The sequence below is a fragment of the Rana temporaria genome, chromosome 6 (genome assembly GCF_905171775.1).
Source record: "Rana temporaria chromosome 6, aRanTem1.1, whole genome shotgun sequence".
Lineage (NCBI taxonomy): Eukaryota > Metazoa > Chordata > Amphibia > Anura > Ranidae > Rana > Rana temporaria.
Genome location: NC_053494.1, coordinates 123,531,616 through 123,675,794, shown reverse-complemented (window position 1 = coordinate 123,675,794; position 144,179 = coordinate 123,531,616). Strand labels below are relative to the sequence as shown.

Below are 144,179 nucleotides of genomic sequence, written 5' to 3'. Positions count from 1 at the left end.
GACCCAGGCAGGGGTGGTAGGAAGGGGGTTAGACACAGCCAGGGGTGGTAGGGAGGGGGTTTAGACACAGTCAGGGGTGGTAGGGAGGGGGTTAGACACAGCCAGGGGTGGTAGGGAGGGGGTATGGGAGTTGGACACAGGCAGGGGTGGTAGGAAGGGGGGTTAGACACAGGCAGGGGTGGTAGGGAGGGGGTTAGACACAGCCAGGGGTGGTAGGGAGGGGGTTAGACACAGCCAGGGGTGGTAGGAAGGGGGTTAGACACAGCCAGGGGTGGTAGGGAGGGGGTATGGGAGTTGGACACAGGCAGGGATGGTAGGGAGGGGGTATGGGAGTTAGACACAGGCAGGGGTCGTAGGAAGGGGGTTAGACACAGGCAGGGGTGGTAGGGAGGGGGTTAGACACAGCCAGGGGTGGTAGGAAGGGGGTTAGACACAGGCAGGGGTGGTAGGAAGGGGGGTTAGACACAGGCAGGGGTGGTAGGAAGGAGGGGTTAGACACAGGCAGGGGTGGTAGGGAGGGGGTTAGACACAGCCAGGGGTGGTAGGAAGGGGGTTAGACACAGGCAGGGGTGGTAGGAAGGGGGGTTAGACACAGCCAGGGGTGGTAGGGAGGGGGTATGGGAGTTGGACACAGGCAGGGATGGTAGGGAGGGGTATGGGAGTTAGACACAGGCAGGGGTGGTAGGAAGGGGGGTTAGACACAGGCAGGGGTGGTAGGGAGGGGGTTAGACACAGCCAGGGGTGGTAGGGAGGGGGTTAGACACAGCCAGGGGTGGTAGGGAGGGGGTATGGGAGTTGGACACAGGCAGGGGTGGTAGGAAGGGGGTTAGACACAGCCAGGGGTGGTAGGGAGGGGGTTAGACACAGCCAGGGGTGGTAGGGAGGGGGTATGGGAGTTGGACACAGGCAGGGGTGGTAGGAAGGGGGGTTAGACACAGGCAGGGGTGGTAGGGAGGGGGTTAGACACAGCCAGGGGTGGTAGGGAGGGGGGTTAGACACAGGCAGGGGTGGTAGGGAGGGGGTTAGACACAGCCAGGGGTGGTAGGGAGGGGGTTAGACACAGCCAGGGGTGGTAGGGAGGGGGTATGGAAGTTGGACACAGGCAGGGGTGGTAGGAAGGGGGTTAGACACAGCCAGGGGTGGTAGGGAGGGGGTTAGACACAGCCAGGGGTGGTAGGGAGGGGGTATGGGAGTTGGACACAGGCAGGGGTGGTAGGAAGGGGGGTTAGACACAGGCAGGGGTGGTAGGGAGGGGGTTAGACACAGGCAGGGGTGGTAGGGAGGGGGTTAGACACAGGCAGGGGTGGTAGGGAGGGGGTTAGACACAGCCAGGGGTGAAAGGGAGGGGGTTAGACACAGCCAGGGGTGGTAGGGAGGGGGTATGGGAGTTGGACACAGGCAGGGGTGGTAGGAAGGGGGTTAGACACAGCCAGGGGTGGTAGGGAGGGGGTTAGACACAGCCAGGGGTGGTAGGGAGGGGGTATGAGAGTTGGACACAGGCAGGGGTGGTAGGAAGGGGGGTTAGACACAGGCAGGGGTGGTAGGGAGGGGGTTAGACACAGCCAGGGGTGGTAGGGAGGGGGTTAGACACGGGCAGGGGTGGTAGGGAGGGGGTTAGACACAGCCAGTGGTGGTAGGGAGGGGGTTAGACACAGCCAGGGGTGGTAGGGAGGGGGTTAGACACAGGCAGGGATGGTAGGGAGGGGGTATGGGAGTTAGACATAGGCAGGGGTGGTAGGAAGGGGGGTTAGACACAGGCAGGGGTGGTAGGGAGGGGGTTAGACACAGCCATGGGTGGTAGGAAGGGGGGTTAGACACAGGCAGGGGTGGTAGGAAGGGGGGTTAGACACAGGCAGGGGTGGTAGGAAGGGGGTTAAACACGGCCAGGGGTGATAGGGAGGGGGTTAGACACAGCCAGGGGTGGTAGGGAGGGGGTTAGACACAGCCAGGGGGGGGTAGGGAGGGGGTATGGGAGTTGGACACAGGCAGGGGTGGTAGGAAGGGGGGTTAGACACAGGCAGGGGTGGTAGGGAGGGGGTTAGACACAGCCAGGGGTGGTAGGGAGGGGATTAGACACAGGTAGGCGTGGTAGGGAGGGGGTTAGACACAGCCAGGGGTGGTAGGGAGGGGGTATGGGAGTTGGACACAGGCAGGGATGGTAGGGAGGGGGTATGGGAGTTAGACACAGGCAGGGGTGGTAGGAAGGGGGGTTAGACACAGGCAGGGGTGGTAGGGAGGGGGTTAGACACAGCCAGGAGTGGTAGGGAGGGGGTTAGACACAGCCAGGGGTGGTAGGGAGGGGGTATGGGAGTTGGACACAGGCAGGGGTGGTAGGAAGGGGGTTAGACACAGCCAGGGGTGGTAGGGAGGGGGTTAGACACAGGCAGGGGTGGTAGGGAGGGGGTTAGACACAGGCAGGGGTGGTAGGGAGGGGGTATGGGAGTTGGACACAGGCAGGGGTGGTAGGAAGGGGGGTTAGACACAGGCAGGGGGTGGTAGGGAGGGGGTTAGACACAGCCAGGGGTGGTAGGGAGGGGGTTAGACACAGGCAGGGGTGGTAGGGAGGGGGGTTAGACACAGCCAGGGGTGGTAGGGAGGGGGTTAGACACAGCCAGGGGTGGTAGGAAGGGGGGTTAGACACAGGCAGGGGTGGTAGGGAGGGGGGTTAGACACAGGCAGGGGTGGTAGGGAGGGGGTTAGACACAGGCAGGGGTGGTAGGAAGGGGGGTTAGACACAGGCAGGGGTGGTAGGGAGGGGGGTTAGACACAGGCAGGGGTGGTAGGGAGGGGGTTAGACACAGCCAGGGGTGGTAGGGAGGAGGTTAGACACAGCCAGGGGTGGTAGGGAGGGGGTTAGACACAGCCAGGGGTGGTAGGGAGGGGGTATGGGAGTTGGACACAGGCAGGGATGGTAGGGAGGGGGTATGGGAGTTAGACACAGGCAGGGGTCGTAGGAAGGGGGGTTAGACACAGGCAGGGGTGGTAGGGAGGGGGTTAGACACAGCCAGGGGTGGTAGGAAGGGGGGTTAGACACAGGCAGGGGTGGTAGGAAGGGGGGTTAGACACAGGCAGGGGTGGTAGGAAGGAGGGTTAGACACAGGCAGGGGTGGTAGGGGGGGTTTGACACAGCCAGGGGTGGTAGGAAGGGGGGTTAGACACAGGCAGGGGTGGTAGGAAGGGGGGTTAGACACAGCCAGGGATGGTAGGGAGGGGGTATGGGAGTTGGACACAGGCAGGGATGGTAGGGAGGGGGTATGGGAGTTAGACACAGGCAGGGGTGGTAGGAAGGGGGGTTAGACACAGGCAGGGGTGGTAGGGAGGGGGTTAGACACAGCCAGGGGTGGTAGGGAGGGGGTTAGACACAGCCAGGGGTGGTAGGGAGGGGGTATGGGAGTTGGACACAGGCAGGGGTGGTAGGAAGGGGGTTAGACACAGCCAGGGGTGGTAGGGAGGGGGTTAGACACAGCCAGGGGTGGTAGGGAGGGGGTATGGGAGTTGGACACAGGCAGGTGTGGTAGGAAGGGGGGTTAGACACAGACAGGGGTGGTAGGAAGTGGGTTAGACACAGCCAGGGGTGGTAGGGAGGGGGGTTAGACACAGGCAGGGGTGGTAGGGAGGGGGTTAGACACAGCCAGGGGTGGTAGGGAGGGGGGTTAGACACAGCCAGGGGTGGTAGGGAGGGGGTATGGAAGTTGTACACAGGCAGGGGTGGTAGGAAGGGGGTTAGACACAGCCAGGGGTGGTAGGGAGGGGGTTAGACACAGCCAGGGGTGGTAGGGAGGGGATATGGGAGTTGGACACAGGCAGGGGTGGTAGGAAGGGGGGTTAGACACAGGCAGGGGTGGTAGGGAGGGGGTTAGACACAGCCAGGGGTGGTAGGGAGGGGGTTAGACACAGGCAGGGGTGGTAGGGAGGGGGTTAGACACAGCCAGGGGTGGTAGGGAGGGGGTTAGACACAGCCAGGGGTGGTAGGGAGAGGGTATGGGAGTTGGACACAGGCAGGGGTGGTAGGAAGGGGGTTAGACACAGCCAGGGGTGGTAGGGAGGGGGTTAGACACAGTCAGGGGTGGTAGGGAGGGGGTTAGACACAGCCAGGGGTGGTAGGGAGGGGGTATGGGAGTTGGACACAGGCAGGGGTGGTAGGAAGGGGGGTTAGACACAGGCAGGGGTGGTAGGGAGGGGGTTAGACACAGCCAGGGGTGGTAGGGAGGGGGTTAGACACAGGCAGGGGTGGTAGGGAGGGGGTTAGACACAGCCAGTGGTGGTAGGGAGGGGGTTAGACACAGCCAGGGGTGGTAGGGAGGGGGTATGGGAGTTGGACACAGGCAGGGATGGTAGGAAGGGGGGTTAGACACAGGCAGGGGTGGTAGGGAGGGGGTTAGACACAGCCATGGGTGGTAGGAAGGGGGGTTAGACACAGGCAGGGGTGGTAGGAAGGGGGGTTAGACACAGGCAGGGGTGGTAGGAAGGGGGTTTAACACAGCCAGGGGTGGTAGGGAGGGGGTATGGGAGTTAGACATAGGCAGGGGTGGTAGGAAGGGGGGTTAGACACAGGCAGGGGTGGTAGGGAGGGGGTTAGACACAGCCATGGGTGGTAGGAAGGGGGGTTAGACACAGGCAGGGGTGGTAGGAAGGGGGGTTAGACACAGGCAGGGGTGGTAGGAAGGGGGTTTAACACAGCCAGGGGTGGTAGGGAGGGGGTTAGACACAGCCAGGGGTGGTAGGGAGGGGGTTAGACACAGCCAGGGGTGGTAGGGAGGGGGTATGGGAGTTGGACACAGGCAGGGGTGGTAGGAAGGGGGGTTAGACACATGCAGGGGTGGTAGGGAGGGGGTTAGACACAGGCAGGGGTGGTAGGGAGGGGGTTAGACACAGCCAGGGGTGGTAGGGAGGGGGTATGGGAGTTGGACACAGGCAGGGATGGAAGGGAGGGGGTATGGGAGTTAGACATAGGCAGGGGTGGTAGGAAGGGGGGTTAGACACAGGCAGGGGTGGTAGGGAGGGGGTTAGACACAGCCATGGGTGGTAGGAAGGGGGGTTAGACACAGGCAGGGGTGGTAGGAAGGGGGGTTAGACACAGGCAGGGGTGGTAGGAAGGGGGTTAAACACAGCCAGGGGTGGTAGGGAGGGGGTTAGACACAGCCAGGGGTGGTAGGGAGGGGGTTAGACACAGCCAGGGGTGGTAGGGAGGGGGTATGGGAGTTGGACACAGGCAGGGGTGGTAGGAAGGGGGGTTAGACACAGGCAGGGGTGGTAGGGAGGGGGTTAGACACAGCCAGGGGTGGTAGGGAGGGGATTAGACACAGCCAGGGGTGGTAGGGAGGGGGTTAGACACAGCCAGGGGTGGTAGGGAGGGGGTATGGGAGTTGGACACAGGCAGGGATGGTAGGGAGGGGGTATGGGAGTTAGACACAGGCAGGGGTGGTAGGAAGGGGGGTTAGACACAGGCAGGGGTGGTAGGGAGGGGGTTAGACACAGCCAGGGGTGGTAGGGAGGGGGTTAGACACAGCCAGGGGTGGTAGGGAGGGGGTTAGACACAGCCAGGGGTGGTAGGGAGGGGGTATGGGAGTTGGACACAGGCAGGGATGGTAGGGAGGGGGTATGGGAGTTAGACACAGGCAGGGGTGGTAGGAAGGGGGGTTAGACACAGGCAGGGGTGGTAGGGAGGGGGTTAGACACAGCCAGGGGTGGTAGGAAGGGGGGTTAGACACAGGCAGGGGTGGTAGGAAGGGGGTATGGAAGTTGGACACAGGCAGGGGTGGTAGGAAGGGGGTTAGACACAGCCAGGGGTGGTAGGGAGGGGGTTAGACACAGCCAGGGGTGGTAGGGAGGGGGTATGGGAGTTGGACACAGGCAGGGGTGGTAGGAAGGGGGGTTAGACACAGGCAGGGGTGGTAGGGAGGGGGTTAGACACAGCCAGGGGTGGTAGGGAGGGGGTTAGACACAGGCAGGGGTGGTAGGGAGGGGGTTAGACACAGCCAGGGGTGAAAGGGAGGGGTTAGACACAGCCAGGGGTGGTAGGGAGGGGGTATGGGAGTTGGACACAGGCAGGGGTGGTAGGAAGGGGGTTAGACACAGCCAGGGGTGGTAGGGAGGGGGTTAGACACAGCCAGGGGTGGTAGGGAGGGGGTATGGGAGTTGGACACAGGCAGGGGTGGTAGGAAGGGGGGTTAGACACAGGCAGGGGTGGTAGGGAGGGGGTTAGACACAGCCAGGGGTGGTAGGGAGGGGGTTAGACACAGGCAGGGGTGGTAGGGAGGGGGTTAGACACAGCCAGTGGTGGTAGGGAGGGGATTAGACACAGCCAGGGGTGGTAGGGAGGGGGTATGGGAGTTGGACACAGGCAGGGATGGTAGGGAGGGGGTATGGGAGTTAGACATAGGCAGGGGTGGTAGGAAGGGGGGTTAGACACAGGCAGGGGTGGTAGGGAGGGGGTTAGACACAGCCATGGGTGGTAGGAAGGGGGGTTAGACACAGGCAGGGGTGGTAGGAAGGGGGGTTAGACACAGGCAGGGGTGGTAGGAAGGGGGTTAAACACGGCCAGGGGTGGTAGGGAGGGGGTTAGACACAGCCAGGGGTGGTAGGGAGGGGGTTAGACACAGCCAGGGGGGGTAGGGAGGGGGTATGGGAGTTGGACACAGGCAGGGGTGGTAGGAAGGGGGGTTAGACACAGGCAGGGGTGGTAGGGAGGGGGTTAGACACAGCCAGGGGTGGTAGGGAGGGGGTTAGACACAGCCAGGGGTGGTAGGGAGGGGGTTAGACACAGCCAGGGGTGGTAGGGAGGGGGTATGGGAGTTGGACACAGGCAGGGGTGGTAGGAAGGGGGGTTAGACACAGGCAGGGGTGGTAGGGAGAGGGTTAGACACAGCCAGGGGTGGTAGGGAGGGGATTAGACACAGGTAAGCGTGGTAGGGAGGGGGTTAGACACAGCCAGGGGTGGTAGGGAGGGGGTTAGACACAGCCAGGGGTGGTAGGGAGGGGGTATGGGAGTTGGACACAGGCAGGGATGGTAGGAAGGGGGGTTAGACACAGCCAGGGGTGGTAGGGAGGGGGTATGGGAGTTGGACACAGGCAGGGATGGTAGGGAGGGGGTATGGGAGTTGGAGACAGGCAGGGGTGGTAGGGAGGGGGGTTAGACACAGCCAGGGGTGGTAGGGAGGGGGTATGGGAGTTGGACACAGGCAGGGGTGGTAGGAAGGGGGGTTAGACACAGGCAGGGGTGGTAGGGAGGGGGTTAGACACAGCCAGGGGTGGTAGGGAGGGGGTTAGACACAGCCAGGGGTGGTAGGGAGGGGGTTAGACACAGCCAGGGGTGGTAGGGAGGGGGTATGGGAGTTGGACACAGGCAGGGGTGGTAGGAAGGGGGGTTAGACACAGGCAGGGGTGGTAGGGAGAGGGTTAGACACAGCCAGGGGTGGTAGGGAGGGGATTAGACACAGGTAGGCGTGGTAGGGAGGGGGTTAGACACAGCCAGGGGTGGTAGGGAGGGGGTATGGGAGTTGGACACAGGCAGGGATGGTAGGGAGGGGGTATGGGAGTTAGACACAGGCAGGGGTGGTAGGAAGGGGGGTTAGACACAGGCATGGGTGGTAGGGAGGGGGTTAGACACAGCCAGGGGTGGTAGGGAGGGGGTTAGACACAGCCAGGGGTGGTAGGGAGGGGGTATGGGAGTTGGACACAGGCAGGGGTGGTAGGAAGGGGGTTAGACACAGCCAGGGGTGGTAGGGAGGGGGTTAGACACAGGCAGGGGTGGTAGGGAGGGGGTTAGACACAACCAGGGGTGGTAGGGAGGGGGTATGGGAGTTGGACACAGGCAGGGGTGGTAGGAAGGGGGGTTAGACACAGGCAGGGGTGGTAGGGAGGGGGTTAGACACAGCCAGGGGTGGTAGGGAGGGGGTTAGACACAGCCAGGGGTGGTAGGGAGGGGGTTAGACACAGCCAGGGGTGGTAGGGAGGGGGTTAGACACAGCCAGGGGTGGTAGGGAGGGGGTTAGACACAGCCAGGGGTGGTAGGGAGGGGGTATGGGAGTTGGACACAGGCAGGGGTGGTAGGAAGGGGGGTTAGACACAGGCAGGGGTGGTAGGGAGGGGGTTAGACACAGCCAGGGGTGGTAGGGAGGGGGTATGGGAGTTGGACACAGGCAGGGATGGTAGGGAGGGGGTATGGGAGTTAGACACAGGCAGGGGTCGTAGGAAGGGGGGTTAGACACAGGCAGGGGTGGTAGGGAGGGGGTTAGACACAGCCAGGGGTGGTAGGAAGGGGGGTTAGACACAGGCAGGGGTGGTAGGAAGGGGGGTTAGACACAGGCAGGGGTGGTAGGAAGGAGGGTTAGACACAGGCAGGGGTGGTAGGGGGGGTTAGACACAGCCAGGGGTGGTAGGAAGGGGGGTTAGACACAGGCAGGGGTGGTAGGAAGGGGGGTTAGACACAGCCAGGGGTGGTAGGGAGGGGGTATGGGAGTTGGACACAGGCAGGGATGGTAGGGAGGGGGTATGGGAGTTAGACACAGGCAGGGGTGGTAGGAAGGGGGGTTAGACACAGGCAGGGGTGGTAGGGAGGGGGTTAGACACAGCCAGGGGTGGTAGGGAGGGGGTTAGACACAGCCAGGGGTGGTAGGGAGGGGGTATGGGAGTTGGACACAGGCAGGGGTGGTAGGAAGGGGGGTTAGACACAGCCAGGGGTGGTAGGGAGGGGGTTAGACACAGCCAGGGGTGGTAGGGAGGGGGTATGGGAGTTGGACACAGGCAGGTGTGGTAGGAAGGGGGGTTAGACACAGGCAGGGGTGGTAGGAAGGGGGTTAGACACAGCCAGGGGTGGTAGGGAGGGGGGTTAGACACAGGCAGGGGTGGTAGGGAGGGGGTTAGACACAGCCAGGGGTGGTAGGGAGGGGGTTAGACACAGCCAGGGGTGGTAGGGAGGGGGTATGGAAGTTGTACACAGGCAGGGGTGGTAGGAAGGGGGTTAGACACAGCCAGGGGTGGTAGGGAGGGGGTTAGACACAGCCAGGGGTGGTAGGGAGGGGATATGGGAGTTGGACACAGGCAGGGGTGGTAGGAAGGGGGGTTAGACACAGGCAGGGGTGGTAGGGAGGGGGTTAGACACAGCCAGGGGTGGTAGGGAGGGGGTTAGACACAGGCAGGGGTGGTAGGGAGGGGGTTAGACACAGCCAGGGGTGGTAGGAAGGGGGTTAGACACAGCCAGGGGTGGTAGGGAGGGGGTATGGGAGTTGGACACAGGCAGGGGTGGTAGGAAGGGGGTTAGACACAGCCAGGGGTGGTAGGGAGGGGGTTAGACACAGTCAGGGGTGGTAGGGAGGGGGTTAGACACAGCCAGGGGTGGTAGGGAGGGGGTATGGGAGTTGGACACAGGCAGGGGTGGTAGGAAGGGGGGTTAGACACAGGCAGGGGTGGTAGGGAGGGGGTTAGACACAGCCAGGGGTGGTAGGGAGGGGGTTAGACACAGGCAGGGGTGGTAGGGAGGGGGTTAGACACAGCCAGTGGTGGTAGGGAGGGGGTTAGACACAGCCAGGGGTGGTAGGGAGGGGGTATGGGAGTTGGACACAGGCAGGGATGGTAGGGAGGGGGTATGGGAGTTAGACATAGGCAGGGGTGGTAGGAAGGGGGGTTAGACACAGGCAGGGGTGGTAGGGAGGGGGTTAGACACAGCCATGGGTGGTAGGAAGGGGGGTTAGACACAGGCAGGGGTGGTAGGAAGGGGGGTTAGACACAGGCAGGGGTGGTAGGAAGGGGGTTTAACACAGCCAGGGGTGGTAGGGAGGGGGTTAGACACAGCCAGGGGTGGTAGGGAGGGGGTTAGACACAGCCAGGGGTGGTAGGGAGGGGGTATGGGAGTTGGACACAGGCAGGGGTGGTAGGAAGGGGGGTTAGACACATGCAGGGGTGGTAGGGAGGGGGTTAGACACAGGCAGGGGTGGTAGGGAGGGGGTTAGACACAGCCAGGGGTGGTAGGGAGAGGGTATGGGAGTTGGACACAGGCAGGGATGGAAGGGAGGGGGTATGGGAGTTAGACATAGGCAGGGGTGGTAGGAAGGGGGGTTAGACACAGGCAGGGGTGGTAGGGAGGGGGTTAGACACAGCCATGGGTGGTAGGAAGGGGGGTTAGACACAGGCAGGGGTGGTAGGAAGGGGGGTTAGACACAGGCAGGGGAGGTAGGAAGGGGGTTAAACACAGCCAGGGGTGGTAGGGAGGGGGTTAGACACAGCCAGGGGTGGTAGGGAGGGGGTTAGACACAGCCAGGGGTGGTAGGGAGGGGGTATGGGAGTTGGACACAGGCAGGGGTGGTAGGAAGGGGGGTTAGACACAGGCAGGGGTGGTAGGGAGGGGGTTAGACACAGCCAGGGGTGGTAGGGAGGGGATTAGACACAGCCAGGGGTGGTAGGGAGGGGGTTAGACACAGCCAGGGGTGGTAGGGAGGGGGTATGGGAGTTGGACACAGGCAGGGATGGTAGGGAGGGGGTATGGGAGTTAGACACAGGCAGGGGTGGTAGGAAGGGGGGTTAGACACAGGCAGGGGTGGTAGGGAGGGGGTTAGACACAGCCAGGGGTGGTAGGGAGGGGGTTAGACACAGCCAGGGGTGGTAGGGAGGGGGTTAGACACAGCCAGGGGTGGTAGGGAGGGGGTATGGGAGTTGGACACAGGCAGGGATGGTAGGGAGGGGGTATGGGAGTTAGACACAGGCAGGGGTGGTAGGAAGGGGGGTTAGACACAGGCAGGGGTGGTAGGGAGGGGGTTAGACACAGCCAGGGGTGGTAGGGAGGGGGTATGGGAGTTAGACACAGGCAGGGGTGGTAGGAAGGGGGGTTAGACACAGCCAGGGGTGGTAGGAAGGGGGGTTAGACACAGGCAGGGGTGGTAGGAAGGGGGGTTAGACACAGGCAGGGGTGGTAGGAAGGGGGGTTAGACACAGGCAGGGGTGGTAGGGAGGGGGTTAGACACAGCCAGGGGTGGTAGGAAGGGGAGTTAGACACAGGCAGGGGTGGTAGGAAGGGGGTTAGACACAGCCAGGGGTGGTAGGAAGGGGGGTTAGACACAGGCAGGGGTGTTAGGGAGGGGGTTAGACACAGCCAGGGGTGGTAGGAAGGGGGGTTGGACACAGGCAGGGGTGGTAGGAAGGGGGGTTAGACACAGGCAGGGGTGGTAGGAAGGGGGGTTAGACACAGACAGGGGTGGTAGGGAGGGGGTTAGACACAGCCAGGGGTGGTAGGAAGGGGGTTAGACACAGGCAGGGGTGGTAGGGAGGGGGTTAGACACAGCCAGGGATGGTAGGGAGGGGGTATGGGAGTTAGACACAGGCAGGGGTGGTAGGAAGGGGGGTTAGACACAGGCAGGGGTGGTAGGGAGGGGGTTAGACACAGCCAGGGGTGGTAGGAAGGGGGTTAGACACAGGCAGGGGTGGTAGGAAGGGGGGTTAGACACAGGCAGGGGTGGTAGGAAGGGGGGTTAGACACAGGCAGGGGTGGTAGGGAGGGGGTTAGACAGCCAGGGGTGGTAGGGAGGGGGTTAGACACAGCCAGGGGTGGTAGAGAGGGGGTTAGACACAGCCAGGGGTGGTAGGGAGGGGGTATGGGAGTTGGACACAGGCAGGGATGGTAGGGAGGGGGTATGGGAGTTAGACACAGGCAGGGGTCGTAGGAAGGGGAGTTAGACACAGGCAGGGGTGGTAGGGAGGGTGTTAGACACAGCCAGGGGTGGTAGGAAGGGGGTTAGACACAGGCAGGGGTGGTAGTAAGGGGGTTAGACACAGGCAGGGGTGGTAGGAAGGGGGGTTAGACACAGGCAGGGGTGGTAGGGAGGGGGTTAGACACAGCCAGGGGTGGTAGGAAGGGGGGTTAGACACAGGCAGGGGTGGTAGGAAGGGGGTTAGACACAGCCAGGGGTGGTAGGAAGGGGGGTTAGACACAGGCAGGGGTGGTAGGAAGGGGGGTTAGACACAGGCAGGGGTGGTAGGAAGGGGGGTTAGACACAGGCAGGGGTGGTAGGAAGGGGGGTTAGACTGTTATATCCTCTGTGTTGTGAGGGACACAAGACTCTGGGCTGGAACAATGGATGTTTATTCAGTACAGCCTGTACACTGCAACATGCATCTCAGGACATTACATATCTCTCTTCTTCCATGTGGTCTCTCTAAGATGGCTACTATACCCCTTGACCCTTGTCATCACTGCTGGGTGGAGCCAGCCTTAAAGTGCCAGTACATGTGAAACCCTTCAGGTATAACACCTTCCATCCATCCCTAAAAAAAAACAAAAACAAAAACAAAAAAAAACACAACAAAACAATAACAGGCACAAAACATTTACTGATAGCTGTCCAATAACAGTCCTCCAAACACAGGAGAATTATGGGACTTCAAGCTTCCAGGAACCGTTGCAGGGTTAATATGTCATCGGATCACTTCCGTCGGCCCCGTCGAAAGTCTCGTAACCGCTCTTGCAACTGAAACCGATCAGGAGGGCGACAGTGTCGTTGAGGCCGGGCATCCAGCGATTCTGGACCGGAGGAAACAGGGCTGGCCGGAATGGGTACCGGCGGGGCCAAGAAGGGATCCCCCAGCTCAGAGGGTAAACAGACCTCCGGACCAGAGCTGGAGGGCTCTGTTGGAGATGAGTTCAAAAGTTCAGAGTCCCCACAATCATCAGTCTCTGTGCATCCTGATTCGCTGGGAGCAGATCTTTGAGACACTGATGGTTCAGCCGGCATCAGGGATTCGGGCAGTTGAGAACGAGGACGCAGTTGGTCCGCATGACGTCTGCAAATGGAACCATCTTCCAGGCGTACCTTGTACATCTTGGGTCCCAAGGTCTCTGCAATGACAGCAGGAAGCCAACGGGTGTTGGAAGCCCCATAAGATCGGGCCCATACCTTTTGTTGGGCTGTGAATCGGGGGAGCTCATTGTGTTGGACCATCTTGTCTTGGGACTGTAGTACATGTTCCTGGACTGTTTGAGGGCGGAGCATATCCAAAACAGTCCATGGCTGCCGCCCCAGAAGGAGTTCTGCTGGAGTTTTCCCAGTGGTTGCATGTGGTGTGTTTCTGTAAGCAGAAAGGAAGGAGTCCAGCTGCTGGGGTGACAGGGACTGTTGTTTACTTGCAGCCACTGTAGCTTTGAAATAGCGTTTAAAAGTCTGCACAAACCGCTCTGCTTGACCATTTGTAGCCGGGTGGTAAGGTGCGGTCAACTTGTGCTTGATGTTGTGGGCAGCTAGGAAACGCTGAAACTCCTGACTGGTGAATTGTGCACCGTTGTCTGTGACGATTTCTCTGGGGTATCCAAACGTAGCAGCGAGATGTAACAGTATGGAAACCGTTGCCTTAGTCGTTGGCTGAGTAACAGGAATGACCTCAGGCCACTTTGAATGGGCGTCCACTATGATCAAGAAGGTGTGTCCTCTGATCGGGCCTGCAAAGTCCAAGTGTAGGCGAAACCAAGGAACCGTGGGCCAAGTCCAGGGCTGGAGGCACCCTCGAGGAGGGTCTCTTGCCGTTTGTGCACATCCAGCACAAGCATTCACATATGTTGTGATATCTGAGTCTAGGTTTGGCCACCACACATAGCCTCTGGCCTTTTGTTTCATACGTGTGCTCCCGGGATGACCAGTATGTAGCAAGTCCAGAATGTGTCTCCGGAGGGTCTGTGGAATGATCACTCGGTCTCCCCATAAAACACAGTTGCCAGCCACAGTTAACTCCATACGCCTACGGAAATAAGGTTCATACTCCTGTGTATATGTAGAAAAATAGTGCAGCGCAAATAATACAATAAATACAATAATAAATCAATAAATCAATTTGGTAAAGTCCATAAAGTGCAAAGTGATAAAAGTGCTCCAAAAAATCAATAGTGATCAAAGGTGCAAAAAAATCTTCAACGGATCCGTGACCCACAGGAAAGGGTTAACCTCCACCAAGAGAAAAGGGTGGCCTCTCACCTCAATAATTCGACCTGTGGCTAGGTCAAAAGGCAAGAAGCAAAATCTCCAAAGATTGGTAATCAGCTCTACACAGGTTCAATTTCCAAAGAATCCACCAGATGGCACCAGCGGGCAATAAGCAAGGCAACACTCTCCCATACAGCAATAACATGGACCGAAAAGGAGTAAGAAGGACAATTCTAAGTGCTAACTGCTTAAAACGTTTAATGTAATTTTAAAAGCATAAGATAAAACACTCACATGGACCTGCACTCATAGACCGAGTGCAGGTATAACAGCAGTTACCGGAACGAACGTCCGGATCAGTGTAAACAGCTTGTTGGGTCTCTGTGAGGCAAACGCGGGTGACGTCAACGTAGCTCCTCCCCCTCGTACGCGTTACGTCCCAAAGTGGGCGGGACGCCCCACGCTGATGAAGTCCCGCCCACTTTGGGACGTAACGCGTACGAGGGGGAGGAGCTACGTTGACGTCACCCGCGTTATCTCCTAATGGAATTGTAACGGTGTTACAGGGACTTATGGCGATGTCTGGCATACCAAAGTGAGCAATCCAGTCTCTCCCAAAGAGAGGGGGTCCCCCATTTTCTAGGATATATAATGGCAGTCTCTTTGTCTGTCCCTTGTACAATACCTTTACTTTTGCGTAACCCAGTGGGTGGAGTATCTGCTTTGAGTATGTCTGCAGTTTGATTGGTGTTGGGCGGACAGTTTTTCAGGTCTGAAGTTGTCTCCATTGTTTCTGGGTGATAACTGAAACTGCTGCTCCTGTGTCTACATCCATCCTGAGTTTTTTTCCCTCAATGGTTACATCTACAGTCATTGCGGAGGGTGCTGAATGCATATGATGTATGTCTAACCTGTGGAGCACTTGCTCATCCTCTGACTCAGATGATGATTGCTACGGCAAACTCGTTTCAGATGGCCGGTCCTACCGCAATTATGACAGGTCTGATCCTTAAACCGGCAGACTTTGTGGTCATGGTCTGTATTGCCACAACGGTAGCAAGCTGACTCCCGGCTTGGTGGGGGTCTGTATTTCCAGTTTGCAGCAGTTGGCTTGACTGCTGTCCTGAAAACTTCCTGCTTCACCTCTTCCCTTCTGCTCTGGGGGTTCAATTCCTCTGTATCTTTCACAGCCATTTCCATCACTGAAGCTATCTCAATTGCCTTTATAAGGGTAAGGTCTTTCTCTGTTAACAGTCTCTTTTGGGTGGACTCACAATTCAGTCCCATGACAAACTTATCTCTCAGTGCAGTAGGTAGGTAGTCCCCAAAAGAACAGGTAGAGGCTAGTTTGCGAAGGGCGAGCACATAAACTTTAATCTCTTCACCTGTCTGTTGCTGCCTCTGATAGAAGCGAAATCTTTCTGCAATCTCTAATGGTTTAGGCTGGAAGTGATCCTCTAGCAGTGTCAGCAGCTCTGCCAATGTCTTAGCTGCTGGTTTTACAGGGGAAAGCAGATCCCTCAGAGTGTCATATGTCTTGGCCCCAACCACTGTCAGAAACACTGCTACTTGCCTGTTGTCTGGGATGTCATTTGCACTGAAATACTGTTCCAGTCTCTCAACCCAGGAAATCCAGGATGTCTGTTCTCCATCAAACTCACTTAATGTCCCGATTAATGACATTTTCCTGCTGGGATCTGTGATTGCTTTTATCCAGGTGACAATCCACAATGTCTTTGTCTCTCTCTCAGACTGATAGACACTTTGTAAATCCCATTCTCGTCGCCACTGTTATATCCTCTGTGTTGTGAGGGACACAAGACTCTGGGCTGGAACAATGGATGTTTATTCAGTACAGCCTGTACACTGCAACATGCATCTCAGGACATTACATAGACACAGGCAGGGGTGGTAGGAAGGGGGGTTAGACACAGGCAGTTGTGGTAGGGAGGGGGTTAGACACAGCCAGGGGTGGTAAGAAGGGGGGTTAGACACAGGCAGGGGTGGTAGGAAGGGGGGTTAGACACAGGCAGGGGTGGTAGGAAGGTGGTTAAACACAGCCAGGGGTGGTAGGGAGGGGGTTAGACACAGCCAGGGGTGGTAGGGAGGGGGTTAGACACAGCCAGGGGTGGTAGGGAGGGGGTATGGGAGTTGGACACAGGCAGGGGTGGTAGGAAGGGGGGTTAGACACAGGCAGGGGTGGTAGGGAGGGGGTTAGACACAGCCAGGGGTGGTAGGGAGGGGGTTAGACACAGCCAGGGGTGGTAGGGAGGGGGTTAGACACAGCCAGGGGTGGTAGGGAGGGGGTATAGGAGTTGAAAACAAGCAGGGATGGTAGGGAGGGGGTATGGGAGTTAGACACAGGCAGGGGTGGTAGGAAGGGGGGTTAGACACAGGCAGGGGTGGTAGGGAGGGGGTTAGACACAGCCAGGGGTGGTAGGGAGGGGGTTAGACACAGCCAGGGGTGGTAGGGAGGGGGTTAGACACAGCCAGGGGTGGTAGGGAGGGGGTATGGGAGTTGGACACAGGCAGGGATGGTAGGGAGGGGGTATGGGAGTTAGACACAGGCAGGGGTGGTAGGAAGGGGGGTTAGACACAGGCAGGGGTGGTAGGGAGGGGGTTAGACACAGCCAGGGGTGGTAGGAAGGGGGGTTAGACACAGGCAGGGGTGGTAGGAAGGGGGGTTAGACACAGGCAGGGGTGGTAGGAAGGGGGGTTAGACACAGGCAGGGGTGGTAGGAAGGGGGGTTAGACACAGGCAGGGGGTGGTAGGAAGGGGGGTTAGACACAGGCAGGGGTGGTAGGGAGGGGGTTAGACACAGCCAGGGGTGGTAGGGAGGGGGTTAGACACAGCCAGGGGTGGTAGGGAGGGGGTATGGGAGTTGGACACAGGCAGGGATGGTAGGGAGGGGGTATGGGAGTTAGACACAGGCAGGGGTGGTAGGAAGGGGGGTTAGACACAGGCAGGGGTGGTAGGAAGGGGGTTAGACACAGCCAGGGGTGGTAGGAAGGGGGGTTAGACACAGGCAGGGGTGGTAGGAAGGGGGGTTAGACACAGGCAGGGGTGGTAGGAAGGGGGGTTAGACACAGGCAGGGGTGGTAGGGAGGGGGTTAGACACAGCCAGGGGTGGTAGGAAGGGGGGTTAGACACAGGCAGGGGTGGTAGGAAGGGGGGTTAGACACAGGCAGGGGTGGTAGGAAGGGGGGTTAGACACAGGCAGGGGTGGTAGGAAGGGGGGTTAGACACAGGCAGGGGTGGTAGGAAGGGGGGTTAGACACAGGCAGGGGTGGTAGGAAGGGGGGTTAGACACAGCCAGGGGTGGTAGGAAGGGGGGTTAGACACAGGTAGGGGTGGTAGGAAGGGGGGTTAGACACAGGTAGGGATGGTATGGGAGTTAGACACAGGCAGGTGGAGATGGGATTAGGGCGCTGGCACTTACTTTCTCTCAGTGTCAGCAGTGATCCCTCTTTCATCATGGGGTCTCCACTCAGCAGAAAGCTCCTCCCCCTTCACGCTGTTGGCCGTCAGCCTGAAAACTGACTTTCACTTGTCAGCAGCAAAGGGGAGAGCCGCGGAGAGGATGGGAGGGGGCGGCCAGCTGTGATCTGCTGTAATAGCAGCGGCGCCAGGGCATCCGCACAGTGAGGGGAGGTGAGGAGAGGGGAGGTGAGGAGAGGCGGGCGGGGCGGGCGTGTGGAGCGGAGCGATCGTGCAGGACCAGTGTTTTCTAGGCATCAATGTGCCGCCCCTCAGAACCTGCCGCCTGGGACCAATGGTCCCATTGGGTCCCGTCCCATGGACAGACTGCAGCACTTATAGCAAGCGGCTGCTGGGGGCCTCTGGCCAGCTCGGAGCCCCAGGCAGTTGCTTGCTTTGCCTGTCCTGTTCCGACGGGCCTGGGTACATTCCCTTGCCAATTGCATTTTTCCTTGCCTTTTTGCCTTTACTAAATCATCCTTATTGTCTTCTGATTGTCCTAAAATTCACTAATCATTCAGTCAATAGGTTTTATTTTTTTGCAGACAGTGAGGCCCCGTACACACCATCGGATCTGTCCGCTGAAAACGGTCCGCCGGACCGTTTTCAGCGGACAGATCTGCTGCGTCCGGCTGCCGGATTTCTGTCTGATGGTTGTACACACCATCAGACAGAAATCCACGCGTAAACAATGCGCGGGGCGTGGCCGCGCCGTCGCCGCGACGATGACGCGGCGACGTGGGCGGTCTTGAAATTTTAAAGCTTCCACGCATGCGTCGAATCAGTACGACGCATGCGAGGGATGGCGGTCAGTCGGACGTGTCCGGTGAGTCTGTACAGACGACCGAACACGTCCGACGGACAGGTTTCCAGCGGACAGATTTGTTAGCATGCTAAGAAATTTTTGTCCGCTGGAAACTGTCCGATCCGCCGGACAATTGTCCGCTCGGGCCTACACACGACCGGATCTGTCCCCTGAAACTGGTCCGTCGGACCAGTTTCAGCGGAAAGATCCAGTCGTGTGTACGGGGCCTGAGAGTAATTAGTGAATCAAGTAAAACTTGAATCCTAAATGATAAATATTGGACACTGAACAGTGTTTATCTCAACTAAATAAACAAACCAGTTTACAAAAATCTGTGTGATGTAACAAGGTTGCCTTATATGTTCTTACATTCTGATGATATCGAAGCCCAGATACCTATTTATAACCTTGCAATTGCAACCAGGCTTGTAGGTGTCCCTTGATAGTTGTGAAGAGGTGTTCTCCAGTCTCAATGAATGGTGTTGAGTGTCCTAATACTTAAAGCGGAGATCCACACAAAAAGTGAACCTCCCCTTTTTGGAACCCTCCCTAATCCGATGTCACATTTGGCCCCTTTCAGGGGCGAGGGGGGTGCAGATACCTGTACAATAAGGGTATTTGCACCCACTTATGGGCATAGACTCCTGCGGGAGTCACACCCCTTCCCCCCCCACCCCCCCGCTGTCTTCTGGGAAACACACTGGTCCCAGGAGACAGTGGGAACCAGTGAAGAAGCACAGCGCATCTCGCGCATGCGCAATAGGGAACTGGGAAGTGATGCCGCAAACGCTTTACTTCCTGATTCCCTCACCGAGGATGGCCGCGGGGGCACCTGACAGCCGAGCGATTGCTTGGCTTCGGCTGCCGACATCGCGAGCACCCTGGACAGGTAAGTGTCCATTTATTAAAAGTCAGCAGCTGCAGTATTTGTAGCTGCTGGCTTTAATATTTTTTTTAGGTGGACCTCCGCTTTAACAGCATTATATGCCTTGCATCCTTGTGTGTTTCCTTGGAAGGCCCAAGCTAGACCTATAGCTGCTGCCTCTGATGCTACAGTTTATTCCTGGTGTGCTTTATTTTATGTAAACTTAAAAAGTGTAAAGACAATTCTAGGCTAATAAAATAGTACCTCATCCATTTTCAAACATTACCAAAGAACAAGAACCTTATGCCGCATACATACGGACAGATTTTCCATCGGAAAAACCTTGGATGATTTTTCCAACGGAATTCCGCTCAAGCTTGTACGTACGGTCACACAAAAGTTCTCTGAACTTTCGTCCGTCAAGAACGCGGTGACGTACAACACTACAACGAGCCGAAAAAATTAAGTTTAATGCTGCCAAGCATGCGTCGAATTGTTTCCGAGCATGCGTCAGAATTTTGCTACAGATGATCAGATTTTCCAAAAGGAATTTTTTCCATTAGGTGGGAATCCACCACAATGAGCCCCATAATGCCCTCCCCTCAAAAAATTTAAGCATTGTGGTTGATTCCCACCTAATGGTGGGTGGGGGGGTTCCGATATCCCAGGTGCCCTGTTGTCCCACTATGATACCATGCATTGTATACAGTTTTTGCATTGTTCATTACTTTAATTTTTTCATTATACTCACTTGCTGTTATATATTTCTCTTTTTTAGAGCAATATACGCTACCTTGGTTACGGTCTATTCCCCTGAGGAAGCCAATGTTTCTGCGACACATGTAGGGAAGACTGGATCCGTCACCAGAACAGGCCTTTATGATCTGGGCCATTTATACATTATATATGCTCCTATATTTTTGATTCCCTTTGATTGTCTATCATATGTATTGTTTTCCTTAATGTAATAAAAAATGTTAATTTTAACCTTTATCTCTGATTGAGTTTTGGCACTGTAATAATCCCGTCTGTATTCCTTTATTCTTATGATACAAGAGATGGTCAGACTGCAGACATACTACAAGAGATGGTCAGAGACTGCAGACATGATAAAGGAGATGGTCAGAGATGGTCAGAGACTGCAGACACGATACAAGAAATGGACATAAACTGCAGAAATTATAAAAGACATAGTCAGAGACTGCAGACAGGATACAAGAGATGGTCAGAGACTGTGGAAATGATACAAGAGATGCAGCCTTCTAGTGCCCATAAATTGCAGCCTACCATTTCCCACCTAATGCAGCCTTATCAGTACCCATCAAATGCAGTCTACCAGTGTTCGCCAAATGCAGCCTTATCAGTGCCCACCAACTGCAGGCTGCCAGTGCCCACCAACTGCAGCTTATCAGTGCCCACCAAATGCAGCCTACCAGTGCCTACCAAATGCAGCCTACCAGTGCCCACCAATTGCAGCCTGACAGTGCCCACCAACTGCAGCCTGCCAGTGCCCACCAACTGCAGCCTGCCAGTGCCCACTTAATGCAGTCTGCGAGTGCCCACTAAATGCAGCCTGCCAGTGCCCACTAAATGCAGCCTGCCAGCACCCACTAAATGCAGCATGCTAGTGCCCACCAATTTCAGCCTACCAGTGCCCACCACTTTCAGCCTACCAGTGCCCCTGGATTACACAAAAGGGCGACAATCTCCTGCTGCCACAGGGCTTGAATTTGAATCTGCCGGGCGGCCAATGTAACAAAGTCCCACCTCCTAGACCGGCTTGCGGCTCCTATGATACATGTCACACTGATTCAATCTCACTGCATTGGATCAGTGTTCCATCTATTACAGGAGCCGTTCTAGGAGTCGGGACTTTGTTAAAGCCCTTCCCAGGGGCGGACTGACAACTCATGGAGCCCCCGGGCAATAGGAAATCATGGGCCCCCAAGGTTTAAAGATGGCTGCCACCATGCCCTCCACACTCCTCTCCTGTACATACTGCCCACTGCCATACCCTCCATACTCCTCCTGTACATACTGCCCACTGTTATACCCCCCACACTCCTCTCCTGCACATACTGCCACTGTCATAACCTTCAAACTCCTCTCCTGTACATACTGCCACTGCCATAACCTCCACACTCCTATCCTGTACATACTGCCCTCTGTCATACACGCCTCTCCTGTACATCCTGCCCACTTTTATACCCTCCACACACCTCTCATGTATATACTGCCACTGTCATACCCTCCACACTCCTCTCCTGTACATACTGGGCACTTGCATACCCTCCACACTCTTCAGTACAAAAATGTTTGCATTTATATATGAATACAGCCAGTAACATCCAGCAGCCTTCTCCACACTTGAGTAATATTGCTATAGTAAAAATAGGGGTGGGCTGAGGCTGTTTTGGTATCTCCAGGATGTGCATAGAGAAAATATATAAGATATGATATAATATAATAACATATGATATGATATATTATATTTTCCAATATTACTTGTTTCTTTCCATGTGTGTACTCTACACAGTCTAAAATCCAACACGTTTTAATGCCGGTCACCATTAAAGATTTCATGCATTTCTGGTGGAACAATTAATGTATACATCATTTGTATGTACAAGTTTCAGCATGCTTCTAGTCAGTGAGACAAGAAGCATGAGACAAGGAGATTCTCGGAACTGGCAATAAAGGTATCATTATTATTGGAAACATCTGAACACATATAATCGTCAGTACCTGCAGAGCTCACCAAGCAGTGAAGGAAGGATAAAACAGTGATGTAGCCAGTGCCATAAAAATAAGTTGACCATGGCTGCTGTTTCTATATAGTTGGTCATAAAAGCAAAAATCTTCAATTGAGGAAGACTAAGAAATCTGCATGAAAAAAAATCATTCCCCTGCCCCATTGCAACCTTTGCCCAAACACAGATAATGACACACATGGCAGTATGTTCTTTCTATTTTTTACTAGAATTGGTCATGCAGAACTTTTTTTTAAAGTGGAGTTCCACCCATTAATATAACATTACATCAGTAGTTTTAAAAAAATGTCATTAGTCCTTTAAGAATTTTTTTTTTTTTAGATGCCTTCAAAGTGTTGTTGCTAGGCAGAATAGTTAATCTTCCCTCTTCCTGCACCTAGGTGCTTAACCTACACCGCACAGACTCCTGGGAATGTAGTGGGTGTAACTTTCCAGGAGTCTGTGCACTCCCCAGTCTCGAAGAATCATGTGACTTGGACAGTACAGGTGCTGAAACCTGATCTGAAACCTAGTACACTGCTTGTGCAGCACTGAGCATGTGCGAGATCTGCAAGGCTGAAATCCAGGAAGTTATACAGTCTGGCTTCATGATGCCCACACTTAAGATGGCCCCAGTCAATTTCTATTTTATAAAGTGTCTAAATGCTGTAACAACCTAACAAAACGGACCTTAGTTTACAGACTAACTTTACTAGAATACATTAAGCTTGTGTATTACAGGGGTATTTATATTTAAAAAGTGAAATTGTGGCCGGAACTCCGCTTTAAGTCAATGTGAAAATTTCTGCATGCAATAATAAGGGTTTAGAAAAGCTAGTTATTGATCTCTAGTTAAAATTACACTGTCAGTCATTCAAAAAAATCTTGATTGAAGTTTCCGGCAGTAGAATAGGTATTATATTCATCTCTTCAGTGGCCAGTGTTTCCGACTTTCACTCAATTTAATTCCTGCAATCTATGTCAGACTTTTCAGCAAATGAAACTCCCAGGAATGTTGGGTGCCTGTGTCCCTTTCTGCAGGTTTTAGATCTGATATTCTTCCCCTACACCATTGCAGACACCAGGGGCATAAATAAAAGGGGTGATGGTGGGGTCCAAACCCCCCTCCCAGAGAATCAGCAGGGTAGCAGCTAGTGCTGACAGTTACCTGAGCACCGGAATCATTTGCAGCTGCCACTCCTGTTGCTTGTCAGATCTCAGAGAGAGACAGCGGCAGCCCAGAGTGGGGAAGGCCCTACCTAGCTCCTCACCTGCTATGGTCACATTACCCAGCTGAGAGAGGACTTGGTGGGGGGGGGGGGCTACTGGGAGGAAATCTGTAGTAGAGGGGATCTGTACTGGGAGGGGAAGCTTTAATGGAGGGAAATGTTGACTAATTGAACCAGCTGATGTTAGAAGCTGATTGGTTACATACTATGCACAGCTGCACCAAATTTTGTGTGCACTAGTTTTAATAAATCTCCCCCTGTGAGTTACGTACTTCTAAACCCTGCACTATATACACTATGCTATGTACAATATTTCATTATCCTGATCACTGCACTTTTCATATTGTATAACAGTTGCTGGTTTCTAAGTAGTGTTTGACAATGTTAATGAAGTTTTTCAATGTATGCTGTGTGAAGGAAAATATACCCAATGGAAAGCAAAAGAACACACCTTGTGCCAACCAAAAAACCCAATCAAAATTCCTCCCTATTCTGCTGAGTTAAATTTATCATCCTGGATAATCCTATAATGGCTTACAAAAATACCCAGTGCTAATTTAACTTAGGAATACAAGCACTCTGTTATGTAAATGGAAAAACACATGTCAATTAACTTTTTGTGATATTATAAAAATCAATAATGTTAATGTAAAGTCCAGACACCTTTTAATGAAAAACATTCTCCTGAACTTGAAATTTCACAATAAAAGATCACACAAAAATATTCCAATGTGTGCTCAAATCTTCTCCTAAGTGCAATACACCTCCATGCAAGTGCCTAAAACACCTCTTCAGGCACTTGCTTGGACATGTATTGCACATTAAAGAAGAACTAAGCACACACTGGAGTACTTTTGCATTATCATTCAAGGTGGAGTTTCCAGTTCATGAGGACCTTTTCACTAAAAGCTTTAGGTACTTTATATTATCATTATTGAGTGTTAGAATATCACACATTGATTGTTATTTGGCACCTGTTTTCACATTTATATAAGTACATGTTTATATTTCTGTCTAAGATGAATTAGCCTTGCGTATTTTTGTAAGCCATATATAATAGAGAAGTTTCATGTTGCCACACTTGCAATTCGCTGCAGCATGCGATGTGCCACTTTATTTTTCTCCTCTAGAAGCCCAAGGCTTAATCCCCCAACCATGAAAAAAAAAAAATATCTATCTGTCTGTCTGCCAGACACAATAGATGCCATGTAATAAAGTAGAACTCCCAATCTATTATTCATAATATTTACTAAGGGATTGCCTCACGAAAAGTACCTGAAATTTACGTTTTTATCAATTTCCAGACAGTTAGCCCCCAAAACGCTTAAATCATTATTCTCTAATATGAAAGCATTTCAATTTTCAGGTGCACATGTCACTTTGAGCAGCTACACAGAGGCCATTTTACAAAGTTAGAGGTACTGACTAGCAAGGTTCCTCCTACCAAGGACAACATATTCATGCTCTGTACTGTATATGTTGTTCCTGTGTTTGCATGGGTTTTCTTTTGCATACTCCAGTTTTAACCTACAATCCAAAATGCTGGGGGAGTGGCTTGACAGCGGATGTAGGCAGACGTGCACTGTGTGAGCTCCGCCGTGTATCCGTGCTTGTATCCTGCTAAACACCTCTGTTTGCTCGCTAACAATTTCTCCTTGTGCTCCGGTGTTCCCTGTCATCGTTGCCCACCTGCCGCCGTGAGTGTTAGCCGCTGGGAGGATGTCTTAACAGGGATCTGCGGCCCAATCTGCCTCGCAAAACGCGATCCAAGATGGCGGCCGCGGGTGGAGGGGGTACGGAGGATCACTCTGGCTCTCAGTCGGATGCGGACGATACAGCGCCTCTGGAAAATCCGTCGCCACCTGTGCTGCCGTGGGACGCAGTGAGTAATACCCCTGGGCCTGACAGTATGCGGGCGGCCATGTCATCAGACCTGCCTGATCCTGAACCCACATTGCGGGACATTTTTTCTGCAGTCACGTCATGTAATCATATTCCAATCGCACACCCTCCTGGGGAAACGGCTCATAAGTACAAAAATGGGTGCTGAAGCAATCACCAGCTGGGCACTGGAACAATCAACCACATGAACATATTCGCCAGCACACCACGGATCGTATATAACGTCCAAAAAGTTTTAATGCACAGAAAACATCACAAGAGGTGCAACGTTTCGAGGCCGCACAGGACCTCTTCGTCAGGCAAGTGATAAAAAAGCAGTGCAACACCATTACATATACAGGAAAAGCCACCAAGGAGAACATTTAAAACAAAATACATCATCCCTCCCCCTCCTCCCACCCTCATACCTCCCCCTCCTCCCCTCTCTCCTCGTGACGTCATATAGCGTCAGCACACAGTCCAGATGCTGGATATGTAACTCACAAAACATAGGGAAACACTCACCTAGGGGAAATCCACATGTTTTCTGAATGGAATTGGGGGTCCATCTGTGCTGAAGGGGGGGGTTGTGCTGAATGGGGGGGTCCATCAGTGATTAAGGGGGGTCTGTGATCAATGGGGGGTATGTGCTGAAGGGGGATCCATCCTTGCTGAAGGGGGGTCTGTGCTCAATGGGGGGGTCTGTGCTGAAGTAAGGGTCCATCTGTGCTGAAGGGGGGATCTGTACATTCTCTAGGACACATTTATATGGGCATGGAGTGAAGCTGAATTATCTCAAGAGCTATTTCACAATACCAGCTGGCCGCATTATCGGTAAAGCGCCGCTAAAAAGCTGGGCATTTTACCATCGTCTTAGCTGCGCTATTCGGCCGCTAGCGGTTGAAGAAAGGGTTAAATGCGACTGTGTATCACCGCTGCCGAAGTGCCCCCCCCCCCTGAAAAAATGTCTGCGGACGCCCATGGCCAGGGTTATGGCCACTAGATTAGCCAAAGTTATACATAAACTGGTTCATAAAGATCAGTCAGGGTTCATCCCCACTAGGTCCACATCCCTCAATATTCAACTCTTATTTTTAAACCTCCAGATCCAGTGGATAATCCAGGACGACGAGCAATTCTCTCCTTAGACGCGGCTAAGGCCTTTGACAGCGTTGAATGGCCTTACCTGTGGGAGGTGCTAAAACGATTCGGAATCGGTGAGAACTTTATTAATTGGGTTAAGTTATTATATGCGGCCCCCACGGCTAGGGTTCGCGTGAATGAGGACCTTTCCGATCCTTTTCCTCTCTTACGGGGTACTAGGCAGGGGTGCCAATTGTCAACCCAGCTATTTGCGCTTGTGCTCGAACCACTTGTTGCCACTATACGTTTATCCCCATCTATTGTGGGGTTCGTGAGAGAGCGGGGCGTTGAGAAGGTTTCCCTTTATGCGGACGACACTCTATTGTATTTGGGGGATGTGGACGCATCCCTGGTCAGTGCTATGGAGTTGATTAGACATTTTGGCTCCTTGTCGGGATTCTCCATCAATTGGAATAAATCTGTTCTTTTACCTTTGGATGCACCGACGATTTAATTGCCGGTTGCTGCGGAATCCCTCAAGGTAGTCTCCTCTTTTAAATGCTTGGGAGTGTATGTATCCAACTATTGTATATTATGCACAATTCCCCACAGTGGATCCCACGTAGATGGTTCACCCATATTGATACCCTGTTCAGATTTCTAATATGGAGGAAACGGGTCGCCAGAATTAGTCTTTCCACTTTGCAATATGGTAAAGATCGGGGAGGAGCTGCAGTCCCCAACCCCAAACTTTATTTGTATGCATCTCAACTTCAGCATCTCAGTAGCTGCGGGTTGGTGGATGACTCTGATCCGGTTGGGAACCTATTGCGGACTGCAACGCATGATACCACAGTATTGACCGAGATGGAGGCAGGGTAACCCCGGTTGCCGCAAAAGGCCCCTACTGTTGTCCTTCTTAAACAACTTTGAACTGCTTTCAGGTCTTGTCCGAGGATCTCTGGGTTTCTGGAAGAAACCCCATTGTGGGGTAATCCTAATTTTAAGGAAGTTTATCAGTTGGAGGGTTTCCAGGAGTGGAGGGCGGCGTGTATTAACAAGGTTGCCCAATTATATCATGAGAATGTATTAAAGTCCTTTATAGACCTCCAATTAAGACATGCTCTGCAGGCTCAAGGCCAAATTTCTACCCTTATGCTTGTCAGTAATTCCTTACTTAAGGATATTTTTATGGTCAGGAGAGAAAGGGCTTGATTTCTCTTATTTACTCAACTCTATTATTAACCACGCAAGACGTAGCGAATCTACCAAGCAGAGGGGGTTGGACACAGGATTTGGGAGAAGTTTCTGAGGAAAATTGGGATTTATGCTTACAAACCGGTCCCCTTACTTCGGTGTCACTGTCTCATAGGTTGTCCCATCTTTTTTTGTTGCATAGGGCTTATCGTACACCTATTCAATTGCATTGCTGGGGGAGAAGGGACTCCTTTATATGTCCTAAATGTTGCAGGGATGAGGGTTCTCTAATTCATCTCATGTGGCGCTGCCCCAAGCTACATCGTTACTGGGGTGATGTCACTGGAGTCATCTCCTCAGTATTTCAGGTTAGGATCCCTTTGGATCCCTTGATCTGTGTCTTGGGAGCAAGTGATGAGGACATTTTTCCTTACCCTGTTAATATAGCGATGATTAGATTATTATACATAGCTCGGAAGCTGGTTGCAAGGTTTTGGCTGGCTGCACATGTACCGACTAAACTTCAGTGGGTGGACCAAGTAAACTATGTTCTCATTCGAGAGCACCTAACATATCAGCATAGAAATGCACCTCAAAAAATCTATTCTATATGGCAGGCGTGGCTGGATACACCTGGGTTGACGGCGTACTAAGACGTACGTGTCAGGTCACCTGTGGCCAGGTGACAAGTGCACCCCGTAGGGGTCAGGGATGCACCACAGGGTGGTGAATCCTATGGCCGACTGCTGCTAGCAGAGACGAAGCGTGAACCTAAGATCACCCAGGGCGCGGAGTCTAAGACCCAGTTTTGTATTCACCAGGGCCCTTGATGGTAGGGATGGTCTTGGCCGCAACTGGGTCCAGGTCGCATCCCCGAGATTCCTCAAGTCACACTCCGCAGGGAGAAGGGGGAAGCAGTCAGCAGGACAAACAGTGGTGATGGACAGGCCGAGGTCAGGGCAACAGGCAGACAAGGATAACCGTGGAACATGCAAATAGTCAGGGGCACAGGCAGACAAGGAAGTCGGGGACAAGCCAAAACGGTACACGGAAGATGATCGTAGCACTCTGCAAACAGGAACTAGCGATTACACTGCAGACAGGAACTAAGCATAGGAACACTGTTGAACAGCACTGCAGACCTGTAGAGCAACGGTTAATATAGGCTTCCTGGGATGGACTAGGGTGGAGCCATACAGGAAGAGGAAGTGATAAAAAGGGAAACCAGAACAGGGTCAGCCTCTAATGGACACATGGAGATCAGGTAACCAGACAGACTTGATGCATATTCATGACAGTACGCCTGTCAGATCGAGCCCAGATGCAGTCGTATCTTGTTTTGTAGATACGACGCGGGAACTTTGAAATTACGCGGCGTATCAATAGATACGCCGGCGTAATTCTTCTGTGGATCTGGCCCTGGGTCTTTGTTTCCCAGTCTGCCTGCACTCTCCTCCCCCTTTTTTGTTTTTCTCCTTTTTGTACAAAATGTTTTATGTGAATTGCTTTTGTACCACTATTCTGTATAACCTTTTTGTTCCCACTTTGTTTTTGTACTGTCTTCAGATGTTTCGCATTATTTGATTGTACAATGTATGTCTTGTTTTTGATGGCACAATAAAAAAAAATTATGATTTAAAAAAAACAATCCAAAATGCTGAATTCTTATTGGCTTCTTCCCAAACTGCCATTAAACCAAATCGTTGTGTGTCTTTATGACTGAGAAATGGTTGTTGGATTGTAAATTCCTCTGGGGCACGAACTGGGGTAGATTGACGCATGCATAATGTAAAGTACTTTGGTGTCATATATTAAAAGAAAGGGGGTGTCTTTGGACTTTAGATGATGCAAACAACTAGAAAATCAGTATGGAAATGATTTAATATAGATACAGAAATAAAAAAAATGATTAACCATTTCCAAGTGTAACTGGCAGAGTTTTGTACATAGCTGGTTTAACTTACTGTATGTCGATAGGATATTCTAAGCATTAAGTTAATTAAGTATTAAATTCACTAATCTACATGGACTACTACAGGAAACCAATCATAACAACCTAACGACATTTCTAGAAAAAAATTACTGGGAAGAAAAAAACAATGGCCCGGATTCACAAAGCACTTGCGCCGACGTATCTCAAGATACGCCGACGTAAGTACAAATGTGCGCCGTCGTATCTGTGCGCCGGACCCACAAACGCCTAAGATACGCCTAAAAAACAGGCTTCATCCCGCAGACGTAACTTGCCTACGCTGGCGTAGAGTGGGCGCACATTTACGCCGGACGCATGGTGGCGCTGCCATTGATTAGTCATTCAAATATGCGAATGAGGAAAATACGGCGATTCACGAACCTGCGCGCGCCCGACGCAGGCTACGAGAGGTGCGCGTAAGTTGTACGTCCAGCGTAAAGTTAAGCCCCATAAAGAAGGTGTAACTCAGCAGCAGACATGTAAAGGTCTGCATCAGGGAACACAACCCGGCCAAGCCGGCGTATTTTATGTTGGACGTGTGTCTGGGTGGGCGTAGATTACGTTCATGGCGTAGGCAGTGATCCGGCGTATCTTAGGCAGTAGTTCCGACGTGGTTGTGAGCATGCGCACGGGGATGTGTCCACGGCATGACGCATGCGCAGTTCGTTAAACGTACTTGTCTGGCTCTCAAACCATAATTTGCATGGGGTCACGCCTCATTTGCATGGCTTTGCATGGGGCAAGCTCACTTCCACCTACGCCGTCCTGCGCCTTCGAAACCAACGCCACGCCGACGCAGCTTTGGGAGCACTGGCTTCCTGAATTCCATGCTTGCCTCTTCGGCGTAGCATACATTGATATGCGCTATGGCGGCGTAATGTGCGCCCGCTCTCTGTTAATCCGGGCCATTATATTTAAAGTTTAAGCCTGTCCATGTGTAATGCTTTAGGTAGATAAAGTGAATTTCATTATCATCTGGCATCTTATATAGTTTGTCTTGTAATGACTTTAGAATGGTTACAACAGGGCATCTTCGGAACTCCAGAACAGAAGGAGATACAGTATACAATTAATATTTAATAGTTTAATCTACATTCACTACAAATTGGAATACCACATCTAAGTGAACTTATTTTACTGTGGACGCATACATAATTAATATTTTTGGTTGCTAGCTACAGGGGCTTCTAGTTTCAGACTTGCCACAAAAGCCATTGATGATTGTAATCATTTTATTTACCACATTTCAAAATCTTGACTAAAAACTTTAGACAGACCATGGCACAATTTTAAAACACAGAAAACTGTGCTGAATTAAGAAAGCTTATGGGGCCAGATTCACATAGAAGAGCGGCGGCGTAACGTATCGTAGATACGTTACACCGCCGCAATTTTTCATCGCAAGTGCCTGATTCACCAAGCACTTGCAATGAAAACCTACGCCGGCGGCCTCCGGCGCAAGGCGGGCCAATTCAAATGGGCGTGTGCCATTTAAATTAGGCGCGCTCCCGCGCCGGACCTAACGCGCATGCTCCGTTTTGGAACTCCCGCCGTGCTTTGCGCGAAGTGACGTCATTTTTTCGAACGGCGACGCGCGTAGCGTAATTCCGTATTTCCGGACGGCTTACGCAAACGACATTATTTTTTAAATTTCGACGCGGGAACGACGGCCATACTTTATACAGCAATACGATTGCTGTGTAAAGTTAAGGCACCAAAAATACCGACTAACTTTGCGACGGGAAACTAGACTAGCGGCGACGTAGCGAACGCGAAAAACCGTCGGGAATCGCCATAACTCCTAATTTGCATACCCGACGCTGGTTTGCGACGCGAACTCCCCCCAGCGGCGGCCGCGGTATTGCATCTTAAGATCCGACAGTGTAAAACAATTACACCTGTCGGATCTTATGGCTATCTATGCGTAACTGATTCTATGAATCAGTCGCATAGATAGAACAACAGATACAACGGCGTATCAGGAGATACACCGTCGTATCTGCTCTGTGAATCTGGCCCATGGTCTTTAGGAGTGTACTTCATGAATCCTGTGCTTTATAACTTATTTTATTCCACTATCACCAGTCACATTAAAACAATTGCAGGTTTGAAGACTTTTGGAAGTCTCAGCCTTCCTTTTTTTCTGTGATTTTATGAATGGAGAGTCAGCAACGAGTCTGCAGTAGATTATTTTAAAGATAGCTCTCCTGCATCACAAACAGGGGTTTTCAGAAAATCTGGGGTACTGAGCAGGTAGATATGTTCCTTAATGCCTCGTACACACGGTCGGACTTTTGACCATGCAAAAGTCCGTCGTGAGTCCATCGGAAGTCCGATGGAAAGATAGAGCACAGGTTCTCTATCTAAGGTCCGTCGGACTTCTGACCAAAAAAGTCAGACGGAGGCTACACACGGCCGGACTTTCCGAGAAAAAAAGCCTGTCTGACTTTTTCATTTTTCAGGCAGAAACATGTTACTTTAACTAGTTGACGACTGCGTGTCTAAAACACTTTTTTTCTGTTGCAGAATTACTTTTACATTTTTTTTCTTTTCTGAAAAAGATTTCTTCACCTAATTTAAAAAAAAAAACTGACTATAGTTCCACCTGCCCAGAGTTCTGCCTATATTCTAAAAATTCTAATGAAAGCCAATACAATTCTTACCTGTCATTCCTTAAGGGCTCTCTTTGATTCCAAGTAGCATGCATGTAGCTGCTATTTTTAGGTTTCAGATGTATCCAAGGCTAGAATGTGTGAAGCAGAGGCACTAATTCCCAGCTCAGACAAAGGCAGTGTCTTTGCCTAACGCAAAACTTTACCTGGGCCATGGCAGAAAATCATAAATAGCAGGGTCAGCCCCTATTTAGATGCACTAACTTTTGTAAGCAACTGACTATTACAACTATAGTATTTGAGCTTCTTGAACATGTTATTTAAAAGCCATGGGCATTATTATGGATTTAGGATCATTTTGTAGCTACAACTTTGGGAAACCTTTACATGAGATGTGGCAAGTTGTACCTGTTCAACAAAAGGAACAATTTTCAGATCAAGTACTGATGTTGGATGAGAAGAACTAGCTTTTAATCAGTGTTCAAATTTATACCAAAAGTGTTCAGTGGGGTAGAAGTCAAGGTTCTATGCAATCTACTTGAGTTTCTCCACACCAAATCGTTTAAAGCATGTCTTTATAGACCTGGCTTTGTACACAGGGATAGTCATGACGGAGAAAAAAAGGACTCCCTCAAACTGTTGCCACAAGCCTGGAAGTTCAAAATATCTATGTATGCTTTAGCACTAGCAGCGCCCTTTACTGGAGACACCTGAATTTAATAATTTAGAAGTGTGTGCATACTATAGGGAAGTGTGATGGTCAACTGTCCACAAAATGATGGTCATACAGTGTAGTTAAATGTGATTGTTGATATAGGAAGCTGAAAGAGAAAACGTTACAAAGCACAAGAAAGTACAATCACAATGACAGTTTAACAGTTTTTCTCTAAATTGCTGTGAACTAGAAAGAAATCAGATAAAGTAGAACTAAATACACAACTTTGTTTTCATTTTGGATAGTGTGAGTAAAGGGTATAACCCCCTGTCAGTTTGTTTCACCATCTGTGTCCCATTGAGCAGATTTCCCTTAATTTCCTGTCTCATAGTGAAAACAGGAAGTGAGGGGAAATCCTCCCAAAATTAGGGAATACCTGGTTGTCACCTTAATCATTAAAACTAGTGTTACCACTAGAAGATTTTCCCCTCTAATAGGCCCCTTTCACACATGCGGACCATTTGTCCGTTTTTTCATCCATCCGTTTACGGATAAAAAAGGGACATACATGTATCCCTATGAGATAGCGGGTGTCAGCGGACGAACATCTGCTGACACCCGATCTCATTGGTGTCCGCTATGCTCCGGTTCTGCAGACGGAGGAAAATCCAATTTTTCCATTCGCCTGTACAGCGGATCGGGTGTTCATCCGATCCCCCATAGGGGAGAGTGGAGATCTGACAGGGTAGGTCCCTGCACATTGTGCAGGGACGGCGCTGTCATCTGCTGGCTCAGCAGGGATCAACGGAGCGATCCCCGCTGAGCAAGTGGATAAGAAATGTACGGATCCTCACGAGATCCATATGTCTGAAAGGGGCCTTACTGTTCTGGGGCCAACCCCAAATTTGTGTTTTTCTTTTACTTTCATTTTTAATAATAACAGTAAACATAACAAATAGATGAAGGGTGAATCTTCCTAACAGGGACACAAAGAGCAAAAAACTTACCAGGGGTTCTAATCCCTTTCCACTCTATTCAAAACTAAAATAAAAGTTTTGCCTTTAGTTATACTTTACTATGAACTTTCTAATTTCATGAAAGTTGGCAATGATGACTAGATAATGTCACGTTTACATTGATAACATTTATTGATACCCTAAACATTTTTTTTCTTTGGAAAGAATGGGTAAGGAGTAGACCCTGTGTCCTCTCTCTGGAGATTTGTACGTGTAACTATTATCACTGAGAATGAAATAAGGGGAAATTAAAATGTTAGCGTTGTCTTCAAAACAAAAGGTAATCTCCCAATGAGGACACCTGTTTCTGGAGCAATTGTCTAAGAGGGTAATTCCCCTAACTTTGGGAGGTATTCAACAAATGCCTGTTGCATCTCTAGGATAGGTGGGAAAGGGAAGGGAAAGGGGTTTAACCTTTCCCTTCTATTCTAACCAAAAATAGTTTTGACTATACATGCACTTTAAAAGGTAAAGAAACTTTACCCCAAAGTTTCCTTACTCTTTTTCACCCCCCCCCTACTAAGTACGGTAGGTCTAGCCCCAACGCATTAGCTCCTATCCATATACAATTGCATAGAAGTCTACGGGCTGAATTGTGCAGGTGCAGATGTCAGATCAAGAAGCTGGAGGATGGATGTAAACAAGCTCTAGTTAAGTATAGCAATTTGGGTGGGTTAAAGTGAGCTTGAACAACTTCGGAAGTGGGGGCAAAAGGGTAAGAAAACGTTGTGGGAAAGTTTCCTTCCACTTTAACCACTTCAATACCAGGCACTTATACACTTTCCTGCCCAAGCCAATATTCGGCTATCAGGGCTCTCGCAATTTGAATGACAATTGAGCGGTCATGCTACACTGTACCCAAACAATTTTTTTATCATTTTGTTCCCACAAATAGAGCTTTACTTTGGTGGTATTTGATCACCTCTGAAATTTTTATTTTTTGCGCAACAAATAAAAAAAGACCATACATTTGGGAAAAACGTTTTCTTTCTAATTTTGCTATAGGCTGGGCGGTAAGTGGTTAAAGGATGCCATAAAACACTCTGATCCTTCTTTAATGTTTTCTAAATTACATTAGAAACTTAGGACCAACCCTTTTACATCTTTGTATTCTAATTATAACCAGTGTCCAGTAAAGATTTTTTTATGGCATTTAAAATAAAGCTTTAATATACTCCTTTTAATAAAATGTATAGAAATCAGTAAGATGACTATGGAGCTCTGTTCTTATCTTAATACATTAATATACAATAAGACAACTATGCTTATGGTCAGTTAATTTTACATATTTTTATATAAAGAAATATATCTTACAATAAACATTATTAATAGATTATGAAAGTGTAAAATATTTTTAAAATTATCTCAGCAAATATTCTAAACTATAAAAAAGTATCAAAAATGTACCTTAATACCCGTTTTCCAGCACACAGTGTTTTAGTGTCTTATTAGTCCATAAACAATGACATTTTAATACAAATTCACCTGACTTTTTTTCTGGTCAGTGTGTTAGTAAAAGTTCTAGTATTATAAACTTTATTTGCTACTGCATGTCTACTCCTTAGATAATGCATTGTGTTCTGCACTATAAGCTCAGAGGTTTTGCTCCGCGATCTAGTAATATTTTTCTCTTGATACTTATTTTGCAAACAGTTTTTTGTCATACTTTGTTTTCTTTTTTGGTGATTGAGTGAAACAAACTGTGACTTTACCAGACTTTTCTTATGATCCTGAACTGTAATTTCATTCCTCTGGTTTTTCACTTTTTCTTTATTTGGCTGACGAACCCGAGCAAAAGATTTGTTTGATTTTGGAAGAACTGAAGACGTCTTTTTGCTTGCCCGTTTCCTACATTTGGATACTCCTTGTGTTTGTTTTCCCAAATGTTTCACCATCCTGTGGGGATTATGTCTAGAGCGTATAGCATCTCTAGATTCCATTTGTGACTTTCTAAGCCTAGTTGAAGTGTTATGAGGGTCTTTTGTGATCAACTTCTGCTGTTTCAAAGATTTACTTTTAGATTTTGAGAGCAAAATACTGCATTGACTATCGTCCTTGGCCTTGGTGTTAGCTGCTTTGCATTGAGAAATGGTAATGTGTGCATATGGTTTTTCAGAATGCCCTGATTTTACAAATCCAGTGCCTATGTATTCTGAGCTCACAGAAGATCCACTTCCCTTTATGCTGGAGCCTAAATCCTTTCCCTTAACAGATCCAAAGTGTAAAGAAGCAGCAGAAGAACTGCTCAGAGACTTCTTAGAGGTGCTTGATTGCTTTTGTTCAGGATCTACTTTATCAACATTTCCTTCACTACTAAGACTTCTGAACAGCTTTCGAACACAGAGCGCCTTGCTACTCATTCCTCGTACTGAGTTCCTGGGAGGGGTTTTGAGAATACGATTAGTCGAAGGGTCATAATACTTCAGAGGTGACTGCTTATATTTATAAAATACAGAGTCTCTACTATCGGTGGAGCACCGATTACGACTTCTCCTACAAGTACTTGGTTTCATGTCTGGGTGGGAAAGAACATATACCATTGTCTTGGGTTGCAATGGAGTTAAAATTTTGGTGTATGACTCTGGAAGTTTTAAAGCACACATTCTAGTTTTCATTTCTGGAGTCTTTTCGTCCTCCAGGTCATCAAAAACTCCTTGTGAATCATTTTTCAGCACTTTCTTTTTTACCACCGGATAGTTGACCAAACTTGTCTGAGTACCATGGCTGACTTTTACAACTTGGCATCTTGAAGCTTGCCTCCACACACGTTTGCATGGTTTAGGAAGCTTAGACTTTTTAAAAAGTCTTTCTGATTTAATACTAGTTCTATCAGGGTGATGGTCTTCACAAAAATCTTCAAATAATGGCAGAAAATTAATTTTTTGGGACTCATCTATGTCCTCTGTTTTTGTGTCTACTTTTTTCTCTATTTGTCTGCTCTTATGTTTTCTCTTAGAGCCCACATTCACGGAACAATCATCTTCAAAGTAACAATGGAACTTTCCCTTCCTAAACTCTTTGACCAGGGCTTCAATTTTTAAATCATCTTCATACATTACTTGGGACCAAGTTTTACCAACAAATGATAGAGGAATATGAGGCAGAGCTGGAAGAACTTCCTCATCCTGTTCGTGTTTTATAGCCTGTACTTCTATTGTTGGACTTTCACGCAGGATACAATTAAGTTTTGATTTGTACTCTTCATCAATGTTTACATCAGACTGTTTGTGCAAGTCTAAATTTGTCATTGCAGCTTTTAAGTTATCTTCTTTTAACTCTGAAGGTGCAATACAATCAAAACTTAGAGTAGAATCTTCAGTAATGGATGGGACATTTAAGGACAATACACTTTCTTCATCTTTTTCTGTTGTCTTGTCTGATGAAGATTCATGGCAGTATTTTTTGATTACTGCCTCAATGGTTTTATCTACTAAGGTTCCATCACCTTTGCTCAAGTAAATACCTTTGTTCTTGAAGAGGGAAAATCCTTTACATTTTCCATCATTTTTCATTTCTTTTGCTTCATTACGTAGCTCATGATTCCTGAGAAAGCATTCCTTCTTTTCCTGAGATATGAATATCCTTTCATTCTTAAACAAAGTGCCTGAGGTCAGATGATGATAGCTGCCTTGAAAATTTAACTGGCTTTTTTGAAAGTCATTTGTAGGGTTTTTTGAAGTAGCTGTAGCTAGGCACTTTTTGCATTTCTCATAATTTGTCTCTCTGTTAGTGGACCCTGAACAAAGCACAGCATGTGGCGTTTCAAAGGTACTGTTATTTACAGTCAACTGGCCATCAGAATATAAAGGTAAAGTGCTATAGTGAAAGGTGTGAGGTACAGTACCAGTATTTACTGTTTTATGTAAGGCTTTTTGGCAAGTAGTCGGAGAACTTCTGTAAATGCTTTGTTGGGTTTCCCCAGTTTTGGAACACTGGCCCTCTTTGTGGTTTGTGATGTGTGATTGTGTGAATGTTTTTTCATTGCAATTGAACCATGATCTATATGAGTCAGAGATACAATGCTTGTCCAAGCCAGTTAGTCTTCCACTGCTGGAAACAGCACCCTGATTTTCCTGTGAGAGAGTACATGTTCTGTCTTCACACGAGGAAGTAAGCACATTAACTTCTGGGATATCATCATATGTTGGTCTGAAAAAGGCAAATGTGAATCAGTTGTTTATTAAAGAGTATCTTAAAAAAATATATATATATATATATATTGCAGTCCTTAGAAGAGTATTAAAGTTTTTTTCTTTATTTCCACTTAGTGATCCTTCCAATAACACACTACCACGGCCCTTGGATGACAACGTGTACTCATTGTACTGCATCTGTGAATCAGCAGCATTGTCACCCTAGACGGCCCACTTCTTAGTATGACTAAAGAACACCCACCCCTCGTTTCTTCACTATAACTTAGGAGACATATGTTCTGTAGTCCAGCCTTTTTCAACCAGGGTGCTGTCAGAGCCTTCAGGTGCCTTGGCAAAATGCCTAAAAATTGCCCCAAACTGCCCAAAAATGATGTACAAACTAGTGGATCATTCAAGCCTGCCTTTTTATTACACAAGGCCACATGTTTTCATTGTGCAGCATTAAAACCTTGCTGTTGGCATCCTAACAACCAGAGACTTCATCGGCTGATAAGGAGGGTGTAGGGAGCCTTCACAGCATCTTTGTGTGCCCAATCTCTGCTCCTCTCTCCTCAGCCATGGAATCACATTAGCGGAGTGAGGGAGAGAAAAGAGAAATGCTGGAATACTAGTCAATATCAATCTGCAAAGATGTTTTTGCTTTGTAAAAATAGATCACCCTAATGTTGGGTGTGCCAAGTGTGTGGGTGATGCAGCAATATGTAAAACTATCAGTTTAGTTTATACATTTTATAATGGGGTGCCTTGAGATTTTGCATAATTTTAAAGGGTGCCTTGATTGAAAAAAGTTTGAAAAACATTGATGTGTAGAGTAAGTTAGGAATTCACTGGATTTCTGGCAGGGTCAACTGGTAGGTTTCTGTACTTGCAGGATATATTTTAAAGAGATAAACTATGGGTAAATATGCACGTAGCGCAGAGATGTGCTGAAATTTTTTACCCAGAACCTTGTGTCCACATCTACTGTGCAGAAGAATAAAGAGTAACCCCACACACTCCAATTTCTGATTAAACTGAAATGCAACTCAATTAAAAGGAACAAATTCTATTCAAGCACTGTATGTATTCTTAAAGTGATTGTAAAGGCTCGCTTTAAAAAAATAAATAAATAAATAACAAATAAGAAGGCCAGTATGGTGGCCTGAGTTTATGGGAGGAGCCCGGAGGGTATTTAAGCAGCCCACTCACACATACTCTTTATCGGTTCAGTGTGCGGTACTACACGTCACTGGGCTGACTCTTCCCAGCTCACCTCATTTCCGCGAGTCTGCGCATTCAATCGCATTCGACATCACAAGTGCATTGCGGCTTTTCCGCTCATGGTCTTCGGCAGCGGTTCCCGCTTACTGTGGCAGGTAGAATTCAAACCTTTTCGTTATTGTTGCTCATGTTCCAACATCATTCGGCACAGACGGAGTACATTTGTAACTTCCTCCTGCCAAACATACGATTCATTTGTAAATCCAAGCCTCCGAGCCACTGTCAGTCATTGTCTGATATCACTCGCCATAGGCTTCACTGGTTATAAAATTCACTGTCCATGGGGTTGGCGTCTCATCCATTTGGAGATAGCATGTATTGTTTGTATGGGTTCTTTGGCAGATTGAGGTGGTAATTGGACTCACCTGGTGCCTTGTCTGCACTTGATTAGCCTGGGGGGATGGGTGGTTGGTAGGTGTTCGATTTCAAAGCAAGGGGTAGCATACACTCTACAACCAATTCATATCAGATTCATTCAATACTTATTACTACCGATTCGTATCAGATTCATTTCATGCATTTTACAACTGTTTTGTATCAGTCATTTCTCTTTATAACTGATTTGTATCAGATACATTGCATACTTTCTACCGTTGCCATGCAATGTTGTTTCCCCCATGCCGTGTGTTTTAGTTCCCGCAGCAGAACTTACGAAGTGTTTGTACACGGTTCTTTCTCTCTCATTTATTTACCAAAGTTATTGCCTGTGCGTCATGCATGGCGCCACACCACACTCTTCAGATGTATTGCACATGCGCTCCAGTCCAAAGCAAACCCAGTCGCACGTTCACTGTCCCAGGCAGGATTCGTTAGCTTGTTTGTCATGTCAAATTTGTGGCCACTTGTGGTGTCACCCGTACCATATGTTCGGTTCCCGCAGTGGAGCTTACAAAGCATTCGTACGCACTTCTCGCGTTCTATTTTCTATACCAAACCTCATTGTTTTGCCTCATGCACGGCATCACGCTACACCTTCCCGATATGTTTCACTCCAGCCACAGTCCGCCGCAAACTCACTCGCATGGCCAACTGTCGCAAGTAAGATTTGTTATTACATTCTTTATGTCCTATCAATTTGCTACCATTCGTTGTCTCCCATATCGTTCATTAGTGGCCCCTACGGAACCTACGAATCAAACAGGCGTTGTCCTTCTACCTTATACTGCTCGCTTAAAGGTACAAACAAACCAGGTGTTTCTATCCTTTCTCAGTAACCCAATTCTTATTGATTGAGACCTTGCAACCATGCAAATCATCTCAGCAGTCTGATACCCTTGTTAAGACCCTTGCAACACATGACCCTTACAAAATGCAAATATATATATATATATATATATATATATATATATATATATATATATATATAATGCAAAATAAAATGCAAAAAAAAAAAATATATATATATATATATATATATATATATATAACGCAAAAAAAAACACTTTGCCACCACGCAATCTTGGCCCAGCAACCTGACACCTGTTGAGACCATTGCAACCATGCAAAATCGTCTCAGCAGCCTGACACCCTTGTTGAGACCCTTGCAAACGCAATACTGTCTCAGCAGCCCCACACTCATCGAGACCCTTGCAACCACGCAAAATCGTCTCAGCAGCCTGACACCCTTGTGGAGACCCTTGCAAACGCAATACCGTCTCAGCAGCCCCACACTCATCGAGACCCTTGCAACCATACAATACCGTCTCAGCAGCCGACACCCTTGTTGAGACCCTTGCAAACGCAATACCGTCTCAGCAGCCCCACTCTCCTCAAGACCCTTGCAACCACGCAAAATCGTCTTAGCAGCCTGACACCCTTGTTGAGACCCTTGCAAATGCAATACTGTCTCAGCAGCCCCACACTCATCGAGACCCTTGCAACCACGCAATAACGTCTCGAGCAACCTCCCACTCGTCAAAGACCTTTGTGACCACGCAACCTGGCATTCATTAAAATCCTTGCAGCCAGACAAATCGTCTTAGGCCTCATATACACTGCTGCTGGTAAACGGATGTTTAGGAACAGTTGGGTGTTTTTCAGTCGCCCCTGATCTCTCCTCTATGTTATCTTATCAGTACATGTACACAGGATCCCCAATCTCTCCTCTGTTATCTTATCAGTACATGTACACCGGATCATTTATAGTCGTTTCTAGGCAGTTACGTTTAGAAACCTTCCCGAAAAAAAAAAAAATATGGGTTCAGACGGATGTTCAGAGGCATTCGAAATGCCAATGCCTGTAACAGCTTGTAAACACTGCCAGACGCGGTAACTCATCTTTACCAGAATTTCATTCACAGTCATTTTCATAAAAATAAAAAAAAACTCAGGGAATATTGTCTCAGCAACTTGACACTCATTTGAGACGCTTGCAAAATGTAATATCATCTCAGCTACCTCACACTCGTCTAGACCTTTGCAACCACACAATCTCGTCTCAGCAACCTGACACCCGTTCACACCTTTGCAGACATACAAAGTCGTCTTAGCAACCTGACACTCATTTGAAACCATTGCAAACGCAATATCGTCTCAGCAACCTGACACTCGTTCAGACCCTTGCAGCCATACAAAGTCGTCTCAGCGGCCTGACACTCATTTGAGACCATTGCAAAACGCAACATCGTCTCAGCAACCCCTCACTTGTTGAGACCCTTGCAACCACACAATGCCATCTCAAAACAAACCTCATAATCATCGAGACCTTTGCAACCACGCAATATTGTCTCAGCAAACCAGACTGAGACCCTTGCAACCACGCAATACGTCTCAGCAAACCAGACTGAGACCCTTGCAACCACGCAATGATATCTCAAAACAAACCTTCATACTCATCGAGGCCCCTGCAACCACACAACATCGTCCCAGCAACCTGACACTCACTGACACCCTTTCAATCACACAATATTGTCTGCAGTAGTATAAAACACTTTGCGGCACGCACCTACGTGCAAACCCGAATACAAACTAAACTTTCAAACACACCTCAGTGACAATCAGCCACACAAACACACAGTGGCACCCAGTTGGCCATTCATCTTCAGTGGCACGCAGGCCACTCATCTTTCTTTGTCTTTTTCCCTGAGGTTAGTTCAGGTTTTCATCCAGCAACAGCAAGTGCACGTTGGTCTGCGGGTGCACGTTGGTCTACGGGTGCACGTTGGTCTGCGGGTGCACGTTGGTCAGCGAGCGCACGTTGGTCTGCGAGCGCACGTTGATCTGCGAGCGCACGTTAGTCTACGAGCGCACGTTGGTCTGCGAGTGCACGTTTGTCAGCGAGTGCATGTCTTGTCTTGTTGAGCACCTGTGTATTGTCTTGATTTTCTTACATCAATGCAAGATCCAGTCCGAGTTCTCAAACTAGACCAAGCATCAGTAGCAGACTTAGCTATGTGGGACAACTTCCCCACTTGATAGAACAGCATTTCAATCTTCATCCCGGCAGTGTCAGCCGAGCCACCACTGGCTTTTGCGGCCATTTTTCGGCCGCCACTGGTTCTCCAAACCTTGGCCCCCAGAAATTCTCTTAAATTTCTGCTTCTCCCAGTCTTCATCACACCTCGTGCTGTACCCCATCGTGGCAGCTGCCTAGGTCTAGGGCCACACTTGAACAGGACAGACAGTGTTTTTCACCACAGACAATCAGGCCACAGCCGACATCATCAATTAAGGTAGATCTAAGTCACTCCCCATCACGTCCTTCCTGCGCAGGCTCGTGCGGCTGTCACTCCGTCACCAGTTAATATCTTATGTAGACATATTCCAGGCAAATGCAAAATCGCAGCTGATGCGCTTTCCCATTCCAACCTTACTTTGTTTTTTCCAGCAAGAGCCTCGAGCCGACCCAACAACTATTCCTGTCCCACCCTGGTCATTGCTGACGATGGACTGAAGTCGCATCTCACCAACGCAACTCAGCTTATTAAGCACTCCTTGGCAAGCAACACACTGAAGGCCTATCGCACTGCTTGGAACACTAACCGCAAATTTTTGTCCCCTTGCCCCAGAGCAGCAATAGGCGACGTTAGACACGTCCTAGCCTTCATATCGTATTGCCACACGCAGATGACCCTTTCTCACAATACTATCACGCCATATCTAGATGGCGTCCAGCATTTCCTGTCCCTGCAGGACCCCAGTAAACCATCAGCATTCTCGAGCCCATGCAGTCAAATCCCTCCTGCAGGGCATACAGAAGCACCAACATGTAGTCAGTGGCAAGCGCCTACCTTTCAAGAGTGCCCTCTTTAGGGACATGTCTAAAATCCTTACTCGTTCCCTGTTTAGGGCTTCGTCCAGCCTAGTCACCCAAACAGCCATCTACCAGGCCTGCTACGGTTCCCGACGACCTAGTGAATTTACAGTCAGTGGCTCCGGCAGTCAGATACTGCTCCGATGCCACCCGACTCGCTTTCGAACCACTACACTCTGACAGTCTGCAAACGCAACAAACCAGCCCCGGGGTTGACATCAACCTGCTTCAGACTAACAACACCTGACACCCAGTGATGGTGCTCGGCCGACTACTGCTCCATCTACCCAGCCAATCTGATGGTAGCTCGTTGCTACCCTTTCTAAACCAGCTCCCTGAGTGGCAGCCAGTGTGTGAAGCATGTCAGAATCCTCCTAAGTAACTTGGGCTTCAAACCCCAGTCAGTTCTCTGGACATTCTTTCCGAATTAGAGCAGCCTCAGCTGCCTCCCAACAGGGAGTACCAGACCACGTAATCAAGATACCAGGCTGATGGAAGTCTCCTTGTTTTGCCACATACATCCCAAATTCTCAGGAAGAAATGGCACAAGCCTTTACCAAGCTGGCTCAATAAATGCAAGAAATCAATAAAAGCTATTTCCCTATCTGAGTCTTTTTCCCCCTTTTCTTGGCATACTGACCAGACCACCAAGGCACACTTCAGGTCTATTTATGTTGTTAGTCTTGTCGCGTGTTTATGTGATCCACATCTCTCCCGGTCAGAGGGCCACGACCAAAAATAAGAAGGCCAGTATGGTGGCCTGAGTTTATGGGAGGAGCCCAGAGGGTATTTAAGCAGCCCACTCACACATGCTCTTTGTCGGTTCAGTGTGCGGTACTACACGTCACTGGGCCGACTCTTCCCAGCTCACCTCATGTCCGTAAGTCTGTGCATTCAATCGCATTCGACACCCTTCCGCCCTTCCCTTTTTCAGGGCACTTCTCAGCATATCCTTCTTCAATTAACTACCCATTACTTACCTTGGGTATGCCCCCTTTTCTTTGCATACTGACCAGACCACCAAGGCACACTTCAGGTCTATTTATGTTGTAAGTCCTGTCGCATGTTTATGTGATCCACATCTCTCTCGGTCAGAGGGCCGCAACCATAAACATGTTATACTAACCTCCTCTGTGCCGTTGGTTTTGCACAGAGCAGTCCAGATCCTCCTCCTCTCCTCTTTGATCCTAGTCCCCCCTCCTTTGAGTGTCCCTCAGCCAGCAGCTTGTTACAGGTTGTAACTAGGGATGAGCTTCGTGTTCGAGTCGAACGTATGTTCGACTCGAACATCGTATGTTCGATGAAATACGAACAAAACGGGTCGTTCGCGCCAAATTCGAGTGACGCGCCACGGCCCATAATTCACTGAGGCATTGCGCGCTGATGATTGGCCAAGCATGCACTATGACCCGCATGCTTGGCCAATCACAGCGCCATCAGTACAGAGAGCCGTAAATGGCCAAAGCCAGGGTGGCTTTGGCCACTTATGGCTCAGGGGGTTTAGTACACACCCACACTATAAAAGGCAGCCTGCAGGTCGGCCTTGTGTAGTATGTTCCGGCGCTGGTTAGAGATCAGTCAGAGAGAGAGAGAGTGTCATTTTTTCTAGGTAGATAGAGCAGGCAGGCAGGCAGGTTAGTCAGTTAATGTTACAGTGTGTAGAGGATATATATACATCCCAGGTGTTGTACATATATTTATACACTGTATAGCTTAGCTAGATCAGTTCTTCCTAATTTACTGGCAGGTAGTTGATTGTGCTAGCTGCAGTATTCTCACGTGGTGTATTGCCTGTGTCCTCTGCAGTGTGCACCATAAAGCTACGCAGGCATACTATAGACACCCAGCAGGTACAATATTTAAAGGATTTTTTCATTTTTTTTTTTATTTAAGCATCATGATGCTTAAATAAAAAATAAAAATAAAAAAAAATTCATTTTAATGTTGTACCTGCTGGGTGTTTATAGTATGCTTGTGAAAACGTCTTTGAGAACCCGGGTCTTGCCCCAGGGAACATGTATCAATGGAATTTTCTTTTAAAAAATGGTCGTTTTTGCTGGAGCAGTGTTTTTAATGATCATTAAAAACACTGACTCCACCATGAACTGGATTTTGCATCTTTACGTTGCATCACCAGCTTTATATCTGCTCATCAGATACCAGTGCTCCCTAGTGTCTACACCTTGGCACCTGTGCCTTTATTTCACCCTTGCAGACCCTGTATCAATATCCAGGGGTGCTCAGACGTGAACTGTACAAGAGGCCACCCTCGTAATTAGGGTTGTCCCGATACCACTTTTTTAGGACTGAGTACAAGTACCGATACTTTTTTTCAAGTAGTCGCCGATACCGAATACCGACACTTTTTTTAAATGTGTCCCCAAATGCAGCCATGTCCCCCCACATATTGCAGCCATGTCCCCCCACAGATGCAGCCATGTACCCCCACAGATGCAGCCATGTCCCCCCATGCAGCCATGTATCCCCCCCATCCAGCCATGTCTCCCCCCCATCCAGCCATGTCTCCCCCCCATCCAGCCATGTATCCCCCCATCCAGCCATGTATCCCCCCATCCAGCCATGTATCCCCCCATCCATTCATGTCTCCCCCCATCCAGCCATGTCTCCCCTCATCCAGCCATGTCTCCCCCCATGCAGCCATGTATCCCCCCATGCAGTCATGTATCCCCCCATACAGCCATGTATCCCCCCATGCAGTCATGTATCCCCCCATACAGCCATGTATCCCCCCATGCAGCCATGTATCCCCCCCATGCAGCCATGTCTCCCCCCATCCAGCCATGTATCCCCCCATCCAGCCATGTCTCCCCCCATGCAGCCATGTATCCCCCCATCCAGCCATCGTCTCCCCCCATCCAGCCATGTCTCCCCCCATGCAGCCATCATCTCCCCCCATGCAGCCATGTATCCCCCCATGCAGCCATTGTCTCCCCCCATCCAGCCATGTCTCCCCCCATCCAGCCATTGTCTCCCCCCATCCAGCCATCGTCTCCCCCCATCCAGCCATCGTCTCCCCCCATGCAGCCATCGTCTCCCCCCATCCAGCCATTGTCTCCCCCCATGCAGCCATCGTCTCCCCCCATGCAGCCATCGTCTGCCCCCATCCAGCCATGTTCCACTTACCTGCATCCCCGCTGCCGCCGACTGTGTAATACGCCGGGAACGTTACAGCTTTGAATCGCTGTAATGATTGGCCCCGCGCTGCGTATAGACACTCCCCCTTGCTCGGGATTGGACAGTTCACCCGAGCAAGGGGGAGTGTCTATGCGCAAATCATTACAGCGATTCAAAGCTGTAATGTTCCCGCCCGTATTACACAGTCGGCGGTAGCGGGGATGCGGCGTAACGGCGGCGGATCGCGGCGGCGGATTGCGGCTTCGGTTGCGGCGATCGGCGGCGGAGGCGGCGGGGGGGACGGGGGGGTGGCAAGTATTCTATTTGTGTATCGGGGCGGGGTATCGGCGTCTGAGTACCGCCGAAAAAACTCGGAATCGTTCCCGATACCGATACTAGTATCGGTATCGGGACAACCCTACTCGTAATCTTAGGCTCTGAATACAGGTAGGTGAACATGTTTGTTATGTGTTCCCATTCACACCGCATACCTGTAATAAGAAAAATATATTTCATATCTTTGTAGATGTTTGTTTGGAGCAAGCTTTGCGCAAACTGCAAGCTACTCAAACAATTTAAAATTAAAAGGAAATCAGTCCCCACTCATCAACATAGAACACAGAATCCCAGCTTCAAGATCTTTAACCCTTTTTTGGGACAGACAGTATTCAAGCCTAACCTAAGAGAACAAGTAAAACATAAGCAGAGATTTGTAATTTTTTGTTAAAGTGGAGGTTCACCCAAAAACTTAATTTTTAACATTAGATTCATGCTCATTTTGTCAAGGGGAATCGGGTGTTTTTTTTTAAATCGAAGCAGTACTTACTGTTTTAGAGAGAGATCTTCTCCACCGCTTCCGGGTATGGGCTGCGGGACTGGGCGTTCCTATTTGATTGACAGGCTGTCGGAAGCATGTCAATCAAATAGGAACGCCCAGTCCCGAAGAACATACCCGGAAGCGGCGGAGAAGATCTCTCTCTAAAACGGTAAGTACTGCTTTGATTTAAAAAAAAACACCCAATTCCCCTTGACAAAATGAGCCTCAATCTAATGTTAAAAATTGTTTTTTGGGTGAACTCCCGCTTTAAGTTATTCTATGTGAATGACAACATTAAACAAATTAAGTAGGTGTTATCCCAATTTAGATGCAAACGTGGAAATACACTTTAAAGCCTAACTGAAATTGTCTGTAAAATGCTAATAGTTGATTCTAGGTACAGTAAAATAGTAAGTAATTACAGTCTTATGCCCTGTACACACGACCGGTTTTCCCATCAGAAAAACTGCCATGAGAGCTTTTCATTGGGAATCCCGACCGTGTGTATGCTCCATCTGACTTTTTCCCACAGGAAAACTGCCAGGAAAAAAAGAGAGCAGGATCTCTTTTTTCCATCAGGAAAAAATCCTAGCGGGAATACCATTTGTCTGTATGCTTTTCTGACGGCAAAAAAAACATGCATGCTCGGAAAACTATTCGACGCATGCTCGGAAGCATAGAACTTAATTTTGTCGGCTCGTTGTAGTCTTATACGTCACGCGTTCTAGGCAGTCAAAAGTTCACTGGACTTTTGTGTGACCGTGTGTATGCAAGGCAGGTTTGAGAGGAATTCCGTCGGGAAAGCCATCGCTTTTTTTTCCTACGGGAAAAACGCTCTTGTGTACATGGAATTACTTTTAGATTAGCTAGTAAAGCAGTCATGACCATAGTAAAATAAGCTAACCCTAGCCATCATTCAGCAGAGATTGGGATGCTGGTCTTTTTGTAAGCAGCTCCCTCCACTCTGCAAACTGCTGCTTTTTATTATATGTGACCATCTTCCACAGTGAGTGTTTTTCTATCTAAACTTTGAAGCCAAATACATGATTACATACACTTTTGGTTCAAAGGCCAATTTTTTATCATAATTTAAAAATGTTTTAATCAACCTGATAATAACTTATATTGTCTCTAATGACTGTACTATCATCTCTCTGTGCATTTATATTGCTTATATTATGCTATGAATAATGAACCAAGTATCCTGTATAACGTTACATTGATTTTACCGTACATCTTTTTGTATTCATTTAATCTATGAAACTCATATGAGTTCTTTAATTGTCAGAATACAATAAAATATATGTAAAAATTTTCGAATGAATGCTGGAATGCAGTGTGTTCTTTTTTTCATAAATTTTGTACTTCTTAACCACCAGCTTTTAAAAGTACGGTAACTTTATTTTTCATTATTTTCTATTATTTTGGTTATTTGCGAACATAGCCCCAGCTTTTCTCCTGTGGGGTTAGAGGCAATTGTTTCTGCCTTATCAAAAAGATCAAACATTAAAGAACAAAGCATTTCTTCAAAACTTGTTGGTGAAAAACCTGTGGATATTTTTTTCTAAATGTCACTCTCAGCTAAAAACTAGGATTATTTACTAGGCAAAGGGGGGCTAATTTTTGGTGGACGTTGTTGGACAGTGGTCAACCGGGCCAGAAGTGAAGGGAAATCTAATTAAAGGTTCAAATAGATATATACATTCTCTACACACCATATGGTACATATAACAATTTTACTTATAGGAGTGCTGAAGGGATCTAATCCATGGCACAGTCATTCATAAAAAAAAAGGTGTATGTCCAAGTATAGGTCCATTCATTATAAAGGAGTTTCACTAGCATGATCAGTACAAAAAGCCAACGTTTCGAAACCATGTAGGGTCCCTTTATTAGGACAGCATGACAAAAACCCTTTTTTTCCACCCTATGCAAACAAAAAAAACTAACAAGACTTCCACTTTAGTTCTAAAAATGAACCATTGGTTTTGAGTGGACTTGATCTGTATGTTCTCACAAATACCATACTAAGATAGCAGAAGGTATGTTGTGTCAAAAGACTCTTACCCAGAGTTTTTTTTCTCAGAAAATAGGTGCAGGAACTCAACCACGACCCTGTTCAGATTTCACAAACAGTAGAAGGGTCTTAAAGGGGCATTAAATACCAGGATTGCATTACATACAGAGTGCAGTGTCCAGGGGGGTTACACACAGAGTGCAAAACTGTCACTTCTAAACACAGAAACCAGACTTCTGTGTTTACAAGTGATTGTGGTGAGCAGGCACCAAAGGGTCTGAGCCAAAGGTGGTGGAACTGAGTTCCCCCAAGTTCCCCCTGAAAAAAAGCCCTGCTCTTACCTAGTATCATGGTAGTTTTGAGGATGGTAGAGATGAACATCCTGCAAGAATCGCTCCATCAATGCGCTTGTACTAAATCGATTCTTATGTAGCTTGGATACTTGTCTGTGTTGGTCACTTGCAAGGTGCTAGAGAGAAGATTAAACAATAAATATAGTAAATTAAAATACATTAATTCCAGGCCAAAAAAAAATGCAAATGCAAAAAAAAATGTATTATCTGTATCTCTTAACCACTTTCGGACCGCTGCACGCCAATATACGTTGGAAGAATGGCAGCGGTAGGCAAATGGATGTACCTGTATGTCCCCTCTAAGAAGCCGTGCGCGGGCAGCACCTCCGCTGCACTCTCCGTGACCGGTCCCTGCAAACTCGATGTTCGCCGGCGACCTGCGATCGTGTCACGAGCTACAGAACAGGGGGTTGCCTGTGTAAACAAGGCATTTCCCTGTTCTGCCTTGTGACAGGACACTGATCTTCTGCTCCCTGTCTTCAGGAGCAGTGATCATGTCATGTCACAGGTAGCCCAGCCCCAGTTAGAATCACTCCCTAGGACACACTTAACCCCTTTCTCGCCCCCTAGTGGTTAACCCCTTCCCTCCCATTGTCATTTACACAGTAATCAGTGTATTTGTATAGCACTGATCGCTGTATAAATAAGAATGGTCCCAAAATAGTGTCAAAAGTGTCTGATGTGTCAGCCTAAATGTGGCAGTCATAAAAATCGCAGATTGACGCCATTAGTAAAAAAAATTATAATAAAAATGCCATAAAACGACCCCCTATTTTGTAGACGCTATAACTTTTGTGCAAACCAATCAATATACGGTTATTGCGATTTTGTTATATGTAGAAGAATACATATCGGCCTAAACTGAGGCCTATATATTTTTGGGGGTATTTATTAAAGCAAAAATTAAAAAAATATTGGGTTTTTTTTCCAAATTTTCGCTCTTTTTTTGTTTATAGCGCTAAAAATAAAAATCGCAGAGGTGGTCAAATACCACCAGAAGAAAGCTCTGTTTGTGGGGAAAAAAGGACATAAATTTTGTTTGGGTACAACGTCGCACGACTGTCATTGGTCAGTCAAATCCTCCGGGGCTGAAGTGGTTAACCACCTTATACCAGCATGTTACACCGCCTTCCTTTACAGGCCAATTTTCAGTTTTCAGTGCTGTAGTAGTTTGACTGACAATAAATCAGTAATGCAACACTGTACCCAAATAAGTTTTTGTGACAGATAGTTTTATTTTGTAATATTTAATAACCACTTGTTTTTTACTTTTCACTATATAAAAGAAAAAAAGCCACAACATTTTGAAAAATAAAACAGTTTCCCTTGCATTCTGTTATAAAACATATCAAATAAAAATTGTATAATATTTCATACACTGCCAAATGACCCCTTTTTGGGAAGTTGGAATATCTACAGAATAAGGTAAATCCCTGCTTAAATTGTCATTTGAACAAGTGCCCCCATTGGTGGATTTCCCCGCTATTCCTGTGACAATTTAGCATTTTGGATTGTTCTGCACTTACATTATGTTTATAATTGTTACCAGGACATACAGTAAATGGAGTCCTCCCATCAGGTACACAAACAACAATGCAAACCTGACAGATGTTCTAACCCTTCCCCACTCCATCCAAAACCCAAAAAACATACATTTTAGAACAATGAATTTCTTTGTATCTTTACACATTCTGGTGCAATTAGATGACTTCTATGTAGTATCCAGTGACTTAAAGCAGAACTAACTCTTTCAATCCTTACAGCAAAGAAAGCTGCCATCTTAGACCCCATACACACTATACAACTTTTGATGTCTGATTTCCCTTAGGCCTCGTACACACGACCGAACATGTCCGCTGAAACTGGTCCGGCGGACCAGTTTCCGCGGACATGTTCGGTCGTCTGTACGGCCGACCGGACAATTTTCCGGCGGATCGGACAGGTTTTCAGCGGACAAATATTTCTTAGCATGCTAAGAAACATGTCCGCTGGAAGCCTGTCCGTCGGACTAGTCCGCTAGGCCAAAAGCCCTCGCATGCGTCGAAGTGATTCGACGCATGCGTGGAAGCATTGACCTTCCAGGGTCGCACACGTCGCCGCATCATCGTCGCAGCGACGGCGCGGCCACGTCACCGCGTTCGCTGGCCGCGGGAAATTTGGTCTGATGGTGTGTACAGCCATCAGACCAAAATCCGCCAGCGGACATGTCCAATGAAAACGGTCCGTGGACCGTTTTTATTGGACATGTCCCGTCGTGTGTACGAGGCCTTAGATTTTCCAAAACCATGTAGTGCAAGGGCCTGCCTGATTGCATACAAATTGGAACTCTTAAGGTTTGACTTCATATTATATAGTTTTGGCAAGTCTGAAGGAAAAAAATCTACAGAAAATTGTATAGTGTGTATACAGCTTTAGCCTCTGTTTGATCTGCAGTTTCCATGGTGCTGCACATTTGATAATTTATGACAACAGTCATTTGATGGACTGACAGAACACAAGCAACTGTGACAGAAATTCATGGCATGCCTTGATGGGTTTGGTTCTGCTTTGACTCTGAACACCAGGTATGATTTTTATTGCATACTTACACTGAACCAGCATAGGCCAATGTAAGTATGCACTACTACAGTGATAGCCACCATCCCACACAGATCCTGTGCCAGTGGATTCCCTATAAGAGAACACCTTGTAATAATAATAAAAAAAAAAGTTGTCCCGTTAATGGTGGTAGTGTTGAATGAGCAAACCTTTGTGGTCTGTGCATAGTGGGGAACAGTGGCGTAACTAGAAATCACAGGGCCCCATAGCAAAATGTTGTATACAGCGTGACCTGTGCCCTATACAGGGTCACCTGTGCCCCATACAGCGTCACCTGTGCCCCATACAGCATCACCTGTGCCCCATACAGCATCACCTGTGCCCCATACAGCGTCACCTGTGCCCCATATAGCGTCACCTGTGCCCCATACAGCGTCACATGTGCCCCATACAGCGTCACATGTGCCCCATACAGCCTGGCCTGCCTGTGCCCAATACAGCCTGGCCTGCCTGTGCCCAATACAGCCTGGCCTGCCTGTGCCCAATACAGCATGACCTGTGCCCAATACAGCATTGCCTGTGCCCAATGCGGCATGACCTGTGCCCAATACAGCGTTGCCTGTGCCCAATACAGCCTGGCCTGCCTGTGTCTAATACAGTCTGAACTGCCTGTGCCCCATACAGCGTGACCTGTGCCCAATACAGCATTGCCTGTGCCCAATACAGCCTGGCCTGCCTGTGCCCAATACAGCCTCACCTGTGCAGAGGAAGAGGCAAGCCGGCCGGATCAGCAGAGAGCGGGATTGCCCGCTGTAATAGCTTTCATTTGAATTTCCCGTCTTCCCGGGGCTCATCGTCACATAGCCCCACCTCTTAGCCCAACGCATTTGATGATGTCACATGTCCGACACTGGACCGGCGTTCTGTCAATCAAAGGTGCCGGACCAAGAGGTGGAACTATGTGACATGAGCCCCAGGAACACTGGAAGTTCTAATGAAAGCTATTACAGCGGGCAATTCCGCTCTCTGCTGATACGGACAGCTCGCCTCTTCCTCTCCTCTCTCTTCCCCTGGCTGGGAGACCATGCCGGCGATCAGGGGCGTTGCTAGGTGGCAAAAAGACTAGAGGCTTTAGCCCGAAGCCGGCATGGGGGGGGGGGGGTGCGGGCGCGGTGGAGTGGCGCGGTGTGACCTACCTGAAACACATACCCTGACCTACGTGTGTGTGCGTGAGTACACACACACTGACGTGTATGTATGTCAGTGTGTGTGTGTATGCATGTCAGTGTGTGTGTCTATGTATATGTCAGTACACACACACACACTGACGTGTCAGTTACACATTCCATGAGATCAGCATGTAAGGAAGCTCTTAGGGACACTAGCATGTCTTTCAAGGTTGTTTCTGACACATGACCTGACCTACATACACTAACACTGACATGTCCTACGTACACTGACATGTCCTACGTACACTGACATGTCAGGAGGCTTAGCAGCCGAGGAGGAGAGGAGAGCCACCGAGCAGGGAGCAGGGATGTGGCGTGGCGCAGTGGGCAGCCGTGGTATGCAAAAATGGATGAAATGTAAAATGATGAGCGCAATAGTACTATAATAAAGAATTATAAGTGCAAAAAGTGCTATATATAACAGAAAAATAACTGCAGCAATGTGCAATGAACAAAAAATATACCACAAAATGTCTTAATAGGTGAGAAACTGTGATCTCCGTGTATAAAACTGGTGTTCTTCTGGTAATCTTCTAAAAAAGTCTTCAAACAGTGGGCTCACAGAGCACTTACCTCCTTATAGATGTGATATTCCGGCTGTATACCTCCTGGAGTGGTTCCCATAAGATGGTCTCAAACAGAGTTCCAACTCCAATTAGTGGCCACATTGCGTTAACCGTGGAAGGGGCCTAAATGAAACCCACCCTATCTACAAAATCCCTTACTATCCACTGCACCCAAACCTTCCACTGCCAGTTCAAAGTAGGCCATCCTACCTATAGCAACCCACACTATCAACACCACACCAAGGTGGCCCATTCTATCTCAACACTCCAAATCAGTCGATCATATCTAAGGCCCGTGGGATGGACAGGGTGACCGTGGGATGGACAGGGTGACTGTGGGATGGACGGGAGACAGTAAGATGGACAGAAGGACGGTGGGATGGACAGGGGGGACAGTGAGATGGACGGGAGGGACAGTGAGATGGACGGGGGGGGACAGTGAGATGGATGGGGGGACCGTGGGATGGACGGGGGGGACCGTGAGATGGACGGGGGGACCGCGAGATGGACGGGGTGACAGTGAGATGGACGAGGGGACCGTGAGATGGACGGGGGGACCGTGAGATGGACGGGGTGACAGTGAGATGGACGGGGGGACCGTGGGATGGACGAGGGGACAGTGAGATGGACGGGGGGACCGTGAGATGGACGGGGTGACAGTGAGATGGACGGGGGGACCGTGGGATGGACAGGGGGACCGTGGGATGGACGTGGGGACCGTGGGATGGACGGGGGGACAGTGAGATGGAGGGGGGGACAGTGAGATGGACGGGGGGACCGTGGGATGGACAGGGGGACCGTGGGATGGACGGGGGGCAGTGAGATGGACAGGGGGACAGTGAGATGGACGGGGGGACAGTGAGATGGACGGGGTGACCGTGGGATGGACGGGGGGACCGTGGGATGGACGGGGGGACCGTGGGATGGACGGGGGGACAGTGAGATGGACGGGGGGACCGTGAGATGGACGGGGTGACAGTGAGATGGACGGGGGGACCGTGGGATGGACGGGGGGACCGTGGGATGGACGGGGGGCAGTGAGATGGACAAGGGGGACAGGGAGATGGACGGGGGGACAGTGAGATGGACGGGGGGACCGTGGGATGGACGGGGGGACCGTGGGATGGACGGGGGGACAGTGAGATGGACGGGGGGACAGTGAGATGGACGGGGGGACAGTGAGATGGACGGGGGGACAGTGAGATGGACGGGGGGACCGTGGGATGGACGGGGGGACCGTGGGATGGACGGGGGGACCGTGGGATGGACGGGGGGCAGTGAGATGGACGGGGGGACAGTGAGATGGACGGGGGGACAGTGAGATGGACGGGGGACAGTGAGATGGATGGGGGGACAGTGAGATGGACGGGGGGACCGTGGGATGGACGGGGGGACCGTGGGATGGATGGGGGACTGTGGCATGGATGGGGGACAGTGGGATGGACATGGGGACCATGGTGTGTACGCGAGGACCATGGGGTGGACGAGAGGACCATGGGATGGATGGGGATGACAGTGAGATGCTCTTTCTGCTGGGCTCCTGCAAGTAGCACTGAACTGACAGGGGAGAGGGAGACCGAACGGAATTGTCAGTAGCTTACCTGTCAAACTAGTCATCAGCTCTCCTGGAGTGGGGGAAGATGGGGAGAGCCGCGTGCTGCTGGGTGAGAGAGAGCGTCCTGATCGGGACATTACAGGGAGAGAGGGGGGGGACTCACTCGGGAGTGCTGCTTACCGCTGAAGGAGGGGGCGAGGGGGTTTGCTGCTGGCGGGAGAGAGGGCATTGCAGCGGGGAACAGGATGAGGCACTCACCACTGTAGTCACAGGAGCGGGGGGGAGTGCTGCTGGTGGGATTCAGCGCGCGCGGGGGTCCATCCCACGTGAACGCATGGTGCTGGCCGCGCTCGGCTACAGATGGGTCCCTGCTCGTCAGCACTCGGGGCTCACCGGGCCCCCCTGATCCTCACTCAGCTGCGGGCCCCATAGCGCCCGCGTGGGTCGCTATGGCGGTAGTTCCGCCACTGGTGGGGAAGCTACTCACACAGAATCTGAGCAGGACCCAGAACTTAACCCTTTCATGCCTAAGCCTATTTCTGACATTTGTTACTTACAAGTTCAAATCCGTATTTTTTGCTAGAAAATGACATAGAACCCCCAAACAATATATATATATATATTTAGCAGAGACCCTAGAGAATAAAATGGCGATCATTGCAATATTTTATATCACATGGTATTTGTGCACACTCGTAGAATGGCCACAAACTACGGTACTTAAAAATCTCCATAGACGACGCTTTAAAAAATTGAGGTTAGAGTTACAGAGGAGGTCTTTTGCTAGAATTATTGTTCTCACTTTAACAATTGCGTCGATACCTCACATGTGTGATTTGAACACTGTTTAGATTTGCGAGCTTGACTTACGTATGTGTTTTCTTTGCTGCGCGAGCATGCTGGGACGGTGGCGCTTTGAAACATTTGTTTTCTTATTTTTTTTATTTATTTTTACATTGTCGGCTTTGTTTTGTTCTTAGCCTAGGTGGCAGTGGTGGCCAGGGCCAGATTAAGAACATCATGGGCCTGGTGCTGAGGATTTTGGTGGGGCCTTTTAGGCTGCATTCACACCTCTGCGACAAGTAACGCCGCGTACGCGGCGTATTTTGCCGCGAATAGTGTAACTTTTTTTTTACAAATCCTTCCTATTGCTTTGTATGGCCGAACGCCAATGCCGCCTGAAAAAAAGGGTCCGGGACTTTTTTTCATGCCGCAGGTGTACGGCGTCTATGAGATGTGAACCATCTCATAGACAGCAATGGGAATTCTCCCCTCCAGCGGCACGAGCGGCCGGCGTCGGGCGTTTTGTCGCGGAGGTTAGAATGGGGTGTAATAAATAATAAATAAATGCGTGGGAATGACGTGAATGCAGCCAAGCCAAGGCAAGTGACCAAAGGCACAGAACCCAGAAGGAAGACCGGGTGAAGGTGGAAGTGTCCAGGCCCCGCCTGATTCATTGCAGCACTGGAGGGCTCAGTCTGAAAATGTAAGTGTACACTAATGTGCTAATATGCTGTGCATACTTGTACGTTGTGGCATAACCTACCCCAGGGCCTCTAAAAAGTAGTAATGTCAGGAAAGTTTACTACCGCTTTATTATCACAGGATCCCAGGAGCCGGTGGACGGTGGCCCTTGGGCAGTGCCTAAGTGCACAGTTGCCAACATTTAAAAAATATTTTCAGGGCCACTTTTTTATATAAGTGCTATATTTAGAGTAGCTGAGATCCCCGATGTTCCTCTATACATCATAGTAGTAATCACAAAATTAAATGAGTACTAATAATGGGGCAGAACAAATATGAGAACTGATATTTCCTTTAGTTGAACTAACAAAAGTGTGTCCATTCTAGAGCTGGTAACATTGAGGATATTCAGTATAATTTTAAAGAACTGTTTTTGTGGTTAAGCGACATAGGGGAGGAGTATGGACGGTATATAAGTGGGAAGTATGTGCAGGTGAGGGAGAGGAATGTGGAGGGTCTAACAGTGGGCACTATGTACAGGAGAGGAGTACAAAGGGTACGGAAAAAAGCACTATGTACAGGAGAGGAGTGTGAAGGGTATGACAATGGGCAGGATGTACAGGAAGAGTGAGGGGGTATGACAGAGGGTAGTACGTACCAGAGAGAAGTGTGGAGGGTATGATGGGGCAGTATGTACAGGAGAGGAGTGTGGAGGGTATGACAGTGGGCAGTATGTACAGGAGAGGAATGTAGACGGTATGATAGTGGGCTCTATGTATAGGAGAGGAGTGTGGAGGGTATGACAGTGAACACTATGTATAGGAGAGGAGTGTGAAGGGTATGACAGTGGGCACTATGTATAGGAGAGGAGTGTGAAGGGTATGACGGTGAACGCTATGTATAGGAGAGGAGTGTGGAGGCTATGACAGTGGGCACTATGTATAGGAGAGGAGTGTGGAGGGTATGACAGTGAGCAGTATGTACAGGAGAGGAGTGTGGAGAGTGCGACAGTGGGCACTATATACAGGAGAGAAGTGTATGACAGCAGGCACTATGTACAGGAGAAGAGTGTGAAGGGTATGACAGTGGGCGCTATGTATAGGAGAGGAGTGTGGAGGGTATGACAGTGGGCACTATGTACAGGAGAGGAGTGTGTAGGGTATGACAGTGGGTACTATGTATAGGAGAGAAGTGTGGAGAGTATGACAGTGGGCACTATGTACAGGAGAGGAGTGTGGAGAGTATGACAGTGAGCACTATGTACAGGAGTGGAAGGATATTTAGGGACTGAGTAGTGGTTAAGCGGGTCATACATGGATTGAAATTACGCCAATTATGCAGAGACCAGCCATAGTCAATCTATGTATGGGCTAGCTGGTTTTACACAAGTCAATCTATTAATCAACTTGAGTACAACCAGCCTGTTTTTTTTTCTTAAAACAATCAGTGCTGCCAGCTAAAGTTAGCAACACTGATCATTGTACGCACTGGCAGAACAATATAACACTGCAGGAGTGATTCCCCCATCCACAGGTCAGCAGGTGAGAGGGTGTGTGGGGACAGGCTGGGGAGAGATACTAGTCAGTGGCTGGGTAGGCACTGGTAGTATCAGAGGCAGATACACACAGGTTACATACGCCACGATCGTTAGAGCGAGAACAATAATTCTAGTACTAGACCTCCTCTGTAACTCTAAACATGTAACCTAAAAAAATGTAAAGCATCGCTTAGGATACCAAAAAAAATTGTGCTAACTTAACTAACTAACTGTTTTTTTAATGAATGAAACATTTTTTTCCAAAAAAACATGTTTGAAAAATTGCTGCGCAAATACCGTGCTAGAGCTGCACAATTAATCGTTAAAAAAATCGTGATCTCGATTCAACCCCCCTGACGATCTTCAATGCAGAGTTTGCTGATTCTTTCATATGACAAGTGGAGAGACTTTCAGCTGTCAAAAGAAAATATCTGGGCAGTCTGCCAAGTTTTTAACAGGAAACATTGTAACTGACACTTCCTTCTTAGATGAAAGGGATACACTTCTGTGTGTAAAGAACAAATCTGGGCAGTCTGCGAAGTTTGTAAACAAAATGAAACATTGTAACTAACTAACATTGTAACTAAATTTAACCACTTAAAGTCCAACACTTGTTTCTTAAGTTAGAAAGCAATATTATTTGCTAGAAAATTACTTGGAACCGCCAAACATTATATATATTTTAGCAGAGACTCTAGGGAATACAATGGCAATTGCTGCAATATTTTATGTCACACTGCATTTTCCCACTTCAATGAATAATAAAAACCATAAAAACAAAACAGTGAAGTTAGCCCATTTTTTTTTTTTTTTATGTGAAAGATGATGTTACGCCGCAACAATCATGAGAGAATTGTGATCTATCTTCTAAGCAAAAAAATTGCAATTCTCATTTTAGCCAGAATCGTGCAGCTCTACACCGTGCAACATAAAAAGTGCAAAGACCACCATAGAGTAATTTTCTAGCAAAAAAACAAATGATGATTTTTACATGTAGTAGAGAAGTGTCAGAATTGGCCTGGGTGGCAAGGGGTTAATTACCATGAGTAATATACAAATAATTATTATAAGCCCTGTGATCCTATCAGTCTGCTGTAGTGTGTCAGCTTGTATTTATATTGGCCGCTCTGAATGTAGCTTCTGACAGGCTGTGCAAGCAGGCCCGTATCTCCGGAACCAGAAATGATAGCCGTCCCATATTTTAACCAATTGTGGGGTAGCTCTTCCCATGCCTACCCCCAAATGTGGGGTTTTCTGTGACCTCTGGTCATCGAGCTACAACCCCCCAAATTCGATCTTAGAAAAAAAAATTCTTAAAAAAAAAAAAAAATTTTTTTTTTTTTTTTTTTTTTGGGCAAATGGGCCTATCTTGAGAAAGGGGCCTGGAGCTGCAGCTCCATCAGCCCCATTGTTAATCCGGCCCTGGTGGTGGCTCATGTCTTCCGGTGGGACGAGAGGGTCGGGAAGAGCGGCGGAAGGTGGCGGGGGGATGTTCCCTGACGCTCCTTCAGGATAACAGAGGAGTGGCTTTGAGCCATCTCGGTTGTTTTCACTAAAAAACAGTACCGGGGTGATGCCTGCAGCTGCAGGCATTACCCCGGTTTAACCCCTTCAGGCCATGATCACAAATTTGCGTACGGTCAGCATGAAGGAGTTAAGCTTTGTTTGAATCACAGCTAGTTTAGTATGAACTGCCATCCATTCAAACCACGTATGAGTAGGCTGAATGTAGCCAAATTGATCGATCAACTTAGAGTGGTTGTAAAGGGAAAAAATGTTTTCCTTTAAAATAACAAACACGTTAGGGCCCTTTCACACTGGTGCGTTTTTGCCGCGTTTTCGCGGTAAAAATAGCGCTATTAAAACGCTCCCCATGGCCCTCTCCATTGAAATTAATTAAAAACGCGGTAAAAACGCTGTAAAATCGCGGTAAAAACGCTGTAAAATCGCTGTGTTTTACCGCGATTTTAACGTTCAGTTTTTTGGGAGTTTTAATAGCGATATTTTTACCGCGAAAACGCGGCAAATGCGTGGAAAAAACGCACCAGTGTGAAAGGGCCCTTATACTTACCTCCACTGTGCAGTCTGTTTTGCACAGAGTGGCCCCGATCCACGTCTTCTGGACTCGGCGGCTGTCTCTTATCCTCCCCGCAATTACTGACCACAGTCATGCGAGAGCTCGTATGGTGGTGAGTAATTGCGGGCGCGCTCCCGTGATACAGCGAGCGACCATAGTCGCTCACTGTATCACCCGGCCCCGCCCCTCGGCGCGCCACGTCACTGGATGTGATTGACAGCAGTGCCAGCCAATGGCTGCGCTGCTCTCAATCCATCTGCTCTAGCCAATCAGCGGCCAGGCTGAGCGGCGAAGAGGATCTCGGGACTGCGCAAGACTTTTGACGGGTCAGGTAAGTAAAACGGGGGCTCGGAGGGGACCGGCAACATCAGATGTTTTTTCACCTTAATGCATAGATTGCATTAAGGTGACATTTTTTTTCATTTACAACTCCTTTAAGTACAACCAGCCTGCTGGATTTTACATGTGATTATCACTAGCCGCTGTTATAGCCACTAGCAATAATCAATGTATTCTCCTGGCGGGGGCGGGGACTTCTTGCAGCTTCTAAGGCATGATGAGAAGTTCATAGTGTAAAGTGAAACCAGAGAGGAGCCTACAGAACTGTACAAGACTGAAGATAAGGCTAAACAGATGCAACTTCTTGGCTACTTCCAATAAAGTCCCCTGAGATTGGTATTCTGTTTGGTGACAGAATTTAAGTGGTAAATCATGCTTTATTAGTGATATTAAAGGCAGATAAAAAAACAAAAACAAAAAAACAAACACATACTTACCTTTTCTGTGCAGTGGTTTTTCATAGAGAAGCCCACATCCTCCTCTTCTCATGTCCCCTACTGGCCCTTCCCTCCTGCCCCCATAGCAAGCAGGCTCGCTCCCAAGACACTGCTCTGTGTGTCCATTTACACATGGAGCTTGGCTCGGCCCCATCCTCAGTCTCTCTTCATTGGCTCACTGGTTGTGATTGACAGTAGCGGGAGCCAATGGCTCCCACTGCTGTCTCAGTCAATAAGGAGATACAGACCCAGGAGAGCCACTCCAGATGGGCAAGTATTGAGGGGATAGTATTGGGGGAAGAGATGGGGGGAAGTATGGGGGGGGGGGTTACCTTCATGTACTGCATGAAGGTAAAAACCCTTAAGCCTTTACAACCACTTTAAAGCATACCTTTCATGGCAAATGTAAGGTACGCTTAAATGCCAGGCCATGGCCCTTGGACACAAAACACAAGCCATTTGTAAATATAAAAAATAAAATAAAAATACTGTACTTACATGTATCCAAAATCTCCTTAGAGAGGTACAAAAATCTTAGTGTGACAACACACTGTAGAATGTATCTCAATCACCATAAAACAGAGCACACTGTCAAATACCATTTACTATAATCCAGGTTACAGATATCTTTATGTTATTTTAATATGTTAAATGTTCTTACCTTTTCTAGGTTAATGTAATGTACTTGGCAGCAGCTGCAGTATCCTTGTCTATAATACCCTGGGGGTAAACTGCTTCCCAACTGCTCTTGGACTTGTCCATTACCACTTAAAAAAAACAAAAAAAAAAACATGAATATATTTATAGTGTCTCTGGAAATCACAGATATTTTCAGAATCATACACCTGTCAGCATTATTGCAAATATTTATTATTTCAATTCCATCTTTTTTTGTCTAAAATGGTGCAGGCTGTTTTTCCAGCTAAAAAAAATATCTTTATACAGAAAGGTAATGTTAAGGATTATGAGTTTCATATGCTTTTCAAAATTTGGATATTTGCTATCAAGATATCAGCATTTTTGGCATCCCGTACATGAGATCAGTCCTCACAGAGGAAGAATAGGTAGGAGGCTCAAGAAAACAGTGTCACTAACCCCACTTCTTAAAAAGCCACCAATAAATGGTGTATAACATGCTGTATTCTCTGCTGTTCACACTCACTCAGTCACTATGACATTCATTTTCTACAAAAAACTGGTTTATCCTGCTGCTTTCTATCTCCACCTTCTGTTCATATCCCCAATTCTGCTATATATTTTGCAGCTTTGGTGGCAACTCTGCACATACTCAGTTTTCAGTGATTTTCTATGCTGAGCGTTTCCCCCCTCTCACATCTGAGCAGCAAGCTCTGTGGACAGAGAATCACACATGTGGGTGTATACACAGTGGTAAATTACAGCCTGCTCCCTCCCTCCTCCTCTATGCACACTAACCAGCTAAACACAATGGGGGTGAGATATTACATATACAGTTGTATTCAAAATTATTCAACCCCCACTGAAATTGATTGTTTTGCCAAGTTTGACATTGATTTTGATCATCCTGTCATCCTGCTTACAATTAAATCAAAGAGGCACGTGTAGGTCAGACAAATATAACATAACATTTATAATGAAATAACCACAAATGTCTTTTCTGTGCGAACATCATTATCAGTTTTATCCAACCCCCAAGTGACATTCAATCTTAGTACTTAGTACAACATCCTTTTACAGTTAGAACAGCTTTTAAACGTGAAGCATAGCTTGACACAAGTGTCTTGCAGCGATCTACGGGTATCTTCGCCCATTCGTCATGGGCAAAAGCCTCCAGTTCAGTCACATTGTTAGGGTTGCGCACTGCAACTGCTTTCTTTAAGTCCCACCAGAGGTTCTCAATCGGATTTAAGTCTGGTGACTGTGATGGCCACTCCAAAATGTTCCAGCCTTTAATCTGCAACCATGCTCTAGTGGACTTGGAGGTATGCTTGGGGTCATTGTCCTGTTGAAAGGTCCAACGTCTCCCAAGCCTCAGGTTTGTGACGGACTGCATCACATTGTCATCCACTATCTCCTGGTACTGAAGAGAATTCATGGTACCTTGCACATGCTGAAGCTTCCCTGTACCTGCAGAAGCAAAACAGCCCCAAAGCATGATTGACCCCCCGCCATGCTTCAAAGTAGGCAAGGTGTTCTTTTCATCATAGGCCTTGTTCTTCCTCCTCCAAACACAGCGTTGATCCATGGGCCCAAACACTTCTAATTTTGTTTCATCAGTCCAGAGAACACAATCCCAAAACTTGTGTGGTTTGTCCACATGACTTTCGGCATACTGCAGTCGAATCTTCTTATTCTTTGGAGACAGCAAGGGGGTGCGCCTGGGAGTTCTGGCATGGAGGCCTTCATTACGCAGTGTGCGCCGTATTGTCTGAGCAGAAACTTCAGTACCCACATCTGACAAATCTTTTGTCAGTTCCTCAGCAGTCACAAGGGGACTTTTCTCCACTCTACGCTTCATGTAGCGCTCAGCAGTCAAAGTCAGCATCTTCTTTCTGCCACGACCAGGTAGCGTTTCAACAGTGCCCTTTGGCTTGAATTTGCGAATGATGCTTCCTATGGTGTCTCTTGGTATGTTTAACATCTTTGCAATCTTCTTATAGCCATTGCCCTTCCTGTGAAGAGTAATCACCTCTTCTCTTGTCTTCCCGGACCATGCTCTTGACTTCACCATGTTTGTAACCACACCAGTAAATGTCTAGAAGGAGCTTCTATCACACAGTCATTTAAAAGCTGCCTGATTGGTGCTTATTAGGCTTTATTGCTGCTCCCTGACATCCACAGGTGTTTTCAATACCTGATTGAAAACACTTCAATGAACCTCTGTTCTTCAGAGTGGTAGTCTTCAAGGGGTTGAATAATTGTGTAAATGAAGAATTCACAAAATAAACATTTACTACTGTATTACAAAACCTGTATTACAAAACCAATTGATGTCATTTTAGTTGCATATGGTTCTTTAAGAAGTCCTTGTAGGATTTCATTCTGAATACAATTACAAATGTACACTAAATTCCCTTTACAGCATTGGGGGGTTGAATAATTTTGAACACAACTGTAGATTAATGGTGTCTTCACCTCCCTTTTATTCTGAGACACAGCCTGTGACTGCCAGAAATCCACCCACACCATGTTTTTTTCCAAAAAATAATATATATTTGTATGCCAATTTAAAACAGTTTATTGATATTATTTATTTATTTTTACTCTGTAAATATTAAATAATTACAGTGCCGGTATCCACATACAGAAAGAGAAGGGATAAAATAAAATAAACACACTGGGCCGGATTCAGAAAGATGAGCGCATCTATCTTCCGGCGTAACGTATCTCCGATACGTTACGCCGCTGTAACTTTGGGCGCAAATTCTGTATTCAGAAAGAACTTGCGCCCTTAGTTACGGCGGCGTAACGTATGTGTGGCAGCATAAGCCCGCCTAATTCAAATGGGGATGTTGGGGGTGTGTTTTATTTAAATTTTACTTGACCCCGCGTTTTTCACGTTTTTTTTAACGGCGAATGCGCCGTCCGTAAAATATCCCAGTGTGCATTGCTCCAAATTACCTCGCAAGGACGTATTGGATTAGACGTGAACGTAAATGACGTACAGCCGTAATCGCGAACGACTTACGCAAACAACGTAAAAATTTCAAAACTCGGCGCGGGAACGACGGCCATACTTAACATTAGCTACGCCTCATATAGCAGGGGTAACTACACGCCGAAAAAAGCTGAACGTAAACAGCGTAAAAAAAATGCACCGGCGGGACGTACGTTTCTGAATTGCCGTATCTAGCTCATTTGCATATTCCTCGCGTAACTATACGGAAGCGCCACCTAGCGGCCAGCGTGATTATGCAGCCTAAGATACTTACACCAGTCGGATCTTAGGGATATCTATGCGGAACTGATTCTCTGAATCAGGCGCATAGATACGACCGACCGCACTCAGAGATACAACGGTGTATCAGGAGATACGCGGTCGTATCTTGTATCTGAATCTGGCCCTGTGTGTTTAGTATCACTTTAAGGTTAGGTCTGATTGACAGGAAAGCACTTTGTCATTAAGACCACAGTAAAATTTTGTTCTCTCTGTTTCCCTCTGCTGTACAAAAGGCACTCTGCATGGTTTGCAAGAGTTTTCTAAAGAGAGAAGTGAAATGTATCTTTAAAATCAAGCCCTTCACCATGCCACAGGAAAGGGAAAAGCCACAGGTCAAATCTAATGTGTAGCATTCAACACAATAATTTAATACCTAAGAAGGGATATGCATTAATCTAGAGAAGTGTAATTGTATTGTTTTTGATGTATTAGTTGCACAGGCAGTTGACTTTTTAATTAGGCAGCTTTTCAAGTGAATATTACAGACACTTGTATTCATAAATTTTATGCTTGAGCAAGTTCACATTCACTGTCTATTCCTACTATAGCTAAAAATAACAGTGGAACTGGAAGTACAGAGCTATGTGTGACTTCACAGGCACAGCTTAGACCTCTTATCTTATCAAACACATTCCAACATTCCAGGGGTTCATTTATAACAAATAATGGATATAAATATCCACTCTTCATTATACTCCACAGGGTTACTCCATACTGTGGCCTGCTTTTTGCAGCCCATTCGTAAAATGCAGGCCACATTGTGGTGTATACCAAGTTCTCTCTGTTTAAAGCCTAACTCCAGGTATTAAATACTGTAGTTTGTTTGGACCAAGCTGGTCCAAACAATTTCCTTTGCTAACACTTGCAGCAGCTGTGTGCGCTATATAAACTGTATGTAGCATTAGCTCTATATAGTATACAGCGCTGTGTTCCAGCAGCAAGACTGAACTTCTGTGCTGTGCTAGGTTGTGTTGTCTAAGGCCTCGTACACACGACCGAACATGTCTGCTGAAACTGGTCCGCGGACCAGTTTCAGCAGACATTTTCGGTCGTGTGTACGGCCGACCGGACAATTTTCCGGCGGATTGGACAGGTTTCCAGCGGACGAATGTTTCTTAGCATGCTAAGAAACATGTCCGCTGGAAGCCTGTCCGTCAGACATGTTCGGTCGTCTGTACGACTTACCGAACATGTCCGCTCGGCCGAAAGCCCTCGCATGCGTCGAAGTGATTCGACGCATGCGTGGAAGCAGTGACCTTCCAGGGTTGCGCACATTGCCGCTTCATCGTCGCCGCGACGGTGTGGCCACGTCACCGTGTATCCTGTCCGTGCGGATTTCGGTTTGATGGTGTGTACAACCATCAGACCGAAATCTCCGAGCGGACATGTCCGATGAAAACGGACCGTTTTCATCGGACATGTCCCCTCGTGTGTACGAGGCCTTATGGGTTTATGTGAAATCTCCATTAAATAGCTATAAACCATTGTAATTATGAATATATTTAATTTAGCTTGCATCTATGAAAGGTGTGCAAAAGGGCTTTACAGAAGCCCTTTGTTAAAGAGCCGACTATGGGGGCCGAGACTTGTATATACAAACCATGGAGAGACCATTCCATTGTTACACCTACTCCCTTGAAAGGATCCCATGCTGGGATATGCAATGAAGGGAGGCCAATCTGGGAAAATCCAATTAAATCTTCTGCCCAGAAAAGTCACCAGGATTTGCATGAAAGGGGGCTGATTTAGGTAGTAAGCCCTCCAATCATGAGCTCAGCAAGGCCAACCAATGGGACATCAGCATGGAGGAATAGAGTCAGAGGAGATGGGAGAGGGAGCTCTCTTGATGGAGTGCCAGCCTTTAGGATGGTACTAAAGGGTATTTATGGAAAAAGGTCTGTCTTACATGTAACTGGATATGTGTGTACATTAATGTTTTAAAGGAATATACTCTGTATTCCTCCATGTAAATAATTGTATTTTAACCTACTATTTCCTTTTTGTTTAAGACTATAGATATTTTCTGTGTATTAGTCTTTTTAACAACACATAATAAATGTTATTATGTTAACTCTTTCACTTCTGGTCAAAAGAACTCTCATTTAACCCACAACATATCTTTGAGATATTAAATCTTAAATATAGATTTTAAAAGTTAACAATTGTTTCTTAGGGCAGGTGTTGCTACAGATGCCAGTTCAGTTCCATCAGTGTTAATCGCAACATACCACTAACCATTTCAGAAAATCTGATTTCAGAAAAGGATTTATTGTGAAACTTTGGCTTAGAATCTCTGTTACAGGGTACAGACAGCAATAAAAATATTTATTTTAGTAGAATGAGAAAGGCTTAGAACCGGGGTAGGCAACCTCGGCCCTCCAACTGTTTTGAAACTACAAGTCCCATGAGACATTGCAAGACCCTGAAAATCACAGGCATGACTCCTAGATGGTGATTTGTAGTTTCACCACAACTAGAGGGCCGAGGTTGCCTACACCTGGCTTAGAACGTCAAAGGCCTCGTACACATGTCCGAGGAACTCGACAGGCAAAACACATCGTTTTGCTCGTCGAGTTCCTTGTGAAGCTGCCGAGGATCTCGGCGAGCCGAAATTTCCCATTGAACAACGAGGAAATAGAGAACATGTTCTCTATTTCCTCGCCGAGATCCTCGTCGGCTTCCTCGGCCAAAAGTGTACACCCGCCCGGGTTTCTCGGCAGAATTCAGCTCCGATCGAGTTTCTGCCTGAATTCTGCCGAGAAACTCGGTCGTGTGTACGGGGCCTTTCAGGTTTTTATTGTGTGTGTCCCCATTGTGAAGATTCTCCTAATTTCCTGTGTTGTCAGGCCAGTTAGAATGGTAGGAAAATGTCCACAACATGACAAAGACAACAATAAAAATATGATAGAGATTTTAACCCTTCCCTCTTATGCAGTTCCACTTTAAACTTTGAACGCCTCTGCCTTTACTGTGGAAGTTAGTGAGCTGAGGGTTGGGACACAGGAAAAGCTTAAAATGCTGTCCAAACTATAAGAAAATGTAAACATACCAACATATATTTGTATTATTTTATCTGCAGTGGAATCCACACTCTTAGGCCCCGTACACACGACCGGATCTATCCGCTGGGATTGATCCGCGGATCAGTTCCAGCAGATAGATCCGGTCGGGTGTAGGCACGAGCGGACATTTTCCAGCGGATAAAAATCCAGCCGACGGATTTTCAGCGGATAAAAATTTCTTAGCATGCTAAGAAATCTATCCGCTGGAATCCAGTCCGCCGGACTTATCCGGTCGTCTGTACAGACTCACCGGATAAGTCCGTCCGATCCCATCCCTCACATGCGTCGTAATGATTCGACGCATGCGTGGAAGTATTTACCTTCCAGGGTCGCGCCGTCGCTGCGTCATCGTCGCGGCGATGGCGCGGCCACGTCACCGCGGATGTATTCTGCGGGGATTTTGATCTGATGGTGTGTACAGCCATCAGATCAAAATCCGCCAGAGGATTTATCCACTGGAAACGGTCCGGCGAACTGTTTTCAGCGGGTATCCTCTCGTGTGTACAAGGCCTTAGCTCAATGTCCTCTATATATGTACCGGTAATCATTGTAATAATGCATGGAAAACATGACAGGTTTGATGGATTTCTTCATCTCTCAGATTTCCTATATAGCTATTTTTCTACCAACATCTCTTTCCAAAAAATATTGTATAGTTACCATCCATTAGAAAAGTGTTTGAAGTCCACTGCATTGTAGATCCAAGCACATTAGGGTAGAACAAAATGATAACTTGCTATAGACCGGGCAACATCCGCAATGTGGCAATATCCGATAATATTATTTCTTTACATCCAAGAAATAATAGATATGCGGGTTTAGAATAAAACAAAAATAATCTTCTCTGAAAAGATAATCTTCTGATTTGAGAAGTAGAATAATGTGTTGATCTCATATATACTTCAAACTATTATCTCTGCTCGGCACTTAAAATATACTGGTGAATCCGCATCTTTATACATGTCATCATCGGCCACTTTAGCAGAAACATTTAGTATAAAACTTAAAATCTTCAGGATCAGGATCTTTGTCTTATGACGTTCAAATGCCACTACTTTGCTGCATGCTGTATAAAAATGTTAAAAAGTAATTGTGTTTCAAAGATTTGTATAAATCTGAAAATAATATGTAAACTGGACATGATCTAATAAAACAGTTAAGAAGAAATCTTAGAACACAGACCACACAGGTACGACCATATATAATATTCCTATTATTCATGTCCTCTATCCAATTAATAAACAGACTTAATTATATATACTTTATGAGTCATGAAAAGTGAACATTTTATTGGAACTAGATTGAGATTGTAGGCCAACCGCCCCCCCCAAAATAAAACCAATTCCCCAGCTACAATCCAAAATAATAGACACCATTCCATTTTTTGGCAACATTTTGGCCTCGGCACCTTTATTGGTTTACATAAAACAAAACAATTGTATTTCATTTTATTGTTAAATAATAATTTAGTCACCAACGTTCTACATATACAAAACATGTCCCGCCTGGAAATCCAAGGTGAGCCAACCACATAAATAGTGCCCGTGACTAGGGACGGAGGGAGGCAGTTCTTCCGCTGCTGCTCCGGTCCAGGGGAAAAGGAATAAGCCCCACAACAACTGGCCTTTTATAGGAAATCTCAGGCTTCCAGCATATTTCCAATAATCCTATTTGATCTTCTTGGACCTACAATTAACATATTTAAATAGACAGTAGCCTCTAACCTGCCTGTCCCTGACAAATACATTTAAATAGCCTGTTAAAGCCATAAGGTGTGCTAGCCACTATCTCAAACAGGTGGGCCCCAAATTTGTGTCCCCCCTTTTCCATGAGATTGCATGCCACCCCCCTTTTTTACTAGGAATGGCAGCGATCTGCATTTTTTTGGGGACTGCAACATTATAGCGGACACATCGAAAACTTTTGACACATTTTTGGGACCATTCACATTTATACAGTGAACAGTGCTATAAATATGCATTGATTACTGTATAAATGTGACTGGCAGGAAAGGGGTTAACCACTAGGGGTCGGGGAAGGGGTTAAATGTGTAGCCTATTGAGTGTTCTAACTGTAGGGGGAGGGGGTGACTGGGGGAGGTGACCGATCTGTGTCCCTATATACAAGAGACACAGATCGGTCTCCTCTCTCCCTGACAGGACGTGGAGCTCTGTGTTTACACACAGAGCTCCATGTCCCTGCTCAGTTACTGGGCAAGCATTGTGTTCCCAGTGACGCGACTCGATCTACGTGAATTAAGATCCGCTCCCGCAAGTTTAGGAGGCAAGTGGCTAATTCACAAACCACTTACCTCCAAACTTGCGACGGCGGATCCTAAATCCCCCAGCGGAATTCAAATTCCGCGGCTAGGGGAGTGTCATATTTAAATCAGGCGCGTTCCCGCGCCGATTTAAATGTGCAGGCGCCGTCCGCGAAATTTCCCGGCGTGCATTGCTCCCACTGACGTCACTAGGACGTCAGTGGTTGCGATGCTTACGTAAACGACGTCCGTCCGTATTCGAGAACGACTTACGCAAACGACGTTAAAAAATTCAAATTCGACGCGGGAACGCCGGCTATACTTAACATTGGCTGCGCCTGATAAAAGAAAGGGTAAGTATACGACGGGTACGGCGCTACGGAAACGTCGTAAGAAGACTGCGTCGGGTCCGCGTACGTTCGTGAATTTGCGTATCTCGCTGATTTACATATTATTTCTTGTAAATCAGCGGGAACGCCCCCGGCGCCATTTTTAAATTTAAAAATAGATCCGACAGTGTAACACAGTGTAACACTGTCGGATCTAGCCCTATCTATGCGTATCTGATTCTATGAATCAGGCGCATAAATAGGACCAGTTTACGTCAGAGATACGATGGTGTATCTGTAGATACACCGTCGTATCTCTTTGTGAATCTGGCCCATACAGTTGTGCTCACTAAGTTACGGCGGCGTAGCGTATCTCAGATACGCTACGCCCGCACAAACTTACGGCGGACTTTATGAATCTAGTCCCAGGTCTTTTCGGTCACTTCTACAACTGCAGAAGGTGACATTATTATCCTGCCAGACCCGTGTTTCTATAAATAGGTCTTATGCCTGTGTTATGCCTCGAAAGAGGACTCAGTGAAGGGAATGTCTTATTTTTTATTTCCCTCTTGCTGCTATATCTTTTAAATTAAACTTGAACTGCCAGTGATGCCAGCGCACTGACCGCTAGGGGCAGTGTTCTGCAACGTTCTTATTGCATGACTGAAGTGTATATATATTGTTTTATTTCTTGCAGCTAAAGCGAAAATAATGCTCAGCACTTATGGTAAAACTCCTTGGGAGGAAGGGAAATTTCATTCTCTGACGAGAGGGTGCAGTTTCAATTCTGACCTTGGAAATTGTAAATGGCAGAATTCTTAATATATCAGAGTATTTATATTTTGTGTGTATGTTTTTTTTTATATTTCCTATGCAGGTTATTGGACCCACCTACTGTCAACACTGTCGGAGAATGGGCAGCATAGATAGATAGGGCTGTGTATGTGATGATAATGTGGTGTAATGTCATAGTTCTTGCTACCATGTTTTAAGGACATTAGTATTTGTAATTTAAAATTATGCAAATGTTTTTTTTCTCTCTTTTTTTACTTTCTTTACAGTTTTTAGCAGATATCAGGCTGGCATTCAGGCATGAATGCCTTAGGACACTGGGGACAGTGTCATTTCAAGTGGGGGGGGAGTATGTACCGCCTGTGTACTTTCGTACAGGTGCTATGTTTAAATTTAGTGGGGGAATGAGAGAGTTATGTTGCTCTCATTCGTTAATTTGTTAAATGTGGCTGTCGCCAAATCTGCATTGTCCTGTGAGTCAGTCTGTGCTCCAGAGATGCAGTCTCATCTCTGGGCGGCAGGTGGCACCAGAGGGGTCCAGGCAGAGCCACTTCTTCCCAGCAGCCAATTGGAGGCATTTTCCCTCGCGGGGCATCCTGGTAGGCCACTATGGCCTACCAGGCGATGTAGACGAATACAAATACAGAAGGCAAGACTGCCTTTACTATCCATAGCCTGATTCTGTGAAGTTGCTCTTCCTTCACCAACCTATCCTGTCCACCTCAAGTTTGTATGTTGGTCGTGTTTGACCAGAGAATAAAGCATTGAAAACGTCAACTAACGGTCCTGGACATTCTATTATTGCTCTGAACACCACCATCACCCCTAGACCCAGTAAAGAGGTAACTTAAATATGCCGATCTCAAATCTAATCAGCAGCTCCTCCGGGGGTAGCGCTACAGTTGCTTGTCTTGCAAAATACTCTCAAACCAAGTTACTCTCAAACCAAGGTTTTATTGTATCTATAAAATCCCCTTTCCATATATTCTCTTTCACTGACATGCTTAAATGATACCCTAGAGGAGAAATTTCACAGGGCATAGCTTCCTTCATGCAGGCTTCAAGAATCATATTCCTGGCAGACACCGCTGCATTTGCTGTTTCAGAGACCGATAAATTATTCTGCATCCTATTAACCAACGGTACTAAACTGTGAGAGAGTAGCAGAGTTATAGCAGGAGCTGAGGAAGAAACAGAAACTGAAGGAGCAGTATTGACAGGGTTAAAAGCAGGAGATAAAGATTTATCTAGAGAAGACAGAGAACCCACTAAATCAGCCAGCACATTAAACTGTGACAACTCACCAGCTACTGGGGGCTGCCCTGTCTCTTGCTGAGCCATCCCTTCTAGCAGCAGACCTTGAACAGGAGCCAGCTGATCTCTCCCAGCCAGGGGTGCCACCTGCTTGAATGCTTCACTGCATTCCTTCTGCTGCAAAGGCGCCTGGAAAGTCTCCTGCAATCTGGGCGCCCGTGGAGAGGATGGTCGCCCCCTTGTTTCCAATGCCGCGGGCTGTCTGGTTTGCCCCGCCTTCCACCTCTATTCCCTGGCAACAGTAAAATGGTCCGCCTCTTCTTGCTTGAGCGGCGGCCCTGATCCGACAATCCGCTGCTATCTTCCGCCGCTTCCTTCCTTCCTTCAACGCTATTCGAAGCTTCCCCTGCTGCTGGGCTGTATCTCTCCGGTGGGATGCTGCAACGCTGTCTCATACTCAGGGCAAGCTCTTTCTCTCACTAGCCCACACTTCTCCTATGTGCCCACAAACCCTCTGCCGACATACTGCCTGCTGTTGTCTTCTCCCGCTGTTCTTCAGCATTCTCCTTAAGAAAGCGGTAGACAGCGGCGCAGCCATGCTTCTCCTCCTTCATTTCTGGCTTTATCCAGGAACTGCCTGACCAGGGATTCCATGACTGGAGGTAACCTCATTGCTCCGTTCTTCCGCAGTTCTTCCACTGCTGCTCCGATCCAGGGTAAAAGGAATAAGCCCCACACCAACTGCCCTTTTATAGACAATCTCAGGCTTCCAGCATATTTCCAATAATCCTATTGGATCTTTTTGGACCTGTAATTAACACATTTAAAGAGACAGTAATCTCTAACCTGCCTGTCCCTGACAAATACATTTAAATAGCCTGTTAAAGCAATAAGGTGTGCTGACCACAACCTCACACAGGTGGGCCCCAAATTTGTGCCCCCCTTTCATTAGATAGACATGTCGTATAAGTAATAAATAGAGTTACATAGGGGCCTCTGTGTTAAGACCAATAGTTGTCCTCACCATTTAACTACTGGCCAAGTAAAAATACTTATTTACTGGGGTTGATGATTTACTAAAACTGGAGAGTGCAAAATCTGGTACAGCTGTGCATGGTAGCCAATCAGCTTCTAACTTCTGCTTATCCAATTAAGATTTGACAATAAAACATGGAAGGTGGTTGGTTTCTTTGCAGAGCTGGACCAGATTTTGCACTCTCCAGTTTTAGTAAATCAAGCTCTTGGTGTATTATCAGACATTTAGATAGACATTAGCAGAGTCCTAGCATTTGCAAAAGTTTTACAACATATCTGGCAACGTGCTTCATTGTATACAGTTTTTGTCAAAAAATCATTTTTATAAAAAAAAATTCAACGTTTCTAATCTGGTGATCATGTCAGGATCAGCTCTTCCTATTGTAGGCTAACAAAGTTAAACCACCGCGTTACAAATTAGCAACCAGCCTGCCTAGCAATAGATTTAAAAAAAAAAATTGCTTAAGAAAACGGTATAGAATGAGACATAGGGGAAGATTTACTAAAACTGGTGCACACAGAGTCTGTTAAAACTATGCATTGCACTCAATCACTTTCTAACTTCAGCTTTGACAATAAAACCTAGAAGCTGATTGGTCAATATGCACAGATTAACTAAATTCTGCGTGCACCAGCTTTAGTAAATCTCCCCCATAATGTCAAAAATACTGAAAGCTATATTTTGGGTTTAAAGCTGCAGATTGTGGTATGCACTGTTTCAGATATCCAGTTTAATAGATGCAGAGGGGTTGGTTTACTAAAGGCAAATAGACTAAGGACTTTGCAAGTACAGTTGCACTAATTTTCCTGAGAGCTTAAAGGGGTTGTAAAGGTACAATTTTTTTCCCTAAATAGCTTCCTTTACCTTAGTGCAGTCCTCCTTCACTTACCTCATCCTTCAATTTTGCTTTTAAATGTCCTTATTTCTTCTAAGAAATCCTCACTTCCTGTTCTTCTGTCTGTAACTCCGCATAGTAATGCAAGGCTTTCTCCCTGGTGTGGAGTGTCATGCTCGCCCCCTCCCTTGGACTACAGGAGAGTCAGGAAGCTCTCTACGTTGCAGATAGATAAAGGAGCTGTGTGTTAGTGGGCGTCCTGACTCTCCCATAGTCCAAGGGAGGGGGCGAGCACGAAACTCCACACCAGGGAGAAAGCCTTGCATTACTGTGTGGAGTTACAGACAGAAGAACAGGAAGTGAGGATTTCTCAGAAGAAATAAGGACATTTAAAAGCAAAATGGAAGGATGAGGTAAGTGGAGGAGGACTGCACTAAGGTAAAGTAAGCTATTTAGGGGAAAAAATTGTACCTTTACAACCCCTTTAATGAAGTTCTGCTGATTTCCATCATTCAATCATGTGCAAGCAAAGATGCTGTTTTTTTATATATATATATATATATATTCCTTGCACCTGTTTGGGTATTTTTTTTACAGAATGAAGGGTCACCACATTCACTAAACTCTTTGGAAAATTAGTGCACCTTTCTAAGTAATTCTTCTGACCATACCAAGTAATTATCACCATACATATAGTAATATATTTTTCATGCAATTTACCACTGGATACAATTGTTAATCATTCTGATGTCTGAAACAATAGTCCCCTGCAAACCAATTGTCCAATTTGCCTTCATTAATCCTATCACTTAAAATTTCACTTTAAATAACTTGATCCATATACCAGTGGATCGACTTGACACTAATGTGAGTTTTCCAATCCATCCTATTACTTTTATCTTCAATTTGATCCCATTATTCAGATTAAAGCTAAAAACTACTATTTATGTTAGTTTCGGAATATTGGAACAATGACAACAATTTGTGTGTGCCCAGTGCAGTTTGATAACTAGAAGATTTGTGGTCAATTATTATAAGTCAGTGCCACATCCAGAAATGGTATAGTAAATAGTAAGACTACCACAGATAAAACTTACCTGTTACTGCCATCCAATTTAACCTCATTTTTCTTATCCACATCTGCAGTAAAGGAACATATATTAATATTAGAGAATGTTAACATATACTATTTTATATAAATATATATATTATAACATTAAATATTATGAGTGTCTGTGAATTTGGGAGATTTGCTTACTGATTGGGTTAGGCTGAGAGATGTGATCAGATACAGTATAATGTGATTTAAATGGCTGTGGACCTGTCAGTGGTATGTTACAATTGGGCGCTTGTAGCATGAAACACATTAACATGTGTTCCTAATCTGTGTATTGTGATTCTATGGATATGTTGATCATTGCAACAAAGAAGCCAGAATTTTACTGTCATCAGTGTGCACTCATCCATCCCTGCCTTGATTACAGGAACAGATTGTCAGCTCTGCATCTCTGATCTATCTGGCTCCAGAAACTCAGCTCAAGTAACTCAGCCTTGTCAAGTCATTTCTGCCCCAGCTTTCCAATTTCTTGTTTTTTTTCTACCCACATATCTTTAGACTTAGCCAACATGACAGTTCTGATAGGGATGGATTTGAGATTAATATTACTTGGATACGGGGTAGGGCTTACTTTTCCAACTTTTGATGGAAAGATACTGAGAAATAGAGAGATATAATCCATTAGCTGGATTCAGAGACAGTTACGCCGGCGGATCAGTAGATACGCCGTCGTAACTCTGAATCTACGCCGTCGTAAATTTAAGCGTATTCTGGAAACCAGATACGCTTAAATTAGGCTAAGATACGAGCGGCGTAAGTCTCCTACGCCGTCGTATCTTAGGGTGCATATTTACGCTGGCCGCTAGGTGGCGCTTCCGTTGATTTCGGTGTAGAATATGCAAATGTGCTAGATACGCCGATTCAGAAACGTACGTGCGCCCGGCGCATTTTTTTATGTCGTTTACGTAAGGCTTTTTCCGGCGTAAAGTTAGTCGAACAAATAGCTGGCCTAGCCAATGTTAAGTATGGCCGTCGTTCCCACGTCAAAATTTGTAAAGTAAGTAATAAGTCGTTCGTGAATGGGGCTGGACGTAATTTACGTTCATGTCGAAACCAATACATCCTTGCGGCGTACTTTGGAGCAATGCACGCTGGGATATGTCCACGGCTTTGTGAATACAGCACTTGCCTCTCTGACTTACGGCGGCGTAGCGTATATGCGATACGCTACGCCGCCTCAAAATTAAGCCAGGCTATCTGAATCTAGCTACATGTCTATAATACAACACAGTTTTTATACTCTTGTGAGAATAGTGCGGTATCAACTAATGATCAACATCTTGCGGTTAATTTACTAAACACAAACAGGCTGTTCATGTTTCAAGTGAATTTTCCCAAAGCTTAGTAAAAGAGGTGAAACTCTACTGACTTCCATCATTCAATTGTATGCAAATAAAACTACCGAGGGAGATTTACTAAAACTGGAGCATTCGGAATCTGGTGCAGTTGTGCATGGTAGTCAAACAGATTTTAACTTCAGCTTATTCAATTAAGCTTTGACAAAAAAAATGTAATCTGTCTGGTTGCTATGCAGACTTTGCACTTTTCAGTTTTAGTAAATACAGTAGAACCTTGGATTACAAGCATAATCTGTTCCAGGAGAATGCTCGTAATCCAAAGCACTTGCATATCAAAGCGAGTTTCCCCATAGAAGTCAATGGAAACTAAAACAAATTGTTCCACATTGACTTCAATGGCATGCAATACCGCATGTGGACAGAGGTGAGGGGCGCCTAAGAGCGGAAAGTTTTATGAGCAGAGTATCTGCTCCGCTCGGCTCCATCGCCCCCCCCCCCCCCCCCCCACCTCAGGCCAAAAGCGGTGCTGCACACATCTGTGGCTTGAATCCTGCTAGTTTTGCGAGACAAACCGAGTCAGGATTTTTTTTAAAACAGCGCTCATATTGCGAAACGCTCCTTAACTGCGTTACTCGCAATCCAATTTTTCACTGTAAACCCCAGCTGACTTTTTATTTTCCTTGCACATGACTGAATATTCTCTGAATGAAATTGTTGAGTACAAATAGATATACTCTACAAATATTTCTGCCAGTCCAATTTTGACTCACATAAAAAGCTATGATGTGAAACTAAACTCAACATGAATTTTTTTGAATTTTGAAATGAGTGTAGTAAAAGCAATTAGCTCTTCGCTTAGCAATCATGTTTCAACCCATAAATGGGTACCTCCACTACTGGGGGTTGGAAAATGCCCACAGATTTTATTAGGAAGGTCAGGTTCGAAAATCAGGCTTGCATGATTTTTGAACTTTGGAAAATGATGGTTGTGGTAGTATAGCTTGTATAAACCATATGGTATTTCCTATAAAGCCATCTGTATACCAGTAAAAAGATGGATTTATTGAAATGTAAACAGACTATTGCTTTTTAATTCTATTACCATGTCCTGAAGCAGATGAACCTTCTTCAGATTGCCTTCTCCTATCGTGCATCTGTATTAAAACAAACATTTAAGATATATATTATTTACAATCACCATCTTAAAGCGGGGTTACGGGCATAACATTTTTTATTTTTTTGTAATCTCAAATACTTTACTATAAATATTCATTAAAACATATTATTAATGCGTGATTGGTACATGAATAGTCAATAGCAGACACTTACCTGATATCTTGTCAGGGACCTTGTGGCAGTTTCCATTTTAGCTGTGGGCATTATGAAGCCCAGTTCATGTGTCTTCCTGTATTTTCCGAGAGAGGTGCATGCTGGGTAATCAGCATGCACCTCTTGATCTCGCGCATGCACAGTATAACAGAGCTTGTAGCGCCGTTAGTTTGGATTGTTGCCATGACAACGGGTGGAGAAGGAGGAACGTCCCGCCCCGCCCGCTGTCATGTATGGAAATAACGCGATTTTTCAGAACAGTAATGCCCAGAGACTCCTGGGAAATTAGTGTCATCATTTCCCAGGAGGCCATGGGGGATTAGGAATGGAAGTTCATCCACCGAGGACTAGAAACTAGGCAGATTAGGAAATCTGCATAGTAACAGCTATTTTCAAGGTAGAATTTTTTTTTTTCTACAGATTAATTTTTTTCTCATAATAAAGGGAAGCTGCTGATGAAACTTTTTTTTTTTTTTTAGGGTGGCACTCCGCTTTAGATGATCATAAAACAGGTGAAACTATTTTAATTTATTCATGTGATTACCTCATTTATACTGTATTCTCATTAACTTTACAAATCTGCATGAATCCATTTCTGATATCACAATATCCAAAAATGTTATAATAAAAAACGAACAGCACTTATTAATAAAGAAGACCTTCATTCAACAGTGTGCAAACACTTTCCTCAACCCCAATCCTTCCCCTGCACAACATAAAAAGCCCACTGTTTTATTTGTTTTTGTTTTTAAGTTTTTACTTTACCTTATCATTATTATTTTTTTCATACTTATAGTTGACCCATCTCCTGCCTTTATTTTTTACCTATTAAAAAATGATGTAAAGTCTCCTCTACAGCTTCCTAGGACAGTCTGCGGGAATCTTCCCAACAGATCAGTAAGATTTTTCTGGTGCTGTGTCATCGGGGGACTGGCTGCAAGAACCTAGATGAGACAGCTGGCTCCTGATGATGAGAAGATGGTAGCATGGGACAGCAGCACGTGCAGTGGGGGAACATTGGGGGGAAAACAGGACAATGCACAATGTCTGGGCTTGTCAGTATGGTTTTCCTGGATAAAAAGTAGGTGCAATATTGGAAAATAATTCAGTACAAATTAGTGGACATGGGCAAAGGTACTATTTATTAAAACAGTCCTTGATCTTTTGTCAAGTGACTTATACCTAGGCTGAGATTCTATTATCAGTCTGTTGCAGGAAGCAGGAAGCATTTGTGTATGTTCCTTCCACACAGTGATCAGACTGCAACATTGTAACTTTGTAGCAAGTCATGAGTTGAGAGGCTGCAGCAGAGGCTTTATGAACACAGCCAAGAAATGCTTAAAGCGTTTAACTCCCCCAAAAAATGGATCATGCACCTTTAAAGCATTTTATATGACACAGTGCTTGTCCTGTGTCATTTGGCCCACTGTAACACCTAAAAAACCTGCCTGATCCTACCAGTTTCTCCCCACCCCTCTGTAAACTGACCACGGTGTATCATGGCTGCTGAGCCCTGACACTGTGGTCAGTTTACGTGTCTCCATCATTAGCAGCCTGATATCTGCTCTCCTCTCTGCTCCTGTGTCCTCCTCCCCCTCCCCTCTCTGTCTGTGTGTGAGCCACCCCTCCCCCTCCTGCTGCTCTAATAACACTAACCTGTATACACCATCAGCACTGCCTCCTATTGCAGTGTCCCCCTCTGTGAATGATTTATAAATATAAATGCTGTAAATACCATTTAAGAGCCGAGATTGCGATTACATGACTAGCCAGCTCTCTCCTCCTCCCCTCCAAACTGACATCAGCAGGGGAATCTGAGCCCCACCCACTGCATCTCTCAGAGGAGGAAAGGAGAAAGCTGGCCAGTCATGTGATCACAATCTCTGCAGTGAAATTAGGTATTTGCAGCATTTATTTTTTAAATCACACACAGAGGGGGACACTACAATAGGAGGCAGTGCTGATGTCTTATACAGGTTAGAGTGGCTTAATAACCACTTTAACCCCCCTGGCGGTATTCCCGAGTCTGACTCGGGGTTACATTTTTCTACTCGGGCTCGCCTCGCAGAATCCACAGGCTTGGTTTACTTACCTTGTCCCTGGATCCAGCGATGCCACCGCGCTGTGTGAGCGAGCGGGAGCTCGCTCGATTCACACAGTGCCTCTGTGTGCCGCCGATCTCCGTTCCCTGCGACGTTACAACGCACGGGGGCGGAGAACGGCGCCAAATTCAAAAAGGTAAACAAACACCTTACATACAGTATACTGTAATCTTATAGATTACAGTACTGTATGTAAAAAATACACCCCCCCCTTGTCCCTAGTGGTCTGCCCAGTGCTCTACATGTTCTTTTATATAATAAAAACTGTTCTTTCTGCCTGCAAACTGTAGATTGTCCATAGCAACCAAAAAGTGTCCCTTTATGTCAAAAATGGTTTTAGAGCAGCTAGAAAACAGCGATAATAAATTATAATCACTTGCAGAATTGTGCGATAGCGATTTGTGGGGAAATTCGTCATAAAAAAATAAAAGTAATGACAGCGAATATTCTGCAACTGAGTAAATTTCAGTGATTTCGAGTTGATTACATTATTGAATAATTTTTATTATAATTATATTATTATTTGTTATAATTATTTATAATTATTTATTATATTATAATTTATAATTTTGTTTTTAAAAAAATTTCATACCCAAGATGCCTACTAGACTCTTGTTTGGACAGATTTAAGTGAGTTATTCCTAAGAATTACAGGCCTACAGTATAAAATGCCAAATTTCCTTGCAAATAATGGTACCGCTTTCAGCACCTTTTTTCTGAAATAATCATACCGCCAGGGAGGTTAAAGTAGATCTTCACTGCATCTGAGCATGACAATATTTCATTCATTTTTAATATCCAAAGCAAACTCAACCATCCATGTCTATGCTTTATTTTTTTTAGAAATCATTTTGAAAAACAACATGAAAATTTTAATCAGTAACAGCCCTACTTTTTTTTTACCACTACTATTCCTTTATATTGGCTTTTAAAATGTACAAATGTACAAATGCAGCAATTTAGAATTTGGATAAAAGGTTTAGCACTGGGAAACACTTTTTGAAAGATAAAAAGTACATTTTATATACAACTATATAGATCAGACCAAAATGAGGGGCAAATGAGGGGCAAAGAGGCTCCAAATCAGGGACAGTCCCTCCAAATTAGCGACAGTTGGGAGCTATGGAGACACATTATATGAGATTTGTAGAGGTCACTATGATTACAGACTCTTTATAGATCAATGCAAGTGGAGGAGGAGATCCTACCATTCATTCACAGAAAGTGCTGAATTGTAGGAAAACCAAAACAAGCATTTTTCCTAATGGAGGAGGGAGGGTAAAAGGGGAGGACAGTTGTCAGGAGACTTTCAAGGCTACAGCCGCTGCTCTTAACCCATGCAGCGCCATAAATTCACAGCTGCAAGGAGAATTTGATATCAGGGAAGATATCTACAAGAAAAAGCAGCCAGCAGGACATAGGACACAATTCATTAGAGGTAAAAAGATTGATGTTGGAGGAACACAAAAGTGGACTTTATATACTAGTCGTTGAAAAAAAGGTTATTTTATTGATACAATCCCACACGGGTTATTGAATCAACAATACAGTGGATACATTTATAAAATACATTAAAAGCACAAAGTGCATTTGTTACATGTCAGGCCTCGTACACACGACCGAGTTTCTCGGCAAAAACCAGCAAGAAACTTGCTGGGATTTTTTTTTTGCAGAGGAAGTTCCTTGGTCGTGAGTACGAGGCTTTACACTATAAATATGGGTGTAACATGTAACATGTTACAAATGGTGAATGTATCCTTTAAATTTATGCTATCACATAGGGGATACATGGGGAGATGACGGGACCTCTTTATTGAGACATCAGGGGTCTATGTTCCCGCTACCCTCTACTGCAGCTAATCAAGCACAAATCGTTGATTGACTACAGCAGTCTTAGGCCTTGTACACACGAGAGGATTTCCGCTGGAAACGGTCCGCCTGACCGTTTCCAGCGGATAAATCCTCTGGCGGATTTTGATCTGATGGCTGTACACACCATCAGATAAAAATCCCTGCGGAATACATCCGCGGTGACGTGAGAGGTATCTTCAGAACCCCATGAAAGTAACTGGCGGCTCTAGAGGTAGACAAGGATTTAAGGCATAGTGATAAGATTATATACATCTAGCTTTTACAGGGACACATTAAAACAAATAAAAATAGTCGTTTTGCGTGCTGGCGGTGCTTTTGTTTAAAGAGGAAAGAGGAATAACCAGAAGCACAGAGCAGTTATTATGTTGCTCAGTGTCATCATCTCTTATTTCAGAGACAAAATGGCAGCATATTGTCACTGGCTACACAGGCCAGAACCTTCAGGCTTATAGTTGTCTAGTTCATAATATATCATTCTTTCAGAATATCTGAGTCGACAGCTCCCTGTTTTCTGAATGTGTCTTCAAGCTACTCACCAATTGTGAACAATTATTTTAAATGGCGGTGTCTGGAACTGTCAGGTTTGAGGTAATAATCCTATACATGGTACTTAGTTGCATCTGAGCAAACAGACTGTCCAATGACCCTCGCCTCAGGAAAACAGCAATTGCTGACTCTCCATGAACATCAGTGCATACATGAGTATTCCTAACATTTACACCTCCCGATACTCAGGGCACACAGTGTATTTAGCCTAAAGGTTCTATTGATTCGACAATTTCAAACTGCATTTACAGTTCAATGTGATGCACTTCATAAGAATTAATGGAAGCTGCACTATCAAGGTTTGCTGACACTGCTATGCTCTTTGTGAAGCATGTTTAGCCAATTAAATTGAACTCTTTCTGTATAAGTCCTTCCGCAGAAGCATTGTCTGTCACTGTAGAGAGCAGTAGGTGACAGAGAGAGATCCTTTTTCAGAAGTGAAATGATCCCTCAAAAAATCAGAACAGGCATCCCAAGGGAGAATAATGAATGGGGACAGGTTGGTCTTACCCACAAATAAGAAAGTTTCCAGTCAGGAGGTCAGGACTTCAAGGTTCTGTGATAGCCTAAACACACATGCTGCAGAGCTAGACTGATGTCTGACAGTGACAGCCGATGAGGGACATGGGTAGTCCCTGTCTGAATAGACCTGAGATAAGCAAGAAGTCTAATGCTGCATACACACAATTGGAATTTCTGTCAAGAAAATCGTGGATTTTTTTTAGACGGAATTTCGTCTCAAACTTGTGACCGTGTGTGCATACACACGGTCACACAAATGTTGTCTGAAGTTCCGATCGTCAAGAACGCGGTTACGTACAGCACTACAACGAGCCGAGAAAAATTAAGTTCAATAGGCAGTGCGGCTCTTCTGCTGATTCAGAGCATGCATGTTTTTTTGTGTGTCAGAATTGCAACCCATCGGAAAATTTAAAAAACCAGCTCTCAAATTTTTGCTGTCGAAATTCCGACAGAAAAAGTCAGATGGGGCTTACACACGGTCGGAATTTTCGACCAAAAGCTCACATTGAACTTTTCTTGTCGGAAACTCTGATCGTGTGTACGTGGCATAAGTGTCAGCAGACTGCAGATCCAGACTGGTGTATGATGGAACTAATTCATCAAGGAGGATGGGACTGAGGCAGGTCTTACCATGCTGCCCCTCTAAAAAAGAGATTTATGGTGGATAATTTTTCAGAAGTTATTTGACAGGCAGCTGAGAGGCAATATGTTTAAACACTGTAAGATTACACCACCATGCTACAACTGAGTGCATTGCATTCACTTAAATGGGTCGCGTTCAGCGGCAGTACTGCCCACAGGGGATATGATGGGACAAGCCAGGACACTGTTATTAAAAAGCAGGCAAAACAGCCCTAAAACATAAACAGGCGGTTCCCCGGGTTACAAACAAGAAAGGGACTGTAGGTTTGTTCTTAAAGGGGTTGTAAAGTATATTTTTTATTTTCTAAATAGGTTCCTTTAAGCTAGTGCATTGTTGGTTCACTTACCTTTTTCTTCCATTTCCCTTCTAAATGTTTTTTTTCTTTGTTTTCTTTGTCTGAATTTCTTACTTCCTGTTCCTCCTCAGTAAGCTGTTCTGGCTGACTAACCCCCAGCCAGATGATGGGGGCAAGCTTACTGAGGAGAAACAGGAAGTGAGAAATTCAGACAAAGAAAAAAAAAACATTTAGAAGAGAAATCGAACGAAAAAGGTAAGTGAACCAACAATGCACTAGCTTAAAGAAACCTATTTAGAAAATAAAAAAGAACCTATACTACCCCTTTAACCTCCCTGGCGGTAAACCCGAGCGTGACTCGGGGTTGGTTTTTCATGTTAGGATCGGTAACCCCGAGTCACGCTCGGGCTGGACGTGCAGAGTGTGCAGCGGCGCGGCTTACCTTTCGCTGGATCCACAGGCAAGTTACTTACCTTGTCCCTGTATCCAGCGATGCCACCCACTGTGTGAGCGAGCGGGACCTCCTCGCTCGATTCACAGTCTCCCCGTGTGCCGCCGATCTCCGTTCCCTGCGACGTTACGACGCACGGGAGCGGAGAACGGCGCCAAATTCAAAAAAGTAAACAAACACTTTACATACAGTATACTGTAATCTTATAGATTACAGTACTGTATGTAAAAAATACACACCCCCCTTGTCCCTAGTGGTCTGCCCAGTGCCCTACATGTACTTTTATAAAAATAAAAAATGTAATTTCTGCCTAAAAACTGTAGATTGTCCAAAAGTGTCCCTTTATGTCAAAAATGGTTTTAGATCAGCTAGAAAACAGCGATAATAAATTATAATCACTTGCAGAATTGTGCGATAGCGATTTGTGGGGAAATTCGTCATAAAAAAAAAAAAAATGACAGCGACAATTCTGCAACTGAGCACATTTCAGTGATTTTGAGTTGATTACATTATTGAATAATTTTTATTATAATTATTATTTGTTATAATTATTTATAATTATTTATTATATTACAATTTATAATTTTGTTTTAAAAAAAAATCATACCCGGGATGCCTACAAGACTCTTGCTTGGTCAGATTTAAGAGAGTTATTTCTAAAAATTACAGGCCTACAGTATAAAACGCCAAATTTCCTTGCAAAATAATTGTACCGCTTTTGGTACGTAATTCCAGACAGAATCATACCGCCAGGGAGGTTAAGTTGAATCTGTTTGTAAGTCGGAACAGGTACATTTTTTATGTGTAGCCCAAAAAAATTTTTTTAAGCATTTTGGATAGCATAGGTAAGGGTTATCACCCCTGTAACATTTGTTTTGCTGTCTGTGCCCCTGTTCAGAAGATTTCACCTCACTTTCTGTCCCAATGACAATTGGATTTTTTTGGGTTGTTAGGGAAACAAGTATTGGTGATAAAGCATCAGTGGAGACACATTTTCCCCATAATAACTTTTTACAGGAGTGAATTTCCCTTCCTAGAGGTAGATTTTCTATCACTTCCTGTTGTCTCCCTCCGTTTGTAAGTAGGAGTCGTTTGTAAGTCGGATGATTGTAAGTAGGGGACCGCCTGTACAGCTGAGTGGACTAAAACCTTGGAAAACTCTCCATTCGAATTTAAATCTCACTTTAAAAAAAAATACTGCAAGACAAAGGCATAATGAGCTAGTATGCATAGCATACTAGCTCATTATGAATTACTTACCTCACATCGAAGCCTCTGCAGCGGTCCTCGTACCCCCCTCCGTGATGACATCACTCCCGGGCATGCGCGTGGGAGCTGCTGGTAATGGCGCACTGACTGAAGCAACGGCACATACGTGCTGTTGCTTCAGTTTGCTCTAGTGCGATGACATGCTCTTTGGTTGTGCAGGTTTAGGAGATATCCTGGGTAGCTACAGGTAAGCCTTAGTTTAGGCTTACCTGTAGCATAAAGTGGTTGTTAAGGGTTTACTGGGAGAAACTGGGAAAACATAGCAAAGGAGGCAAAGACAGTGGAGTTTACATATTGCTTCATGTGTAGCCCTAACCTTTATGTAGCACCCTCTATTGTGATACTAGTATAGAGTAAGCAATTTATAGTCTAACCCAGGGATAAACCTGAGCCACTAAATCTGGGTCAGGGTTATTAGAGGGCAGTGGCGCAGTGGCAGCTGATGGTGTTTCGTTTTTGGGTGGGGTAAACCCTCCCCCCCGGTCTGCGGCACCCCGTCCCCCACTCCTACTCGTCCCCCGGGGGTCTTGCAGTCGGTCATTCAACCCCACACTTACCCTACCTTACCCCAGCGATGTTCTAAGTCTTCATCGAACCTTGCCCTGGGGAATCTCCATTTTTGTTGTTTTTTTTGCGTTTGAGTGAATGAAGAAAATGCTGTGTGACTGGCTGTGCAGCAGTGGAAAACTCAGACATCAGTGACTCCTATGGGGGTAGTGCTACATTTACATATTGTTTAGTTTACATGTTGCTTCTTAGCGAACGCTTAAGAATGATACTATGGGCCAGATTCACAAAAGAGATACGACGGCGTATCTCCTGATACGCCGTCGTATCTCTGAGATACGATTGTCGTATCTATGCGGCTGATTCATAGAATCAGGTTATGCATAGATAGCCCTAAGATCCGACCGTGTAAGTGACTTACACCGTCGGATCTTAGGCTGCAATTCTAGGCCGGCCGCTAGGTGGCGATTCCATTGTGGTCGGCGTAGAATATGCAAATGACTAGTTACGCCGATTCACGAACGTCCGCTTTGCCCGTCGCTCTAAATTTACGTCTTTTCAGTAGAGATACGTCGCGTAAAACTAAAGCTGCCCTCTAGGTGGTCTAGCCAATGTTAAGTATGGGCGTCGTTCCCGCGTTGAAATTTGAAATTTCACGTTGTTTGCGTAAGTTGTCAGTGAATGGCGCTGGACGCCATTTACGTTAACGTCAAAACCAATGACGTCCTTGCGACGTCATTTAGCGCAATGCACGTCGGGAAATTTTAGGGACGGAGCATGCGCAGTACGTTCGGCCGGGCGGATTTACGCTACACCCCTGCAAGTTTACAGGCAAGTGCTTTGTGAATCAAGCACTTACGCTGTAAACTTACGGCGGTGTAACGTAAATGGGATACGTTACGCTGCCGCAGCGTAACACATTTCTATGTGAATCTGGCCCTTTGTTTTTAAAAGATGGCCTGGAATAAATCAAATTATAGTGAAGGGCAAAAGGTTTATTAGACCTTATAGAGTTTCATATTTTGAGGATTATATTTCGTATACAGATTTGTAAATGTTCCCTCACATGAACCTCTATCAGTAAATGCAATGGATGAAAATTATGTAGTAGCCCCCCTACACTATAAAATTGCTATGTATAATCATAAAAAAAACACTCTACAGGAGCATATCCTTGTGAGGTTTGGAATCCTGGATGGCAGGAAGTACCTACCTTGGAATACAATAGTTCTGCACATCAGTTTTCAAGGTTTATAGATGTGAAGAATGTCCACTCATCGAAACGCATCAGCCACTTTCGTCTCTGAGGGTCATCTGTAGCGCACCAAAAAAAAAAAAAACAATGTAACATTAGGTTATACTTAAATAATACCTAAACGATTTTCTGTTTGAAGCTCTAAAACGCTGAACAAGTCAAATCCTATTAATTTCAATGGCCCCTGTTCACATCTGAGGATTCTGCCACCCGAAGCAAAGCCCCTGTCACTCAAAAAAGTACATGAGCTTCTTTTTTGGCAGATTACAAGTGTTTTTGGCCCATAGACTTCAATAGAAACACCTCACTAAAGCGTTTTACAAGCATTTTGTTGCGTGTTTTCTGCTCAAACAGCAGCTCTCCACCCCTAATTTCCTCTGCCGCTTCGCCCCCTAGTGCTTCCTATTGGCTAAACAAAAATGCCTGAAGCTGTCAGGCTGGGTTCACTCATGTACGGCTGCAGTTTGCAGTCTGGAGTGTTTCTGTTCACCAGTTCAGCAGCGATTCGGGTGTAAATTTTTCCCTGAATTCACAACCGTACCCAAAAACAGGAACCTTTTCAAAACCACACCGCAGTTAACCAGCACATGTGTGAACCGGCTCAACTGAAAGCCGGTCACATTCACATGTAAGGCAAATTGGATAGAAATGAATTAAAGAACAGCCAATTCGCATATACGTGGACGCGGCCTATAACGCTTCTAAAAGGCTTGTAATACACCTCTAAAAACACTCATAAACTCTCAAATAAAAACACCAGTAAATCGCTATGGTTGGGTGTGAATGCAGCCCAAAATTTGGAGAGTGCAAAACCTGGTGCAGCTCTGCAGAGAAACCAATCAGCTTCCAGATTTTTCTTGTCAACACTAAATTGAACAAGCTGAAATTATCAGCTGATTGGCTGCCATGCACGCTGCACCAGATTTTGTACTCTCCAGTTTTAGTAAATCAACAGCTGAAGCTAAGTTACTTATTTAATTACTTTCTTTTTAACCTCCCAAGCGGTATTCCAGAGTCTGGCTCGGGGTGAAATTTCAGTACTCTTAGCGGTAACCCCGAGCCAGACTCGGGATCGCATCACAGTATCCAGGCATAGTTACATACCTTGTCCTCTGGATACTGCCATGTCTCCCTGCTGTGTGAGCGAGCTATCTCCTCGTTCGATTCACACAGTGCCCCGAGTGCCGCGAATTCCATTCTCTGCGACGTTGCGACGCACAGGGGCGGAGATCAGCGCCAAATTCAAAAAAGTAAAAACACAGTATAGATACAGTACACTGTAATCTTACAGATTACAGTACTGTATAAAATAATTACACCCCCCTTTGTCCCTAGTGGTCTGTCCAGTGCCCTGCATGCAGTTTTATATTATAAATACATTTTTTTCTGCCTGGAAACTGGAGAAAGCAACCAAAAAGTGTCTCTTAATGTCAAAAGTGGTTTTAGACCAGCTAGAAAACAGCGATAATAAATTAGAATCACTTGCAGAATTGAGCGATAGTGATTTGTGGGGAAAATCATCATCAAAACATTAAAAGTAACGACAGCAACAATTCTGTAACCGAGCAAATTTCAGTGTTTTTGATTTGATTACATTAATTAATAATTGTTAATATTATTATTATATTATTATTTGTTATAATTATTTATAGTTATTTATTGTATTATAATTCATGATTTTGTGTTTCAAACTTTATCATACCCGGGATGTCAGCTAGACTCTTGTTTGGACAGATTTAAGTGAGTTATTCCTAAGAATTACAGGCCTACAATATAAAACGCCAAATTTCCATGCAAAATAATGGTACCGCTTTCAGCACCTAAAATATGAAATAATCATACCACCAGGGAGGTTAAGGTATCATTGGAAGGTGACATATATTACGTAGTTGGCTCAAACTACATTTGAGTTTAAATGCATTTAGAGAACATGGCTGATGTGGATATGAGTGTACCAGAAATAAGTGAGGATTCTGTATTAATTCTAGTTATATTTTATATGATCAATATATATTTGTTATTATCTGTTTTAACCATATAGTATAACAGATTTAAACGAAATCCTAAAGTAAAAAGCTTTAAAAAATAGATAAATAATAAAAAAAAGAACAAATGTTGAGGAAAGTTCTTACTAGAGCAGTCAGCTCGAGTCAATCAAGCCAATCAAAAAATTAACTTCTTTAGGGTTGCCTCTCATTTTGCCTCTCCTTTTGTGCTCCAACCAAACAGCCCTCAGTACTCATCAGCATTCTTGAGCTTCTTTGCTACTCACATCTCTTCTTTAAAGGGCCTGTAGCGATACTCCCTCGGGAGCCGCTGATTTGTTGTTGGGATCGGCGTATTAAGTTACCTTGGTGTTGTCTAGGGGTGCAGTTGGAGAACAGAGTATTGAGCGAATGTCCAGACAGTGAATAAAGATTTTCCAATGCTTTATTTCCAGGCCAACATCAACATCAAATGGGAAATAAAGGTTGATGAAGCAAGAGAGAGAGAGAACTTTGCAGTATCAGGCCTGGATATGAACCGAGCAATCCTGCTCTCAGTAGTATCAATTTCAGTTCGTCGCCACTCTAGCCAGAGTGGGTGAAGTGCCCCCTGGGCAGACTCCTGCCACAAGCCTGGCAGCTGAAGTGTCACTTTAGATTGCTGGGAGGAACAGGTCTCTCACACAGACCTGGCTCTAGGGCCTCTGCCACAGGCCTATTACTTTGGATGAGCTAAATGGACGAATTGAGCGAATCCTCCCAGTAGATTTTAGCAGAGGTCACCGGATGACAGCAAAGTGTACCTGTCAGTATTCCAGTCACCAGATCCCCGATTGGTTCGTTAAGTCCTGTCAGACAACCTGCCTCTGGGTTCTCCTCAAGCCAACCCCCCAATCGAACGGCATCCAGCCTGAGATCCTTTCAATAGAACTGGGGACCCAGTAAGTCACTGGGGCCCCTCTCAGGAACATGGAACTCCGCGTAGAATGTGACCCCGGCCTGGTAGGCCATCACCGGGGTCCGTTGGATGCGCACACCCTAAAGGTGGGTGCCGCACCTGGAACCCACGAAGGACGTGGAAAAATGGCGTCTGCCACAGATATTCTCTCCCCCAGCATGCTCCGCGAGGGAAAACTCCCCTAATTGGCTGCTGGGGAAAAGTGGCTCTGCTATAACCCCTCTAGCGCCACCTGTCGCCAAGGGGATTACAGACTTTGGAACAGTAATGAAAATAAGTGCTAATAGTGATGTCAAATCAGCAACCTGATAGACATCAAATTCAAAAACACAGCATAAACTAAGCTACATTTGCATACCTCCCAATATTTTGAGACGGGAATGAGGGACACCTACTAGAAAATGTATGTAGGCATAGGATACGCCCCCCGCCACACCCCCTTAAAGGAGAATTAACCCCAAAAAAGGTTAATTAAATCCACAAGGGCTTTTTTTACCACTACTATTCATTTATATTGTCTTTTAAAATGTCTTTTAAATGTACAAATGTACAAATGCAGCAATTTTTTTTACCACTACTATTCATTTATATTGTCTTTTAAAATGTACAAATGCAGCAATTTAGAATTTGGATTAAAGGTTTAGCACTGGAAAACACTTTTTGAAAGATAAAAAGTGCATTTTATATACAACTATACAAATCAGAGCAAAATGAGGGATAAATAAGGGGGGAAGAGGGACATTGCTCCAAATCAGGGACAGACCCTCGAAATCAGGGACAGTTGGGAGCTAAGTATTTGTCCACCATAATTATGAATGAAGTTGCTCTTCCCTGTCACATGAGTATCAGGGAAAAATCCCATCCCATACATGCTTTTATAACAGGAAGATTTCCCTTTCATATACTGTATACCATGTTGAACTGATACCTTTAAATATGCAATGAACACCATGTGCTTTTCTGTCGAGAGCCCTTCTGACATCAGAAGGAGGTGGCTCAAGAAGCTTCTGAAACCTATTATGTTGATTGGTTATAATGTAAATGTTTGAAATTTTCAATGAAATAGACAAGCAAATGGAAGTCCACAATAAACTAAACAGAGCAACAAATGATCATCTCAAAAGTCCTATTCCTAGCCAAAGTATTTTGGGGGCCAAGTATTCTCCCTTCTTCAGGGCTTGGGCTTAACGGATAAGTTAATCTTTAGGAGCCTGTTACATGTTACAGCCATATAAGGGTGTAACATGCTCCTATGCACCTACCTCCTGCTGCCAAAGTGCCCCACTCTGTGACAGCAAATGGGGGATCTTCTCCCTGCACCCTCTGTCACGTTTTTGAAAACAGCCCGCCCATGCATGTCTCCACCCACACAGCCGCATCTTTCATTCACAGATTCCTGTGAATGAAAATATTCACAAGTATCATCTGTCACCGTGGCAGACATACTTGTAGTATGAATGGGCTGCGAGTGCCCTGCTCAGCATGCTTGTAATTTATTCAGTCTTCCTCTAGCTTTGTAACAGAAAGCCTATACAAAGATATGGGTACAAAGCTAGAGGAAGACTATATAGGAGCCTGATATTAAAATCATGATCTTCTGATTGTGGATTCAATGCTCTCTTGGTTCCAGTACAAATAAATAAATGTAAATTTTCTTTACCTGAAAAAATATTTGCATTTATTATTAATATTATTATTATTTTTTTGAAAGGTGAACCTAGCCTTTAATGTCAAAGTTTCACATGGACTATGTAGAATCGCCTGAAGTACAATCTCTCTTAAAATAAATACCTGTGCCATCTTAACTGGCTTGTATCCAAGATTCTGGTAGAAGTTTGTTTGGAACAAAAATTGAAATAATATTCCAGTGGCATGGTGGACACTCAATTTGAGTCTCTAAATGTAATGAAAACTCAAACTGTGAGAAAATGGGCAGCAATTATGTGCCTGGCATGATTTTAGAAAAGTAGCAATTGTGTTCTCATTTCTGTGTGTTGCTTAGAAATACAATTCCTAATAATCATGGAGGACGTGGCACCTTTTTACATTATTAAGTATCCACTTGTTCACTACATGTGAGTATACTGTTCCCCTTTCCTTATTCATAGAAATACAATTCAGTCACAGTTACTAGGAGGCACCTCTTGCCATTTTCCAGCTGACATAAGAAAAATGGAACGGCAGAAAGAGTGAGTTGTAGATGCATGAGTTGGTTTATGCACACAACAGTATGCCCTGCAGAGCGTGACATGTGGACTTTTTTTTGCATGCATTAAGGTAAAAAACCTTCTGGGTGCAGCTCCCACCCCCAGCCCCCCACTTATAATTACCTGAGCCCCATCTCGACCCAGCGATGTGCATGAGAGCAACGGCTCTTTTGGATCTCTCTCTCCCCATTGGATCGCTCAGCAGTGAGCCAATGAGGAGAGAGCGGGGGCGAGGCTGAGCCATGCTCTGTGTGTGGATGGACAATGTCCATTTCCAGGAGCACGGCTAGGGATCGAGCAAGAGGCTTGCTATTGGGGGCACTCATTGGGGGGGGGGGAGCCAGGACCACCTACTGGGGACTCAAACAGAAGAGGATTGGGGCTGCTCTGTGCAAAACCATTGCACAGAGCAGGTAAGTATAACATGTTTGTAAAAAATTATAACCTTTACAATCAATTTAAGCTAAAACATCAGCTGGACAGCGAAGAATAAACTTGTTAAAGGGAGAGGTCAGCAATGGAAAAACTATAATAATTGTCTTGTGACTAGTGTACTTTGCAGCCTAAAGGGAATGGAAGAAAGGTGTGTGAGCTGTATTGTATTTTTACCCTGTAATGCCTTTGTGTCCGTGTGAATATCTTGCACCATTACTAATGGCACATTACAGCGGATAGATCCCTACAGTATTCAGAGGATCCTTCCTTCAGCTGCTAGGGGGCTATAGCTTGTTTTCAGTTGACTCTAGTTCATATGAGTACAATAGTAAAAGTATTCCTGGGGCTCTAAAAAGAAATAAAGCCAAAAAACGATTTGGGCATACTTTTACTCTTTTAAAGTGAACTTCATGTAAACCACTAACTACACATATATATATTGGGGGATATATGTATATATATATATATATATATATATATATATATATATATATATATATATAATGGGGGTATATATGCAGTAATCCCAAGTCTGGCTCAGGGTGGAAATCCAGTACCATTAGCGGTATCCCGGAGCCAGACTCGGGATCGCATCGCAGTATCCAGGCAGTGGTTACTTACCTTGTCCCCTGGATCCTGCAATGTCTCCCTGCTGTGTGAGCGAGCTGTGTCCTCCTCCGCTCGATTCACACTGTCCCCCGAGTGCCGCCAATCTCCGTTCCCTGCGACGTTACGATGCACGGGGGCGGAGATTGGCGCCAAATTCAAAAAAGTTAAAACACAATACACATACAGTATATTGTATAAAATAATTACACACCCCCTTTGTCCCTAGTGGTCTTTCCAGTGCCCTGCATGCACTTTTATATTATAAAAACTGTTCTTTCTGCCTGGAAACTGAAGATTGTCCATAGCAACCAAAAAGTGTCCGTTTATGTCAAAAGTGGTTTTAGAGCAGCTAGAAAACAGCGATAATAAATTAGAATCAGTAACATTGACCTTTTGTCTCAGTCAGTCGGCTAGTTTTTTCATAAGCGCTTGAATTGATTTTTTGTGGGTTTGGGCGCATATTGCCCACTTTAAATCTCTTTTCGTTTAATAAATTAGAATCACTTGCAGAATTGAGCGATAGCGATTTGTGGGGAAATTCATCATCAAACACTGAAAGTAATGACAGCGACAATTCTGCAACTGACCAATTTCAGTGTTTTTGATTTGATTACATTATTACATTATTATTATTATTATTATTATTATTATTATTATTATTATTATTATATTAATATTTGTTATAATTATTTATAGTTATTTATTATATTATAATTTATGATTTTGTGTTTCAAACTTCATCATACCTGTGATGTCTACTAGACTCTTGTTTGGACAGATTTAAGTGAGTTATTTCTCAGAATTGCAGGCCTACAATATAAAATGCCAAATTTCCGTGCAAAATAATGGTACCGCTTTCAGCACCTAAAATCTGACATAATCATACCGCCAGGGAGGTTAAAATGCATACACAAAGAGTGCATGCATGCACAAAGAGCACATACCTGCATGAAGTGTCTGCCTCAAGTTCAGTTTTAAATTAATATATGAGTCTGTATATTTTATGTTGCAAATCTGACTCCTTTTTTTTTATTGCATGTAATGAAAACCTAAGCCAATTCTAAAATCTGGTTAAAAAATAGATTTTTTTTTGTTCATTTATTTTTTTACCTAGCATAATCTATTATTACAGTTTAATTCCACTGAGGCAATCACCTTTCACTATTTAAATGCAATCACTCTCCAAAGCAGCATCTTTCTAAATATAAGCATATACCTAAATACCTAATGTTATGGGAGGAGGTGATTTTCAAGGTCAGCAAAATGTTTGCATCTTCAGCATCTTTATTGTGCTGTGCAAGCAAGTTTGTGTTTTGGGAGACACCACAGACAACAATGGTTATACCATAGTATGCTGCCAAAGATGAAACATTGTATAAGCTCTGAGCAGTGTGGCCGTGTAAATTACCCTCTTCTGTTATCTGAAGTGTGTGATTATATTTAGAAAGCTGATGCTCCAAGCTGTGGGGTGAATTTTAAGATTTTCTGTTGCCAGACCATTTATTTCAGCTAAATACTTCCCAAAAGATTATATGTGCATTTAACTTATTGTAGATATATTGTTTACCTGTAAGTCTCCTTTGACATCCAAAAGATTTGAGACTGCTGCTGAGCAGCACTATATTGGATGTGATGTCAGCAGCCCCACTTTCCCAGTAGCTACATAAATGGTTAATCAGGGAGATGAGGGGAGGAGCAGAGGAGCTAGGCTATCACAAACAGTAATTAGACACTCCCAGAAGAGGAGATGGCTATGATATGCAAAGAAGGAGGATGTGCTCTGGAACTGAAACGTTCAAAGGCACATTACAAGTGAATAAAAATGGACAAGCAAAAGCATTAGAAAGTAAGCATATGAAGAGTAAGTGCACCTTTAAAAACAAATAGGTAGATTCAGAAAGAGTTAGGCCGGCTTATCAGTAGATAAGCCGACCTAACTCTGAATCTACGCCACCGTATGTTTAAGCGTATGTTCAAACAGAGATACGCTTAAAAATATCTAAGATAGGACGGCTTGCGCCGTCCTATCTTAGATTGCAATTTTTCGGATGACCGCTAGGTGGCACTTCCATTGCGGCCGGCGTAGATTATGTAAATTAGTTTGTACGCCGATTCACGAACGTACGCCCGGCCGCCGCACTCGAATTACGTCGTTTCCGTAAGGCCTTAGGTGGCCTAAAGTTATTCCACCTATGAGGTGGAATAACAATGTTAAAGTATGGCCGCCTTTCCCGCCGCGAGGTTCGAATTTTTTACGTAAGTCGTCCGCGAATCGGGAGTTACGTCGTTTACGTTCACGTCAAAATCAATAGGCCCGTACGGCGTACTTAGCCGCAATGCGCACTGGGAAATGTAGGCGCCCGGCACATCCGCAGTAACAAAAAACGTCAAAAACGTGAGGTCAAGCCTCATTACCATACAACACGCCCCCCTCCAACCCATTTATATTAGGCGCCCTTATGCCCGCCGCGTTTACACTACGCCGCCCTAAGTAAGGAGGTAAGTGCCTTGATAATCATGTACTTGCCTCTCTTACTTAAGGCGGCGTAGTATAAACACGCTAGGCTACGCTGTCTTAAAATTGCACGGCCGTACCTGAATCTACCTAAAAGTGCATGTATGCTTTTTACCCCTTTCCCCTAAGCAAACCTAACCCTTCACAGATGCCTACATACCTAGATCCAGCGGCTGCAGTTTTACTGTTTGTTTACTATCATAGCTTTGCCTGCAAATTACAGCCCCATGAATTTTTATGGGGCTGTGTTCCAAGGCCATATAAGATCAAAGGTAGTTCCATAGACGTATAGACGTATAGAGAGCTGTAATGAGCATAAAATGCACAGTCAAGGCTTATGAAGCTTGATGTAAGCAAACAGCTAGGTAGGCATGCATTTGTGAAGGGAGATGGTGGGTTAAATTAAAAGAGAAGTATGGCAATTGAAAAAACAAACAATTATACTCACCTAGGTGGATGAAGCATTGGCCCCATGCTGCATTTGTCCCCCGTCGCCTCTAAGACCGAGAACTGAGTAATTAAAGACCACTAATCGCTCAGCTTGCGGTCCTCAGTGAGCAGAGGATGGTGTCAGTCACCAGCATAAGAATGTGCACAGGGTGTGCCAGATGTGCCTGGGCAGAGCAGGTGACCATTTTAGACCCCTGATATTTCATCCCAAAAAATTGTCAAAAAATAAAAATAATAAAAGAAATAAAATAATACAAAAGTAAAAACTACTGACACCATCCACATGCACACACACGCATATGTTTTTGAGTTTTGGGATGAACACCCTAATGTGTTAGGCTGCGGGTCGCCTGCTCTCTGTTCTGCCTCTCCAGTTCTCACTGGAGAGCTGGGCTGTGGGAGGGGAGGGGGACCAGCTAAGTGACATCAGCTGACTTTAGCCCACATTCCATTAAAAACGGGTCACAGGAGTACAGAACAAAGTGCAAGAGAAGAAGGGCCAAAAGAGCTTTGATGCTACTTCTCCTTTAAAACGGAGTTCCAGCCACAATTTCACTTTTTAAATATAAATACCCCTGTAATACACAAGCTTAATGTATTCTAGAAAAGTTGGCCTGTAAACTAAGGTTCGTTTTGTTAGGTTGTTACAGCATTTAGAGACTTTATAAAATAGAAATTGACTGGGGCCATCTTAAGTGTGGGCATCATGAAGCCAGACTGTATGACTTCCTGGATTTCAGCCTTGCAAATCTTGCACATGCTCAGTGCTGCACAAGCAGTGTCAGATCAGGTTTCAGCACCTGTGCTGTCCAAGTCACATGATTCTTTGAGACTGGGGAGTGCACAGACTCCTGGAAAGTTACACCCACTACATTCCCAGGAGTCTGTGCGGTGTAGGTTAGGAAGCATTAAGCACCTAGGTGCAGGAAGTGGGAAGATTAACTATTCTGCCTAGCAACAACACTTTGAAGGCATCTAAAAAAAAAAAAAAATTTCGTAAAGGATTGATGATTTTTTTTTAAAACTACTGATGTAATGTTATATTTATGGTGGAACTCCACTTTAAGTCAGGAAGCAAAAAGGCTAAATTCACTTTGTTTTAAAGTGCACTTGTTGTTTGAAATACTTAATTTTCTGTGTTTTAACTGCATTTTTTAGGTATCTCCTTAAAGTGGAGGTTTCATCAAAAAACAATTTTGCTTTAAACTGTAGATTACGACTAAAAAAGAAAAAAAAATAAGATTTTTTTTGTTTTACTCATCTGGAAATGCCTGTTGCTATGCGGTCCCACAAAATCTGCCTTTGAAACCACCTAGGATTCTGACATCATCTCCCTCTAATGCTCCTGGGAAATGTGTGTCATCATTTCCCAGGATGCAGTGCGCTGTCCAATTATCACTCCCCATCCAAGACTTCCAGAAAGTAAATGCCTGTAGGCTTCACAATGCCCACAAGCAAAATGACAACGGTGTAGATATAGTTTTATAAACTATCTTTTTTGAATATCTATGCAGATCGGCGGCGGATTGTAAAATAGTAAGTGACCAGATTTATATTATAAAAACGCAGGATGAAAGGACATACATTTAAAAAATGCTAATTGTGGTTGGAACTCCGCTTTAAAGTATATCTATAGCATTTTTTCTTTTAAGATTGTATTGCTGTCTGTGTCCCCTGTTCTTTTATTAAAACTACATTACTGTACATATCACACAAAAATGTTAGCCTTTTGGAGGTATATATATATATATATAGGAGAGAGAGAGATACACACACACACCAGTAGTCACAAAATACAAATGTTACAGTATCTGATAATTTAATTGTATGAGTAGTTACCACTCCTGTTGAAATAATGTGCTTGAGTTTGTTATAAGAACTCTTGGCTAACAGAAATACTTAAAAAGCCAAAAGACTGATACAGCTGCCATATCTAGGCACAAACAATAGGTTTTTATTTTCCAAAAAATAATTATCCACAAGCACAAAGTGAGAATTTTAAGTTCAATTCAATTAAAGTCAAGATACAAAGAGAGAAAACACACATTTGGTGCAGATTGTTTAACTTTTTATTTATTTTTCTTCACTCTGAATGTACAAATTATCGTGTACAAGAATCCAGGAGCATTTAAATACCATACAATTATAAAAGAATTATAGAAGAAGTCTGCAAAGATTAAGCAAAATTGTACCAATAATTGATGCTTTCACTTCTCACACCTATGTTCTGAAAAAAATGTAAGTATAGCCAAGTATAGAACTGCAAAAATGAATGTTATACTGAGAAACCCTATTTACCTATCAAACAATTAAACAATCTGGTATCAAAAGCTTCATGAATAACATAAAGGTATCAGGACAATTTAATAGATACGGTACTCACCTGCAGAGAGTTAAGCAAATAAAATAAATGTGATGGAAATGATAACACTGTCTGTGAATGTCCTCATTTGTCTAGGTCGTGGCATAGCTAGTAGTAGTAAGTCACATTCAACTTTACTTGTTCTATAATGGTGAAGGTGTTTTGATGCTTAAGCCCCGTACACAGGCTGAATATTAGGCAGTATCAGGCGGTTCAATAAAAATCGCCCGGCATTCGACCCCGTGCGTACGACAGCCAGTCTGACAGAAGTCAGCCGTATATCCGGCTTCTGTCGAAGGGGCATAACTGAAAAAGGTCTACCGATCAGCATCAGATTAGCGCTCTCAGCCACCGGCTTTTTCTGGCGAGGCGGGGGGGGGGCATTCCCCTGTCAGAACACAATAACTTAGCGGGGAGATTGCTTTACTAACATCGGATTTTTAGTACAGGATCATCTCCTCCTGATCTATCAGGTTTTTTTCAGCCCACTGGTTTGAACTGAAAAAAAAAATGGTTAGTATGTACTGGGCTTTAATTTAAGTAGTTTTTTTCCGTTTTAATGAGTGTCAGAAACATATCCAAGCATTCACAGCCACACAGGTAACTCAGTCCCCTTAATCAAGTCATTATGGAATGTGTTAAGATAGATGTTGAATGTCAAAGAACATGATGGGAAGCTAAATTAGCATTATAATATATGATATAATTAAAGGGTCACTAAAGGAAAACATTTTTTTTGCTGAAATGACTGTTTACAGGGTATAGAGACATACAAGTTAACTGATTCCTTTTAAATTATTATTATTAAAAATAGATTAAATTCAATCATATAATGTGCCTCTAGTTTCACTTTCGGTTTTAAACTGGTTTCATGTTTCTGTGAAGTAAAGAGACCCACAGAACAAAAACAAACAAATCCAGGGCAGTGTTTTGTTTTTAAAATGAATCTGATTGGTTCTGTTAAGTTTTAGACACACAGTAATGACAGCTTAGACCACCGTGAAAAGCTCCCAGTACTGTGGTTATAAGGAGCCAGACAAGCAGGAAGTGTGGAGATCACAGCAGAATTACAGCAACTTCAAAGCAAAAACGAACAATAAGGACATGAAACCAGTACTTCAGTAAGGTAAAGGAAGCTATTTAGCTAAAAAAAAAATTCCTTTAGTGACCCTTTAAATTGCCATGGTCTGGGACATACGTTAATTGTAGGGGTTAAATGGCTAAAGGTGTGAGTTGATTCCAAATCTCAGGGTAAAGTTGTTAAAACTGTATTATATATGGGTGACAAATGGTGTTGAAGACCCCTAACCATGCTTAAAGATACTTGTTCTGGTATGACATAGATGGCCTCGTTCACGCCTCTGGATAACCAGTTGTTCTGTCCAAAATATGCATCTTACTGTCCACAAACAATTGTTCTCTTTCCTTAAAGTGTAGGGGGGACTGAAAAAGTTTGTCCTCAATTGTTGGGCCATGATATTGTTAAGCAGTTGTTTTGTTTCCCCAAAGTAAAAGTCTTTACTTTCCTCTGCTACATATACTGGATTACTTTGCTTGAGTTTTGGGTGTTGGATATGCAAGCTTCTGTTTCAGTGCTTGGCTGGGCTTGTAAAACATAGGTATGTGTTGTATGTTTTTCTACATATGTAAATACTATATTGTGTGTCTTCTACCTTCTGTTGGACAGTCTTGTGTTTTAGCTTGAGCATGTGGTTGGTTTACCGAGAGCCGGTCTTGGTAGCCACACACCTTCAAAGTTCTGAAACGTCTGTTTTTGTCTTTAACCTTTGAGTTCGGTGTTACTAATTTAGGGCCTGATTCACAGCCGAGATACGACGGAGTATCTCAGATACTCCGTCGTATCTCTCAGAGTATCTATGTGACTGATTCATAGAATTAGTTACGCATAGATATCCCTTAGATCCGACAGGTGTAATTGTTTTACACTGTCGGATCTTAGGATGCAATACCGCGGCCGCCGCTGGGGGGAGTTTGCGTCGTAAACCAGCGTCGGGTATGCAAATTAGTAGTTACGGCGATCCACAACGGTTTTTCGCGTTCGCTACGTCGCTGCTAGTCTAGTTTCCCGTCTCAAAGTTAGTCGTCGTTTTAGGTGGCCTAACTTTACACAGCACACGTATGTGCTGTATAAAGTATGGCTGTCATTCCCGCGTCGAAATGTAAAAAAAATTTTGTCTTGCGTAAAACGTCCGGGAATACAAAAGTACGCTACGCACGTCGCACGTCGTCGCCATTCGAAAAAATTACGTCACATCGCGCAAAGCACGGCGGGAATTTCAAAACGGAGCATGCGCAGTAGGTCCGGCGCGGGAGCGCGCCTAATTTAAATGGCACACGCCCCTTTGAATTACGCGGGCTTACGCCGGAGGCTGCCAGCGTAAGTTTTCACGCAAGTGCTTGGTGAATCAGGCACTTGCGCTGAAAACTTGCGGCGGTGTAATGTATCTACGATATGTTATGCCGCCGCAATTCTACGTGAATCTGGCCCTTAGTGTGCAGGTTTCAGAGTTCTAATAATCTCTAGTGTTCCATGGATTGACAGAGTTACTCATGTAGCTATAAACACTTGGTAATGTTACTGACATTCAAAAAAACAGAAGACGGTGTAACATCAAACAAGTGCATTTGCAAGTGCTGCTGTCCGACTGTCAAATAATTAGCATTGCCAGCCACTGGACCCATATCATGTTATCCTCACCACTGGCAATAATGCATAATAACGCAGTCATTGGGAGAGAAGGGGATGTAGAAAAACAAATAATAGAACTTGCAGTCTACAGCAAAAAAGGTAAGTCAAACTAGAGCACCTAGAAAATAAATTTACATGCACACTATTGAGTCTTTGCTTGTTTCTCTTAAAGAGAACCAGCCATGACTAAACTTATACATGTAATATTTAGCCTTAATATAGTATACTGTAACTTTATGGTCTAAATTATCAATAATTAAACTTGCCTAAGCCTGGAATTCATGGCATTGTGGCAGGTTCTCGCGATAGCCCCTTCCCTTATACTTAGAAAGCCCTGTGTAAGCCCATGTAGGTTCATGTCTGTATTTGTAGATCCCCACCTCCCACATGACAGAGCTTGACCCTGTCAGTTGGTTGTGCAAGTACTGAGGTTACATGCTCACCCTTATCTAGAAGTACAGAGCAGTGGAATGGGAACATGGGTTGAATCAGACCCATGGGCTGTGGTGGGTGGGCCAAAAATGGTACAAGCCTTTTGCTATATAAAATACTGGCTACACCTGTTACTGCTCCAGGTCAGTCCACTGTTTAGCCACGGCAGCTTCTCCGGGCGCTTGTCAAGCTCGCAGGACATTCAAAGGCTTTGAAAGCACATACTGGCAAGATGCTGACATAAATGTTTATGGATGCTTCATTACAGTAAGATAGAACTCATGACCTTCAGATACATTTTACACTAAACAGCACTTAGTCATAGTCTAAGTCTTAGTCACTTTTAGTAATTAACTGGGGACCTACAACTGCTATCTCAATCTGCAGTGCTATCTTTGCCAAACTTATTATGATGATATAATTGCATTGCGTGATAACCTCATTGTACCAGTGAGGGTCCAAGCTACCTGAGGCATAAAGATCCCTGCAACAAGAACCAAGCTTCAATTACTAAGTCATTAATGGAGACTGCAGATTTGTGTTCCTGCTGTTTATACTCCCTCTGCATTCCTACAGCCTACTCTGGTGCTCTCAATTTCAGACAGATGTGAAATTTTAGCTGGTGTTCAGGTGATGACAAGAATTAAATATTTATCACTTTACAATGTATTCTTGATTAAAGGGAAGGCCATTAGTGCACTACAAGTGTGTTTAGTATGGAATCCTATGCAGGGATGTAGTGCATTTTAAAACATTGAGAGACGGGATTACATTGCTGGAATTTTGGAATTTATTTTTTTAAATAAAGGACTTGTCCAGTTGTGTCTGTGTTTTTTTTTACACTTTCTTTGTGAAATGGTAGGGGTACAATTTACCCCGTTACCAATTCACATGGGGGGGCCGGGATCTGGAGTTCCCCTTTGTTAAAGGTGGCTTCCAGATTCCGATATGCCCCCCGCACGCAGACCCCCACAACCAGCGGGCAAGGGTTGTGGGGATGAGGTCCTTGTCCCCATTAACATAGGGACATCCTCCCCATGTTGAGGGCATGTGGCCTGGTAAAGTTCAGGGGGGGGGTATAAGGGCTCAGATAAGGGTCTGGTATGGATGTTTGGGGGAAATCCACACTTTTTTTTTTTTGTGCGGGGTTCCCCTTAAAATCCATACCAGACCTGAAGGGTCCGGCATGGATTTTTGGATGGAACCCCACGCCATTTAAAAAAAAAATGGCGTAGGGTACCCCTTAAAATCCATACCAGACCTGAAGGGTCTGGTTTGGATTTTTGGGTGGAACCCCATGCAATAAAAAAAAAATGGCGTGGTGTTCCCCTTAATATCCTTACCAGACCTGAAGGGCCTGATATGGAATTTGAGGGGGGACACCCACGCTTTTTTTTTTTGGTTCAGTGCCGTTTTTTTCAATGACTTTGATCTGTATTGCCGGGACCAACAGTCATTATAGCCGCGAGTAGTTTTAACCCCCCTGGCGGTATTCCCGAGCGTGACTCTGGGTTGGTTTTTCATGTTACGATCGGTAACCCCGAGTCACGGTCGGGGTAGACATGCAGAGCCTGCAGCATGCGCTGGCTTACCTTCTCCTGGATCCAGCGATGTCACCACGCTGTGTGAGCGAGCGGGACCTCGCTCGATTCACACAGCGTCCTCCTGTGCCGCCGATCTCCGTTCCCTGCGACGTTACGACGCACGGGAGCGGAGATCGGCGCCAAATTCAAATAAGTAAACAAACACCATACATACAGTATACTGTAATCTTATAGATTACAGTACTGTATGTAAAAAAAACACACACCCCTTGTCCCTAGTGGTCTGCCCAGTGTCCTACATGTGATTTTATATAATAAAAACCTTTCTTTCTGCCTGAAAACTGTAGATTGTCCATAGCAACCAAAAGTGTCTTTTTATGTCAAAAATGGTTTTAGATCAGCTAGAAAACAGCGATAATAAATTATAATCACTTGCAGAATTGTGCGATAGCGATTTGCGGGGAAATTCGTCATAAAAAAAAAAAATAATGACAGCAACAATTCTGCAACTGAGAAAATTTCAGTGATTTTGATTTGATTACATTATTGAATAATTTTTATTTCAATGATATTATTACTTGCTATAATTATTTATAATTATTTATTATATTATAATTTAAAATTTTGTTTTTAAAAAAATGTCATACCCAGGATGCCTATTAGATTCTTGTTTGGTCAGATTTAAGTGAGTTATTCCTAAAAATCACAGGCCTACAGTATAAAACACCAAATTTCCTTGCAAATAATTGTACCGCTTTCAGCATGTTTTTTCATCCCGCCAGGGAGGTTAAATTACTTTTTTTCCTTTAGAAATGCGCTACTTTACAGGCATACTATACACATCCCCCAGGTACGAAATTTAAAGGAATATTTCACTTTTATTGTTTCACTTTAAACATTATTAAAATCACTGATCCTAAAAAAACTTCAGTTTTTAAAACTTTTTTTTGCATTGATACATGTCCCCTGGGGCAGGACCCAGGTCCTCAAACACTTTTTATGTCAATAACTTGCATATTAACCTTTAAAATTAACACTTTTGACTTCCCCCATAGACTTTTAAAGGGTGTTCCACGGCTTTTCGAATTTGCCACGAACATCCCAAATTGTTCGCTGTTCGCCGAGCAGACGAACAGCCAATGTTCGAGCCAAACTCATGTTCGACTCGAACATAAAGCTCGTCCCTACTGGTGAGGAACCCGCCCAGGTGAACATGGCGCTGGATCCTTAGACAGGTAAGTGTTCTTTTTTTTATTTGCAGCTTCTGACTTTTTAATTTGTAAGTTAAGAACTGTTTTAAAGAATTCCAAGGACTGTGTGTAAATACTGGACTATGTATGATGAATATTACAATAAAAGTCATATTTATAGAGAATGAATGGTTACAATGATCATACGGAACAGCAGAAAAAAAAGAAGAAAACAGGCATTTGTAAAACTGAAGCTCTATGAAAAAACGCCCAAAGTTTTTAACACGCCTAGGCCCTGGTAATCCAGCTCTGGCCCTGCCTACTAGAAGGGCATGCACATTAAAATGTGACAGAGAAGATCCCACACATTAAGATCTATTATTACTAATACATCACTGGACACACCATGCAAATATGGGAAAACAACTACAATACTATTAAAATACAAAATATATTAAAAACTATTTATTTGGGAGATAGTGTCCCTTTAACAAGCAAAGTCGTATGCATATATACTGCCAGCCAGGCTCTCTAGCTGGTTTGTATATACACATAACAAGACTACATACACACATGCTAGCTTACAGATCATAAGGAAAGCCAGGGCTGTTAGTAAACACAGGATTTGTGTTGGGCGTGGATGGTTAGTTCATGGTCCCACCATATCTCACCCTTAGTGATGGACAGAGCTGGGGTCCTGTTGAACCGAATTAGCAGGCCTCTCTTCTACTACTTTCCCATGTTCCATCCATGTCTTTCCGGGTTTCATCTGAGAACAGGGACCCCCAGCATCCCTTTAGTGTTGCACATTTCCACCCACTAGGTGGTGCTGCACATCTGGCAATCATTCGCTCACTTAAAGCGTATCTAACAAAATGGTTTTCATTGCAGTTTACCAATCCTTAAATTGCAGCTCCTTTAATTTTCTCTCTATTTAGTTTTTTTTTCCCTTAAGGTTCACCTAGTGATTTTACTAATAATACATCTCCTGTCTGACAACCTTCACTCTCTGTGCTGCTTCAGGACAACAGAAACATAACAGAACTATTGGGAACTCCCCTATCTACTTTACATAGATGGGCAAGGTCCTGGGCAAGGTCCACAATATATCTACCAACAGTGGTAGTTTTTTTCTGCACTTATAAAACAGATATAGAAAAACACTTTCATTGGTATATTTAACCAAAATAAGTTAATTCTTAGCGTTTGCATACATTTTAAAGTGATCCTGTTATAAGGCAAGGACAAGGACTACTGTTTGCAGGTCTCTTAAAAAAAATTCCATGATACAATGAAGCTGGCTTTAATTTGTTATTTGTGTATCTAAATCTGCTAGTACATCTAACACTCCCCTCCTCCCAGACTGACAGTGCTGATGTCAAAATGTGCCCTCTGTGTCTCAGCAATACGGGAGGTGTATTTCTGGCCAGATCAGCAGGTGAAAACAGAGGAGAAAAAGCCTAACAAAGCTTTCTCTAGTATGGTTTGGTCGTATTAATTCCATTAAAATGGATATTTTGCCAAAATATTTATATATATTCCAAACCTTACCTATTAAACTACCTAAAACATTTTTACAAAAAGGTAAATAGTCTTTTCTCACAATTTGTGTAGAAGACTACTAAACCTCGAATTAACTGGTAGATGCTTTGTCGATCAAAAGTGCATAGAGGTGCAGCATTACTGGACCATTATTATTATCATAAAGCAGTCATATTCTCTCGTAATCTTGACTGGTTTCACCATTCTCATGATAAACAATGGGTCCAGTTGGAAACAGATTCTTCTCCAAAAAAATCCTAAAGCTGCCCAAATCCAGAGGATTATCAGACTGTGCTCTTCTTGGCCTTGGCTTACCTATACTGTTTTAGAGTGCTGAAGGGGGAGTGGACACCTGTCAAATCCAGGTATCTGCTCCCTTTTCCAGGGAAAAATTGCCGCAATATTGTGAAGCGAACTACCCAATGTCTGGCCCTCCTGTAGCTCCTGACTTTAATTTTTTTTTTACCCAGGTGGAACTCCGCTTTAAACAAATTTTCTCTGACATCTAACCCAAGCCCTCTTACTTCCTTAATAGACAATCCTTCTTTCTCTATTGATCTTCATTCACATGCTATTTTAAGCTGAGACAAATCTTACTGGCCGCAAATCAGACATGATTTTGGAAGATATATTTGTGCCTTTCTCAAAATTTTAAATCCTACACAGCCAGAGGAGATGCCTTTGGTTTCTCTATCTGCAAGATTGTTTACTGCTCTTTAACACTGAAAACCGCTATCCATCGACCACTTACAGAATTTGAGCAGTTATGTATATCTTCGGAGCCACCAACACACACTATATCTAAGATTTATACATTGATATCAATTCTTAATTCACCAGGTTTACAGTGGGGATTGAAAGTTTTGGCACCCCAGGTAAAAATTTGTATTAATGTGCATAACGAAGCCAAGGAAAAATGGAAAAATCTCCAAAAGGCATCAAATTACAGATTAGACATTCTTATAATATGTCAAAAAAAGTTAGATTTTATTTCCATCATTTACACTTTCAAAATTACAGAAAACTAAAAAATGGCATCTGCAAAAGTTTGGGCACTCTGCAGAATTTATAGCATGCACTGCCCCCTTTGCAAAGCTGAGACCTGCCAGTGTCATGGATTGTTGTCAATCGTCTGGGAAGACCAGGTGATGTCAATCTCAAAGGTTTTAAATGCCCAGACTTATCTGACCTTGCCCCAACAATCAGCACCATGGGTTCTTCTAAGCAGCTGTCTAGAAAACTGAAACTGAAAAAGCGTTTTCAGATGTCAATATCCTCTGTTCGGAATGTAATTAAGAAATGGTAGTTATCAGTAACAGTGGAAGTTAAAGCAAGATCTGGAAGACCAAGAAAAATATCAGCCAGAACAGCTCGCAGGATTGTGAGAAAAGTAATTCAAACCCCACGTTTGACTGCACGATCCCTCCAGAAAGATCTGGCAGACACTGGAGTTGTGGTACACTATTCCACTATAATGAACATATAGACAAGCCTGATGCATTTTGTTCTGTGGACCGATGAGGTTAAAATATAACTTTTTGGCCGGAATGAGCAAAGGTACATTTGGAGAAGAAAGGGCACAGAATTTAATGAAAAGAACCTCTGTCCAACTGTTAAGCATGGGGGTGGATCAATCATGCTTTGGGGTTGTATTGCAGCCAGTGGCACATGGAACATTTCACGAGTAGAAGGAAAAATGGATTCAATAAACATTTCAGCAATTTTTGGATGGTAACTTGATGCCATCTGTGAAAAAGCTGAAGTTAAAGAGGGGATGGCTTCTACAAATGGATAATGATCCTAAACACACCTCAAAATCCATGGGGGATTACATCAAGAGGCGTAAACTGAAGGTTTTGCCATGGCCTTCACAATCTCCTGACCTCAACATAATTGAAAATCTATGGATAGACCTTAAAAGAGCAATGCGTGACAGACAGCACAGAAATCTCAAAGAACTGGAAGACTTTTGTAAGGAAGAATGGGCAAAGATACCTCAAACAAGAATTGAAAGACTCTTGGCTGGCTACAAAAAGCATTTACAAGCTGTGATACTTGCCAAAGGGGGCAGTACAAGATATTAACTCTGCAGGGTGCCCAAACTTTTGCAGACGCCATTTTAGTTTTCTGTAATTTTGAAAGTGTAAATGATGGAAATAAAATCTAACTTTTTTTGACATATTATAAGAATGTCTAATCTGTAATTTGATGCCTTTTGGAGATTGTTCCATCTTTCCTTGGCTTCGTTATGCACATTAATAACATTTTTTACCTGGGGTGCTCAAACTTTCGATCCCCACTGTACCATCATACATGGCCAAATGGGCAGTGGAACTCAGCCGAGTGAGACCAAATTTTATATCAACACCCATAAATTTTCGATGGCTTGTGATACCCAAGAACACAAGTTTAAATTGCTATTAATATGATACCACACTCCAGTTCATTTGCACCGAATATTCCCATCACAATTGGATCTATTTTGGCACTGCCACACTTCTATTGGCAACCTTTCTCATCTTTGGTGGGCTTATCCTTTTATTTATAAACTCTGAGAACAAGTAATTTGTCTATATAATTTAGCCACGAACAAGTTAGTTCTTAATTCTGCTGACCTGGCCCTTTTTTTTCTTATCTTGACTATTGCTTAGAGCTAACAAATCTCCCCTTTGTGTTTTTCCCTCAGTTAAACTGATACTTTGATATTGGAAATGTTCTATTGTTCATTCAATCCCGGAGTGGATTGAGACTCAGTGGTATCATGCGTATGGAGAAATTGGTAACTGAAAATAATGATACAACTGAGAAGTTTAAAGGGGTGTGGTTGACCTGAATAACATTTAAAGACTCACCAAAGTTACTAGAATTTTGTCTTAAACCAATAAATAATGAAAAGGAAAATTTCCTATTTAACTTATTAAACTTGTGTAAGACCTGCTCTTTCCCCCTTCGTTTTCTTTATATTTTCCCCTCCTTTTTTTTCCCTATCTGCATTTAAATTTCCTGGTGCCTCCATGGCAGCATACCTGTGATAGAGCCCCGCCTCGACTCCTCCTTCAGGACTAGTGAATAGCATAAATTAAAGGCATAGTCCCTCCTTCAACATTCTCCTTTTGTTCCTCATACCTTCTTGTGCTGATGAAGAGTAGCAGTATGTCCATACCTCTGCAGTCGGCAGCGTCCACTGGGTTTAGCCTTTCCCGTGCGTAGTCCCTGTTCTTGGGCCGCTCACAGTGATGATAAGACTGGGAACCCCTCTGTGGATCTGTTGGGGTCTTTTCGCAGAGTTTCCTCACAGGAACGCAGTCTGCTTTCACATCCAGGCTGGTGGTTTCCATTTTATTTTTAGGCATATATTGTTTTTTGTCTCTCCCCTCTCCCATCCCTTCCTTCCTTTAACTTGCCTGCTAGGTCTCCTTTAAAAAAAGTGTGCTTGTATAATGGAGAAGCTGCAGAAAAGCATGTAATGTGTTTTTGCGACAATTTGTGTTTTGTAATCTGCCCAACAACAAATTGGGCAATTTTTTTTTTAAATGCTATTTTTTTTTTAAGGCTATTATCCGATTAATCGAAACAATAATCGGCCAACTAATCGATTATGAAAATAATCGTTAGTTGCAGCCCTACTCCGAACCCCTCTCCTGTTAATTCTTAAACAAAAGCATAGTAATCACAGTTTACTATGCTTCAGTTGTAAATGAACACAGTGAGTGATCAGTACCGATCACTCACTGTGTTCTTTTAAAAAAGGTAGGGGCTGATAAATTACATTTATCAGCCCCTTTTCCCAGCCTCCATAGCTTGAATTATTTTCCCACTAGGGGCGTGAGTGGGGCCTCATGTCTAAGTTTTTGCCTAAGGCCTCACAAAGCCTAGAGCCGCCTATGCCCTTCAGATCTGGATTTTGGGGGAGCCCCGCACCAAGATTTAAAAAAAATGGCGTGAGGTCCCCCCAAAAATCCATACCAGACCCTTATCTGAGCATGCAACCTGACAGGCCGCAGGAGAAGAGGAGGGGACAAGAGAGAGCACCCCCTTATGAACCGTACCAGGCCACATGCCTTCAACATGGGGAGGATGTCCCCATGTTGATGGAGACAAAGGCCTCATCCCCACAACCCTTGCCCGGTGGTTGTGGGGGTCTTATCGAAATCTGGAAGCCCCCTTTAACAAAAGGGACCCCCAGATTCCGCCCCCCTTATGTGAGATGGTATGGAGTACATTGTACCTCTACCATTTCACAAAAGAAAGTGTCATAAATGTTAAAAACCACACAGACACAGTTGGGAGAAGTCCTTTATTAAAAATCAAAAAAATCAAAAGTGCTGCGATGTCCAGTGATGCTGCAGTCTCCACTCCACACAAAACCCCCATGATGCGTAACAGGGGGCGGGGTCACGTCATTGGGTAACCCCCGGCTTTCTCCGGTAAGCGGGGGTTACCCAATGACGTGGGCGTGTGATCCCGCCCCGTGACGTCGCGCTTTTTTTTTCAATGACTTTGATCTGTATTACCGGGACCCGACAATTCATGAATAGCCACGAGTAGTTTTAAATTACTTTTCTTTCTTTTAGAAATTACATTTTGTGCAGGGACAGTTCTAAACACGGGAAACATGCGCTACTTTACAGGCATACTATACACACCCCCAGGTACGAAATTTAAAGGAATATTTCACTTTTATTGTTTCACTTTAAGCATTATTAAAATCACTGCTACCAAAAAAACGGCCATTTCTAAAACTTTTTTTTGCATCGATACATGTCCCCTGGGGCAGAACCCAGGTCCCCAAACACTTTTTATGACAATAACTTGCATATTACCTTTCAAATGAGCACTTTTGATTTTTCATGTTCGTGTCCCATAAACTTTAACAGTGTTTTTTACCTGTTCTCATGTTCTGGTGCAAACCGAACCAGGGGGGGGGGGTGTTCGGCTCATCCCTAGTGGCACTGAAGGACATTGATAGGTGGCACTGGTGGGCACTGAGAAGTGGCACTAATAGGTGGCACTGATAGGTATCACTGATAGCTGGCAGTAATGGGCACCTATAGGTGGCACTGATGGGTGGCAATGATGGGCACTGGCAGGTGACAATGATAGGCAGCACTGCTAGGTGGCACTGATGAGGCACTGATTGGCACCACTGGTGGCACTCATGGGCATTGATAGGTGGCACTGTTATGCACTAGTGGGCACTGATTCTTGGCACTATAGGCACTGTCAGGTGGCACTGGCAGGCGGTATTGATGGGAACAGAGGAGGTGCCTGTGTCTCCTCCTCTACTGGACCGATGTACTGGTCCCTTGCACAGAAGCTGGTGACTGGCCTTTTTTCTCCTCACGCTGTCGGCACGAGGAGAAAAAAAATGATTACTGAGCTTCTGTTTACATCACGTGATCAGCTGTCATTGGTTGACAGCTGATCATGTGGTAAGGGATCGGGATTGGCCCCATACTCTGATCTGTGATCACCTGAGTCTCATTGACTCAGTGATCACAGCGAGCGCCGCACGCCGCCTGTAGGGAGAGTGCAAAGGGGAGGACGTCTATTGATGGCCTCCCGGCAAAGTAGGTTCGCGATGTAGCCATCATTCGGCTATAGTACAGATCTAAAGGGGTTAAATGATAAAAAAATAGTCTGGTATTATACATGGTCAGACCAGCATCTCTAACCAGAATGAAAACATTTAAACGAAAAACTGCTGTGATATCTTAATAACAGTGTCACCCTCTGTGTGATATATCACTAAAACATTGTCACGGAAACATATTTATTATATATATATATATATATATATATATATATATATATATTTATTATATATATATATATATATATATTTAAATAAGTCTATATTAATGCTTCCTACTTCTCGTGGTGGCTTGGCCCTTCCAGGCTGCCACCACAATTTTTTGTCTTCCCAAATAGTTACGGCTGCCTGGTGATTACACCCATATACGTCCAACCTCTCCACCGTACTGGATGCTGCAGTGGTGCACTCCCTAGAAGCCCTCCAGTTTCTTTTATTTGGCACTATGCTCCAGGCTTGGCAGGTGGGCCTGGCATGTGAGGGATATCCAAAACTGGTGGTATCTTTGAATGCCTCATTATGACTAAACGCTACCTTGGCTTACTTATATATATTACCTGACCCGGGGGCTTGGGCCAAACACAAGTTAAAAAAAATTGCAGGTTGGGCAGATTCGCCTTAAGTCCATCAAGCTCCATCTCATTCTTTCCTTGTGCGCCATGGTACACATCCACACTGGAGCAGAGTCATCATCGCACGAATGGTCGGCAGACGGTTCACCAGTGACTCCACTTCCTTTTTCTACATGCAAAATTTTACCACTGTATAGTGAGTAGCCATTTGGCTGTTTTAATTAATACATTTACTGCTGTTTGACATACTGCACTTAGTAGGCTCGTTTTTTATTTATTTTTATAAAAGATGGAACCTGGCCAGCCTACAGCCTACCTAGGATGGGAAAAGAGGTCGAGAGAGGAGTAATATAGGGGACTTTCTATAAGTGAAGGCAATAAAGCCCACTTTGCAGATCTGATGTTCTTCACCGGCTAGTTGGAGCTCGTTAACTGTTATCCGTTTGGGTATAGTGAAAATGGTGGATTCGTTGCAATAAAGAAAGCCAAAGGTGTCTGAGCATAGTGTTCAAGTAATGCAGTAAAGTGTTCTTGGAGTAAAGATGTCTGTGCAAAGTGTCTTAATATGATGGTGGCAAAGAATGGATAAGGGTCAAGCAATTTGCCCTCTCACCAACGACAAGACCTTTATGATGTCCTCTGAACAGGAACTCGTGTAGCGACAATCGTGCAGCGGATACGCTGTCTTGATTTCCCGACGTGAAGCTGCCACACACACCGACAGGCAGGCAACCGGAGTGGTGCTGGAAAGGATGTCCAACAGCGAACAACAGAGCTACATAATCTCTTTCATCTTCCAGGAGTACAGGTGGACAGGTTTTCCTGATCCTAGGCCTCAACATTGGGGACTGATATGTCTATGAGCAAGGAGCTGAGGGTACTTGAACAGCCTATGAAATGGGCGGTAAATGGTTTTTATTCCAAGTCATTTGTTTGCAAACAATGTAGGTTTGAGAGCGCAACCTATCAGCAAGCTTATGTTTCCCTGGCACCCCTAGATTTAACAACAACACTCGATCCCCAGGCTGCAGATACTGGACCCTCACTTTGAGATCAAAGTTATTTTTGTTCCTTTGTTTTCTGATGGTGGAGGATTCCTTGGCTTTCTCATAAGCCACCTTTAGGTTCTTCCGGAGCCTGCTGACATATCCCCTATAGGAGGCTTAGGAGGTGTGATCTATTGATGTTCCGAATGCTAAGTCTACAAGTAAGCGAGCCTCTCTCCCGAACAACAATCTATAGGGGGAATACCCACTAGAATCATTTAAGGTACTATTGTAGGCATGGACTATTGCTCCAGGCTTGTGATATTTAGTAGAGTCAATCCCTGGATTGATCATAGATAACACTTTTTCTTTATAGGAAACAATTAATATCATCAAATCCAGAACATTTAGACAAAATATTGTTCCATTATGAAACACAAGTCTCTGCCACTTAGAACCAGAATTGGAGAATATTTTAATGACACCAATAATTTGAACACAAAAAACATATGTAACAGGTACCAGTCCGTTGTCCTGTTAGGAACCGGGCCACATAGCAGGAGATGAGCGTCAGGTGAGCGAGCAAAGCTTCATCTGTATTAACAGCTGCTCCCCATCACTCACATTACCGCCTGAGCTCCATTCCACATTAGATTCCCATAGCCTACTCTAAACTGCACATGTGAGGGATTTTGGTTGCACGCACCTTATGAGAATCTAATGCCTGATGATCTAAGGTGGACCTGAGGCAGTGACGCTAGTGATGGGGAGCAGCTGCAAATACAGATTATAATTTGTGAATAAACCAGGTGAAGCAACATTGTATTTGCTAGAAGAGGATCAACTGCATGAGATTGTAAATGACGTGGAAAAGGTGTGTTCAAATCTCCATATGTTCTGGATTAAAGTTAAGGTGGGATTTCCCCACAAAAGAACTGAAAAGCCTGCTTCCATTTCTGATATCCTATCTTTGCACCATCCCATCATCCCCATATGGGACCGTATAGTTGTAGGAAAACAAGCTCAGGGCTCTCACTGATTCTGCATTATGGTGAGTTGTATAATTATTTAATTATATATTACAAAGTAATAATAATAGAAATAAAGTGCACAATAGATGAAATGCATTGAATCATCCCAAAATCATCCCCACCCCCCCCCCCCCCCACCCTGGTCCATGGAAAAATTGTCATCTACTAAACCAGTCCCTGGCGCCAAAAAGGTTGGGGACCACTGCTTTAGAGAATCCCATGGTGCTAACCTAAATTTCTTTTTTTATTTTATGGTGTAGAAAGAATAATCAGACAACCTAGAGGGGGAGATATACATAAAAAAATGTTGGAAGCAAGGTGGATGTTTACTTTACAAACAAGGATACCATCTGATCTAAATCACAGATGGGATATAACTTATTAAAAAAAAAAAATATATATATATATATATATATATATATATATATATATATATATATATATATATATATATATATATATATATATATATATATATATATATATATATATATATATCAGTTTTTGTGATATATCACACAGATGGCGAAACCATTATTGAGACAATTATTGAGAACAGCAATTTTTGGTTTAAATGTTTCCATTCTGGTTAGAGATGCTGGTCTGACCATGTATAGTCCCAGACTATTTGTTTCATCATTTTCATTGTTATTATTTTTTAATGATATCTCTACATGGTGATTGATTTTGGTCATTGTTGCTATTGCTCTGTCATTCTCAGAATATATTCAGCTGTTTAATTAATTAATTTTAATTATTTATACCTGTTTCTCTAATAAGTTTGAATGGAGAGGATTCCTATTTTAGTAAGTGTTCAGTGTTTTTAGAAACGTGCTATGAGTAAGGCTTTGGACGAAACACGTTATTGTGTTACTGCTGTATCCTGCCATGTAGCCAATATAGAATTGTTGCAATGGATGTTACTGAGTAGCCGGCTTCATTTTATTAGAGGATTATTGCTACAATTCAAAGACATCTGAGCCAGAGCATGATTTTCCAGGCTCCCAGGCAATTTGCAGTGGAGCATGTTCTATTTGTTCTCCTTCTAAAGAAGGTTGTTATCCATGCACATGTAGCCCCTTGTTCCTAAAAATGGGGTTATAGTGTAAATTTTGTTTTTGGCTGACCTGTAAACAGCTCAGATTTGATTGCATATACTGTAGTTTGTTCTTTTCTAAACTTGGCTGAGTTGTGCAATTCTCACTGTTGCCAGTAGGTGTCACTGGTACCACAGGCCAGTATGAGATTTCCAACAAGGTTGAGCTGTAACGAATATTATTTTTCCAGAAACAGCCCAGTAGGAGGGTCCTGGCCACTGTGCATTCTGGGAAAGGGTGTTAATTGGACAGATGCAATGTGCTTTAGTCAGTTCTTAACTCGTGGCCCTCCTGGCCTGAGGCTACATTGCTGCAAGTTCTACAAGTAGGCCCAGAAGCCTGTCTGGGGCCTACTAATCTTGAGGTGGTCCTAGGCTGTCTTGCCTGTTTGGAAGAAGCCAAGCCAAACTGAGGAGATCCAGGGGAGGACCCTTACTGGAGAGAGCCAGGGTGAAGGCTGGTCTCTCAGGAGGGCATGGTGACTTGTTTGGAGGATGCACCTATATCTAAACAACCCTTACAGGACCGCCGGATGGCTTAAAGGTTCTGGTACTGTGAAGCTGTTCTACAAATCTAAATCAAGGTAACTAGCTCCTGGCTGCTAAGTCTGTGAGAGAGACATATCCAAGAGTGCTGCTGGCTGCTAAGTCTGTGAGAGGGACTTGTCCAGGAGTTCTACTGGCTGCTAAGTCCTGTGAGAGAGGCTTATCTAGAAATCATACCGGTTGCTAGGTCTGTGTGAGAGACCTATCCAGGTATCCAAGATCTTCTAAAAGAAAGATATTTTTGTCATTGTATTCAAGGAGTCTCTAAGTGATCTGCTAAAAGGTATCTGAAACCTCCCCTAACCCTCTATCCTATTACTGCTTTCAAGTTCTCCATTAAAGCTTTGAAAATATATAAAGTGACTGGCGCCCAAATTCTGTTCTAACTTCCCATAATAACCATGGATTCATCTCCGGGGTGAATGTAAGCTCGCTCCCTGTCTCTGAAGGTACCTCTTTGCTCCCAGTATATCTAGGGGGCGCTACACACATATACCATACACTCTACAGTTTATAAAAGAATAAAACAGCAAGTAAATTGGTGTTTTTGGTGTTACCAATCATTAGATGTGGTGGCCAGGGGTGGACTGGCCATAGGGACTACAGGGAGTTTCCCGGTGGGCCGATGGCTCAGTGGGCCATTTTTTAAAACAGATGCTGCTTGGAGGACTTTTTTTAACGCCCTGGCAGCGCCCAAGTGTGAAAGCACTCAGGCTTTCACACTGGGACTGCAGCGGAAGCGTTTTTCAGTTGCTTTACAGTCGCTATTTTTAGCCCAAAAGCGCCTAAAAAACGTCTCAGTGTAAAAAGGGGTCCTACACTCACCCCCTCTCTTTTACACTCACTCTCTTTTTCTTACACTCACCCCCCTCTCACCCGCTTTCCCTCAATCCTCCCTCTCTCTCATTCCCCTCTCATGATTTACAATAATGGATGTAGGGGCCTTTTGGTAGGCGTGATTTTTCGGGGGGGTGGGGGCAGCATTTTATTGAATTAAAGTGGGCCGGTCTGGATGAAGTCCAGGGCCAAATTTTTGTCCCAGTCCAGCCCTGGTGGTGGCTGCAGGCTTCACGCTCGTGCAAATTAACTTATTAAATAAATAAACCAAACAACCATGTGGCAAAAAAATCGGCCACGGCCCCTTTACTGGTTTTAAAACATATAACATAAGCACGGCATATTGAAATCAGTAATCAATATTCAAATACACAACATACTTGCTCACTCATAGGACTCGAGTGGAATAATTATTATTATCTTTATTAAGGGTGACAAACCACAAACGGTAGAAAGCATAAGTCCAGTTTCCAGCCAACTGCAAAGATTTCTGCTGTGCTGCAGCCTTTTAGGCTCCTTTCACACTGAGGAGTTTTTCAGACGTTTAAGTGCTAAAAATAGCGCCTAGATACCGCCTGAAAAACTCCTGCCCTGCATTCTCAATGTGAAAGCCCGAGGGCATTCACACTGGAGCGGTGCACTAGCAGGACCGCTCCAAAAGTCCTGCTAGCAGCATCTTTGGAGCGGTGAAGAAGCGGTGTGTTTACCGCTCCTTCCCATTGAAAGCAATGGGAAACCGTGGTAATACCGTGGTAATACTCTGCAGAGGCGCATTGCGGGTGCTATTAACCATTTTTCGGCCTCTAGCGGGAGTTAAAACCGCACGGCTAGCGGCCGAATACTGCGGCAATTCCAAATTAATTGTATCCTCTTTCTGTCAATAGTTTTCTATTTTTAGGCTAATTCCTCTCTGTTTTCACCTGGTGGTCTGGCCAGTAACACACCTCCTGTATTACATTACAGTGCCCCCACTCTGGATAAATGAACAGAGGGGACACCTATGCACAGCAACATTGTTAGTTTTGGGAGAGGGTAGTGTTAAATGTACTAGCAGATTTAGATACACTAACAAGTTGAAGCCAAATTTAAGCTAATACTTTAAAAAAAGTTATAGCAAACTTTTTTTTTGGGATAAAGGTTTTACATAAATAAATAAAAAAATATAATTTTAAGTACCCCTGCTAGTGTTAAATAGTTAGTTGTCTTATCTCTGTAACTGATCCATTCTGCTGGAGTGCTTAGTGTTTTGTAAAACAACAGACTGGCTGGATCACTAGATTAAAATAGAGAAAATCAAGCCTAAAACGGAAAATAAATGCAGCCATCACGTCTAAGAATTGGTAATTTGCAATATAATAAATATATGATTTAGGTTTTAATGCCATTTTAAGGTTGACATTCAGATTGGCTGTTCATTATAAAAATATAAGATAAACATTAACATAGTTAGAAATACATTTTTTTGTTTAGGTTGAATAAGAATTGTACCTAGAAAGGGCAATTTTTAAAGATTACCCTCCTCTGTGGACATCTCCAAGATGGTGTCAGGGTTTCATATTGGTAACAATATGGCAGTTGTTCTGCATTATTAAGATGAGCTGGGTATAGTGGCAAAAGGCAGCAAAAACATAACCCCACCTATGAAAGATAACAGCTGCCATATTCCTTAATTTGGCAGCGAGATCCATGTAAGGTAGCGACCAGTCTTTACACACACCCCCATTTTTCTGACATTACAATATAGTAGTTGTACTGTGCATGTACTGAATATTGCTGCTCGATTGTGATGTCAGAAATATGGGCAGTAGTAGTACGAAAGACTGGTGACTACCGCGCATGTGCAAGATCTCTTCGCCATATTGAAGAAACAATTCCAGACCTCGATAGCATTGGGAACATTAACGTGACAATACCCTGCGCATGTGTGAGAATATACCCACATTACTGTGCAGGCATAGGAGATGCACACAGGGGGACCTGCACACGCATGCTGCAGGAGCAAAGGCTCCAAATATTCCAATCAAAAGCATCACCTTCTGCAACCCCACATTCTGGCAGAGCATCTCCCTTAGGCCCCGTACACACGGTCGGTTTGGTCCGATGAGAATGAACCGAAGTTCATTTTCATCGGACCAAACCGGCCGTGTGTATAGGCTATCGGTCTGTTTTTCTTCGGTCCAAAATTTTAAAACATGCTTCAAAACCGAACCGATGGACCACTGCCCCATCGGACCAAACCGATGGTTAGTACAGAAAAGCATCGGTTAAAACCCCGCGCATGCTCAGAATCGACGCATGCTTGGAAGCATTGAACTTCGTTTCATTCAACACGTCGTGTGTTTGACGTCACCGCGTTCTGACCCGATCGGATTTTGGACTGACGGTGTGTACACATATCAGGCCGTACGGCCACTTCAGAGGTGAACCGATGAAAACGGTCCGTCGGACCATTCTCATCGGTTTTGTCCGACCATGTGTACGGGGCCTGAGTGTCATCAGGTTCCCTCATTTTACACTTCCACCAAAATTGCTCTCTCTGGCCTCGTACACACGACCGAGGAACTTGTGGGAAAAGACACATCATTTTCCTTGACGAGTTCCTTGTTAGGCTTGTCGAGGAACTCGACAAGCTTGCTTTGCGTACACACTGTCAAGACAAAATCTCCTCGTTCTCAAACGCGGTGACGTACAACACATACAATGGCAGGGGAAGTTCGATTCCACTGGCACAACCCTGGGGGCTGCTTTTGCTAATCTCATGTTACTGCGTGTTAAGTAAAAGTTTGGTCGGAGACGATTTGCACTTTTCAGTCTGTTACTGCGTGACAAATGTGCTATCTCCATTACAAATGTTACTTTTACTCCAGTCTCATACTTTATTCTGGGCATACAAGGGTTTCTTAGCATACACACCATCGTGTTTCTCGTCGAAAACCAGCCCGACGAGGAACACGACGAGGAAATTGAGACTCCCGTCGTACAAAATGGTTGTGTGTGGGCATGCTCAGAAGCAAGTTATGAGATGGGAGCGCTCGTTCTGGTAAAACTAGCGTTCGTAATGGAGATAGCACATTCATCACGCTGTTACAGATTGAAAAGCGCAAATTCACTTTTACTAACACAAAATTAACAAAAGCAGCCCCAAGGGTGGCGCCAAACCGAATGGAACTTCCCCTTATAGTGCCGTTGTACGTGTTGTACGTCAACCCGCTTTGCTAGAGCATTTTTTTTTACGATCGTGTGTAGGCAAGGCCGGTTTAACAATAATCGGGTTGAAAAAACATAGTTTTTTTCTAGACCATTAAAAATGTAATTTTTTACATCCCGAAAAACGGTCGTGTGTATGCAGCATAAGACTACATATACTAAATAATGCTCATGTGTTTGTTTGTTTTCAGGTCACTCCAGCTCAACCATTTTTTTTTTAGTACGCTTGGAGAAGGCTAGAAGGGCCCTGCTCCTCTCCCACTCTACTAACATAGTGATGATGGATATTTTCTCTCACTTTCATTTCTAGTGACAATAAGGTTGATTTACTAAAAACAAATAGACTGTCCACTTTGCAAGGGAAGTTACACTGTGCAAGGGGATTTGTGAATGTGGTGAAATGTCATAAATTTGCAAAGAATACCCAATCACGTGCAAGAATCTTTTTAAAAAACAAAAGCATGTTTACTTAACAATGATTGGATGATGGAAGTCAGCAGAGCTTCACCTCATTCACTAAGCTCTGGGGTTAATTCCCTTGAAACCTGAACAGTCTATTTGCCTTTAGTAAATTAACCCCAATGTCTTAGAAAGTTCCAAACAGAAACACAAAGAACAGTAAAAACATAAAAGCGATTACTGGATGCATAGAAATGAAAGGGAACATTATGTATGGTACACTGTTAACGTCATATTACTTTAAGTTGATTATTAAGTGGTAACTGAACTAAAAACTATTTACTGTTACAGTGTACAGTACATTGGATGGAAAGGGTATGAAAAGAACACGCACATCTAAAGGAATGCTGGAGATGCCATCTTTTGTAAACGTTCAGCATTAAACGCTTTTACTTCCGGACTGCTGCGAAGATCATAGAGTGCTGATGTTAAATAGTAGAGCGGTTGTTGGTCGTACGGTCGGATATCTGGGAAATAGCAACCTAATAAGTTTGATTTACCTAAAGGGTAGAACATTTTTACTTTGCAAAGCAAATGTTTTATTGAGTTTAATGATTAAAGTGAAGCTGTGTTCATTTAAATCATTTATTCAAAAATCTTCTGTTTTAACTTTCACTTGGGGATCATGCACACAGAGCGTACAAAATGTCTTTGGTGTTTTGCTTTTTTTTAAGCCTGTAAAAGCATCTCTATGTACAGTAAGCCTATGGGGGAGATTTACTAAAACTGGTGCACACAGAATCTGGTACAGATGTGCAGAGTAACCAATTTGCTTCTAACTTCAGCTTGTTCAATTAAACTTTGACAATAAAACCTGGAAGCTGATTGGTTACTATGCAGAGCTGCACCAGATTCTGTGTGCATCAGTTTTAGTAAATCACCCCTATGTGTTCATGTACACACAGGCATTTACAGGCATATAAGGCTAAAGGCTGAAAAAAAAAAAAAAAAAACACCAAAAACACATTCAGGAGAGGAGCTGAAAAGCAGAAAAGAAGCTTAATGTGTCTAAATGCATGTAATCGTATCTAGCACATCTAGCATGTGAGCGTTAATGCATTCCAATCAGTGGGTCTGTGTGCAAGATAAAAAGTGGGCCCTAGTCACTGATAAAACAAAACGTATGAAATGTGGGCGTGGCTTAAATTGCACTAACTACTATTTTTGGCTTAAATAGGATGTGGTTTAACCTCCCTGGCGGTATGATTATTTCAGAAAAAAGGTGCTAAAAGCGGTACCATTATTTGCAAGGAAATTTGGCGTTTTATTGTAGGCCTGTAATTCTTAGGAATAACTCACTTAAATCTGACCAAACAAGAGTCTAGTAGGCATCCCGGGTATGACATTTTTTTAAAAACAAAATTATAAATTATAATATAATAAATAATTATAAATAATTATAACAAATAATAATATAATTAAACTAAAAGTTATTCAATAATGTAATCAACTCAAAATCACTGAAATTTGCTCAGTTGTAGAATTGTCGCTGTCATTACTTTTATTTTTTTATGACGTATTTCCCCACAAATCACTATCGCACAATTCTGCAAGTGATTATAATTTATTATCGCTGTTTTCTAGCTGCTCTAAAACCATTTTTGACATAAAGGGACACTTTAGGTTGCTATGGACAATCTACAGTTTGCAGGCAGAAAGAACCGTTTTTATTATATAAAAGAACATGTAGGGCACTGGACAGACCACTAGGGACAAGGGGGTGTGTATTTTTTACATACACTACTGTAATCTATAAGATTACAGTATACTGTATGTATTGTGTTTGTTTACCTTTTTGAATTTGGCGCCGTTCTCCGCTCCCGTGCGTCGTAACGTCGCAGGGAACAGAGATCAGCGGCACACAGAGGCACTGTGTGAATCGAGCGAGGACCCGCTCGCTCACACAGCGCGGTGGCATCGCTGGATCCAGGGACAAGGTAAGTAAACCAAGCCTATGGATGCTGCGAGGCAAGCCCGAGTCTGACTCGGGGTTAACGATCGTAGCCAAAAAATCTCACCCCGAGTCAGACTCGGGAACACCGTTTAGAGGGTTAATAGAGTCAGAGATGATTTACATGCAGTGCAGAATGCGGTAATGTTAAATAGGAAATGCACAGTGCAGAGTGTACAGCGGTGGGTAGTATGTGCAGGAGAGGGGTGTGGAATGTATGGAGGTGGGTAGTATGTGCAGGTGAGAAGTACGGAGTGTATAGAGGTGGGTAGTATGTGCAGGTGAGAAGTACGGAGTACAAAGGAAAGGAGGGTTTGGGCTTGGACAGAGCAGGCCTAGAGGGGTTACTACTGGCAACAATAATAGGCCAAACGGGTTCAAATTTAAAGACTTTATTCCTATAACAATTAGGGTATATCAAAAATTCATACTAGAAAAGTGCAGCTATTAAAAAACAAATTGATTGCAATCAATCATTGACATACATAAAATGCATAAAACACTGGACAAGTCCGGACGTGTTGAATTGACCCACTGTCACCAAGTTATACAAGTATTAAATTGATGAGGTGGGATCAAAAATGCTCCCTATGTCAACTAATTGGTAAATGGTTAGCAGTGGGTCAGTTCAAATATGGAGAGGAGGAGGGAGCAGACAGGATAATGATGGACACTTAGAAACCTATTCATCATATTGTCATTCATAAGGAACTGGCACCAATTTTTTCTTCCTGTTCAGCACTAGGAGTGTAGTCTAAGCATACACTGTGTGAATAAGGCATATAGGCAGAGGAACAAAGAAACTTGCAGAGCTGTGCTGTGAATAGACTAGCTCTCTGCTAATCCATTTATAGCATCCACCCAGAAACAAATTTCCAGTTGATTTTATCTCCCATGTCGGAGAGCTTGTCAGAAGTTATCATGCTGATAACAGAAACATGGAGCAGTAGAAAAACACAAGACTTAGGGCTTTGGAGAGAAATAAGTAAACACTACAGATAGATGTGCCTAGGTCAAATCGGGTTTGTAGCCACTTTAAGTAAATAAACTACAGTAATCGCAGAAAATATGTCACAATATCTTGACATGATATACATGTGCATACATTCAAGTAAACATATTTCATTGAAATTATATAAATTTTATTAATCCATAGTTAAGGTAATTATTTAAAAATATGTTTTTAAATAGAAAAAACATTACAGTTTATTTTACATTATACCTGTTTTTTAAGAATACAAATAAATACAATTTATTATATAGATTATTGATAATTTTGAATAAATACAACATATATGTACATATTTCATGTTATTAAAAACATCCTATGTGACCTAATTTTATAATAATAAATGATACAGTAAAACCTTGGATTACAAGCATAATTCGTTCCAGAAACATGCTTGTAATCCAAAGCACTTGTATATCAAAGCATTTTTTTTTATAGGGTATAAAAGAGAAGAGAGGCGCCTCTAAGTGTAGCAATAAGTTGTTAAATGTTGTAGCTTTATTAACCACTTCCGGACCGCCGCATGTACATTTACGTCGGCAGAATGGCACGGACAGGCACATTGGCGTACCTGTACGTCCCTGCCTAGACGTGGGTCGGGGGTCCGATCGGGACCCCCCCCCCGGTACATGCGGCGGTTCACGTGGCTTCAGGAGCGATCCGGGACGAGGGCGCGGGCGCGATCGCTCCCCGGAGCTGAAGAACGGGGAGAGCCGTATGTAATCACGGCTTCCCCGTGCTTCACTGTGGCGGCTGCATCGATCGAGTGATCCCTTTTATGCGATTTTTTTTTACCAAATATGTAGAAGAATACGTATCAGCCTAAACTGAGGGAAAAAAAATGTTTATATATGTTTTTGGGGGATATTTATTAACCGCTATAGCAAAAATACTGCTACAGCGCGGTCGAGTTACTGTGACAGGACGTCCCTGGGACGTCCTCGTGCATTTCCGCGTTTGCGCGTCCCCTGGGGCGCTAGCGGAAGTGTCCGTGCTCGCCGGGTCTAGAAGACCCGGCGCATCACGGATCACGGTAAATTGCCGCTGATAGCGGCCGTTTACCACGTGATCGCTCCGTCAAATGACAGAGCGATCACTTGTAAACAAACCGGCGTCATTTGATGACGCCGGTTCCTCCCTCCCCTACAGTGCGAGAGGAGAGGGGGGGGAGCGCGGGGTGTCAGCAGTGCTGTGGCTGGACAACTGCAGTCACAGATCCATCCCAGCTCAGCTATCCCTGCGCAATACTCTGAAAATACCCCATGCTCTTGCAATACCCCATACTCTGCAATACCCCATACTCTGCAATACCCCATGTTCTTGCAATACCCCATACTCTGCAATACCCCATGCTCTTGCAATACCCCATGCTCTGGCAATACCCCATACTCTGGCAATACCCCATGCTCTGGCAATACACCATACTCTGGCAATACCCCATACTCTGGCAATACCCCATACTCTGCAATACCCCATACTCTGCAATACCCCATACTCTGCAATACCTCGATACTCTGCAATACCCTACGCAATACTCTGCAATACCCCAATACTCTGCAATACCCCAATACCCTGCGCGATACTCCGCAATACCCCAATACTCCGCAATACCCCAATACTCCGCAATACCCCAATACTCCGCAATACCCCAATACTCTGCATATATAATGTTTTGGGGTTCTATGCAATTGTAAGAATTGGTCTGGGTGTTCCAGAACGCCTGATGGCGCTCCCTGCATGTTGGGCCTCTCTATGTGGCCACGCCGTGTAAAAGTCGCACACATGGGGTATCGCCATACTCGGGAGGAATAGCAGAATGTGTTTTGGGGTGTAATTCGTGGTAAGCATATGCTGTGTGTGAGAAATAACCTGCAAATATGACAGAAACAAGTTTTTTTTTTTTTTTTTTTTTACAGAATTTTCTGTCGTTTTTCTTTTATAGCGCAAAAAATAAAAAACCCAGAGGTGATCAAATACCACCAAAAGAAAGCTCTATTTGTGTGAAAAAAAGGACAAAAATTTCAAATGGGTACAATGTTGTATGACTGAGTTATTGTCATTCAAATTGTGAGAGCACCGAAAGCTGAAAATTGGTCTGGTTAGGAAGGGGGTTTAAGTGCCCAGTGGTCAAGAGGTTATAGCAAAAAGTAAAATATATTGCATTTTTTTCAAAATTGACGCTTTTTTTTTGTTTATAGCGCAAAAAATAAAAACCGCAGAGGTGATCAAATACCACCAAAAGAAAGCTCTATTTGTGGGGAAAAAAGGACGCCAATTTTGTTTGGGAGCCACGTCGCACGACCGCGCAAATGTCTGTTAAAGCGACGCAGTGCCGAATTGTAAAAACTCCTTGGGTCATTTAGCAGCATATTGGTCCGGTCCTTAAGTGGTTAAATGTAACCATATTGTTACACTTAGAGGCTCCTCTCTTCTTTTTTTCTCTTCTGAGTTGTGACATGACGCTACTCTTATATCAAGACATCGCTTGTATATCAAAACATTTTGCTTGTCTTGCAAAACGCTCTCAAACCAAGGTTTTAGGGCCCTTTCACATGGAGCGGATCCGTATTGATCCGCCCCGTGTGTGTCCGTCGGCTCAGCGGGAATCATCTGTAAATCCCCGCTGAGCTGTCGGCGGACAGGGCGGACCCCGCACACTGTGCAGAGACCGCCCTGTCTTTCCTCCGCTCTCCCCTATGGGGGATCGGATGAATACGAACCGTTAGTCCGTATTCATCCGTTCCGTTCCGCCAAACGGAAGAAAAATAGGGTTTTCTTCTGTCTGAAAAAGCGGATCTTTGCAGAGGCGGATCGCTACGGACGTTAGCGGATGCATCATCCGCTAACGTCCACAATCCCATAGGGATACATTACAAGTCCGTAAACGGACTTGTAAAAAATGGACCGTTTGTCCGTACATGTGAAAGGGCCCTTACTGTAATTTCAAATAAGTATAGTATTGCACATGTGAACTTGCATACTAAAAAGCAGTAACATATTTAGATTCTTATGACAAAATGCATGTTGATTATCTGGCTGTGCACAAAAATAATAATAATAATAATAATAATAATAGCCTATAGGAAATATTTCTGTAGCTAGCACAAGATGGGCGATAACTATTGTAATAGTAACCCATGTGTTAAATATATGTCTTGTGAAATATGTCTTATATCATCTATATATATAAAACTCAACGTGTGTGTGTGTGTGTGTATCATGCAGGGCCAGATTAAGAACATCATGTGCCTGGTGCTGAGGATTTTGGTGGGGCCTTTTAGGCTGCATTCACACCTCCGCGACAAGTAACGCCGCGTACGTGGCGTATTTTGCCGCGAATAGTGTAACTTTTTTTTTACAAATCCTTCCTATTGCTTTGTATGGCCGAACGCCAATGCCGCCTGAAAAAAAGGGTCCGGGACTTTTTTTCATACCGCAGGTGTACGGCGTCTATGAGATGTGAACCATCTCATAGACAGCAATGGGAATTCTCCCCTCCAGCGGCACGAGCGGCCGGCGTCGGGCGTTTTGTCGCGGAGGTGTGAATGGGGTGTAATAAATAATAAATAAATGCGTGGGAATGACATGAACGCAGCCCAGCCAAGGCAAGTGACCAAAGGCACAGAACCCAGAAGGAAGACCGGGTGAAGATGGAAGTGTCCAGGCCCCGCCTGATTCATCGCAGCACTGGAGGGCTCAGTCTGAAAATTGAAGTGTACACTAATGTGCTAATATGCTGTGTATACTTGTACGTTGTGGCATAACCTACCCCAGGGCCTCTAAAAAGTAGTAATGTCAGGAAAGTTTACTACCGCTTTATTATCACAGGATCCCAGGAGCCTCTCATGGGGCCCCCTACTGACCCGGTGGACGGTGGCCCTTGGGCAGTGCCTAAGTGCACAGTTGCCAACATTTAAAAAAAATATTTTCAGGGCCACTTTTTTATATAAGTGCTATATTTAGAGTAGTTGAGACCCCCGATGTTCCTCTATACATCATAGTAGTAATCACAAAATTAAATGAGTACTAATAATGGGGCAGAACAAATATGAGAACTGAGATTTCCTTTAGTTGAACTAACAAAAGTGTGTCCATTCTAGAGCTGGTAACATTGAGGATATTCAGTATAATTTTAAAGAACTGTTTTTGTGGGTAAGAGACATAGGGGAGGAGTATGGACGGTATATAAGTGGGAAGTATGTGCAGGTGAGGGAGAGGAATGTGGAGGGTCTAACAGTGGGCACTATGTACAGGAGAGGAGTACAAAGGGTACGGAAAAAGCATTATGTACAGGAGAGGAGTGTGAAGGGTATGACAATGGGCAGTATGTACAGGAAGAGTGAGGGGGTATGACAGAGGGTAGTACGTACCAGAGAGAAGTGTGGAGGGTATGATGGGGCAGTATGTACAGGAGAGGAGTGTGGAGGGTATGACAGTGGGCAGTATGTACAGGAGAGGAATGCAGACGGTATGATAGTGGGCTCTATGTATAGGAGAGGAGTGTGGAGGGTATGACAGTGAACACTATGTATAGGAGAGGAGTGTGGAGGGTATGACAGTGGGCACTATGTATAGGAGAGGAGTGTGGAGGGTATGACAGTGAGCAGTATGTACAGGAGAGGAGTGTGGAGGGTGCGACAGTGGGCACTAAGTACAGGAGAGAAGTGTATGACAGCAGGCACTATGTACAGGAGAGGAGTGTGAAGGGTATGACAGTGGGCGCTATGTATAGGAGAGGAGTGTGGAGGGTATGACAGTGGGTACTATGTATAGGAGAGAAGTGTGGAGAGTATGACAGTGGGCACTATGTACAGGAGAGGAGTGTGGAGAGTATGACAGTGAGCACTATGTACAGGAGTGGAAGGATATTTAGGGACTGAGTAGTGGTTAAGCGGGTCATACATGGATTGAAATTACGCCAATTATGCAGAGACCAGCCATAGTCAATCTATGTATGGGCTAGCTGGTTTTACACAAGTCAATCTATTAATCAACTTGAGTACAACCAGCCTGTTTTTTTTTTCTTAAAACAATCAGTGCTGCCAGCTAAAGTTAGCAACACTGATCATTGTACGCACTGGCAGAACACAATAACACTGCAGGAGTGATTCCCCCATCCACAGGTCAGCAGGTGAGAGGGTGTGTGGGGACAGGCTGGGGAGAGATACTAGTCAGTGGCTGGGTAGGCACTGGTAGTATCAGAGCCAGATACACACAGGTTACATACACCACGATCGTTAGAGCGAGAACAATAATTCTAGTACTAGACCTCTTCTGTAACTCTAAACATGTAACCTAAAAAAATGTAAAGCATCGCTTAGGATACCAAAAAAATTGTGCTAACTTAACTAACTTAACTAATGAATGAAACATTTTTTTACAAAAAAATGTTTGAAAAAATGCTGCGCAAATACCGTGCTAGAGCTGCACAATTAATCGTTAAAAAAATTGTGATCTCGATTCAACCCCCCTGAGGATCTCCAATGCAGAGTTTGCCGATTCTTTCATATAACAAGTGGAGAGACTTTCAGCTGTCAAAAGAAAATATCTGGGCAGTCTGCCAAGTTTTTAACAGGAAACATTGTAACTGACACTTCCTTCTTAGATCAAAGGGATAAACTTCTGTGTGTAAAGAAAAAATCTGGGCAGTCTGCGAAGTTTGTAAACAAAATGAAACATTGTAACTAACTAACATTGTAACTAAATTTAACCACTTAAAGTCCAACACTTGTTTCTTAAGTTAGAAAGCAATATTATTTGCTAGAAAATTACTTGGAACTGCCAAACATTATATATATATTTTAGCAGAGACTCTAGGGAATAAAATGGCAATTGCTGCAATATTTTATGTCACACTGCATTTGCCCACTTCAATGAATAATAAAAACCATAAAAACAAAACAGTGAAGTTAGCCCATTTTTTTGTGTTTTAATGTGAAAGATAATCGTGAGAGAATCGTGATCTATCTTCTAAGCAAAAAAATTGCAATTCTCATTTTAGCCAGAATCGTGCAGCTCTATACCGTGCAACATAAAAAGTGCAAAGACCACCATAGAGTAATTTTCTAGCAAAAAACAAATGATGATTTTTACATGTAGTAGAGAAGTGTCAGAATTGGCCTGGGTGGCAAGGGGTTAATTACCATGAGTAATATACAAATAATTATTATAAGCACTGTGATCCTATCAGTCTGCTACAGTGTGTCAGCTTGTATTTATATTGGCCGCTCTGAATGTAGCTTCTGACAGGCTGTGCAAGCAGACCCGTATCTCCAAAAGCCATAAATGATAGCCGTCCCATATTTTAACCAGTTGTGGGGTAGCTCTTCCCATGCCTACCCCCAAATGTGGGGTTTCTGTGACCTCTGGTCATCGAGCTACAACCCCCCAAATTCGATCTTAGGAAAAAAAAAAATCTTAAAAAAAAAAAAAAAAAAAAAAAAAATTTTTTTTTGTTTTTTTTTGTTTTGGGCAAATGGGCCTATCTTGAGAAAGGGGCCTGGAGCTGCAGCTCCATCAGCCCCATTGTTAATCCGGCCCTGTGTGTATGTATGTATGTATGTTCCAGCATCACGTCCAAACGGCTAAAGATATTATCATGAAACTTGGCACACATGTTACTTATATGTCAGCAACAAACATAGGATAGGTAGTTTAACCCTTACCCACCCCCATTTGCCATGGTCGGGGTTTTCCTTTAAAGTCCCATTCAACTCTATGGGAAATACATGTTACTTCATAACTTCCAAACGGCTGTACATATTTCGATAACACTTGGTCACATGTTACTTATATGTCCACTTAAACTATAGGATAGTTAATTTATCCCTTAACTACCCCCATTTGTGAGGGTCGGGGTTTTTGTTTAAAGTCCCATGCAAATCAATGGGAAATGTATGTTCCCACATAACTTCTGTGCGCCTGGAGATATTTCAATAATACCTGGTACACATATTACTTATATGCCAAATAAAAATATATGACAGTTACATTAACCCTTACCTACACCCTTATATAAAAGATGGGTATATTTATATTACTATGATTTTCCTCCCCAAAAGGTTAAGATAGGAAGACCGGGCAACGCTGGGTATTCAGCTAGTATGTAATATAATGAACTGAGCTCAAAAAGTGAAGATTTGCTACGTTATAGTTCATAAATAAAATAAAACTTCTGTGCTAAAATCTAGGTGGAAAAAAGCTGCTGACACAATATTCTGGTAAATGTGTCACAATTTGGGATAAGAAAGTGCAGCGCTAGCAAATTTATAATGTTCAAAACACCTTGTGCAATATGGCTTAATGATGAGCACGGCGAATTAAAGTGCTTATATAATGTGCAATAAATAAACAAAAAAAAAATAAAGTATCAAATACAATAAACAATAAACAGTGAAGTCCTTCTCATCGGAATGTTTATAGTGATTTCAAATGAAGTAGAAAACCAGTCCTTTTCAAACAAGTGCAAGAATGCCGCCAGAGGAGGAAAACTACAGGAGATGTCCAGGCACCCACGCTAGTGTGACAAATAGGAGGCTTACCAGAAGCTTGTGACCTCAACACAAGGCTTAATTGGTATAATCTTTCAAAACATTCATCACCGACTCCCACCACGATCATATGTTTAAAAGTGAGCCTTTCAAAAACTCATGTCCGCCCAAGCAAAATCAGCCCAGTCAGCCTCAACCGCCATGAACATGAGAATGGAACAGAGAAGCTGACCATAATGAAGTCCTACACTAAGCACGTGTCTCCGGCCCTGTCCACTGGCCAATCCCGGGTTGATCTTGCTTGGGGGGGACAGGAGTTTTTGAAAGGCTCACTTTTAAACTAAAGTGCATTTTCTGGTATGAGAGGGTGCATAGGCAGTCCTGTTTTGTGGAACTCTATATCTCTACAGCAGGCTTACCAACCGCTTGTAAATTTAAAGACGATTTCTAAAAATCAGCTGATTTTTATCCTGTCTGTAAAAGTTCGGGAACGGCAATGGCTGGCTTTAAAAAGCATGGCCATGGGCAAGCTTCAGAATTGCACATGCACAGTTACGAAGCCAGCCGAACTCGGGCTCACAAGGGTGTGCTGTGGAGTCAGGGCATCGCTTGGCGCCTTTTATGACTTATAGAGAAAGGAGGGGGACCTGGAAGCAGAAGACCCTGAAGCACCGTCTGACTGAGCCTGCCGTCAACTGCTCTGCACCCAAGCAAAGGAGGAGGACAGTGATAGCTCCAGCCTCCAGTCCTTTTCGTAGTTTATTCACTCTGCAGAAAGTGGTCTGTGGTCACCAGAGCCCCCTTCTACATCAGACTTCCCGGCATTTCCCCTAAATCAGAGTCCTTAAATCAGAATCTGCAGGATTCTCCATTACAGTGCAAGTAGGAACTCTGCAGACCCTGATGTAAAGGGGAACTCTGATGTAAAGAGAAATTCTGAAGACCCTAATGTAAGTGGGTACTCTGATGCAAAGGGGAAAGCTGCAGATTGAGATGTAAGGGGGAACTCTGCAGAGTCTGATGTGGGGGGGAGGGGTCTGGTGATCAGAGACCACTTTACATTAGAGTTCCCCTTTACACAAGAGTCTGCAGAATTCCCCCTTACATCACAATCCATACAGTTACCCTTTACATCAGGGTCCACAGAGTTGCTCCTTGCACTGTAAGAGGGAATCCTGTAGACTTCGATGTAAGAGGGAACGCTTTGGACTCTGATGAAAGGGGGAAAGCTTTGGACTCTGATGTAAGGGGGAAAGCTTTGGACTCTGATGTAAGGGGGAACTCCCTGAACTGTAATGTAAAGGTGAACTCTATGGACTCTGATATAAAGAATAACTCTGTACAGTCTGATGTAAAGGAGAACTCTGAGGACTTTGATGTAAGAGGGAACTCTGGGTACTCATGTATAAAGAGGTGGGCTCTGGAGACCCCCTTTAATCAGAGTTTTCATTTTTACCAAAGTCCACAGCATTCCCCCTTACATCAGAGTCCTCTTCTACATCAGAGTACAGTAACTAGGAATATTTTGTGGGTGCAAAAACTGTTATATGTGTGCAATATATATAGTAACTAGGCACAGATTCTGTTTAATGATCCCCCTTTAAAGCCCCATACACACTATGGGGTAGATTCAGGTAGGGCTGCGCACTCTTACGGAGGCGCAGCGTACCGTTTTAACGCTACGCCTCCGTAAATGACTTGCGCTACGCTTCATTCACGAAGCAGTAGCTCCGTAATTTGCGCGTGCGCTCCGTAAAACTGGCCGGCGTAAGCGTGCGTAATTTAAATGATCCCGTAGGGGGCGTGGATCATTTAAATTAGGCGCGTTCCCGCGCCGAACGTAGTGCGCATGCTCCGTCGGGAAACTTTCCCGACGTGCATTGCGGTAAATGACGTTGCATGCTCATTTAAATCGGCGCGGGGACGCGCCTGATTTAAATAGTACACTCCCCCTAGCCGTGGAATTTGAATTCCGCCGGGAGTTTTACGATCTTAAATCACATAGATCACGTGGACTGTTCTTCTATTGTGCTATTCAAAAAAAAATGATTTAGGGCAAATATTTATTTTTTTGGTGCGTTTCCTGCATATCTGTACATGTGAGATACACCCTTTAGATACTGTTCTTCTATTGTGCTATTCAAAAAACACCCATTTAGGGCAACAAAATATATTTTGCAGTGTGTCCTCCAATGTTTGCAGTGTTTTCTCCATATCTGTACGTGTGAGATACACCCTTTAGATACTGTTCTTTTATTGTGCTATTCAAAAAACACTGATTTAGGGCAAGATCCTACATTTGAGAAATATGAGAACGTCAAATAAGGGACGTGGCCACGGTCGTGCTGCTGCTGGTGGAGCTCCTGTTACAGGGAGAGGACGTGGTCGATCTGTGCCAGCTACACGCAGAAGTGAAACACCTTTCTCAGGTGCGAGTAGCCGACAGAGCCTGCAGCTGTATTTGGTCGGGCATAATCCAGCTCTACGAATGTTGAGGCCAGGAGCAGAACAGGCGGTAGTAGATTGGGTTGCTGACAGTGCCTCCAGTTCCTTCACATTGTCTCCCAACCAATCTTGTGCTGAAAGGTCAGAGTTGGCACCTGCAGCCGATGTCCATCAGTCTTTCACCTCACCCCCTTGCAAATCAGCCAAGCAGTCTGAGCCAAAGCATGCAGCAGTCTCTTCTGCTTTTTGATGAGTCTGTTAGCATGGTTTCCCAGGGCCATCCACCTAGCCCAGCCCCAGAAGTGGAAGAGATTGAGTGCACCGATGCCCAACCACTTATGTTTCAAGATGAGTACATGGGGGGACCATCACAGCACGTCTCGGATGATGAAGAAACACAGTTGCCAATTGCTGCTGCTTTCACAATTGTGCAGACCGACAAGGAGGGCAGTGGTGAAGACTGGGTGGAAGATGATGTGGAGGACGATGAGGTCCTCGACCCCACATGGAATCAATGTCATGCAGGTGACCTGTGACCTTCATTATAAGGACTGTGTGCACCTGGGCACACACCCTGCTAGTTGTGCTCAAAGCCTGGGCACTGGGTTGGAGATTTCCTCCATTCCACATCACTTTGAATTCTCCATAATACAGAGCCCCATCCGAAAATACCAAAATCCGGAGAAAGCTGCAAAAGCAGTTTTCTCAACTCAAAATTAGCACTCCGTAGTCCTGCACGCTGCAAGGGTGCAAACCCTCTGTCCTTTTCCTGACCAACTTCACAGCGACAGAAGCTCGGCCTGTCAAACAATATACAGTTAAATGCAATCTGACACAGTAATCTGTATGGACCGAATCTCGTCCAGTCCCTGCTGAACTGCCTGAGATTCAATCCATCTATGGCCAGCTTGCAAGTCTTGCACCATGTGGAAGTTTTTTCATGTGATTTAATTTTTAGGAGGGGGGTAGTGGGTAGTAAGACATTATGTAAGACTTTGTTTTTCCTGACGAGATTCTTGGCAAGAATCTCTTCCCGTCCAAGTGTACAGACACTCCATTCAAAAGAACTGCGGTTCTTTTGAAAGGCAAGAACGCAGTGACGTCATCGCGTACGACTAGCATGCGTTCGTCACATTCTATGCTGTCTCCACCATCTTGCTGCACCCTACCTATGCCTAGGAAGCTACCGCGCATGCGTCAAAGTCATTTCGAGCATGCATGGGTTTCCACGGCGACAGGTATGCACACTCTCGGGTTTCTCTGCAGGAAAACACTGCCGAGAATCTTTATTTTTCTCATCAAGGTTTTAGGCAGTTTTCTTCTTCATGAGAAATCTGAAAGCCTCGTACACACGCTCTGTTTACTCGGCAAAAAAGCTCTGCCAGCAGTTTTCTTGCTGGTTCTTGCCGAGTAAACCGAGCGTGTGTACGAGGCTTAACTGTGGATCATGGCACTCTGAAGATAATTGCTATTTAAACAATGTAACCAAATATGCATTATGGTAAATTGCAGTACCCTACAGCAAGGAATAAATAATTCTCCAAATTGATTGCTTTACAGTAAGAGAAATCTGGCAGTGAATCATAGCACCTTGCACGTCATCATTTCTATTTGAACTATCTTACTGGATGAGCCTGTTGGCGAATAGTATAAAATCATCAATAAATACAGGATGTCAGTGTCTTTTGCTGTGTAATCGGATGTCCTCTTGTGCAAAAGGGATGTAAAAGCAAACATAAAACAGAATTACAAGACTAAAACAAACTGTAAGTTATTCCACTGCTGTCTTTTCAGTCAAACATTCCACTTCTCATCCTTTCCGCCATGGGCGTCCCCTAACCAGTATATCAACATCTCACTGTGTTTGCATAAAAAACGTTGTTATGTATGACAACATCTGTTTCCCAAAGAAATGATACTTACTGTACATGATCATAGAAGAGGCTTGCTTGTAAGACAAGGTTATCTTCACAATAAACAGTCTTCAATGTTTATTTTTTTGCTAGAGGGGAGGGTCACCTCTCTCAAATTTTAAGTACTGTATATGTAGTTTACTTAGCTGACATCCCAAGGTTTTAAAAAAAAACATTACAGCTTTATCTGTCCTGAACTAATTATTTACTTGTAGCCTCAATAAGAGGTGTATTTATAAAAAAAAAAAAAAAAAATGCATAGCAATTTGCCCAGTGAAAGTGCGTGTACATTAATTCTGTTAAAAAAAATATATATATATAATAATGTTATAAGGCTTATCTCCGTATAAGTCTGCATGCTCATAGTCTACCCTACCAGACACAGATATGTTCCACTTGTGCATAGCTGCCAGGTTTATAAAATGTTCTTAAGCTCCCCCAGTGGAATTGCCCAGGTTCAGCAGCAGAGCAAAAGGACTTTAGCAAGTTATATGAAATACTTATGTGCTCAACTCTTCCACCACATCATACTTATTAATCATTACAGCTCATACAGAATTTTCTGAAATAGCTTTGCCTGGATCAGTCCCACCTAACTACGGCACTCCGGGCATTACAGTAACATATACAAACAGAAATGGTAATTTCTGTGCATGAACTATATCTTGCTGTTTGATGTGTTGCAACACATTAAAACATGGGTCATACTTGCAAACTTACAGACTAGCCATTATCCCTATAATGTCCCCATTTTAGGAGTAGGTCTTCCTATAATTCTAGGATTGATCACTAACCAAAGAGGTCTTGGGTTCAACAAAAGCACTCAAGAAAATACTATGACCTGCACAAGCAGTCTGACAAACACGATGCCCAGGCAATCCAACTGAAAAACACCCTCTGGTTGTGTTGGATTGTTGTTCAGAGAACAAGCCATCGCTGAGGGAGTCTGCATAATGTATGAACAATTATTTGATGATCATATTTTTCATTCTCATGTCTGTGAGCAGCTATATAATAGTTTTCATAAAAAATAACGTAATCGCTATGCCTCCAAATCTCCTCAGGGCAAATATCTCGGTCATCCCAAAGCCAGGCAAAGACCCACTCCTCTGTGCCAACTATAGGCTCATCTCCCTTCTTAACTGCGACCTAAAATTGTTCACAAAAATTTTAGCAGAGAGAATGGGTTCTATTCTCCAGCGTATCATCCCCCATGGATCCGGTCGGTTTAATCCGCAACAGAGAGGCACGAGACAACACGATTAGAACTATTAATGTTATAGTGAGAGCCATGCATCTTAATACACCATTCCTTCTCCTTTCTACCGATGATGAATAGGGGTTTGATAGGGTGAACTGGACCTTCCTCCAGGCCACCTTACGACACATTGGGATGCCGAGCTCGGTCCTATCTTGGATTTCTGTCCTGAACTCGATGCCCACAGCCACGGTCAAAGTGAACGGTGTAGCCTCCAAATCCTTTATGATTGGTAATGGGACGAGATAGGGTTGTCCCATCTCCTCGCTCCTATTCATTTTATCATTGGAACTCCTGCTACAGCACATTTGGAATAACTCAGACATTAGCGGTCTTGAAACTAGTACGTACCATCACAAAGTTGAGGCTTATGCGGATGACTTGTTGTTCTATTTATTAAGCCCACTCGTATCCTTACGAGTTCTAATATCTGAAATATGTAAGTATGGAGAATTGTCGGACTTTAAAGTTAATATACAAAAATCAGAGGCTCTCAACATTACCCTCCCCCTCAGTCCATTTCTCATCTCAGTGGTAACTTTCTTTTCGATGGGCCCCCCAAGCCATCCAATACCTGGGGACTAAAATCCCTTCTAATCTCCAAATGATTTTCCAATATAATTTCCAACTTTTATGGGCTACCCTTTTTGCAGATTTAGAGAAATGGAAATCCTTGGCAGTCTCTTGGTTTGGCAGATGTAATGTCATAAAAATGAACATCATGCCACATCTTTTATATCTGCTACAAGCCTTGCCAATCAAACTGCCACGAGAGTTTCTTCAAAAGATCCGAGCAGCCTTCATTCGATATATTTGGCAAGGTAAACCTTCCCGTCTCAAGCGGGCACTCTTGCAAAGATCTAAGCTTAGGGGTGGTGTTGGGCTCCCAGACCCTGCCTTATATTGTATGACCAGAGTGGTCGATTGGTGCAGACACGCCTCTCACAAACTTTGGGTGTCTTTGGAACAAGAATCAGTGACTGCCCCCCTAGCCAGCCTTCCCTGGTCAGGAGACAACCACTCTCGAGTAGCACCTCCCCATTCTTTAAATGAATCCACCTTGATAGAAATTTCTAGATATTACAAACTGGCAGCTACTTCCAGTTTCCCCTCGCCATTGACTCCCGTCATTGGTCACCCAGACTTTGCTCCGGGCTTGGTTGATAGAGCCTTTCAACTACAACAAGATCTGAACCTAGTTAGAGCTTCATCCTTCCTTAGCCTATCTGGTTGGATCCGCCCATCAGAATGGTATAGTTCTTTCAACTCTTCAGCTATGGGCCAGTGGAAAATGTTACAACTAACCTACTTCCTCCGATCCCTTCCCAAGCATTCCGAGTTTCGAAGACAACCTACTTCATTTGAAGACCTTTGTTTGGGAGAAGGTCCCATTTGAAAATCTCTCTCCGTTTAATACAGTATTTTACTCACAGTCACGTCTCACCAAGACCCACCATATTTGCTTAAATGGGAAAGAGACCTAAACTTCACGTTTTCAGAAGATCAAAAGAACTGAATATTATTTTTTTCTCCCAAATCTTCCCTCTGTAGCAAATATCAGGAGACCTCTTATAAAATTTTGACACGCTGGTACAGGACCCCTTGCTGTATTGGCATCCCTTTTCCCTGGACACAGCCCATTATGTTGGAGGCACTCAGAATGGTACAATATTTCAAATTTTCCGGGACTGTCCAAAGATTCGCCCCTTCTGGCAACAGGTACTCCAAATTGTGCACAAACCTACAGACTACTCTCTCTTTGATAACCCTGCTCCAGTGCTTCTTAATTTGACCCCCATGTCAAGTAAGAGATACCGTAATGCCGCGTACACACGATCGGTTCGTCTGATGAAAACGGTTTGATGGACCGTTTTCATCAGACGAACCGATCGTGTGTGGGCCCCATCGGTTTTTTATCCATCAGTGAAAAAACTAGGAACTTGTTTTAAAATTATCTGATGGTTAAAAAACCGATAGAAAAAAACGATCGTCGGTGGGTACGTCCATCGGTTAAAAATCCATGCATGCTCAGAATCGACGCATGCTTGGAAGCATTGAACTTCATTTTTCTCAGCACGTCGTGTTTTACATCACCGCGTTCTGACACGATCGTTTTTTTAACTGATGGTGTGTAGGTACGACTGATGAAAGTCAGCTTCATCGGATATCTGATGAAAAAATCCATCAGTCCGTTTTCATCGGATGAACCGATCGTGTGTACAGGGCATTAGTCTTTGCTGAAACATCTTTTGAATGCCGCTAGGGCATGTATCCCCAGTATGTGGAAAAAACAAACCCCACCCCCTGTAACACAGTGGTTTGCCAGGGTGAACGATATCCAATGGATGGAACACCTCACAGCGGCCCTCAGGAATAAGACAGAGGAACACAAAAGGCGCTGGCTGCATTGGGACATGTTTAATTTTTCCGATGAATACTTAGCATTTTCTTAACTATCTAAAGGTATCTAGTTCTAGAAGCTTGATTACTTTTACTGTCAACCTCACAGAAGCTCCCATACCCCCCCCCTTTTTTCCCCCCTTCCCTGCCTCCCCTTTTCTCGCTCTACTTTTTCTTCCTCTTCTCTTCTTCTTCTTCTTCTTTCTTCTTCCCTCTCTAGACACTAAATGTGTCCACCTTTCTCACAAAAAAAAATCAAAAATGCCTTTTGGTATGCACAGACCACATGGTACGCCGTTTTTTTTTTTGCCGGAGCGGGATGCTCCCTTCTTGAAGGGGGCACCACTTGCCGCTACTTTACAACTGATGCGTGCCTATAAGTGATCTGAACCTCTTAGTATGTACATGGGAGCCATGTTCCTATAAGTATTTATCTACATGCGGTTATGTTTTACTTTGTAATGAATAAGACCCTGACTTGTTAGACATGACCTATCACCAAAGTGACAGAACGTACATAGTTTGATTTATGACGAAGAATGTTATTTTCAATTCCATCTGGTCACTGATGACATTCTTTGTCAGGACTGTGCTGTCATGTCAGACTAATGTGTTCTGTTGCATACCCTTAAATAAAGAATTAAAAAAAAAAATAACGTAATATACTTTTGGCTGCATGTCTATTCACAGTCTCTGCAAGCTCTGTCTACTAATAACACCAGCACACTGGCTGTCCGCTATAATAAAGGGAATTGTCCTGCGTCTGCAGATGTAAAAGACGCAAATTAAGTCTGTATCCACTAAAACATCATTAAATATATTTTTTCAGATACAAACAGTGTACATATCCAAGACAAGGACAAGGGGGAGGCAAGAACGGCGGTTGCCCCTTATACAGTAAAGTCGGAAGGTGGAGGAGCGCAAGGTCTCTAACATTCACCAGCTCCGTGATGTCACGGCAATCTTGTGGAGTCTTAAGTTGGAACAAGTAAGCATTGCTTGAGTTTTTAGGGGAGACTGATTGTGGCTTAATTTGTGGGTAGTGATTTCAAGCAATCGTCTACATAGAAATTCTTGTCCACAAATTGTCTGACATCTGACCCATACTCTAATGCCCTATACACATGATCGGTTTGTCTGAGCATGCGTCGACTTGATTCTGAGCATGCATGGATTTTTGACCGATGGATTTCCCCACAGACGATCGTTTTTTTCTATCGTTTTTTTTAACCATACGAAAATTTTAAAACAGGTTCTATTTTTTTTCACCAATGGGAAAAAAACTGATGGGGCCCACACACGATCGGTTCGCCTGATGAAAACGGTCCATTGGTCAGTTTTCATCAGACGAACCGATCGTGTGTACAGGGCATCACTATCCCACTCTAGCAGAGTGTCTGAGGCCGCCATATATCAACTGCAGGGGAAGGACAGTTGCCAAATATGTGCACCCTTTCTCCAGAGGGGTTGTTGTCCCTGAACCAGAGAAACCTCAGAAAGTGTTGGTGTTCTTCCTTAACAAGAAAGCAATAGAACATTTGCTGTATGTCTGCCATGAATGCGACTGAATCCTTGCGAAAGCGGAGAAGTACACCTAATAGACTGTTGTTCAGGTCAGGGCCAGAGAGAAGGATATCATTTAGAAAGATACCCTCATGTTTGGCCCTGGAATCGTACACCACTCTAATCTGCCCTGGCTTCTTGGGGTGATAGACCCCAAATATGGGTAAGTACCAACATTCCTCTGAGTCTTTGAGGTTTGGGGCTATCTCAGCATGAACATTCTGGAATATTTTCTCCATGAAGGAAAATAAATGTTCTCTCATCTCTGGTTTCCTTTAAAGATTGTGTCTTAGGGAAGTGAGGCGTTGATATGTTAGTTCTCTGTTGTTAGGCAAACGTCGTCTTTGTGGCCTAAAGAAAGAGGTGCAACCCAGTTATTAGTCACGTGAGAATGGAGACAAATCTAGACTAGAAAAAATTGACTTTTGGCTGCACACGAGTAACAAATATAAAAATCTATAGATATTTATTATAGAAATCTGTATATAAAAAAGTATCTAGACTTATAATTCAATATTACATCAGCATGGGAACCCAGCAGGTATTCCAATAACACTTCCAAAACCTTATACTAATGCAAGTACGCTCACACCATGAGAATACATAAACATCAAACAATAGAAGTATATATAAGGTTTGTGTCCTTGAACATGGTATGCAGGATATTAGTTCTTGCTTTGCTCAACAAGTTTTGCGTGAAATCGCTTCATCAGGAGCATGGAAGTAGACAGGTCATATTTAAGAGATGAACACGGGCCCGAATACCACCATTATGGCTTTGTATATATAGCGCTGACCCAAACAGCCAGTTGGATTTTTTGGTACTTGTTTCATATGGCAGTAGAGGGTTAAACCAGACACAGTCTGCTGGTAAGCAGAAAGAGAGGAGAAGGGGGAGGATTGCTCCAATGTAGTCAGGTCTCTTAGCAAAATATGGATCAAATGCACAGACTGGGCAGAAAAAAAGATAGCAGTCTCTGCCCAAGGGTTCGTCCAAAGAAAGGTAAATATGGCTAAATTCTTGCCGTCCAGTTTGTAAGCAACCAGGGGAGGGAGAAAAGAGAACATCCTCCGTAAAGCCTCTCCTGTGTACTGCCTACAGTTATTAGTCACGTCTTTCTCCATACTCCTTTCCATAACTTCTAGGAAGAGCCTATCCCCAATGGACATTGCTACCTGGTTATCTTCCTTGGTTCTCCTGAACACTGTGCGTCCTAAGTCGCTTTGGTCATCGTCATAGGTGATTGCTGTCACAGAAGGGACTTGGGAAAGGAAGAGGTACAGGGTTGTTGTGCTCCTTTATGAGGATGTGATTTTGACAGGGTTGGAAAAGATAAGGACGACCATTCTCGAGGGTACTAGTGAGCAGGTTATTAACGGTTGCCGGTTTGTGTGCACCTCCCAGGCAAACATCACCTATAATGACCCACCCGAGATCCAGTTTTTGGGCATATGGGGCGTTTTGAGGACTGTTGATCAGCTTTCTTACTTTGTGGACTTGCAAGATATATCTCCCTAAGAGTAAGATTATCTGAGTCTGATCATCTAGTTCTGGTATGAGATGTGTTATGTCTGCATCTGGTGTGGGAATCTCTGATCTGTTGTCTGGCATATGGTTGCACTCTATTATGGTCGGCAAGGGTAGGAATGTCTTACCATCCATAGATTCAATTTGTACCTGCACAAGTCCTAAGGGAGTAAGGGCTGCTGGGGCCTTTAAGGTTCAGGATGTCAAAAAACACAGATCTGGCTAGTGACTTATTACTCTGATCATGCCAGATGACGTAGACCTTGACTACTTTGTCTCTGCGTCCTTTTGGGTAAACTCTCACTAGACAGATTTTGGAGCAGGATCTGCCACCTGTACTTCCTTTGCAGACTTCAGTGCACTGTGAAGTGATTGCTATGGTGTCTGTACTAGAGTCTCTGCCTTGCTCTATGTTGCAATGGACAAGTGGGAAGGTTCTTGGAGTAGGCCGTGGGTGTAGAGCTGTGTTGTGCTCTGTGCTGTCACACTCTGTACATTTGACACTGACCTTACAGTCCTTGGCGAAGTGTGTGGACAAAGAGCAGCACTTGTAACATATGTTGTTCTTTTTGAGGAAAGCCTTGCGATCCTGGATGGTCTTTGTCCTGAATGTTCTGCATTTCAGAAGAGGATGTGACATCTTATGTAGAGAGTAGAACTTAGCAACGTCGTTGTCCTGATCCTCTGGCTGACAATCTTCAAATCTGTGGGAAGAAATGTTAGTTTTGTGCACTGCTACTGGAGCTCTTAGGCCTTGTACACACGGTCGGACCAAACCGATGAGACTGGTCCATCGGTTCGTTTTCAGCGGTTCACCTCTGAAGTGGCCTGACGGCCTGATATGTGTACACACCATCAGTCCAAAATCCGAGCGGGTCAGAACGCGGTGACGTAAAACACACGACGTGCTGAATAAAACGAAGTTCAATGCTTCCAAGCATGCGTCGACTTGATTCTGAGCATGCATGGGTTTTGAACCGATGCTTTTCTGTACTAACCATCGGTTTGGTCCGATCGCTCATCGGTCCAGCGGTTCGGTTTTGAAGCATGTTTAGAAATTTTGGACCGAAGGAAACCAGACCGCTAGCCTATACACACGGTCGATTTGGTCCGATGAAACTGAACTTCGGTTCATTCTCAGCAGACCAAACCAATTGTGTGTACGAGGCCTTAGTTGTTTAGGACCAGAAAAAGTTGTATAAGACACTGGAAAAATTAAGCTGGGGTCATCTTTAATTCCTGCTTGTCTATCTACAAAGTCCAAAAACTCACTAAAGGGTGGAAAAGGCACATTGTGTTTTCGTTTGTAGTTACAGCCATGAGCGATCCATCTTTCATGTAACTCATAAGGAAGTTTTTGTGCTAAGGAGTTAATACCTCTAGCAGAGTCAAGATAAGAAAGGCCAGGTAAGTCTCCTTCTGCTTTAGCCACTTGTAACTCCATACACAGTTCACTGAATTCTCTGAGTCTTTGGTAAACTCTGCTAGG

General features: G+C 44.8%; 1 protein-coding gene across 2 annotated transcripts; it reads right to left on the bottom strand.

Moving 5' to 3' along the window:
* Nucleotides 1-34,375: 34,375 nt before the first annotated feature.
* ZDBF2 (zinc finger DBF-type containing 2) lies at nucleotides 34,376-106,025 on the bottom strand. Of its 2 annotated transcripts, XM_040357300.1 has the most exons (7): nucleotides 105,936-106,025; nucleotides 87,826-87,926; nucleotides 78,179-78,230; nucleotides 75,759-75,801; nucleotides 61,836-61,941; nucleotides 49,421-49,548; nucleotides 34,376-37,593 (listed from the first exon to the last, which is right to left on the bottom strand). In XM_040357300.1, exons 3-7 carry the CDS (start codon nucleotides 78,228-78,230, stop codon nucleotides 34,926-34,928), a joined length of 2,997 nt encoding a protein of 998 aa, XP_040213234.1. In that variant the 5' UTR covers nucleotides 87,826-87,926; nucleotides 105,936-106,025; the 3' UTR covers nucleotides 34,376-34,925. The 2 variants fall into 2 exon arrangements, with proteins under 2 accessions (XP_040213234.1, XP_040213235.1); XM_040357301.1 differs by lacking the exons at nucleotides 87,826-87,926; nucleotides 105,936-106,025 and adding an exon at nucleotides 68,816-69,221 and having other exon boundaries at nucleotides 34,377-37,593; nucleotides 78,179-78,210.
* Between the last annotated feature and the right edge of the window lie 38,154 nt (nucleotides 106,026-144,179).

Bases quoted from the DNA above. Each gene is read 5' to 3' on its own strand.
- ZDBF2 (XM_040357300.1), bottom strand. From the start codon at position 78,230: ATGCACGATAGGAGAAGGCAATCTGAAGAAGGTTCATCTGCTTCAGGA. The intron at 61,942-75,758 runs GTAAGTTTTATC...GTTTTTTTTAAG, and splicing joins AAATTGGATGGCAGTAACAG to TGGTAATGGACAAGTCCAAG. The intron at 49,549-61,835 runs GTAAGAACATTT...TCTTCTCTCTAG, and splicing joins ATTACATTAACCTAGAAAAG to CACCTTGCAAGTGACCAACA.